At 37.8% G+C, this 121,896-nt stretch overlaps 1 protein-coding gene across 1 annotated transcript; it reads right to left on the reverse strand.

Moving 5' to 3' along the window:
* Positions 1–63,718: 63,718 nt before the first annotated feature.
* GABRG1 (gamma-aminobutyric acid type A receptor subunit gamma1) lies at positions 63,719–117,594 on the reverse strand (the record flags this gene model as incomplete). Its single annotated transcript, XM_080628684.1, has 9 exons — positions 63,719–63,997; positions 68,678–68,889; positions 72,010–72,162; positions 72,835–72,972; positions 74,262–74,344; positions 77,036–77,256; positions 92,532–92,599; positions 99,572–99,720; positions 117,503–117,594. 9 exons carry the CDS (start codon positions 117,592–117,594, stop codon positions 63,719–63,721), a joined length of 1,395 nt encoding a protein of 464 aa, XP_080484810.1.
* Between the last annotated feature and the right edge of the window lie 4,302 nt (positions 117,595–121,896).

The following is a 121,896-nucleotide window of genomic DNA, read 5'->3' on the forward strand; positions in this document are numbered from 1 at the left end:
AAAAATAAATCTAAGTTCATACTAAGCACTTAATATCTGTGGATATAACTACTGCTTTTAATTATGCTGGACTGCACAAGACAATATTTGCTTTACTTTTTGCACTTTTGCCCAAATAATTGAAATATAGGCAACTGGAGGTCAGTTCAAATGCATTATACATCCAAATAAGCAAATACGGCTGTTGCTCCTGCCTAGCAAAAGGAATCTATTTGCTCCAGAAAAGAACTCTCTGACCTTATGGATTAAAAAGAATAGAAAACAAAAAGCAACACTTCATCTCTACAACAGTACTTTGAATGATACATTCATTAATTCAATTAAAGTTCTTTAAAAATGAAGCTTATTGTTCAGTCTATCAACTAAAATGTTAGTGCTGCACAGCACTGTAAGAGCAAGGAAAGATGTGTCAGCTGCTGAGAAATAATCATTAAATGTGAGGAAGAAAATCACAACCCAACGATATTCTACAGGATACTATAAGTGTATTCAGTACCTCACTGAGTTAACTGAACAATTATTACACATAAACTAAGGAAGTAAAACGAAGGGTGGCAGCATTGTGAATAGTGGTAAGGACAGTACACAAGACAGGGCAATTATCCTATCATGATAAACAGCGGTCAATTCAATGCATTTCTTTCAGCCACAGTAAAACTACATATATGCAATATGAGATGCTAAATAAGTACTGGAAAAAATGTGCAAAACATATGCTTTATACATTTTTAAACACTTTTTGAAAAAAGAAATATATATAACTGGGATTACTCAGTAACAAGAAGGAAGTGATTTTCACTTCTCATGGCATGGTAAGACCAACACAGGCATAATGAGTAGCAGTGGGGGTTCATGCTACACAAAAACATTACTGAGAAATCACAAAGGGTGCAGAAAAGTATTCAAAGGCTACAGAAAATGCCTTCCTGTGGGAGATATAAAGAATTCAGTTGCTACACTTAATGCAAAAGAAGGATAATGACATCGGCTTCATGCTGTCCTAGAGAGAAAATTTCTGTTATTAAGCCACTTGGTGAGCTATAAGAGAAAAGAAAGGCAAAACCCAATGTCTGGAAGCTGAAACCAGACAAATCCAATATGAAAACACACACAGTTTTAATAGTGATTAATGAGTGGAAAAGCAATTATCAGAGGAAGTGATAGATTTTCTTTCCCTCTTGATTTCTTCCTATTAAGACGGCCTTCCTAGCCGTTAAACTGTAGCCAAATCAGTTAATGGGCACAGGAAAGGCATAGCTGGATATCAGCTGAGAAACTTCTTGCTGATCCTTCTAGACTTAGTCCATGAATGCATTTCAAGTATGGGAAGTCAGCAGAGCACCCTTAGAAGTCATTCACTAGTCCTTGCTTTATCAGTCTTTGCGGAAGAGTATTGGGTGGGGTGGGCATATATCCCAACAACAGACAAGGAAACTTTCTCAGTGGACTTATGGTGCTCATTTGTATTTCACATGGCAGCAAGCTATAATGCTCTTGTGCTTGACAAGCAGAAGATAAGATCCACTTTGAGAATAATGAAAGTTATTCTACTTAGGTAGGTGACCACTGCTTTACATGCAGAGGCCTCTACTTGACAATGGAGGGAGAAGCCCATTTCATACCGATCTCTAATTTACATTGCTGCAACAGAAAACAAGTCATGCCTATATGTCTTTCTTCTAGTTAGCCCGGGATGGAATGTCCTTTAGTTTGTATGAAGGTGTTTAACACATGAATTATAGAAAGTATGTATTCTTTTGAGTAATGTGCCTGTCTGACTTAACACATCTCCAGTTCTCATCCCTCAGGAAATCTAGCACACAGGCAGCAAGAGGATAATTAAGGGCAAGTTGCTTTAATTATGAATGCCTTTGCTTTCATCCATCTTAAGAGAAGTGTCTTTAATATGCTGTCAAGTGTTTATAAAAATGTGCCTCTCAATGTCAATAGTCTACAGATAATTGTTGTAAAAACCTCTAATAACATAGCTGTAGTTTCTTCATACAGACGGTAGATAATGAAGTTTTGTCTCTCTTGTTCTACATGTGGTTTATCAAATGATAATTGTAACCCATCTTGGGCTTACTTGGGATATAAAATGTTCTGGGCTTGTTTCTCAGGATAAACTTTTTTTGAGATTGAGAGATATGTGGATGGTGGTTTTGCCAACGTTTTTCTTCATATTAACTGTAACTGTAGCTGCAGCCATTTATGCCGTCAGAGCAGATTACATAAGGTTTCAAAAACACTTTGTTTACTAATCATACTACTGATTGTGCACTATAGAACTGTATGGATGGACATTTTGAAAAGCAGAAAAAAGAAACATTCATTGCAGAATTAGTGATGGAAGGCACCTGCGCTTGTTATGGACTTCATGGGTGTTAAATTATTTTTAGCAATGTACTTAACACAAAATGGTAAAAATGAAGCATTTTAACAGCTGATGCATATTATATAACTGACTTAATTGACTATGCCATTTGAAACATGAATGACATTTTAGCTGACAAAGTTCATGATAAATTCAGCTGCTGGCAATGTAATTGCCCCTAGTCATTTATTCATCTGTATGTTTCCAAGAAGCAAGATTCCTGTGGCTTTGCAGATGTGATGGTTAACTCTCTCTCTTTATTACAGGATGATGCCTATTTTTCTTTGTGTCTGTTTATTTGTTTTATTTCAGACAAAATAATTGAACTTGGTATAATAGGAAGAGTACATTCTTCCTAGAATAAGAGCTATAGTACTGGAGAGTGGAAATTAGAGTAACTACTTTTTACACATAGTTCAGTGATAACCAAGGAGTAAAAGAGCAATTTGAGTATTGTCTGCCAGACTTTCTCAAAAAAAACACATGAAATCTCTGGCATAATCAGCAAAAAATAGGTCAATCTGAATTTCAATAGATAGATTTAAATATGAATTTGCATTTTCTAATGAAAATAAAGCATAGGCTTGTAAATGCTTGTCTGCGTGGAATAGTTAGTGTAGTGATTTCTTCATACTAATTCCATGATTGGAAAACCTCACTCTGTGCTGAGGGATCCTATGCTGAGTCCCACTTTAGGTAAAGTTACTTCCTTTCTGTAAGTTTAGAGAAGCCTTGAGAGATTAACCAAACTGGGCTAAAGCTAACCTTTGTGAGCATAATCTACAAGTGGTTTTGTGCTGTAATTAAGTAGCTGCCCAGGAAGAAAGTGGTGCTATGTTTCCCTCCTTTACTGTGGATGAACTGGTCTGAGAGGACCAAATGTAAGTCATCCAGGTACCTTTGAAACTTATACTCACATTTTTAGCTTCATGGACCCACCACTTTCTTGTCATACTCATGCATAACATTCAAAGTCTTGACCTTGACTAGGGTCTAGGAAGCAGCAGTTACTAATCAATCAAAAAAAAATAAATCTTTAGATTTTAAAAATCAATCTTTAGAAATACGCTAAGATAGAAAATCAGATTTTGGAGCAGTTACTTTCTAAGAAACCTCTGTGGGTCCCTGTTTGATTTCTAGTGCTAGCTACAGTGGCAATAATCATTAAAAGACACCTAGTAGTTCATGGCATGTATTTTCAACAGTAGACAATACTGCATTTTGTGAGGCATTTTTGCTGGTCAACTAAATTTTATGTGAATTAAGACAGCAGGGATTCTGGGTTTAAATACATGTGTTTTTCTGTTCTGATACATAAGAGAATCTTCTGGGAACAAGGAAAACAAGCACCTAATAAACACTTGAGGCAGCTGGTGTTAATTTCTAGGACATCCTTAAAGTAGAAAAATAAAGTAATGTTATCCTTTTCTGGTTTTGTTTTGTGACTTTTCTTGATATTGGTACACAGCTGTACTGTTGAAGATGTGATCTTGAATGGTTTTTTTTAATTTGAACGTGTGCAGAATATTTGACAAATCCTATCAGGACATTTCAAACATTTTGTGCAACAAGTTTTGCATCTTAGCCTAGTAGATCTTATTTGAATTACTTATTTTTAACAATATTTATTAACTTTAAATTGTTCAATCAGATGAGTTAGCAAAATCAATATACTCCAGCATTTCATTTTTAACACTGTTTTAACATTGCTTTCCAGGCTAAGGAAAGTGAATGTAATTCACTTATATATATAATTTATTGTATATAAAGCTTCTGTTCTAAATACAAAATAATCTTTGAGAAAGGCAGGGATACTTTGATTTATATAGCTATATGCATACGTCACAGATTTGTTATGTGATACTGTCCTGGGTTCAGCAGCAGCAGTGGGCCTCTCTGAAAGACTGTTACAAGACATGAAGCCCACCATCATGGACTGAATGAACTCAGCAGCTTTATAGGGATTGGTCCATGCACTACGATAAGAGTGCACTGAGATGAAAGTGATGCTATACTGAAAATGTGGGATCTGAGCATGACGTGAATGGTATGGAATAAAGGGTGGATACTGTCCTGGGTTCAGCAGCAGCAGTCATTTTTTCTCCTTCTTAGTAGCTGTTGCAGCGCTGTGTTTTTGACTTTCGGCCTGGGAACAGAGCTGATAACACCGATGTTTAGACTGACCAAGGACTTTGTGAGTCTCATGCTCTGCCAGGGAGGAGGGGAAGCTGGGAGGAAGCAGGGACAGGACACCTGACCCAAACTAGCCAAAGAGGTATTCCATACCACAGCACGTCATGCCCAGGATGTAGAACTGGGAGTTCCCAGAAGGGCTGGATCACTGCAGGGTGGGGGCGAGGTACCAGTTGGTGAGCAGTTGTATTCTCTTCCTTGTTATTTCCTTTATCATTATTATTATTGGTGGTAGCAGTAGTGATTTGTGTTATACCTTAGTTATTAAACTGTTCTTATATCAACCCGTGGGAGTTGCATTCTTTTGATTCTCCTCCCTGTCCCTCCAGAAGCGGAGGGAAGAAAGGTGAGGGGGGAAGTGGACTGTGTGGTTCTGATTTACGGCCTGGGCTTAAACCACGACAGATACTTCGAAGTGTACTAACCTTATAAAAACTTTCTATGAAATCTGCAAAGGAATGAAGGAGGTGAAGGCAGATGACAATAAAAAGTGACCCATCCATAATGGTTATAATGTGACAGGTGCTTTAATTTTGTCAAACTTATAGGTCCAGTTTTGATGTTTAGAATCTTTATCAACCTGTAGATACCCCTGTTGACTTCTGAATTAGCATGTATAAGATAAAAGCAAATGTAATTCTTAAACCATTACCATAGCAACATTGCTAATGTTATGTTAGTTAAAACTGCAGCAATGTTTCTGTTTTTAAAAATACTCACTGTGCTTCCTCCTCTTTCGTAGTTCATGTAAAATGGATTACTACAGAAATATTTACTTCATGTCTGCTTCACAGTGAGAGATTGTCATCTCAAGTGATATTCAATCTCCACTGAAACAGTATAAAATCTTTGCCAACTAATGCATTATATTAAAAATTTAATATCTTAAAATAAAAAACTTAAACATTTTAGTTACAACTGATCCACAAGCAATACAGAAAATTCCAACAGCTCTTCTCATTTGGAGTGTAAAGCAATATACTTTATACCAGTTCCAGCAGCTGCTACATAAGCCTACCTTTACGTACATATGCACACTGAATTTGCTAGGCAAAGTGTTATTTGCCACGAATTCCTTCAGACCGTAATTCAGATACCTCAATATTTGCTGCCTTCACAGCAATAGGACCCACAGGACAGCATTTCTAACTACTGTTTACAGTTACTTAAAAGTAGCAAATGTTTCCCTATTTCTGTATATGCATGAGAGGTACATTTTCTCTTTATTTTAGATTATCAGAACTTTTTTGCAATTTGCCTAAATGTCTCCTACTATTGATACCTCTTTCTTTTCCTGGGAGATTATACCCTAAAATATAAATGCATACTTGCTAATCATGAAAAGAGCAAGAGATGAAAAGAATTACTTCAGGACATTGTAGAGGGAAACCAAGATTTATATGGCATTCTGAACCATCATCCTTTTAATTGTATCAACATTTTAATGGGTGAAATATAATTTACATTAGAATAATATACTAAATTGTAGTTAGGCAGCCATTTGAGAATACAAATGCACACAAAACTTACAGTGAACTAGAATCACAGGTCTTCCCAATGCTCTGATTCATAAAGTGCTTGTTTAACTTTCCTTTGTGTTTTCAGATACCAGTGGGGAAAGTAAGTTCCCATAAAGCTGCCGTGTCAGCTAGAATGATTGGCACATTATGCATTCTGCCTTTCTCCTTGCATGCAACTGTATCTGCATTCTGGCATTCTGGGCTGCAAGAGGATGGGAGACAATGAATTATTTGTAATTAGGCAAGAATTCTTAGCAAAAAAATAAAGAACCGTGAGGTTTTGGCCTTCAGCCAGATTTAAATCTTTAAACTTGTTTCTTTTTTTATTTCTTCTTTTTTTTTTTTTTTTTTTTATTTCTTTTTCTACTCTGTGCCTTTAGGAAGCAGTGAGCATTTGTTCGGGCCTTACATAAAATAAATACAAAGTACTTTCTATTCCCAAAAGTAATAAATGCCCATTCTGAACCAATTTATTACAGTCAGCCTGAAATGAATAGCTGCTTCTTACTGCCAAAAAGTCTTCACTCCTGCAATCAACTCTACATTCTCAACAGCCGATCTTTTTGCTCTGCATGCTCTCATTTGAAATGGCATTACTTCTGAATGTGTCTAAATTTTCAGAATTTGAAAAAAACCACCCAGAAGTGACTTTTTCACTCGTTGCTCACCCAGAATAATTGGGTTTCTGTGAATGCAAGGCATCAGCAAGGATGAATTGTAGCAGGGAGGGTAAAGCTCATAACAGGTAGCAACAAACTGTCTAATTGAAATTTGCAAAGTGAAGAATGAATTAGGCTCTATGTCCTGAAATGCTGTAAAGATTTCAAAGGAAAAAAATCCTCACTTTCAGCATATTATCCAGGCTGCTTATGTGACCTAGCAGGCCATCTCTGAGTCAAAGAGCATTCAGTATTCATTGACCTGCTGAAAAGAAAATTCGTCTTTTAAATTCCCAGTGACTGCATATGGAAGAGGTGAGAAAAATTATCTGGTTGCCACATGAAATGGGGGTTTTGGTTCTTCAATAATAATGAAAAGAAACCTCACCTATTCTTTTTCCAGTGATGTTCCTAAGATGATATATCACAGAAAGCAATGCTGTTTTTTTAGCCTCATAAGTTTGATTTAAATGTGCTCCTCATTAACTAATAAGCCACAAGGATTGTGTGACACTGGTTCAGTTCATAGTCCTATAATTTACCTGAAGTACTAAATTATTAATAATTGATCCTTAATTGTAATTAGGAACTTAAAAGGGCAGGTGGATTGCCATTCCTATTCTGATGACCTATTTTCTCCTTCCTTTCAGAAGTGCAAATGTCTCTGTCAGTAGGTAATGAAGCATATAGTAACTTGGCAATGTTATAGGGATACTGAGGCAATGTTCCCAGGACTTCTGTTACCACAGTATTTTTACAGTTTTCTTATCCTCCAAAAGCTTTCTTGAAACAGGATTAACATCTTTACATAGGAATGACTTTCCTCTGTCTGAATGAAAGTCTCTCTGCTTAACATGCCTTATCCCTAGGGGTAGTCAAGAGCAGACACTGAAAGAAGAATACTAGAACACAGCAACTGGGCAGTGATGTTGCCACAGAACACTTACCTAGCCTCCAACATTTTTCAGCTCAAATACTTGTTCCTCTAAAAGTAATATTCTTGTATTTAATAGCCCTTGTGGATTCCACTGATTTGCCTAGTGGTTTTTTGAACTCATGTAAGCTTTAACAATCAGAGCATCTCATGTCATGGAGCTCCATATCTCAACTATTGATCATGGACAGATGCAGTTTCTTTAGCTTCCTTTGCATAAGCCTATCAATAGTTTCATCTGTCCCCTTGCTCTTGTACTGAAGAAGCAGTAAACTGCATCTTTTCAAAGATGTTTATGTTTTTATAGATTATTACCATGTTTGTTTCACTGTGTCTTTTCTAAGCAAGGAGTCCTAATTTTCCCACCTATCCCTTGTAGAAAACTATTCCATATTCTTGGCCGTCCTTATTGCCTCCCTCTGAACTTTTTCTAGTTTTACCATAGCCTTTTTGAGAAGGGAGGAATGTGGGAGAAACAGATGTTTAGAACAATTCACATCATCCAAGATACAGGAGTACGTTGAGTATGTACAGTAGGATAAAATATTTTAATTAAAAGCCCAAGATTTCATTTCAGAGCACTAGTAACCATCTTACAGCCCAGTAGGTTTTAAATTTCCAGCTAATTTCCTTCCAGCAATGAAATCAGAATTTGGTTTGCTTATTCCAGTAGAGCACTATGACAGTCAAGTCCTCCCACATGCTTCTGGAATCATGTGTGAAGAGTATAAAGTCAATATTGTTTGGTTTCCTTAGTAATACCTCCCTGAGGTTTGGGCTACCAACTGCTCAGTCAAGAAGGAATAATTATTCCAGATGTTCACAAGTCAGTGTTATCAGTGGTGTAACTGTACTGAAACCAAATGTGACCTGATAAGATAAGCTGCATTTAAAGAAAATACTAGCTTCTCATGGGGAAAATAAAGCTTCTTCTCAGAATCTAAAGGCTTTCGGATTATTTCAGCTTTATTTAATTTTGTAAAGTGTACATGGCCCCTGATTATTAGCAGCATTTTCTGCTTAAATTAACTTGTTTTTATCACACAGTACTATCAGCTTAAAAATTCCAAATTCCAAACTGGTATGCTCCTAACAATAAATTGTGTGCTTATTTTATTTAATGCAAAAAAAAATAATGATGATAAATTATGTTTTCTGGGAGGCATTACATTTCTGCCTCAAATCTTAAGCAGCTAGAAGCTGGAACTTACACACTGACTTGCTGTCATTCCTAATGATACTCCATGTCTACAAATTATCTTCCTTGGATCAGCCAGCAGTCACACATGAGCTTAATGAGAGCTGCCAAGCTTGACAAAATGACCTTTCTTTTCTCTCCAAAATATGCTCAAAATCAAGCTGGATGGGACTGTAGCCCAAAACTGCTTCTGGTTTCAAGCGCAGAAATGGGACACAATTCTTCTAGTATTCTATTGAACTGACTGCTTTCAATTGTTTCCCATAGTGGCCGATAGTGTCCACAGACTGTTCTATTTTGATGAGGACAAGGACAGCTCCTGATGGTTTGGGATCAGGGTAGTGGTGATTTGTTTTTTAATGTAAATGCAACAAAGTTCAGAATGGCTTTCAAAATAAAATTCTGCTATTCCATATTCATTATCTGATAGTGTTTTCCAGCTCAATTTCTCCAGTTGCAATGTAAAGATAATTTCCCTTGACTGGAAGCCCTGTAACACATGAAAGGACATGTGGGTCACTGCATGTACTTGAAAATGCACTAGTGGTAGCACTGAGCAGGACAAGTGTCGACCCTTTTAGGTACTTTCATATCTTTAACAAACTCAGACTTTATGATGACTTATCCCTGTATTATACTTAGATATAATTCATTATATTTGAATATTGTTATATATAATAATGTGACACACTGAAGTAAGACATTTGAATAAAAATACCTCTTCTCTCACTGTGAATTATCATTTTAAAATACCATCATAGAGAATCATAAAGCTAAATAGTAAGTTGCTGCATAATTAATGTCTTTCATCCAAAGTTTTAAGTTATGGACAACAACAATTAAAACTCCACGGAAGAAAAGATGTTTTAAGAATAAATACTGTAATTCTGGGCAATAAGTTTCCATTAGGCTCAGTAAGTGAAAGACTTCTTTTTACCTTGCAGCTTGCTATAAGTCTTTGTTACTCAAAACCTGAGTTTCAGTTTCAGTTTTTACAGTTTCTGAAAAAGAGAAGCCACTGACCAAAAGCATTTCCATGAGAAGAACTGTTGTGGTTTTTTCGTCCAAAATATTTTTTTCCAAAAAAAGGTAATTCCATTCAAAACTTTAAGTCACAGTAGGAAAATTCTATTTTACATGACTTTTAATGTAACCTAGACCTTACAATTTTGTTAAAATCTTAGATTTTGTTAAAACTGAAAAACCTAGAAATTTAAGTTATTAGATTTTGTCTAAAAATACTCTGATTATTCATTACCCAATGTATAAATAACAGCCAAAACTCAGCTAAATTACTGTGCAATCTACCAACTTCACACAAATTAAAAATTCAGACCTCAGACTTCATTACTCAAATTTCAAAGTGAAATTGTAGCTTACAGCTCAATCAACTGGAATAATAATTTTCTTTAAACTCCATGAACAGTGGACTCAGCACACAAGCAACTCTGACATCACCACTGGGAAAAATACTCCCTTCAAAATGCCACTCTTTTTACACTCAGAAGTTTTGTTTCAGGGTAATTATGGACACCAGTATTTTAGTTTACAGCATCGTAACATTTCCATGCAGTATTACTTTCCCACATGCAAATCCCCAATCATGCCTTGTTGTTGGATTGCAAGTCCCAAAATCCCAGGTGCTTCACCAACACCCTTCCTGCCCCAGGAAGCATTGCCCAGTTTAGCATAGAGTCCCAGCACTCAATCCAGTAATAAGAATTTGAGTGAAGATCTTCATTCCAAGTTTCTTCTTGTATAGCTTTGCCCCACCAAATGTAAAACCACATCTGAGTTCTGTTTCACAACAAGTATTCACAAGAGCAGTGGATTCTTGGGATTAAGATAATCACCACTTTGTTTTATTGGTTTTGATTTGGACAGAGTTAATTTTCTTCATATTAGTTGGCATGGTGATATGTTTTGGATTTGTGATCAGAACAGTGTTGATAATGCCCTGATATTCTAGCTGTTGCTGAGCAGTGCTTGCACAACATTAAATTTTTTGTGTTTCTTATGCTGCCCCACAACATGAGCAGCCTGGAGTGCTTGCATGAGCTGTGAGGCAACACATCCAGACAGCTGACCCCAACTGACCAAAAAGATATCACATACTGTGTGGTGTGTCATGCTCAGCAATAAAATCTGGGGAGAAGACTTTCAGAGTTATGCTTCCACACACAGCTTTTGCTTTACCTGTTAAACTGTCTTTATCTCAACCCACAGGCTTTCTCACTTTTACCCTTCTCATTCTATTCTGCTTTGCACTGGATGGGGTTGTGGGGGTGAACTGCCCACTGGGGTTAACCTGCAACACCTATTGTGGAAAATTATCACCTCTTTTCCTCCAGAATATAAATGCCTCTTAACAGGCAGTTTTCCTTCTGAACTCTGTGTGGACTTGCAGTGACTTTCAAAGTCACCAGTGAAGTTCTAAATAGTATACCCAAATGAAGCACCTTTCTGGTAATCATCTCCCTATTCAGAAAGAGGTGAAGGAAAACAACTTTCATAGTATTCTCCCCCTGGGTTCCTACAGCTCTCCTTGGAGCATAAGACCCAAAGATTGTAATTGCTGTAAACTTTTGAAATTGTGGACAGGTAGATAAATGTGGCCTACCATTAAAATCACAGTTAGAGAAAAGAAATTGTTGAAGACAAAACAATTCAAGCTTTTTATGTTATCTCTACAGTCTTTAAATGACAGCAGAATACAGCATCTGCTTTTTCATAACTCTTAAAAACTGAGATATTTTTCAGATAATATGTTAAATTCAAGTTTATCTAAAATGCATCAGGGAAATAAAAGTAGAAGACAGAAAGGTACCTGGGGTAGAAGAGCAGTAAATCTACCAAATCACCCTAAAATAAAGTGAATTAATATAAAATAAGCCGTAAACTCGCCTCATTTAGTCAAGCAGAGATATGATGAGAGGGAAGGTTGGCTTGCTGAATGTTTCAGAGATCTGTATGTTGAGTATCTACAACTCATACCATCTTAACCTTTCAAATTCAGAGAAAAATGTAGAGAAATGGAATAATGAAAATTATTAGGACAAAGAAAAGGTGATAACAGTAAAATCGGTAGTGTTACTGCATTATGAAAGTATTCATTAGCACCTTTAATATCCATTAGAGATTTACTAATGCCAAAGATTACATGATAAGATTATACACCTTTTTCAAATAATTTGACAGGCAACACATTCATAAATGAACATTCAGGTGTAGCGATTTGTCCATCAAAGAGTAAAATTAAGTGATATTTCATGAATTGTGCAAAAATGTCGATGCATTATGAGAGAAAGCCTGTGAAGTGACTCTCTTAAAATGCTTTAACTGCCCTAACAGTTACTGTGCAATTTGCTGAAAGCTAAATTCACTGAGTCATCCTTCAGCTGTCTAATAGAAGAGATAATGCACTGTACTAGGGGTTAATCTGGTTAACATGCATCTTTCTGTGGCATCTTTAAGCCTTTAGAAGAAATTATAAAGGCCAAAGTTTTAAATCTTATCTAAGATTTTATTTTCCTCCAAGAAAGCAAACCAAAACAATCTTAATTGAATAAAGATTAAAATTATTAAAAGATTAAAAGGATGATGATAATTAAAATCTTAGAAACTACCTTTGCTCCATTTTTTACATTCTTTGAGAATTAGACAAAATATTCATCAGTGAATGATAAGCAAAAAAGTTCTCTGCAACAGTATGAGACACACACTTTGCCGATGAACCAAAGTTAACAAGTCCTAACAGCTCTAATAATGGCTTTGTCCTGACAAAGCTTGCCATTTAGGCTGAAAATAACCTTACTCTTCCCTTTAGAGCTGCACAGATTGTTAGAATCCTGGTAAAGTATCAATTGTTACACCTGCAAGCAGTGAAAAAGGGACAGTGGAGAAAAAGAGTAGTTTTTGCACTGTATGTTACTGAGACAAATTAGAGTTAAGGCTTGTTATTCCATGATACTAGCAAAATCAGTATTCTGCAAGCTGGCAAAGCTGAAAACCTGTTTGAAAACTATTCAATTCTAAATAAATAGTAGAAGGGATTAGGAATCTCTTCCTATGGATCAGATACAGTAAATGAGATTAAATTTGAATGAGTCAGTTCTGAGAAGATGGTAGTGCAATAGCCAAAGTTTTGATGTCTTACCACAGGTTAGTTATTATTCAAAGTTTGCTCTTTCTTTTACTACAGTGTTGGTCTTAGACATATGAATTGGTCCTCTGTTACTTAAAGTACCAGATCTCATCTGGATTTCAATTACTTTTTGAGTGAACATCTCTTTTTTTCCCTAAAATGACCTCCTTAATCCTTTAATCTATTGTAAAAACAAAAAAGATCACTGAGATAGTCAGGAAAGAGGTATAACTTTCATAAAATTATTAAAATTATTGATATCAAGGTCTTTTCAGATTTTCATGAAAAGTTTTTTATGAGATACATTATATGTTTATCTCTACATATAATAAATAAACACATAATATAATAAATGCATATAATAAATAAATGACAGAAAAAGCAGATTAGAGGCTGAAGCCTTTGAAGGAAACACAGTTTTTCTACCAGATCAAAGTAGGCTGCCCTAAAAAAGGGAGTAATCTTTGTTCTTGAAAGAAGAAAAGTCATTATGAAGTAACCTTCATTTTCCCTGGGGCCATTTCCAATTGTTGCTAACCACCAAATACTAATTTATTTGGTTTTTTTTTAAATACTGGGTAACTATACTGTTATTGGAGTGAATGTAAGTTACTCATTACTAAGGTATTATATTCTGTTATTCATAGACAATGAACAGTCCAGAGTGGCTATCCCTGCATACCACATCCTGTTGAACGAGCAAGATATTCAGCAGCCGGCGATTAATTTTCTGCTGTTGCAGTATCAGTCAGGAGCAAACGAGGTTAGTATGTCAGACAGCACACTGGAGGAAACTTCCTTATCTTCCAGTGGAGCAGTTTTGATCATTTGTTTCTAGCACTGACAACCACCTCTCAACTCCCCACATTTCCATGCACCTCCTCCAAAAAAAGTACTTTTAAGTTTACAAAGTAATTGTGGAGCCAGCATGGGATTCAGTTTTTCACATAACAATATTTAAGAAACTGTTATGCCTACTACATTTTATGCTTGAGAGATGAACGTTGTACTAAAGACTACCCACAGATTCAAAACAGACACTTTAGCATAGCTAAGTTAAGGTATCTTATGACATCGCCACCCCCACAAACAAACAACAAAACAAAACCAAAAATAAACAAATTATGGGCTTTTGCAGCATGCTGTCATGACACTAAATGGGGCTGCCATAAACTGGAAAGATGTGTTGGAAAAATGTTGTGTAAGTGCAGAAATTGCTTCTATTTTGTGAACTTGAATGTGGAAAAAAGAAAATTTGAAAGCAAAGAAATGCAGATTTGCAGTAAATCTTTTAAGATCTTTAGCTTTGGTAGCAAGGGAACACCTAGGTAAGGTCATGGGCAGAGACTGGGAAGGAAGAGAAGGAGAAATGTTCAGCAACACCCTTTAATTATTTAGTTGTCCTTTTCAAATATGTCCTTTTCAAGTTCCATGTGTGGTGAAATCACAGGACACAGCAAGCCTGTTAAGAGAGACCTGAAAGAGGTACGCAAACACAAGGAAAAGATAGCAACAGCTCCCACAAATTACATGATGCAGGAATCAGTACCATGCACCCTATGATAGTGATGCTTGTATCAGTAGAGCTGTCTGCAAAGCCATCAGACAAGGCTCCCTTCTTCTTTCCACCAAAACAGTGGAGGGTGATAGTACCATGAGAGATTTATGACATGGAAATATACCAGAAACACTTCAGTGCAAAACTATGTTTTAGCACAAGTCAGCATATAACAGCTTAGGATGTTTCAAGAATAAACTTGGTTTACATATTTTCTAAACAATGCCTTGGACTTAACAGCTGGCTATGCACAATTTCAATATCAGGAAGAGATCTCAGGCATAGTTCTACATCACCTGTGGCCACCACAGAGTAATGGGAGTAATGCATTTCCCACTGCTGGAAAAGCAGGACCATTAAACACTTTATCTTCCTTGACAGTTTTTGGCAAAGAGGAGGAATTGTAAAAGGAGGAATCTAAAGATAATGAGATACCAAGCCACATGGAAAGAATGTAAAGGTTGCTGGAAAAGATGTGAATGACTGTGAGCAGGTTAGCGTGGTAGGGCAAAGTCATGCAAAGGAGTCTTCCTGCAGCTACAGAATAGTGAAGTGGTAAAATGTTGATATGGAAGTCACCATGGGTCTAGGAAGGCTTGATATGTTAGATCAACTGTAAATCTGAAAGACTGCAACATGAGATTCCTCATTTAATTTCTCCCTGACTGAACCAAATCGTTTAAAATATTGGTCTGTGTTGATCTTCAACAGTTTTAAGTACTTGTTTAAAATTTTGCACACATGGTCTTCATTGAGTTCCAAAATATTTATGGAAGAGCAAAGTAATTTATATTACTATTAGAAAATGTCTTAAAATTAAAGTGAAATAAATGTTAATAGAACTGTAAAATAGCATGCATTCTATGCTAATTTAATTTGTCAGGAACTTAAGTAACCTAGCAATCCATCTGAGCTACCATTCTTTCCAGCATCACAGAAAGCAAAAGAACCTGGAACAGCATCTTTCTCAGAAATCTAAGAGGATCTTTTATGTTAAAACTAGATTTTTAATTAAAAATCCTTCTGTTTTTCTAGCAAGCATTTTGCTTTTCACGAGTTGAAATTTGAGAGCTCTTATAAAAGTTTTAAGTGATTCAAAGGGATACTTGAAAGGCAAAAAAGGGCAAAAAGCAATTAAAAAAAACCAAACCAACAAAACCATAAAAAACCAACAAAAAAATTCTTTTAGATACACTGCAAGGTAGTTTTATGGCATTTTGACATTTAGCTGGTAATAGAATGGAACCAAGATCAAACATCATGCTACTCTACAGCAGATAGCTTTCATGATCTCCTTGGACTTTATGTGTCACAAAAAATGTAATCCTGCTACAGTGGGAAAAAACCTCCAGCTAACAAGTGTATGTTACATGAGCTTTTCATTAATTTTTAAGAGTAATATACATTCTCATGGCAAGATATTTGGGGTCAAAAAACAAATGATGAAAGAATTCTCCAAAAAGGAGTTGTGATTCTTTAAAACAAAAATAGATGTTTGTCCTGGGTTCAGCAGTAGCAGTCATTTTTCTCCTTAGTAGCTGGTGCAGTGCTGTGTTTTTGACTTTCAGCCTGGGAACAGCGCTGATAACACCGACGTTTTTAGTTGCTGCTTAGTAATGTTTAGTCTGACCAAGGACTTTCTGGGTCTCATGCTCTGCCAGGGAGGAGTTGAAACTGGGAAGAAGCAGAAACAGGACACCTGACCCAAACTAGCCAAAGAGGTATTCCATACCACAGCACGTCATGCTCACTATATAAACTGAGGGTAGTTACTCAGAAGGGTTAGATCACTGCTCGGTCGGGCTGGGTATTGGTCGGCAGGTGTTGAGCGGTTGTATTCTCTTCCCTTATTATTTCCCTTATTAATATTATTGGTGGTAGCAGGAGTGGGTTTGTGTTATACCTTAGTTACTGGACTGTTCTTATCTCAACCCATGGGAGTTACATTCTTCCGATTCTCCTCCCCATCCCTACGGGAGCGGGGGGAGGAAGGGAGGGGAGTGAGAGAACAGCTCCGTGGTTTCTGAGTGAAAGGCTGGGCTTAAACCACGACAGTGTTCAACTTTATCAGCAAGCCATGTCACATCATAAGAACTGGGAACTGCCCAAGCACACGTTAAATGTACGGCAAGTTCAAGGGCTCAGGCAGCAGCAAAGCTCTCAGCTGATATTTCTGATTTCCCACATACGAAGTTGCTTACATACTGTGAACTCTACTGCATCAAATATATGCCAGATTGTGGCAGTCTTTCACCATATTTCTGTGCAACAGGAGTGTCTCCTTTATTGTCTAGAGCTGATTTCTTTCGCAGCTTCAGACTTTGTGTGTGTAGCCCTGGATTCTGAAGAGGGAATTACTCAAAAGATACTTAACAACTAAAATCCCTTCCACGAAGAAGAACTAACACTGATGAAATCTCACCTAACTCCAGACTCCCTGTACAGAAAGGCTTCCTCCTCCTCATGAACATTTGAGTTAATGGGAGGGACTCCACATTATCAAAAGAAGTCTTAAACTTATGCAAATAGCAACCTGTCATTTCACAGACTGTAGACTACTACTGAAATTCCCAAGGTACTATCAGAATATTTCTAAACTATGAATTAGTTAGATGGTAAACCTGTTACATCAAAAGCACGCTGCTCTGAGCCTCACTGTGGAACTTAATTTTTTCATAGGATTCAAAGAAAGAAAATTTGGTTTTTGCAGGAAAAGTCTTACTTTAAATGAGGTAATGAAGTGTGAATTATTCAAAATTACCTGGAAAAAATTCAACTGCATGTATCTGAGGGAATTACTGGCTCTTCCACACAAGTATAGGTAAAAGCAGCCTCTACTGTAGACATAAACTTCCTGTTGTCTAACTCTACTTAACCACGAATGCTAAGTTTAGTAGGTGGTCCTGGGTTCAGCAGTAGCAGTCATTTTTTCTCCTTCTTAGTAGCTGGTGCAGTGCTGTGGTTTTGACTTTTGGCCTGGGAACAGCACTGATAACACCGATGTTTTTAGTTACTGCTCAAATGTTTAGTCTGACCAAGGACTTTTTGGGTCTCATGCTCTGCCAGGGAGGAGGGGAAGCCAGAAGGAAGCAGAGACAGGACACCTGACCCAAACTAGCCAAAGAGGTATTCTATACCACAGCACATCATGCCCAGGATGTAACTGGGAGTTACCCGGAAGGGCTGGCTCACTGCTTGGTAGGGCTGCATATTGACGGGTGGCATTGTATTCTTTTCCCTTGTTATTTCCCTTATCATTATTATTATTGGTGGTAGCAGTAGTGGGTTTGTGTTATACCTTAATTACTGGGCTGTTCTTATTTCAATCCATGGGAGTTACATTCTTTTGATTCTCCTCCCCGTCCCTCCGGGAGCTGCGGGGGGGGGGGGGGGGGGGGGGCGTGGTGGTGGAGAAAGTTGGGGAGTGAGCAAGAGGGCTGCGTGGCTGACTTACAGCCTTGGCTTAAACCACGACATAGGTTTATCTCTTCCAATTTCATTCTACACACAACTAGAACAAAAAATGTAAAAGAAGCTCCAATTTATGAAAATAAAGGATAAAATCTATAATTATTAATTTACTCAGACATTTAGAATTTCAAAATTGCTCTCAGTTACTTAACAGTGTATTTTGTATAGATAAGTAGAAAAGCAGCATCATGAGAATTTTGATATTTCCTCTTTGACTAAATTTGAAGCCATTATTTATTTGTTTTCATAAATGCATTTTAATGTACATTCAGACAATATGGAGAAATGCCTCTTCACTGAAGTTAGTGGAAGTTAGTATCTATTTACCACCACCTGCAGATCTGGCCCACATTACACTGTTTTGCTGAAATGTTCTAAAAAATTAAGTGAGTCAATAAAATTTATACCCCTGTGCTTGAAACCAGGCTTTGGACAAACAGAAGAATACAATTAGTGTCCAGCCATCTGCAAATTACAGGAATACAGTTTATCCCCTGCACATCCCTCTTCTAAAATATGAAATGGAATATTTGCCACTCTGTCTCTTAAGCTTCTCCATAGCTAATATAGGACACACAAAAATTAAGTTTGCTGTAAGTCACAGAAGTAATGTACCCAGTAGGCAGTAACAGGTGCATATTATCTTAATGCTAAAACAATAAATGTAGGCTTAAAAATTATTGTCAGCTTTTCCCCCAAGACACCTCTTACTTGATTTTCTCCATTTTGAGAGGTTACAGTGGGGAAGTTTGCCCAGGCATCAATTAGCAGAAGAAAACTAGTAACAGAAAAAAAAAAAAATTGTTTCTTCTGTATTTCTAGTTCTCAAAACAAAAAGTAAAAATAAAAGCATTTGCTTCCCAACAGCTTCCTCTGCACTGTAGTTAAAACAACGAATTTAGTTGTCATTTATACTTTCAAACATAAAGACCCGTAAAAATAACCCTAACACCTTATATGAGTGTTAAACACACTGATTTTTTACTGAAGCAGTGATAAACACACCAGCAAGCTTTGTCTTTTTGTCCTGTTTAGGTGACAACAAAGAGCAGGTTCTTTGCGTCGAATGTTGAAGGGCAAGTTTCCAAGATGACAACAGAGTAGACTCACTCTTTTTGGCTTGGATAGGCTTTTGTCTTCCCCATCTTTCTTTTCTCACTGCTGTCAGTGGATCCCACAACATCTGCTGTCCGGGAAGTGCATGAACATGTCTCTAGAGGCATCCACACAGTGTTGTTCAGCTGCAAGTTCTGGACAGACGATTCATTTTGCTTAGTGTACTTCAGTAAGATACAGTTGTCGTTCAGTTGTTCACAAGTCAAAATATAAGTCTGCTCATCAAAATTGATGTCTTCCAGGGCATCATCCCTGATTTGAACTTCAGCATTGGCATGCCACACATTGTCGCTAAGTTCCACTTTCAGTGAGATGGCAGTCAAGACCTCAGCTTTCTGAAAGATCTTCAGGCACTTCATAAGCAAAACCAAATTAACTTAATAAAGTTTAAGGTCTTAATAAAGAACAGGTTGGTCTAGGTAATAATATAATAATGACCCAGGAGAAAAGCATTTACCCGTACAAGTGAAATTCAATATTCATTCTTACAACAGAGTCATGTTTCCATATAGTATCCATTCCTATACGGGCAAACAACTTCCGGATAAGTACTGGTAAAGCAGTTATATTCACCATCTCAATTAATTTCACCTAAAAGAGGTCAGAGATTGATGGTTCTCCTACTTACTGTAGCTAATACTGTGCTAGCACCTAAAAATCCAATCCACAACTGGATTTCTGTCATATCCTGCTTTGCACATACAAAACACATAAAGATCAGAAAGAGCTCTTGCAGGCTTTGCAGTTCTCAGCTTAATAATTAGTGTGTACATATACCAAGTAAACAAACAAAACAACTTCATGACCTAGTCTCGCTTCTATTATGCTAAGTCATTTTCCCCTTCTTTCTTTCATTTGCATAGCTCCGTGTAGCAGAAGTAACACAGAAAAGTAAGATTACTTTACAAAGTTACCACCTACAGCTGCAGATTTATTTTCTCTTATTCATTTTCATAATGTACTTAGCAGTTTTAAATGGACCAGAAACAGTATTTCTATTTGTCTAAGGGATATCTATTACCACTAACAGTTCCAAAAGTGAAAATATTTAACTTTTGCAATGCATTATCATAGAAAACAAATGATAGCTATCCACGGTTCACACACTGCAGGACCTTTAAGATAAGACAGCTTTGTTACGTGCATGGAGTGCAACTAGCATATCTGGAACCCAGCATGAATAGCGGCTTTCAAGTAATAAGCTGTGTTAGTATGTCCTGAATCAGTAAACAGATAATATAGAGAAAATTAAGTACAAATGGAAATACACATCTATATATAGTAGATAGGTGTTTTTACAGGTTTCCCAGTGAACAAAATAGCCTATTACTTTCTCCTTCTGGTAAGCGAGAACTGAGTTTATTGACTATATATTAGCTATAATATTAGCTAGTTTCATGAAAAATATTTTGCACTTGGATTTCCTTAGTGTATTTGTTTTGAGTTAAATGTTTTGGAATCCTTGAATCAAAAACATTATCTGTTCTCTCTCCAGTACTCAAATTTACTAAGATTTTATGTAACTATTAGATTCCACTGAACCGACTGTTTTTTTTCATACTATGAACACTAATGAAGAAACTGTAAGAACTTGTTTGAATTTGTCTGAGACTTCCTCAACATCAGAATTTTCCCATTTCCCTTGAGTTTTAGTAGCCAAAGTACACTGCTTAGAGACCTTAAACCTAGAAGCAATAACAGTTCTTCATATATACAATCATGTATGTTCATATATGTATATGTATGTGTGCACTTATGTATTTACAGATTTGCATGCTTTCCCTGATCTGGAACTCTGAGTTTTCAAAATTATTTCCTTTCTGAATGTTACCAAAGGCAGAAATAATAACAGGGAGATATCAAATGCTGTAGAATACCTCAGACCGCCAATTTTATTTATACGGTCAAAAAACTGCAAAAAAAAAAATCTTACACTGCTAGTAAAAAAAAAGAATAATAACAACAAACCAACCAAAAGTAACAAAAAAAAAAAAAAAAAGGACTTGCAAGTGGAAGCAATTCGTATTGCCCTTATGCTTATTCTTGTTTTACTAGCCTTTGACACTGCCAGGTTCTAAAAAAAACTTAAAAAACCTTTCACATAGCTTAGAAGTGACTAATATCTTTTATGATATATATCCGAAATCTTACAATTCCCGTTCTTCTCAAAGCTGTTAAACAATTTGAAAAACCTTGAAACATAATCAATACATATTTTTAAGTACATCTAGAATTCAGTTCATAATTGTTACAAACAACTTATATCAGGTAACATCCTTTAATTTCCATTGTTTCAGGAGAGCTAGCCTTTTGTTTGTCCTGCCTATCAGGATAAATTTAAAGTAGCTAAATTCCTCTTCTTTTGTCCTATCAAAATGAATTAAAAATAGTTAAATCCCAAATTATGTTGACTGTGGAATAACAACAAAAAAAACAAGTTGATAATGATGATAGTTATGATCTTATTAATAATCATAATAATGATAATCATAATAATGACCTAGTATCCACCCCATTGCAATCAGGAGCAATCTCCCTGGACAGCTTTTCTAGTAAATCAGCTTTATCAAATTCAGTGTCTACTTGAATTTCATTTGATTTGGTGACTAGATTTCAGCATTCAATCATCGTCCCTGCTTTACTGAACTTGGTGACTACCTTGGTTTCATCAGGAGTAATTCTGATGCTAGAAAGCAGGATGCAGAACACAGCAATCAAACCAAAAATGAGGATCAATCCAGCCAACAGGTCAAACAGAAAAGACAGAAGATTGTTTAGGATGCTCATGGTTACATGTGCCCTGATCAGGTAAAAGCTGAATTATGCCCTTCAGAAAGCTCTGCATACCAGTGCTGGCGTTCTGGTGACCTGTCCTTAAGCCACTGGCAGCAGCTTCTGCTGGAGTGCGTGGGAAATTCTACGTCATAATTGGTGGTGTAGGGACAGCACATAAACCTCGCACATGTTATGTGCCCTTGGGGAGTTCCCATCTCTTACATGTCATGACTTTCCAGTCTTCACATAGCCATATCATTATCAAACTAACCAAGTTATTCAGAAAATTTGAGTGCTTCCCAACAATAACCGGCGGACATACTAAATTTACCTAACCAGTAGGTCATTTCTGCATTTGGTCCTTATCCATTATATACATAATCATGGACCAGAGATCAAAGATCATAGAATCACAGGACTGCTGAGGAGGGTGGGGACCTCTGGAGATCTTCTAGTCCAACCTCTTGTGCAAGAAGGGTCACCTACAGCAGGCTACTCAAAGCCATGTCCAGTCATGCTTTGATGGATGCTTGAGTGTTTGACTGCCTTGACTTGAGAGTACAAACATGCTTCCTTCTGTTCATCTGTGTTCCAGACTGTGCTCATTGCCTCTTGTCCTTTCGCTGGATGCCACTGAGAAGAGCCTGACTCCCTTCTCTTTACACCTTTCTATGACATGTTTATATACATCGATAACATCCTTGTTGATTCTTCTCTTCTCCAGGCTAAGGAGTTCCCCATCTTTCAGCTTTTCCTCATAGGAGAAATGCTCCAGTCCCTACTGATACCAGCCATATTCCAAAGATATCATAAACCTTACAATTTCTATATCACACAAAGCCACTGAGCCAGATTAACTTGTTCGCTGGTATTTAGTGCAAACTTGAAGTACAGAAAATTCATCTTTCTTTTGAAGAAATGCCTAGGTCACTGAAACAACACTAAGTCTTACTTTTATTATATTTAGTAGTCTTCTTTTTAATACAGTCAATGGAAAACAATAGAAAAACTATGTACTCATATTGCTATTTAAATTGCAATACTGCATCGAGATTCCACATGAATATTTATGAAGCTCTTATTTGCTATTTCTTGTGAATATTTTACTAACTTATAAGTTAGCAACAAGAAAAAACATATCAGTTTTGTAGATACAACACCATGTATCTGTGGATTTGTGCTTGAAAACAGTGAATATAACTCATTAACATACCTTACACTGAGTCTACTTGCCAAGACAGCATATGTGAAAAAATGAAGTTTAAAACAGCTTTCAATCAAAGATTTGTGTTTATATGTAATCATTTTCATACTCTGAGTATGAGATGCATAGTCTTGGTTTGGGGTGTTTTGCTTGGTTTGAATTGCCAGCTGATCTTTCTGGGTATAGAAAAGGTCTCTGGAGAAACCACAGTAAATGGGGCTGGCACTGACTCAAGCACACTCAGCCCAAGGTTTATATTTAATTTGAAAAGACCTAGCTTTTTCCAAAAAACCTTGTAAGACTTTCATTTTGAGAATTTCATGGTTCATAATCCTACTCTAAAAAAATCAACTTTGGGCACTTGCCTGAGACTTTAAGAAGGCATGCCAGTTTCCCTAGAGCAAAGTAGAAAATTCAAGATGGAAGTTTTTTTGGGTTTACTAATAGAAGGAGAAAAGAGCCAGAATCAGCCTTAGAAATGTTTGTTTCTTATTGGTAGAGTTTTAACAGTTTTATAATATCCTGAGAGTCCAGAGGCCTATGAAATGTGTGTCTGCAGCAGATTTTAACTTAAAGGCCACATCTGCATATAGTAAAAAAGGCTCTGCAGTTTGATCAAGACCTTGTTGTGTCTACCCCAGCAGAAGGTAATCTCTTTTATGTACTTCTGGTTCTTGCATATACAGAAGAATCTTTCTGGGTTCACATTAAACATGCTAGGAAATAAAAAGAAACAACAGAATAAGAAACATGATACTGTCATACCTGCAAAGCCTAGTGATTTTCTTATTTTGCTGTACATACAGAGAATGAAACTTGGTCCCATAGACTTTATGAGGTCCAGGTAAGATGTTATCCAGATAATCTGCTGAAAGAAAGCAAATTCTCAGATACAGTCTTGTGCATTGAACAGCCATATCATCTACTTTGAAAGTTATCAGTATCAACCACAGTGCAAAACTCTTTCACATTCTTTTGTCTGGACCTGCAGTTCTAATTAGATCCACAAGTACAGGCTAAGACCAAAAATTGCATACTGAAATTAGATATGTAAACTAAAGGTAATCACAGTTCAAGATTTTTTTTACAGCAGTGTTAATTTCTTCAGTATATTTTATGTTCTTGGCAGTTACCCAATAAAGTCACCTTTTATAGAGAATAAATGAACCTTTAATTTTATTGGGTTTTCTTTGCTTTCTCATAAAAGTATAAAAGGATTAGCAGCTTATTTTGGTAAATGAACACCCACATGTCCCAGTTTCACAGAGCATCAATAATCAGATCTAGCCAGCACACTATAAAAATAAAAAAATGAAACAGGAGGTACATCTTTGTTAGCATTTTAGACAAGCTGAGGACTGCAGTTTGGAAGAAGAACTTGCGCTTATCATCACCTACTGCACTTTGGCTGGCATTGTGGAGTGGCTTGAAAGTGCCATCACTACATTCCTTTTGTATAAAACCACACTGAGAAATAGAGCCCAGTCCAAGACTGGAGCTATTTCATATCACCTCTAAGAATTATAATACAGCTGACAGGTCCTAAACAGCTGTTTCCCTATACAGACCACTTCTATTAAGCTACACTACTTGCTAAAGGATATATAGCCCTAAAGATCTATCTTTTCTACTATAGACATTATTTTATCCCAGAGAGAGATCTATTACTCCCTTGAATTGAACTCCCTTGTCATCCGTTCTGCCTGATATTAAGAACTACAGCTACTACTGAAGCACTTGTCAGAGCCCAGTAAAAGTATTTCTGATACTATGATAGCTTGTAAAAATCTGCAGACAAAAATCTCACTGGCATGGATGCTTGGCTAGCTGGCTTTTGAAACTCTTTGTGTGTTTAATTAATAATTACAAATTTAAGCAAAAATGTATCAAAATTTTTTGCAAGCTGAATTTTAATTATTTGTTGTTAAGTACAAAACCATTCTGTTCCACTGTAGTGCTTTGTGTCAAAGAGTATTTTTTTGATTTAATATCAGAAAGGAAAATCAGGAATAACTTTCTTCAACATGGAATATGTTTTCACTCAGCAAAAATTTTTAAAAAGTATTAAAGGGAGAAATACTAATGCATTTTCTTTGAAGTTTTGCTGGAAAACAATCTTGTCATTTTCTTCCGTGCATGACTTCTTCACATGAATAGGTACATAGACACATTTATTTAAAAAAAAAACCACATTCTCTGCCCATCTAATTTTCACAGCATTCTGGACCATACATAGCGCATAGTCTAATGAAATTCGAATACTGGATCTATCATAATGAAATTAATTATTGCGATCAGCACATGTGTTTACCTTTCCAGGGACAGCTTCTTTTTGGCAAAGCAGGTAAGCAATATTATCAAACCTTGGTTTTCCCTTCGTAATGGATAGAACAAGATAGCATGCTCTTTACCTACAGTAACACCTGTCATGGTTGTTTGTGGGGAAAATATTGATTGTTTTAGAAAGATCCACATTTCTAGAGTGGAGTAAGTGGAAATTATTAGGTAGCTGTTATAATTTATTTTTTGCTTTTTGTTTGTTTGTTTGTTTTCAAGAGAACATGTACAGCTTCAGCTTCAGAAGTGAAAAGTAATCTATTGCTCTGTGAAGATTAACTCTATCTAACATGAAGAATCTGAATGAGCCATTTTTATCTTGGGTTTCAAATTCCAATTGTAGAGGTTCATAAAGAAAAGGTCATTTTGTATTCACAGGCCTTATATCTTCCAGCAAGAGAAGAACATTCTCTGGTATTATGAAGAAAAATTTGCATTTGCTTTTATAAAGAGGTTATGCTTTATCTATGATTTCCATTTTTTCAAGACAACATCTCTTAAAGATAGCTTCTGAATTCATAATGTTCATATATATATATATATTTGTGAAGGGAGATGATAAGGATGAAAAAGTGCTTCATATTTTGTACATAATGACAATTCATGTTCTTGCTACAATAACTTGAACAATACAGTTCAGTATCTCTGCAGGTACCAAACAGCAAGAATTCAGAAGTTCTTGGCTTCTACTTATAGAAAGATAAAAGAGGTCTGATTTATTATTTGCAAGCATTCCTTCCTTTATAAGCTCTGAAGAGAGGACAATAGGAAACAATTCCTCCATTCCCTGTTTCTGTTCTGCATAAAAATGAATCTTGGTTCTGTTTCCATTTTAAAAATTACCATACTGCAAACAATTACCACACTGTTCACAAGTCAGATAGGTTTAAACACAACTGTAAATTTAATTTGATACTATAGAATATTTGATGCCCATTCCTTAGAAGTTCTTGTGTCTTTATCTCCAGCTTCAGATTTCTATTGATTTTCAACGGCCAGGATATCACTCCAGTTCTTTTCCTTACTTCATTATTTAAAAAATTTCATGTAAATAACCTGGGAGAACTGCTATTCCAGACCTCACAATAGAAAGACAATGAAAGTCTGGCTCCATTTATTGTTTCAAATACCTAAGTCTTTCAGCTGTCTTCATGTTTAATCTTTGCTTTTCCTGTTATTGTAAAGTATTATTCAAAACATCCTAAAAAATGCCAGTAATGCTTGCACATAATAAAGACAGGTCTGTTTTTACATCAGGCTGGAGATGAAGGGTAGAAAAAGTTCCACTCCTTTCAGCTTCTCAATAGTAAGAAGCATGGAAAAGCTTAGAACAACTTCTCCATACCTGCAGCTTCCCAGAAATTACTGTGATCTGCTCACTGCTGCACATTCTACTTATCTCAATGAGATGCCACCTTATTCCTGCCAAAGACCATAAAAAAGGATGTTGAAACGTCATCCCTCATAAGCTCCAGGCAATGAAACTGAAATGGAGTACGAGTTTTAGGAAAGTCACTTTTGCTGACTACTATGAGATCTATCTTCATTTAAATGACTTGTGTGCTGGAAAATTATTATTACTACACTAAATGTGTCATGTTCTTTCCACAAAACACATAATGTAGTTTAATATAATGAAATAGTTTAAATCTATCCAGTTTTATTGTCCCTGCTTGTATTACATAACTGTTGGTGAGTAATCAATAGGATATGCTCACTTAACAAAGGCAAATTATTTCACTTGAGGTTCTTCTGGCCTTATCAGGCTGAACTATAGCTCTAGACTGCTATGGGCTATATTTAAAAGTGCAATATTGAAGTCTAAAACAATAAGGACTTTTTTCTAAATTACTTTTTATCCTTAATAAAAAAAAAGAAAATGAAAATTTGTCTCAATATGTCACTTACAGTAACCTTAATGAAATGTTTAAACTCAGGAGAAGAGATCCGTTGGCTCGCGTGTGATGTGCACTGATGCCGCTTTCTCATGCATATTTAGGGAGTTCAATATTGCCTCACAGGCACTTAAAGGATCATAGATTAGACTGGTAAAATCAACTACTTTACATGTTCAGGCAACTTCAATATTGGGTGCATCCAAGCACCCAAAAGCACCTGAATCAGTATCAGTCTTCTTAAGAGCTCTAAGTACCCATACCAATCTGACTGGAATGGGGAAAAAGACAGAAAAAGGTCAAAAAAAGCACTTCTCTGAAAATTTGCATATTAAAATAATAAAAAAAACCAGATCGTTTGAAAGGAAACACATTTTCAGGCTTTGTTCTATTTACTCAACTATTTTTATCTTAAACACTCAGAAATACAATATAAAGTTTAAAAGGTGCATATTCTCATTTAATCTAAGATTGTGGTGAGCAGACAGGATTCAATTTACAAAGCAGTCCTTCTACTTGTTGCAGAAAAGACAAGCTCCACTGTACAATCTGGATTAGCCCACCATTTCAAATGCTGTCCACCACTAGAGTGCATTACAATAGCATTTCAGTTCCACTTGCACAGGATTACTCCTCACTATTTCATAGCTGTGAGACCAACTGTATTTACACTTTTTTAGTGCATTGAATGCAGATTGCCAATGACTTTTCTATCAGCCAAGTCATAATATTAACAATAAAACATGAATTTTCTAAATTATAGGGAAACCCAGGAGAACTAGCAACAAACTGCAAGAAAGCTGAAGATTATGCAGCACTACAAGTAAAAAATAAATTTATTACATAGAGGGATGTTAGACCTACGTTTTCTCTTTGAATTCATGGTATATAGAATGTCTTAATGCAAAATGAGTCAGAGTCAAATATGCTTCAGTAACCTCTCAGGACTCACATAGGTCTTGCCATGACTTCGATTATGTGGCTGCTACCAAGCTGACTTCAATCAACCTAATATTTATAAAGAAAATTTTAATTAGGCATTTCATGCCGTGGGCACCATGTAATTGGCATGAATACACCTGTGGAGCAGCTTGATTAGTCATAAATAAGCATTGCAGTAATGCTGAGGGGAACAGATGAATACTGTGTTTTACTTGTACCAAGGATGATTAGCTTGCTTGTAGGACAGTTTGTGTCATAAAGCTGTAGTCCCAACATTTTAGATAATGAGCACAGGCTAATTTAAGATCATAGAATCATAGAATCACAGAATAGTTAGGGTTGGAAAGGACCTTAAGATCATCTAGTTCCAACCCCCCTGCCATGGGCAGGGACGCCTCACACTAGATCATGTAACCCAAGGCTCTGTCCAACCTGGCCTTGAACACCACCAGGAATGGAGCATTCACAACTTCTTTGGACAATCTGTTCCAGTGCCTCAGCACCCTCACAGGAAAGAACTTCTTCCTTAGCTCTAACCTGAACTTCTCCTGTTTAAACCCATCACCCCTTGTCCTGTCACTACAGTCCCTGATGAAGAGTCCTTCTCCAACATCCTTATAGGCCCCCTTCAGATACTGGAAGGCTGCTATAAGGTCTCCACGCAACCTTTTCTTCTCCAGGCTGAACAGACCCAATTTTCTCAGCCTACCTTCGTATGGGTAGTGTTCCAGCCCCCTGATCATCCTTATGACCTTCCTTTGGACTTGCTCCAACAGCTCCATGTCCTTCTTATGCTGAGGACACCAAAAGTGCACGCAGTACTCCAAGATGACACAAGATATCCCAATTGCAATGATTCATTTGCAATTGTGCAAACAAAAGTGTATACATACAGTTGTACAGGTGTAATTGGAGTTTGATAGTCAAACTTTTTTGTAGAATAATGACAATTATACATGCATATTAGATGTGCTGCAGAGTCCAAGAAGAAGACTATTACAGTTATTTTCAAACTGATCGTATGTTTTTAATACCATCTGGCTATCTATATATAATTTTTTATAGTTACGTAATTACAGATGTGCATGTGTGTATCATGCACATATGCATTCCCGGAGTCTTAAAAACAGAGGTTAATTCCTAAGAACTTGTGAACACTGGGATATGAACTTTATATAACAAAAGCAACAGTTACAATCTTGAAACCCTCTGAATATGACACAGTCCTTTGCTCTAACAAAGCTAGAGTGGAAAATGTGGAACTCTAGATAAGAAAATGCTACAAGTTACAGATACCATGAAAATTTTAATGCAAATGGCACCTAAATAATCAACAAGATTGTACAAGATCCAATAGTAGGCAAGTTTGAGCATATCTGTCAATTATAGATGCTTTACTGTGGTTGGCTGCTAGCAAATTACCACTGACCAATAAATAAATTTTAAATCTTTGTTATAGATACAACAGAAATAAAAAGTATAAATCACGTATAACCTTTACCTTTGTCTGTGAAATCTTTTCTTCAGAACTCTCTTCTTCTGCTTTAGATGTTTTTTGTACACAGCACTGATGAAAGTAATTATTATTCTTGTTCAAGCAAAAGTGAGTTGTTCAAGGAGTGATGAGAGCATATTCTGAGCTTTTGTTAGTGGACTTTAATCCTATTTTCCTGAAGATGAAACAAGACAAAAACACCGAAGAAAGGAGAAAAGAACAGTAGAGGTAAAAAAGCACAGTATTTCCTTCTGGTGTATAGTCTTGTTAATAGCATCTCTGCTGGATAATGAGATATTGGATATTTTGGATGGTTTTTTGCCTTTCAGAGGACTTAATGAAAAGCATTATTTTCATTAATCTTTCACTGTGGACAAGATTTTCTTATTGTTTTTCTTTCTAGCTTCTGACAAAGTAGTTTCTATCATTTGCTTTTGGTGGCTTGTTAATTTTTCTAAACTTCAAATAATTATTTCTTATTTTACAGAGTTCCATGTTTCTTTTCAGTGACTTTTCAGAAAATAATGTCATGTAAAGATTATTCAAAGCAAAATGGCGATTTTAAAATTAAACTTAACAGACCTATAAACCAAAGGAATTTGCCTATTTGCAAATTTGTTTTGATCCCCAAACTCAGCCTGGTTCCAAAGTGATGTATGGTCTCTGTGGTTGTCTATTCCGTTCCTTTGCTCCTGAAGGAGCCTTCCTTTGCCATTTGCTTTCTGTTTCACCACTTCCAAAACTCTGCTTTTGCAAGTAGACTAACTTTGATATTGGGCTTTGTGCCTGAGAAAATTTTGTCAATAGATGAGAAACACCAGAAGTAGTGTGGAAAAATAGTCTAGGTCTTTTGTTCCTGAGAATATTAATTTCAGTGCTCTGCATGAGAATTTTGTAAGCACACAGGGCCTCAGACATAGCTTATTGCTACAGTCCAACCAGCAGAAGTCAAAGGTATAAACAGATAAGGAATGTTTTTTGACTAACAAAGAGAACTGAGCATTACTTTAGTATTCTCTGAGGGAAATATCAGTATTGATGAAGAATCCCAAGTAGAAAACAAAACTGGGCCATCAATTCACAACAGATCCAAGTTCACCTGGGTTCAGCTGTAACCAGCTAGTTCATTCCTGAGCTGACCTTTTATGTGATCTAGACCATTTTGCTAGCAAATGTGGACTCACAGGTGATGCAGGCTAAGAATGACTGTGTGACCCAGCCTGAACAGTCTGCCTGTGTCAGGCAGTGGCTGTATATGAACCAACATTAATTCCACAACAGGGAGGCTGCACACTGGAAGTGCAGCTCCTGGTCAGTGTTCTTCATGCACAGAATCTGAACAATATACCTTTTTTCCCATCCACTCCAATCTGCAGTACTTTCTTTAAGCAATATATCAGTGATTTCATGGACAATAGTACTCTGGAATTACATTGAAGATTAAAAACAACAGGAGAAGAACTGATTGTGTAGAAAGTAAGTTAAACTGTGTGACCTGAATTTTAAAACCTTTCCTTTTATCAGCTATAATAGCTATTTGACTTTTCCCACCGCTATCACAAATCATGAATGTGTGCTGTGTAAGAGCGCTGTGCAATGGTCATCATTATTTTAGAAAGCACATAACATTTTCTTCTTGAACATCCCTGCTGAATTCCAGCTCATGCCTGCTGCTGTCATGCTGATGAACCTGTTCTGCAGACTCATCAGGGTAACCCCTCTCTCTGTTCCAAACATTTTGCTTTTCTACACCTATTACAAGAGTTTGATAGTGCAGCTGAGCAGCTTCTTTCACCCAAAAGTCCACTGTATAAAATGCTGTAATAACATCTAAGGACATCTTTCAGTTTCACTGATCGTGCAGTAATGTGGATAAAGCTTTAAAAGCATTGTATCCAGTGGTATTTCTTGAGTGGCTTTCCTATATTACTTGCTCAGCTGCCCAGTAGCCACTGTTTATAGAACACATGTAGAGTGACAAGTACTAATCTGTGCTACTCTGTTTATCCTGATCATCTTGTTATGCATGTGAATTTCAAGCAAGATTATGCAAGAGAATAAGAGCTGATTTAATTTCACAGTGTAAATACCATAGCATAATATTTGCCATATACCAAATAGATTGTGCTGCTATTTTTTATTTATTTTGTCCAGGTATTTCTTCAGGAAGATGCTATAAAAATATTGAAAAACTTTTTTTACTATATTTCTTAATATGAAGGTGTTAAATCATGTAATTTCAACTATGATGAATTATTGGAGCTTATTACTATGTCTACCACTTGCTCTTTGCAAATGTCATAGGAAAAAAAGCTAAGGTATTGAACTTAGAAACATTTCCTGCCAAAGCATTCACCTTACTAAAAAGCAGAAGCTCTGCTCATGTTTTGACGTAAATTTAGAAGACACATTTTTATACCAATTAGTCAATAGTAAAAATTACAAATATTTTTTACAGTTTTTTTTTTTTGGCATCCCTGCTCATGGCAGGGGGGGTGAAACTAGATGATCTTAAGGTCCTTTCCAACCCTAACCATTCTATGATTCTATGGTACCTAACTGGCAAAAGAGCAATTTAGCGCCATAAGATCCCTGGGAGTACTACTTACAAATACTATTGTAATTCCTGCAGTTATCATCTTATAATCATAATTTTTTCATCATTGAAAACAAACAGTCACCCAGAAATACGCATTCAAATGGCATCTGTTCTCTTTTTTCTATCAGTTTTCTTTATCTGTGTGATGGTACATAGACACTTATAAACTAGTCTATGCGGAAGCAATTGGTCTTTGACTGATGCTCAGATGCAGCAAAGATGCTCCTGCATATTCACAGAAAAAGAGAGAATAGTTTTGCCTTCCTAAACTTTCGACAGGCAAAGGATATTCACAGCTGAGGGGAGCTAAATACAGCTCTCATCTCAGTCAGAAACACTCCTCTCAACCGCCTGACTAAGCTTCAACATAACAGTAAGTTGCAAGTAACTATATCCCAAAATAAAAGCTCAGTTATTGCACCTGCAGTTTGAAGATTTGCTTTGCAGTCCCAAGTCAGCAAAAGAGTGGGCACTGTTGGTAGCAGCAGAGAGAGATGAAAAGCAAAAGAATCAAGAACAGACAGGCCAGGTTTCAAGCCCAGTATGCTCACCTGGGTCGAGGCATTTAAAATGGGCTGAAGAGAACACTTTCATCACTGTTCTTCAGAGAACTTCCTGCACTCTTGCTCTCTTTAATCCCTAAGACTTTCACACCAGCATAAATTAAACTTCCTGAAAAATATATGTAGTTTTAGGAATTTTCAGTATCATCACTTTCTTAAGAGTGGCCAGTATTATCTGATGGCACTTTATAAACAGGTCAGAGCAACAGAACCAGAGATGAAAAAGAGAAAAGGCACCTTTCTGCTGTGCTGAAATACTGTGGCCCTCTGACATTCAGGGTTTTGAAAATATATCTGGGAACAAGATTAGTGGAGCTACACACATGCATCACCAGTCTAAGAATTGATTTTGTACTGACAGAAATTAAGTCTTGGTGATTTCAGACAGCTTCAAGATTAAGGAGATAGAATTTAAGGTCACAATTTTGGATTTCAGCACTAAATGTCTGCAAGAATCCTGCTTCAGCAATCTTAAGCCTTTACAATGTCTGTTCCCTGATCCTATTAGTCTTGCCAAGACCTGGCAAACTTGCACCAGTGAGCAAGTTCTTTTTGCCACCCTTCTAAACAGAAGAGTAAAGCTTTTTTTTTTTAAAGGAATTCTGTATTAGTCTGCCAGCCAAATAGTCATCAGAATGCAAATGGAGACAGAGACAGAAAATAAATGTGGCTGGGGAAGGAAAAGGAGATGCAAGAGGAAGAGAAGGGAAAAGAAGGAATCCATAGTACACATTCAAATCTAGTTTGTTAAGTCCAGATGAGGAAACACCTCTCTGACTTACTTTGGTCAGATTGTCTTTCAGAATGAGGTTGATGAAGGTCTACTGAAGGTGTGAGGATCACAGATGGTGAGAATAGCAGCTAGAAAGGCAAAACTTACTGTCTTCAGTTCACCCATCCCTGTAGCATCATCAAGTGAGGGTCTACAAGACGTAGAAAGCCTATTATTTTGTACCTCAGTTTGTCACTAGAGTTTAGGTACATGTATGTGTAGTTCTTGCTCATCTGATATAATCCTAAATACAGACCGCTGAATGGACAGATGTATTCTGTCTTTAAACTGTTGCTGAATATTAACTTTTGTCTATTAAGCTAAGCTGGATCTTTGTTTCCTAGGAGAACTCACCAAACTTTCACATATTTCTGAGCATCTAAGCATATTTCTGCCACTGGGTAACATGAACTGCTACCCAGCATTATGCTAGACTTCCCCATAGCTCATTCTGGAGCTTCTTAAATATCTTTCCAGACTAAACACAGGGACAAGTAAGAAAAGAGACCTGCCCATTATAAAGCCAGCTGGAAGATGGCAAGCTTCCCTAAAAAAAAGAAAAAAAAAAAAGGCAGCAGAGGAAAAAAATAGAATTTCACCTTTTACTAGATTGTTGAGATTATTGGAAATCAGAATATGGAAGTCTGGTTAGAGGTCATCTGGGCAGTATTTTTGCTTTAGATCAGTTTTATGGCTTGGAAAAAGGCATGAGCTACAAAAAAAGAGTGCTGGTTCATTTCAGACCTTTTTTTATAACTGCAGTTACAGGCGGTTTTAGGAAATAATAATTTTGCACACATGCAAAAAGCTTCCAGGCAGATTTAATCTATTTAAGCACCTCAGGAAGTAGCTTTGGGCCTTGGTTAAGTTGATTGACCACTTATCTTTCTGAAATGGTGCATTTCAGTCTTTATAGAGTAAATTCCATTCAACTCTGCTGCAGCAGCTGTGTTAAACCTCAAAGGCCTTTTCTTAGCAATGTCTCTCATCTGGAGCTCCTGTTTTAAATTGTCTAGTCTACCTACACAGTTTAGTATTCCTCCATATCATAACACTGCTTAATGTAATGCAATGTGATGCAAATGTCAGCTTGAATCATTGCTTAAAACAAATGACACTTTTTGGGGCAGCCTAGGAATTAGAAGAGGTAAATAAACACTCTGCTGTCAGCATGTCTCTGCATCAGGCTGATCAACAGTCTGGCCTTTCTGGTGTACTCTGAACAGCAGTAATTTTGCTTTCATGTTTTAATAATACTAGCAAACACTATTAAGGGGGCTAGGACTTTGAAATGGTAAATATCCAGTCTCATGAAAGGTGTTGCCCTTGGATGAAACAGGATGAGTACCATGCATCTACAGGGACAAATCAAAACAATGTGGTCTGAAAAACTATTTAGGTGATATAAATAATATTCTTCTCACCAAAGAAAAGAAAAAAAAACTTAGTTACTTGACTCTGCCACAATGTTTTGTTAGCAGTAGCTTTACTTTAACTTGCCCATTCCTAGCCTCATTCAAGCAGTTAAAATAATTTAATAGCATGAAAACCAGACATAAATTAACCAGAGGAGTGTAGCTTACTGACAGTCAGAAATTCTCTCTAAACTCTGAGGTTTACTTGCAGAATTTGTAATTCAACACCAATTTCAATCAATGGTAGTACAGAGACTCAGTGAAGATGAATATTGTGATTAACAACCACATTTTTAAACCGCAACTCTCATTCATGAAGATGAATGAGTGAATTTTAACATCCTGTGATAAGGAAGGTACAGTTTCTACAACCTGATAAGGAATGGATGGTTTCTACAAACATTCTTGTGTCAGTCCTGGAGGACTTCAATTTGGAGAGCAGTCTTCTCAGTAGGTCATGCCACATCATATTTCTCCCATGACTGTTTCATAGTACAAAATAAAATGTTTCAAAACACTTTCACAAAATTTACTTCTCATAGTATATTTCATATATAGCTAGGAATTTATGAAAGACTGCTCACTGGGACACAGGACAGAGCTGATCCCATCAGGCAAGCTGGTGGCATCTCTGAGAAAATGTATGTCTAAAAGGGCAGAAAATGCCACACTGGCAATGGAGAAAGGAACAAAAGAGTGAGAAACAGCAGTGGGAACACCAAGATTCATTTCATTTCAGAAGTGAATGAGGAGGAAGAGGTGCTCAATGGCACAGAAGATACTCCTGAAGAACTGCAGCCCTTGGAGAGCCCAAGCTGAAGCAGAGTAAAAATGTGAGGTGGAAGGAGTGGCAGAGGAGAACCACTGTTTCCAGACGGTAACCGCTCAGGGGGTGAGGAGAGTAGAGGAGTGAGGGAGTGAAGGAGTGAGGTTAGAATGAGGAGAAACAAGAAAAAAGGTGCCATTTTAATGTTTGTCTGTTTCCCCCTATCCCAATCGTTAATTAAATATTTATTTTAATTTGCAATGTATTAATTTTCCCCAGGTCTAATCTGTTTTGCCTATGGCAAGGGACCTCCTTGTCTTTAACTTGTTCCATGAGATTTCTTACCCCTTTTCTTCTTTTTTTTTCCCCACTCAACTGGCTGAGCAAAGGAGAATGAAGAAGCACCTAAGAGTTTAGCTGCTGAGCAAGGCTAACACACCACAGAAACAGCTGGGTTTTTTTTCAGAGGCACTAGAAACAGAGGGGGTCATTTTACCTGCCACCCAAGAATAACAAGATATTTCACCACAACAGAAGAAAAACATTTCAGAGGAGCTTACTAGCATTTCCACAATACAGGTATCAGAAATACCATGTCAGGAAGGCTGTTCTGAATGGTTTGGGTTGAGAAGGGACCTTAAAGCTCATCTAATCCAATACCCCAGCCATGGACAGGGACACCTTCCACTACACCAGGTTGCTGAAAGCCCCATCCCACCTGACCTTGAACACTGCCAGGGATGGGGCATCCACAACTTCTTTGGGCAACCTGTGCCAGTACCTCACCACCTTCACAATAAAGAATTTCTTCCTTATATCTAATCTAAATCTATCCCCTTTCAATTTAAAGCCATTCCCCCTTGTCGTATCCCTACATGTCCTTGTGAGAAGTCCCTCTACATCCTTCTTGTAGGCCCTATCCAGATTTCTTGGAAGGCTGCTAGAAATTCTCCCCAGAGCCTTCTCTTCTCCAGGCCAAACAAAGCCCAACTCTCTCAGCCTGTCTCCATACAAGAGGTGCTACGGCCCTCAGGTAAAGTTTCCACTGACTGGAAAATATCAATAGATCAATAACAAAAGATAGCTGCACTGCAATGGCAAGACCTGGTGCTTTCCAAAACAATCTCACAGCTTGATTCACTTGTGTAAATGTCAGCAAGCCTAAATTTCTGTTTTGTTTTGTTTCCTTGCTTCAGTCTTATAAAAACTTCAGACAGAATTATGGGAACAATCTGCTAATGTCAGATGTCTCTATAATAGGATTGCAGCAATCCTCTGAAGTTACAGTTTCCAGATTTACAGAATGTTCTTCTTTCTACCTCAGAAAGAGCAAGATTTATTCTAGCACAGCCCAAATAAAGGATAATACACATACCAAATTCCCTCCGGATGGCACTCTGGCTTAGAAATATCTTTTGCTGACCGGAGGGTAATTTAGTAAAAGTATGACTCAGCCATCCTATTTACTAAGTAGAAGCAGTCCCATGAAGCTGTAATCTGCTTTGTCTCTGGAATTAAAAAAAAATAACAAATATTGGTTAAGAAGGTTTTTCACTAGAATTTCTTAAACTGTCTTGCTAAAAAGAAACCTCAACATCTTTTGAAATTCTTTCCATTCAGGTGTGTCTTTAATGAACTTCTTTACTTTCCCAAAGGTTTAATCAATCAAATCAGAAAAAGCCCAACAACCTATAATGTGATCAGTACTCATATTAAACCACTTGGTAATATCCAGCAGGACTGTACCTAAGATTATCCAAACCCCATAGTTTCAAAGGAGGATTTTCTTAATATTTCTAATATATTTCCATATTTTCATTTGTCTGTTGATCTCATGAATTTCAGAAAAAAAAAAAATAAATCATTTAGACCCTACAAAGAGACTGCAATTCAATTTAAGTTCAAAGCAAATTCTATCAGTTCAGAAACAGTTCTCCTGAATCCATTATTTATCATCTTCCATTCAAGCCAAAGGTCTAACCCAGCTGATGCTTTCACTCAGATCCTATACGATGGATTGTGTCTTTCTGATTAGTTCTACAGATGTTCCTGCACCAGGCTTAGGCTAAACTAATGCCTAGAAGCACAGCTTCTAGGAAAATAAGAGCTGGTAATTTTGGGTGAGCTTTGATCTTCACAGAGGAACAAGGTATTTCTGCTGTTTGGAGGTGAAATGCATGTGAGAATAATTTGCCATTTTATAGTTGATTCAACTAAATCACTATCAGCTTATCTGTGCTGGAACTTCTATGACATGATCCATGATCACAGATCCCTGGGCTCTTTAAGTTTTGAAAACATTTGTGAAAATCTCTGCGAGAAGCCTACATTTCATATCACTAAAAGATGTTAATGCTACTGTTATCAGCTATCTACACAGCAGGAAGAGTTCTCAGGCTTCAATAACTTTCTACTAAGAAGAAATCTTTGACAAATCTGTGATATGTCTATTTCATATCTACGTCAGGCTTAGAAGGGATTTAAGAAGATATACACACACCGCAATGCAGGAAAAGTCATATTTCAGGGCCAAAATTCATTACTCACCTCCAGCCATCAGTTCTGCATCAAGAACAGATTATTAGCAAAGACAAATCGCTGAGAACCTTGTTGTAGAGAAAATCCTAAAAACTGAAACAACTAATGTGGAGTTCCATGTTAAAGATACATTGTATGTGGAGAGCAAGAGGTTTCTGGGCTATGAGCAGAATGATCTGATAATCTCTTCCATTGAATGAGTTTGTAGGTTACTACGAGTTATCAAAAATGTTCAGTGCATTTTAAATAACCAATTTTCCATTCTTACCATGGAGGTATTGACCACTGACTTGCAGAGTTGAAAGTAAGATACTGAAATTATGGCTCAGAACAGGAAAACTTTTCCTCAAAATGAAAAGTGGGAACTCTAGATAACCTCCAGTCAGTTGTGGTGTTGTTGAGGGTTTTTTGTTTGTTTTTTATTATTATTATTCTTTTTTATTCATTGATTGATTTATTTTCATAGCATTCATAATTAAAAATTAAAAAATGATATGTTTAATGGTTAATGGGTTCCTGACAGCTTTGACCGCTCTAGGAAACTTCCTAGAGTCAAAGTATTGTCTTTCTTCCCTGAGTTCAACAACAGGTATGGATATAGTATCCCATTCACAGTAAAACGTATTACACAGTACTTCCACTAGATGTTAAGAATAGGAAAATAAAAAAATAAAATTTAAAAATCACAACGGAAACAGCAACGATAACTGAGTCAACTCTGCTTTGCATCTGTATGTTAGTGGCTTTCACATATTTGTCATTTATATTTTACTCTACTTCTGTTTATTTAAGTAATTTTTACTTCTTGGATACGAAATTTTTTCCATTCATTATTAGTCACTCTCCTTTCTGCATGGTACTAAGCAATTACTTGATTAGTTTCAGAAGCCTCTATTTGTGTGTGATTAACTGGTGGAGAAAACTATATAGAAGCAACCTTTGCATATTGTTTCAAAAATGACCTGCTCCATTCTCATTCCTTTCTGCTATATGAATCTGCTTCCTAATCCACGCCCAGTGTCTGGACACTGTCTCCTGTATGTGTATATGCAAATCCTCTTCCTTGATGACATTTTCACTGTGCCAATGAAATACAGCTGTTCTGGAAGTAAACACTTCTAGGAGGAAGCACATGTAGATCTTAAGTTCTGAGAACAGCATCCAGTAGTGGACAGAATACCAGGAAATTAACACTGACATCAAGATAATATACACTGCTTACAGTATTTGCCAAGCAACAATAATTGAACCTTCAAATTCTTCCAGAAGTCTCTGCTTCATTTCCATTGTACTTGTTAATAAAACAACTAACCGTAGTTGATGCATCAAGTCAACTCTATGCTATACCTCTCAGTTCAAATGGTCAACACAGCATATGAGACAGGAGAAACACAGAATGTAAAATAATCTGCATAAATGGAAAAACTACAGCTTGCATTTACAAGAATGCCTGTGAGCCAAATGCCCACTGTTCACTGTTTTGAAGGTTTATTCCATTGTAGGAATGTTGCAGCATGTGCAGTTAAAAAACATTTTTGTACCATAAGCCTTAAAACTCCCTCTTTAATGTCTCCAGATGTGGGGTTTCTTCCTTTTACCCACCTCTAAGTTCTTGTAAGAGTTACATTCATATTTAAGTCTGAAAATTAAATTATAACATGAACAGGAGCTTTAAAAGCGCTGAGAGGCAATTCAGAAGGAAAGAATTGGTCCTGTTGAATATACAAGGTTAATTAAAACAATGAACTAGAGGTCTTCTCTCTACTAGACCACTGATTAAACTGATAAGAGAATATTGTGCTCATCTTCAGCATTGAAGACCTCCCAGGGAACACTAAGTGTTCCAAATACAATTCAAAGCCCAAGGAAAGATGCTTCTGAAAAAGAGCATTTTTTATGTTATCATAAAAAGGATTACATGATGGAATAGAATGTCAAGTTCCCTTCCAGAGAGAATATACTGGCTACTTACAGGTCCATTAGTTCTTTAGACGTAAACATTACAGATACACTGACTAGTACTTTAAACCACAGCATTCACAGAGAAAACAAGCAACAATGAAAATACAGTGAGAATAGCTAAACTTTTTTCTATGTTAGCAAGTAGCATCTCCATTTTCTGAGTTTTAAGTCATGAACAGACACCCTTTTGAAAGCCATGTCAGACTCGTGGTTTTTGGATTCTATATTCCTATATGAATTATATGAATTGTGCCACTTTATGATATATAGTAAGTCATACTAGATAATCTCCTGGAATCTCCTCAATAACCCTGGAGAGCAATAAAAGCAACATCTTTATGTTTTGGAAAGCAATACCTAAAATAACATAAGCTTTAAGGCAATAAGTCTCACATTAAAAAACAGTCTTCACCAGTTGTTGACCCATGATATTGCCCTATGCATTTTATCTCATAAAGCACCTTTTTTAAGCAACTTCCTTCCTTGTTAAGCTAAAGTGATTTGTCCAGCTCTCCTAGACACAGTGAGGATACTTTTAAAGCACTGCCACCATTAAAAGAAAAAAAATGTTATTTGAAAGTAAAAAATAAATAGAAGACATGGACTTTTTTTGGGAAAAAAAATTTTAAAAAAGTATCATCGTCTTACTACAAAGAAAGTTACAGATTCCATCTTACAAACGGGTCATGTAATAAGTCTTTGGAACTGAATCAGGAAGCAAAAATGCTCAATGTTCTTTTCTATACCTCAAATGTGTTTCTGCTTCAGATCAGGCCAGAACTTCATTTCCTTGAGACCCTTCACAGCTTTGAAGTAAAAGATACTGGATACAGCTTTGATTTCCAGAGTCCTGAGTTTATGGTTAGGCAGTCATCTATGCAATATAAACAAAAGAAAAAAAAATAAACAGTGAAGCCTTGTAACTTTTTAAAAGAAGTTTTTATACAGTTGATCTTCTAGTGTATTCTCTGTTTATTCAGAAAATTGGTATAAATCATAGGCTCTTAACATCAGCTTCCCCTTCGTTAATGACGGGCTGACCCCTCATATCATAGAATCATAGAATAGTTAGGGTTGGAAAGGACCTTAAGATCATCTAGTTCCAACCCCTGTGCCATGGCCAGGGACACCTCCCACTAAACCATGCCACCCAAGGCTCTAGTCCAGCTGTTGGCCTTGAGTCACTTTCTTCAGATGACCCTTCCCATGGGCCTGTGTGTGCCTTCAAATGTTGCACAGGACTGTGGAAGCAGGGAGTCCTCATGTGATTGCACGAGTGGCTACCACTTCTCTGAGCAAAGTGAAGAGCTGCTGTCTCAAGGAACACAGACCCATTGCAACAGTGCTGCAGTCTAATCAGCTTTAATGTAGAGCAACCATCCTACTCCTAGTTCTGGTGTTTACTGTGTCAGCAGTAATTTGAGGGTCTGTGAGCTGTGTAGACGTAGTAGTCCCATCTGTAACTGATCAATAAAAAGTCATATTTGACAGGGTTTTTAACTTCATGTGACACTTCTAAACAAGACATATCTATATTCAAAATAACTAAAATTCATTAACAATGAAATACTTAAGACTGGTTTTACTAGCTTTTACTAGTTTTTTTAATGAGGTAGCTCTGAAGATATTCTGACTCAGTTCTGAACAGTTCAGCTGTCAGGTTTAGTTTATATCCTTTATCCAACAATTTAAAGCAACTACTCACAGTTCCTTAAAGTATAGAAAACATCTTCCATGAGTGCCAATTTTTGGATTCTGAAGTACTCATTCTCTCCTTCTACAACCAGTTCTTACCTCATATCTCTCTTAGCACAGCTATGTTCCTCCTTGGCATAGTCCCAGAAAGCATTCTTACCCTTCTTGTAAAATTTCACGGACCTGTTAATGAAACCTTCCTGGTTAAACTGCTTTAGCTTTTTCTCAAGTCCATGCAGACAGACACAAAACTCATTTCTGCTTCTACTCTTCCTGCTGAGAAACTCATATCTGGGAAGGAGAAGGTGTAGACACCAGTCTCAACATTTTTTTGCCGTTCTTCAGGTGCTTTAAACAGAAAGAACAGGAGAATGTCTCACTCTTCCTTTCCTTCACTTCCTGTAATAAAACTGTTCACATCTCATACAGCTCTTATGCTTTCCAAGCTTTCATGATGACAACTACTACGCCAAATGTACTTCAGTGAGTAGCCTCTTGCACTGACTGCTCTGGCTGCACAGATCACAGAGAGACCAGCAACAACAACAAAATCTGGGTAAAATGTTCAGAATACAGTTTTCTGGTAACATAGGTCCCACATTAGAGATATTGCAGTATTTAAGATGATTTGGGTTTCATGCTGAATCAGGAAAAGAAAAAAGGTTGTAGACTGTAATTCTTTTTCCCATAATATTTAAGGTTGTCAAGATGCAGCTTATCTCAGACAGTTTGAATTGGCTTCAACCAGTATTTCCATGATCCTGACATTCTTAACTTTAGTCTCTGTAGGCAGATTCCCCAGCAGCTAATCATTGTGTTCTCAAACTTTCATGACTTGAAGACTAAAACATCTGGTGATGCATTGAAAGGTACAGTGTCTTCCACTGACATTTAAAGCTCCTTCAATGCTTGGATCTTTCTGCTTTCTATTGTTTCCTCTTTCTAGGAGAATGCCCCTGTAGCAGGAAACTGTGAAGAGACTATTCTTGGAAAGCTTTCTCTGGATAGCAAGGAGGAGCAAGGAGACATCCTTAGTTTCCATCTCTCACTGAAGGCATCTCCAGGTAAAATGTTGCCTTCATATGGCATTTTCCAAGGGAATAATGACTATCAGAATGCAACTTTGGTTTACTGCAAAGAAGACTAATGTTTCTCTGCTGGACTATGAATCATGGACTAGTGGTTTGTTTTCAGTCTAAATTATCAGCTAATTATTATTTCTCAGGCAAGCAATAATCTCTTTCATAATGGAAAGGCTTCAAAGGGGATATTTGCAACCAAGCACACAGAGAGCTTAGAAATACAAAGCAAAGAAAGGTTAATCTCAGCTTGGTGCAAGCTTTCTCCCTTCTCCAAGCAGCCCAGAGCCTCAAAGACTTGGAAAGGCCTTGAACTGGAGATTTTCATTTACCCCTCTGCTATAATCTGTTTAAAAAGCACAGTTGCAAACCTGAATGATTGTTACTTTAAGAGCAGCAGTCTTACAGTGAAATAGTGGCAGGCAAGATAAAACAGAAAGAGAGAGAAATAGCAGTGCTGGCAAAACTGGGGCAAAGTCATACAGAAAAACGCAACTTGCCCAGGAGAACAGTAAAATATATGATTTTGCTTTAGCTGATAACAGTGACCAGGAGATATTTTCCAGAATTAATTCCATATTGAATTTAATCTAGTACTTTTCACCAAGCAAGAATATAGACATTCATTTCTAGTTTCATTTTAAAGTACTGCAAGAACCAGCCCTGAAAAAGTGCCAGTATGGACTGTTCATAGTTGGTTGGTTTGGGGGGAAGATAGTAGCGTCCTTCCTTTCTGTGAGTCATTAGCCTCTGAGCAGAAGGCAACACTGCCTTTCTTGCAGAAGGCAGGAAACAGAAGTGATGGTGGAAAGTCTGCTTGCTGGGTTTTGGAGCTTCCTGTTTCCTGCTGCATTAAGCAGAGATGCTGGAGAGACTCATGCTGAGTAGAGCAGCTGATCACTAAGGCTATGTGTGCCATGCAGGGTATATGTGACTGCAGCACACTGCCAGGCTGAGGGAGCTGCCCAGAGTGCTGATGGTCCACCTGGGCCTGATGTCTGCAGAATTCACTGCACAACTAGCAGGGTTTTATTGGGTCCTGTCACAGTCTGCCTTGACTGTCTGATCCCACTACTGAGTCAGGATGCAACTACACCCTGCTCTGGGGAAGAAAAAGTAGTAGCATATCATAGAATCATAGAATGGTTAGGGTTGGAAAGGACCTTAAGATCATCAAGATCCAACCCCCCTGCCATGGCCAGGGACACCTCACACTAAACCATGCCACCCAAGGCTCTGTCCAACCTGGCCTTGAACACTGCCAAGGATGGAGCATTCACAGCTTCCCTGGGCAATCCATTCCAGTGCCTCACCACCCCCACAGTAAAGAACTTCCTCCTTATATCCAATCTAAACTTCCCCTGTTTAAGTTTTAACCCATTACGCCTTGTCCTATCATGCCAAGGATCACAGCACTTGGGCAAGGTAATCTCAGTGGAGCAGGGCAAATCACTTTTCATAATGCCAAGGGGTTCTCAGGAATCCACACTCATTCTTCTCAAAAATTTTCTTCTAAACTCAACCTTTTTGTCCTTCATTGTAATGCTTTGCCAAGCAAGGATCAGAGGATGCAGCTGCCTTTTTAGTCTGTTACAAAACAAGAGTTCCAGGATTTTAATCCAATATTAGTGATAGTTCATAACTTCTCGGTCCAGTCCTGCCTGTTTCTGTATCTTTGAACTTTATTTGGGTACCTGAAATGTTGAGCTGTTTATCTGCCTGGATGATAGCTCAAAATGCCATCTAAACATCACTTTACAGTTTGATAGTTTTTTTGAGTACTAGTTCAGCTGATGTAGCTGAGTTTCCCAGAGAGAGAAGTGGTGGTGGTGAGGGGCTGAGGAGACAAGAAAAAACAAAACCATGAAAATCTCTAATGAAAGTGAGAGATGAATCCCAATCACCAGAAGATAGACCTTGTTGGGATAAGGAACTCAAGGAATTGTTGACAGATGAGAAAAACATTTACAAATCCAAAATGTAAAGCATTGGAGGAAAAAAAATAAAAAAAGGTATTAAAATAATGTAAAAACATTACAAGATTTTACTAATTTTTAACTAAGGATTCGAAATGAATCAAGTGCCCCTAACGTCTAAACTAACAGGTGTCCTGTTTTAACCATATAGATTATTCTACAATACTGGCAATTTTCATTCAATTGCATCTCCTTTAAACTCATTAATTATTTCATGGCTTCTAATTGTTTAATTCCCTACCTAGCACTGAAACTTGTTTAGAAAAAGGGAACTTTTTCAGTGAACAAAGACAATCCATGCTAGTTCTACACAGCGGCATAAAATTTCATTCTCTAAACCAGGTCTGTAACAGAATAAACATGGCTCCAGTGCAGAGGGCAAATATGCATTCAACATTAGCAAAGCCATCTTAAAAATCTGTAAGAGGTTGCTAAGGATATTTCTGTTGTGTGTTCCCTCTATGACAGCTAAATCATTAAAACTTAATAAATCGTAATAATCAATATCAATAAGGAAGAAGTTCTTTACTATGAGGGTGTGGATGCACTGGAACAGGTTGCCCAAAGAAGCAGTAAATGCTCCATCCCTGGCAGTGTTCAAGGCCAGGTTGGACAAAGCCTTGGGCAACATGGTCTAGGGTGAACTGTCCCTGCCCATAGAAGGGAGTTGGAACTAGATGATCTTGAGGTCCTTTACAGCCCTAACCATTCTATGATTCTACGAACTACAGTCTCTCAGTGGAAATTATAGTGATACTTTTTATCAAATTCTGAGACTAACTGTCATCGTGCATGGAGGGAACACCAGCACAATCAATATGATTGATAAAAGTGATCCGTTTATTGTGCTCAAATAATGGGTATATATAGTGTCAAACTGCCACGTACACACAGCTTCCCGTAGTGATTGATTGGCATATCCAGCATTGGGTACATTCCAGGTGCATTTTGGTGATTTTCCCTGCTCATATACACATCCTCCTCTCAAGGCCTCTGTTCCTAGTTCACAGACAATTTTTAGCTACAAGGTAGGCCAGCTGCTCTTCTATCTCTATTGGTTAACTTCCAGGGTTTTTCCACTGCTGGCAACTGTACACAACTGGTGGTTTTTCTCACTTTCACAGAATCTCTGCTTAATTAAGCTCAGACATGGGAACATGACCTTTGCTTGCTAACCATGTCTCCACAATTCCCCCTTTTTCTTTTTGAGCAAGTTAGATGGACGCTACACTTTTCTTAAGCATTGATATCACACATCGCAGCATACAACTTGCTATTAATACAAATAAGACTACCGCACATAATATAGTTGCACCTTGCATAAGCAAATCTTTAAGCCATCCAGAAATTCCCCATCCTTAAAAGGGTTTTGTCAGCCAGTCCAAACCATCATTCCTCATTAGTCATTTGACCCCTTCTCTTAATTGTTGTATACTTTTATAGATTGACTCCGAATGATCTGACAAATTCATACAGCACATTCCTTCAGACTCTGCACAACCATGTCCTTGTGCCAACAACAAAAAATCTATTGCTGCTCTATTCTGTAAGGTGGCATGATGAATACTATCGACATCAGTTAAAAGTCCGCTTACAGCAAGTGAAGTAGCATTTGTCTGTCTTGCAAGCCAACAACCTAGTTTATTTAATGTTGCTAAAGCTTGAGCTCTAGCTACTTTAGGAGCTAAAAATGAGGCAGCTATTATTTCACCCAGGCTCCAAAAATTTACTTTGTCATCACAGCTCAAATGAAAAGCATGCTTTGACCTTCAAGAACACAATCCTCTTTTGTATATTATTATAGTGCTATTAGGGATAAACATGCCTAAGATACCTACTGTACATGGGCAATTATATGGGACTTTATATGGGATGGCACCCCCTGCCAGGCCCTATCCTGTGGCAAATAAGGCACGGACTCCGTTTCTGGCTACAAACAAAATCCCTTATTGAGTGAGCTTACAGGCTTTTATAGTATTCTGCCTAGCGGTTAGTAGTGGTTAGTTCCTTTGGTACTTTTCCATCACGAAACAATCTTATTGATCATGCACTTTCTCAGCCAGTCACATTACTGTCCACGCACTTTTGCTTGACCAATTATTTCTAAACATAGTTCTTTGCCATCACTACTCATTATATCGAAACTTTCACTTCCCCTTGACTACACATTCTTTATCATGTCTTAAGCATACAGTCCTCAGAAATTATCTTGCTGTTCTCTCTTCGGTTCCACCCGATGTTCTTTCTCCGGTTCTTCCCAACTTGTCCCTTTTACTTCTTTCAAGGTTTATGGTTGATAAGAGTCCAGATGTTCAGGCTCTCGTCCAGGTCTACTGGTGCAGCTTCTTGTGCAGCGTGTTGAAGACGGCTTTTTTTTTTTTTTTTTTTTCCTTCACTCTTTTTATTTGTTCCATTACCTGCTTTATAACACTACCATTGTATTACAATCTTTCTAGTTTTTGTCTTAGCATTTTCTAGTAGCTGCTGCAAATTTGCATGCTCTAACATCTCTTTTACAAGTAACAAATCCACACAGTACAAGGTATAGTTTCTCGTTAGTAACTGGCTAGTAAATACAGGTGGTTTTATACACAAAATCACAGCCTCTAATAATAGCTACGTTACAAGCACACATATTCAAGTTATTACTTTTCAGTTACCCCCAAGTGATGTCCTGCAATCATTTATTTTTCTCTTCCTCTATCTCATTCTGCTTGGGGTATTTACTGTCAGCTCCTATAGCTGAGGTATCAGGTTTCTCCACTTGTCTGTCCAGCTTATGGTAAGGGTTAACAAACTTTGCAGGTAGCCACCATGGATCTGTAGGTAGGAGGATACAAACATACCCCCTATCAGCTCCTCAGAAGGAGCTGGGTTAGAGTGATTCAAAGGCATTCTGATGGGAAAAGAATGTGAAGCTACAGCTGCCTGCCTGCTTAGCAGCAGCCATAAATACCTGCCAGCAACCACACTTTTGCATTAACCCTTTCTTGCCCAAAATGTTAATCTGTTACCCGTTAAAACTTTTACACAAACCCAACAACAAAAAATACACAGAACACTGTCTGCCCTCAACACACACACACACACACACACACACACGCATGGGATCCCACAAGCACACTCCATACAATTAAAATATTCAAAACACAAAGCCCAGACAATCATTACTTCCACTACACAGTCCCTCATATGGAATGTGGCGTAAGGACCCTGTGAAGATAATCAAAAATCAGCTCCAAGCAGCATCATCACAGTGTGAGGCTGCAGGCTCAACTTTAGCAGGCAGCCCCGCAGAGGCTCTGCCTCCCCACATCGCATGAGCCTTGGGCTTTTACACTGACCAAAATGCACACTCATCCCGATGCAGGTGGCCAGCCTACATTGGAAGAAGTGGTCAGCAATATCCTTAAAAAGTCTCCAAGGGCTAATAGAAACATAAATATACATGGATATATATTTCCCAACTTCTAGTACATGTGGATAACAAAGAGGCTATCAAATGAGTTGTATATGGGGTTTCAAGTCCCCAGCCTGCCACAGTACTCATATAACATGTTCAAAAGGCTATAAGGGTACTCTTTTTTTTCTTTTTTTTTTTTTTTTCTGTAGTGGCCAATTTGTCGTCAGCAGGGAGGATTCCCCCAGGGTAGGCTTTGAGGGTTGCTCTCGCTCGTTGTGGGGAACCCCCCTGTCCCTCGCCCTGTCGCACAAAGGGGAGTGTTACCAGGACTCACAACGCTCCACTTCGCGTTTTCCTGTGGCCGCCGTTGTTGCTGTTGCCGTTGCCGCGGTTTCTGGCAGTCGCGCTGCAGCTCCAGTGCTGCCCGCTCAGCCGCGCGGCCCGAGAGCTCCGGCCGCGCCTCCCGGGGCACCTTCCTCTGCAGCTCCCGTGCAAAGCTCTGCACCCGCGGCTCCTCCACTCGCAGCGCCTCCGTGTCCCGCAGCCACTCCAGCAGCTCCTCTCCTGGAGATAACTTTCTCGATAGCACCCCACGTCTCCTTCCATAATCAAAGAGGGCAGTAAGCCCTTTTCCTAGATCCCACTTCTCTAAGAAGCACTTAAATAAATCAAAGGCCGCTTGTCTTTCCATTTTTCACTACTCTCTCTTTTTTTAAGTTTTGGTACCAATGCAGCTCACCAGCAAGCAGGCCAACTCAGCGGGTGGCGGAGGCTCCCTCTTTGTCCTCCAGGCTCAGAGGCTCCTATTCTCTCTCAGGATTGACCTCTGTCTCTTCTCCGGGCTTTACCTTAGGACTACTTAGTAGTCCGATTCCTTTTTTTTTTTTTTTTTTATCATAGGCTCCTCTTCTCTCTCAGGATTGGCCTCTTTTTTCTTCTTTCACTGCCCGTTCTCTGCCCGGCATCTTCGACCAGCAAAACTGAGCATTTTTTCTTCTTTCAGCCCTCTGGATGCTGCTTCTCCGGTGCTTTCCCGCTCCGTGTGCAATTCTCCCAGCCACTACGGGTACCCGGGTTCCTCTGTTGGTCCCTGTTCGGGCGCCAATATGTCGTCGCGCACGGAGGGAACACCAGCACAATCAATATGATTGATAAAAGTGATCCGTTTATTGTGCTCAAATAATGGATATATATAGTGTCAAACTGCCACGTACACACAGCTTCCCGTAGTGATTGATTGGCATATCCAGCATTGGGTACATTCCAGGTGCATTTTGGTGATTTTCCCTGCTCATATACACATCCTCCTCTCAAGGCCTCTGTTCCTAGTTCACAGACAATTTTTAGCTACAAGGTAGGCCAGCTGCTCTTCTATCTCTATTGGTTAACTTCCAGGGTTTTTCCACTGCTGGCAACTGTACACAACTGGTGGTTTTTTTCACTTTCACAGAATCTGTGCTTAATTAAGCTCAGACATGGGAACATGACCTTTGCTTGCTAACCATGCCTCCACAACTAACGTCTAGCAAAGTGGTTCCTGTCCTCTTTCGTAAAGTAGCAACAGCATGGTACTGGATCCGTGCTAACAGAAGTATGTAAAGTTTTGCTCCTGGAGAAGAGCAAACTGAAATGCCCCAGGACACAAATGCTGCACAGTGTACAGAAAGCTGATAAATCTTAAAGGCAATCATACATTGATGAATTTATTATTCCCATTGATTGAATCACATACTAGGCAGTCCACATAGTCAAATGCTATTTATTTCTACTTATCTTCACAAGGTTTTGCAAGTTCATGATTGCTGCCTGTATCATAGAACACTCTGGCTGATAGCAAGTGTGCCATTAACGGTTGTCTGCACACTTCTGACTCTGCTGCCCAGTTATTGATCACTAATCCCTAGTAGTCTGGAGGATAAGTCAGTTTTTACATATAACTTCTCTTAATGTGTTTTTTGGAACACTGTGATCATAATGCATGCACACCCTTCTTCATTGTTGCTGCTGGGAAATTTGAATTTTGTTTGTAACAAGATTTTCCCATTAGTTGAATTATTAGATTAGGATTTTAAAGCAATATGTGTTGAAAGCAGCAACAAATCTCTAGCCTAACAAATGGCATATGGATAAAGATATGGCTTAGCGAATATATTTCAAAGTCCTTCTGCACATTGCTATAGAATTCAAAATACAGGGAATCAAACCCAGTTCTCAGCAGAGATGACTCTACTGTTAGGTCATGAATATATGTACTCAATGCAAGGGACTGCATGCATTAAGTAGCAGCTACTGATGAGAATAGTGCTGTTGTTCATTGTAGTTCATTGAGAAACTGAACAATGACGGTATGATCTCACTATGAGATTACTGTGTGCTGAGAAGGCTGCAATTCCAAAACCCATACTTCTCTGATGCAAAACATTGGTGATACTTACCACTCATGTTAGAACATAACGGTTCTTAGTCATAAAATGATGTTGGTCATACAGTTGCAACTGTAAATCAGTGTAATTCTATTGATTTCAGAAGAGCAATACTGACTTACACTGAGACTCTGGTCCTGTCAACTTTTAATAAAATTAGATCAGCAAACCTGCTACACAGACTAAACTTTGCTATTAACTTTATTTATTCTCTGACAGATATTTTTTTTTTTTTCACTTGTTGAGACCTTAGGCAGTGCTGAGCTGTGCTTGTGACAACTTAATTTACTGCAACTATGGAGGTCCTAGAGTCTTCCAATACTGCCTGTAGGACAAACTACAAATGAAACCAGTATTTAGATAGCACGCTTTGTTATCAGCAACAGACCCAAAACAAGCTACAGATAAGCAGGATAAAATTGCTTGTGTGTATTATCATTAATAAAATCAAAAAGATATCACTGTACTTAGTTTCACACCACCTTCCAAAGAGTTTTCATATTCAGAGGATACTGGCCGGGTAGCTCTGCTCCTGGTTAATTCTTAGAGTGAATCCTGATCACTAAGTTCTTCTAAGGATCTGTCTTCACTAATGACTGTTTTATTTACTTTTTAATATTTGCATCAAAAATGTTTGCATTAGTAGGGAAATTCCAGGCACACAACTATCACTATCACAACTAGTATAGTTCCCATTAAAGACATGCATACCTTTTTTCTTCTCAGATTTTAAGGTAATTTTACAAGAAAAGCAAAGCATTTTGCATTCATTAAATCAGTATTAATTTTAAAAGCTCCATGAGTAGCATTATTGACATCTCATGGATAGAAACCAAGGCACAGGGAAACTATTTGTCTCAAAACAGGAAATTTTTGAGTCATGTAGATTCAATGGTAGCATAGGAAAAGGAGAATCTTAAAAGTTCAAGTCTTAAGACATCTAACCTTTGATTCATACTCTGAGCATAGCCCTCAGCATCAGTCTTAAGCTAGGGCTTCTCATAGTGATCTCTATGGCAAATAACAGGAGCAGGGAAATAAGTTCATTATCAGTGCCCCTATTTGTTTAACCACTGCTGGTAGGAAACTTAGTAAAGTATCTGAACTTTGTCAGAAGTTATCCACATTAACATGCCACAGGCGAAATACATTCAAGAACCCAACCTGCTTTGAAGACACTGCTGCTGAGAGCTCAGTGACCTCAACAGCAGCACCATGTAAGAACATCTCAAACACAAAAAATCATTCTCAAGGATATTTTGACCTTTTCTGTCTTTTGACATCCTTAAGAGAGTGCTAGGTAAGACCTGCTGCTTATTTACCATTTCTTGTCAGATGACTTCACACCAGACAGAAGTTTCCGAGGGATTCTTCGGACAGCAGGAGGCTGATATACTGCATCATCAGACTGCTGGTGTTGTGCAAGGAGGAAAGGTCTCGTTTCTTATATCAGCATCACTTTCACAGTGATCACCTCTCACCTTCTGTAGTTCTCGTCTGTGAATGTGTGAAATAACCCAGGACTAAACAGAAAATGAGAAAATGAAGGTGCAGAAACAGGTAAAAGGTTGGGCAGTATAGTGGAAGTTTAGGAATACACAGTGGTTTTAATGCGAGGAAAAGAACCAGGTATCAGATTTGCTGAGGAAAGTTATGAGAAAATGGTAGCAAATAGCTCTAAACAAGAAGGCATCGGGAAACCTGAGCTGGTGTTTCTCACAGGACGGAACACATCAGAAAGCAGAAGAGCAGCAGCTAACCTGGCAACTAATTATGAAAATTTTCAGTTACCAATATGTACCTAACATTAGTTAGGTCTGAAAGCTGTTACCACATGACTGCTGGCCTGTGTGGAAAAACTTCAATGCTCAAGGCTTCCCTTCCTGAAAGAGACAAGAGAGCATCACAGAAGTCACCCTTACCAAGGGCAGCTCTTTTGGCAGTCTCAGGGCATGTGAACTGAGTTAATCCCTCACAAGAAGCCACAGTGCAGGACCTTAGGGTATGAAAGGGAGGGCAAAGACAGCTTTACCTAGTACTTTGGAAAGCAGCAGTTTCTTCCTTTTGACTAGGATTTTAAAAAATCCATAGGTTTCACTGGGACACTTGGAGCTCCTAATCCACATTTTAAAAGCTCTTCAATTTCTACTGCAGATATTATTAGCAAATAATATATTACTAAAAACATTTATTTATTAAGAATTTTGTTTATATAACTACTATTACAAATTAAAACCTAATATTGTATATTACTAGGATAAAGTAGTTGGGAAGTTTTACAAATTTACTGCCTTATTCTGGTTCAGTCAGCAAGGCTTGTACCTATCCCAAGTCTGAGCAGTCTCAGTTTTCTAGAAAATAATATACTTGGACCTGTCAATGAGAAATTAATTCATTTTAGCTCCTTGCAGGCATGAATTGCTGAAATTCGCCCTATTGACAGTAACTATGAAAAAAGTTTACCTTAAAAATAGAGATGACAGATTTTAATTTGGAGTCTGTACATAAAGGCTTTGTCTAATTCCCTCATTCATCAGCTACTTCAATACTGTGGAAGCTAGAGGTTTGATTTTTTTGAGCTATAAAGACATTCAAAATTTTATGATCTCAGAGGTTTGTTGTTATGAAATACCACAGTTCATTGTACCATTCGTACAACAGAGAGGACATCAACAATCTCCAAGAAAAAGATAAATAGATTCTACTATACCTTGAGTAAGCTTAATAATTTAAGTAACAGTTGGCCAGACACAATACCAGAAGTAGTTACAAGGGGAAAAAGCACATATGATGCTAAAGGGAATGTAGGCATTGCTGGGATTTTTTACTTTAATCTGAAAAGAATGTATAAGACTCTAAAGAAATCTGGCATTTTCCAGAAGTCTGAGATGCTTAAAGCATTTTTGACTCTTTTCCCAAAGTTTTTATGTTGACTTCATCCCCCTTCCATCACCTTTCCACACCCTATTCAGAATGAATTAGAAACAGCTTCTGGGTCTGACCACTTGCAAGAAGCTGAAACTTACAGATAGATCCTCCAAAGGGCTAGGCAAGGCCAGAGAACAAAACACATTTGAGGAAAATAATGAGAAGCGATTTTTTCCTGGATATTTGCTTTCAGTGTAAGTCCTGCTCCTTGCCCCATGGCACAGCTAATAGAAAGTTATAACCGTTTTTAAAATTGCAAACAAGGCAGAAATGAGGGAGCCACACATTGTGGCCATGAGGAATCCTAGAAGGGGAAGGAGATAGGGATTCGCCAAGCACCAGAAGCAGCAGCAGAAGCAGAGGCTTTTGAGAAAGAGCAGGACCGCTCCTCTTGGCAGTAACAAGCAGGACATCTTCCAGTAGGTATAAAACTGGTCTTGACCAAACGACTGATGAAGTGGAATTTTAGCTACAGACCTTTACTTCTGTGAGATGACTGATGTTTTATTTACAGTATTATTTCAGGAAGGAAAGAGAAGGAAAGAGGGGAGGAAAGGAGGGGGAAAGGCATTGGTCTTGGTCAGAGCAGTTTATGAGACTATTTTCACCAGAATTACTGTTAACATCATGGTCCTGAAGAGAAAAGAATGTATGGCATGTAGAAAATAAATAACATCAGAAAGTAAGTAGCCAGGCACTATTTATTTTTTCACAGCGTAACCAATCAACTTCACAGTAGATACAGTAAAAACAATGCATTACAACTGCTTGACAAAGTTCAGTGTTGAAACTGTCTCAGTTTAAGAGACATCAGAGCACAAACATCTAATCTGTTCATTTTGCACAGAACACATGGTATTCAATGGTGGGGTTTTAAATTTATTTTTAAGACTATGGCTTTCAGTTTTACATTTAGAAGATTACAGGCTACATCTCAGAAATATCTGTATGAACCACGCACCAGGGTGCAGGCACATTTCCATTCAACGCACAAGGACTTAGTGCAACATTTATAAGAAAATTCAATAGACATTAACATTCGTAGTATAATCATGAGCTATAAAACCTATCCTTCAAACTACTGTCAGCCTTCTCCTGGCAAGAGGTTTCCAAGATTTTATTTTTCTAGAAGTCCTTACAACCCAGCTTTCTCCTATAATCTTACATCAGAAATTCTGTTTTTAAGGCCTTGAGCAGCCAAACCCTTCTGATAATAAGGGCCACAAGCACCTCCTTTCTGAGCTTGCTAGTATTACTCCAGTCATCAGTCTCAAAAGTCTCATCAGTCCTCAAACAAAATCAGCTTTTAGCAGCTGATGTACTATTCTGCATGAGGTATACTGTTGTAAAAAAAAAAAAACACAGAACAACCATAGGGTGAAATACCTTCCTTCACTTTCATTTCTCTCCAGACCTCGAGAAAAATTAAAGCCAATAAAAACAAAACCACAAACAAAAAAAAATCCCACAGGCAAGAGAGAACAAAAGGCTACAAAAAACTCTAGCCTTGAACCATATTTGATCGTTCTGCAATATCCTGTAGCAATCTAAACTTTACATTTATTTAAAATACTGAGTGATGCCCAGTTACTTTTGGAATACTTTAAACTGAAAGCTTAAGGGATGATTTTTAGAAAAGCTTAAACATTTACAACGTGAAAAACAGGTCTTAAAAACAAGCTGAATCCATCCACTCCACAAATGCAATCACAGCAACTTCCTCAGCACTGAAGAAATTTGCTTCTACCTTTATCTGTAAATCAATTTTTCATCAAAGAAGGAATTCTGATGTTTACTTTCAGTGATATCAATGCCTACCTTCAACCAGAATATTTATGTTCTCCCTTTCTCTTCAGTAAAAAGGAGTTCAATTAAAAACCAATCTGTAAAACCCATCAAATTTTAAGCTTCTGAACCACTTCTACATTTTAACTGTGCAAATCTAAAGGGGGGGCTTTTTTTAGGACCTTTTTGGTCACATTCAGAACATAAATCTTATGGAGGAAATAAGCTTGTTAAAACAACATCAGAACTTGACGTATATGTAAAAATTTTCATAGGTTACTTTCCAGTCTACAGATGTATGTATACACATACGTCTTTGACATTGCTAATATAATTTCTGCATACTCACAAAGTCTCAGCTGTATAGGATTTAGCAAAAGCATTATCAGTTTATCATCTCTGAAGTCTTCTAGTTTAGCCATGCTCATTCATAATGTTGTCAAATATTAAAATGATTATACCAATGTTTCACTCTAACCAGCAGAGAGAATTTGTCAAAATGGAGAAGCAAATAACAATCAATTTAATACTTGCAAATGCTTTAGTTTTGGCATTGCATGCAAAAGACCATGGTATTTTAAGAGAGGCTGAAGAAGTCATGGCTTAATCACATTAAAAGCCTATGAGGATACCTTGATGTTTCTAGGTAATTGAATATAAGGGATGAGTGCATACCAAGGCTATTGGAAAAGTTCCACATAACTGAGTAGGACTGTAAATATCGGCATACTTATAATATTAGCCAAACTGAGGAGGCTTATGTAAGAAAAACTGAAATGGAAAAATAAATTTGCATCAATATAATGTATTTTAAATACAACACTTAGAAGCAACATAGAGTTACAAAACTTCTTAGTGCTCCATATTTTTTTCAGTAAGTTATTCACAAGGGCTTTAATAAATAATTTTAAAAGGAATATAATATTGTAACATTGTCCACTGGAACCAAAACACTATCAAATTAAATGCATGGTATGAATGTTCACTTAGGTAGTTAAAAATATCAGCACTTTTAAAAACAGTTTTAAAAAATAAAAATGCAGTAGAAAAGGGCATACTGAAACACTATGTGAAGGGTTAATGCTGAGATTTGCATTAAGACTGTATTTGAATAATGGAACCTCAAAGTATATACTGGGATACATAATAAATCAACAAGTGACAGATATTTCTGGAAATTTAGTTTTTAAACCAAACATTGCAATTGTTTATAAAACTTCAATGAAAGGGAATATGAATTATAGCAGTAACACTTAATTAGAAAAAGTGATTAAGAACAAGTATTAGATCTTTCAAGACAGTAATCACCATGAGATTGCCAGATTGTCATCCTTCAGTTTCATTTAAGGAAGTGTTTATATTCTATAGTAATTTAAACTGTGTATCATAACTCTTCACATTCACATATAAAGTCTAAGCATCCACAGCAGACAATAGTGGGAAATAAAAAAGGTACTGTGAAATCACACAAACCATTAAGATTTTTTTCAGTAACTAAAACTTGAACGCAGACTGTATATTTACACTGGGCCTATGAATATGCAAATGTCCACATTTACCTATCTTGGAGAATTTGAGCCATAGTGCAAGCACCTTCATTGCTCCTGCTCCTATGCCATCAGTGGGATGAGGAGCAAACATGACTTGACCTGTTTAAAATAACCATGAACTCTTTTCTGCATATTTCACAAGCCAAAAGATTCCTATTTACCATCTTCCTAAGGAGTGACTCATCCTCACTTCCCACCCACAGTGGCTGGTTTTAGTTTTTATTTTAAATATTGAATTGGCAAAATAAATATATCATCTGTGGGGCAGTACTGGTCATTGTTGTTAACAGTTCTCAACCTTTTCAAGTCTGACAAAGCAATCTTAATGTTGCTCTATAGAGCCAGTCTGCCTCCCCAGTGGGATCAACTGAAAATCACTTTTCCAGTGCTTGGCAGCAAAACATCTCCTACCTGCAATGCCTGGAGAGAGAAGCTGCAAGAGGAAACCTTTTCTTTTGAATTCAGTGAAATTCAAACCCTGATGATAAGATCACTCTGTGAAGCCAGAAACACACAAAAACATTGCTTCGAACCTGATAAATGTTTGAGTCTCAGGTAGGCATGCAGAGATATATGGAAAAGAATTACAAAAGAAAAGCCGCCTTATTGCAAGCAAACTCATGTCTCTCTTGATCCTGTCATCTAGCTGGATTCAGGCCCTGGTGTCTGTAGCAAAATTGTCCTAATTTACACACGCCATACCCCTACTCTTCGGAAAATCTCTTCTTGAATAAGAAAAGGAAATGAGGGGAAGAATGTGGTAGAACAGTTTACACGTCTTTTGTCTTATGTCCCTCATGGCTTTCCTCATATAGCTGAAGTAACATTGATCTACCATAAGCAAAACTTGCAGGCAAAGCAAGATTTGTCACTGCAAAGTGGAAAGAGATTGCCCAGGAGTTCTACAGATTTATTTTTTCCTTAAAATATCATGAAACTTTTAATTTTTTTTTATAAACAAGATATTTCTAGGGGGCAATAAGACCCACTTACAGAAGAAAGGGCTAGATCCTTCAGTCTTTTACAGTGTTAGCTGATTTCCTACATCCACAAGCTTCTGAGATTTCCTCTAAAGCCTTCATTAACACTCTGGCTTTCCCAATGAGATTTACTAGTAACTAAAATGAAAAAATTATTATTTGCTGCCTTTTCACTAGCATCATAACAGATCCAAAAGACAACACAAAGCCCACACACAACACTGAGCTCTGTGACAAGATTTAGACACTTTGTCCAGGAGTGCAATCAAAACTCTCCCCCTATACTACACAGAGAATGTCTCAGTGCCTCGTAACAGGACGGCCAACTCAATGAAACTGCTCCTGTGCAAAGATAAACATTAAGGGCACGGATGCTTTTCCATCATTCTGGAAGTCACAACACATATCCATCTTCTGAAGGGAAGCATGTACCCTATTTCAAATTACAGTCTTGCAGGCAAAAATCACCCTTCCTTTTAACTAGAAATTAGTACCAACTTCCCTGGAACACACCAGCTATACTAGATCATGCCTGTATGATCCACCTTTCACACTCCTGGGAGGAGAGAGGGACTTAATGATTGAATGCAGTCTGGGTTAGATTTTCATTCCCAAATTGTTTAGCCCTCAAGGGGACTAAGAGCAGGGTAGACACCTGGGTATGAGGTCTTTCCCAGTGTCTACTGTACTAATTAATACTAAATAATTTTAAAAAATATTGCTTCTCATAATTAGAGGAAAAATATAACCTTTTTCTGATTTAACCTGATCTTTTATCTGACATTTCACTAGAACGATCACTCAAGATAACTTTCTATTGCTCACTCAGTCTGCAATTAATGTGTAGAAAATGCACAATAACTTATATTTTTTTATAAAAAATAAAGATTTAATTATGTTGCAGGGAAATCAAGTGCATGATCACAAATATGAGTGAGAGGTCCATTAACTAAACATAAGTCAATCAGATCCATGTAACTGGAATTCTGGAATTGCTGCCCCCAGCAATCTTTCCTCCCCATCTTTCCCCTTCCTCCACATCAGTTTTCAGTGCAGATTCTCAATGGAATGAAAAATGGCCATCGTAAGAATCCATCCTTCTGCCTTCAGCTGTAAGCTCCCATCACATTTCTTGGACCAGAGCCTGGTCATAGTCTTGCACATTCAGTCAGATGATCCCACCCATCTGGTTGAATATTAACTTACAAAAGAGTAAAATAAAGATAAATCTTCAGGTTTTGATTAATCTGGTTTACAGATTAATTAACATTGCTTTACAACTGCAATTGCTGGTAAAAGTGAGGCAGAAGCAAGAGACAACTGAAAAAGGATGGACAGATCAATTCCTTTCATTGACTTAAACCACTTGGGTAGCAAGCTTCTGGCACAAACCAATGCGGAGGCCTTTTCTACAGCCTGGAGAATATTCTGCCTCTCCCTGTGAGTCATTTCCCCCCCCAGCACATTCATCAGGGCATGTGGATATTCACTAAGCAGAAGCACAGTAATTCTTTCTAATTCCTTGCCTTGTATTCTTTAGCCAAGGAACTCTACATTAGTTTCTACTTTCTGTATCTGTTACAATGACTAAAAAATACATTATTATTTCACAAACATTAAAGATCACATTCAATTCATAATTGAGAGAAACTACAATGAATTAAGAATAATTATATTGACAATCATTTAAAAAAAAAAAATGTATTTGCGTTAATTCTCAGGTATTTGGAAACAGTAAACTGAAATGATGACTGATGCATGTAAACACAGCATACCTTACTTCAGGCAGATAGATATTTAAATCCAGACTCCTCCTGTTGGTTTTCAATTGAAAGGTCAAAGGTGTTCACAAACTACAAAGCATAGTTCACATACCAATTTTAAACAAATCTTTTATTACCATAGCAAGTAAGGAACAGAAAATTATAAAAACCATATTGGAGGTGATTCTCCTTCAAAGTCTTGCACAATCCTATGTCTCTGAATGTCAGAAAACCAGATATGGTTAAAGCCTTTGAAGCACATCAACATGTGAATATAAAATACATAGTACCCAGAGCTCATGCTTTGCTTGCACTGCCACTACATAAAACAGATTCATTCAGACACAGAAGACATGCACTGAAGATCAGTGAGGTACAATCACAGACAAAACCTTGCCAAAAATAACACACTGAGCTGTACTCACTATTAAACCAGACAAGTGGTGAACACTAATACAGAAATATCAAGGAAAAGTCTCTTTTTTGAAAAATAAATTTCAGGAGATGCCTATATAGGTGCACTATAAAACAGATTCCCCAGACTTTTCCACCTCTCCACCTGTACGGCAATTTTTCATCTTATGTCCCTCTCTTTCAGTGAGAAAACTTACTGAAGAGGCTCTGGCTCACATCCTTAGTGTTCAATCATTTGAGCTACTGAGCACTCATTATTGAAATTAGTGCAAATTAAGCATGCGTTAATGGCATCAATTCAGGATAGCATCACTCTTTATGACAGTACATAAGCACAGGCTTTTCTGAATTCTGGTTCAATTACAGTACTGATTAGGAATCAGTTTAAGCATGTGCTTAATCAGTAATGGTCAGAATAATATAATTCCAAATACTGTGATCCCAGCTATCAGTAAGTGAACTTTTATCCAGGTAAGTTTGAAAAAAAGATTGCAACATATTGGTTCAAGTAATTATAGTCTGTTTCTTGCCATTTTCTTTTTTTTATCACTTGGATTTCTTCAAGTGTTCACATGCAATTAGAAAGAAAACACATAATACTAAAATAACACATTTATTACATGCCATGTTACAGTTCACTGTATTCCCATTTCTACTTGCACTCACAGTACTATGGGAAACTAAAATTATTTCATCAGAAACAAATGAAGTACACAGAAAAGTTTGTCAACAGACAGAAGCAAGTATATCCATAAGCCAAACAGCCGTAATGTTCAATAGGTTTAATACTCCATTACATTGTTTCATAGAAATGAGAGATGAAAGACTTTTTATCCATCCCTTGCCAATTCTGGATATTTTCAGTTCTCCAGTCACTGGAAGCTGATTGGCAACTGACAACCACATGAACAGAAAAAGCTAACTAGATCTGCCAGAGGAGAGCAGGCTGTAAAATTTGTATTTCCTCTTGTGAGATGCCAAGTTCTTTGAAGTTCCTTTTGTCTAAAGGTGAATTAATGAAACTCAGAAGCTCACAAAATCTGGGCCTTGTATTGTACAGTGAGTAGACTGCTTTTCAACTACACATCCAACATACTGCTGCTGAAGCTACCTGCATCTCTCCCAGAGAAATGTGTTTACTATGTTGTCAAAAAGCATCAAACTGCACTATGGAATTCAAACTGACACACTTCCTTTGTACTGAACATTTTCTGAAAATGAGACTCTAAAAAAACAATAAATTATAGTAGTTCAGTGTTGTTAATGATGCCACGCTTCTGTGCTCAAAGAGTCAGAAGTTAGTGCTCAGAAAGGTCATGCAACATACAACATCAGCAAACGTCGACATCAGGATTTCAGATTCTCAACCACTTCCATATCTCATCAGCTAAATACTGAAATAAAGTTTGCGTTAAAATGAGATCTTCTTTGACACGCTTTCTTCCAGAATCACTACACATATAGTCTTGCATTCTGTATTACTTTGGGACTGAACACTGCAGTGACATTTCATCTGAAATGTGTATCGCATATCATATCTTACAACGTTTGGTACCAACTATTATATAAATATACATTAATGTTTTCTGAGAAATTCAGAGGGAGCACAGCTAAAGGAAATATTGGGAGGGGTGGTAGTGTACTGTTTTCTATTATTAGCCATTAATCATGTCTGTATTTCCAGTACTGAACATCCTTACCTACAGCCAAATGCTAATCCCATTAATCCTCTAAAGATCTGTAAGGTCTTCTGTTCAATTCTGACTTTTATTTAATGCATATCTGAATTTTACAGTGATTTTTGCAAGCTCACTTGAGACCAGTTTATTTTTGAGAATGGAGGAAAGACAGCACTTTTCCATGATAAAGACAATGTATTTAAAAATAGAAATGAGATACTAAATGCTGTTAGCCAGCAACAGTCAACACAGAGAAGTCAGTCCAGAAAGGCTGCTACTGAAGGACTGCTACCGAAGTGAACAGAAGCTCTGACCACAGAAATGCTGGAGAACTGGTCCTAGAATTTTAGGGGGGAATAAGTCCCATCTTAGAGAAGGGTAAGCAACGCGTAAGGATTATTTAACTGCCCCCACCCCTAACAGAGTTTTTCCATTGAAACAGACAACTACCAAGGAGATAATTACACGGCAATCTATAACACAGACTCAGTAAATTCATACCGTTTGGCTTTGGCTCAGTGAGCAGCATATGCAGTAACAAGCAGAATCCACAAATTCATATTGTATGCAAAATGAAGTAGGTCACACACTACGTTCCTAGGGCTAGAGGCTTAACATAGTGGCTTTGAATACTGTTGTGTGACCACAGCAGTGATACAGGTTTTCCAAACTCTGATGATACAAATTCTACGACATGTAGAGTTATGACTTTTTCTCTGGCCCTAAGTATGAATCAGACAAAGAAGGGAATGGGGAGAATGTGAACAGCATTATGCTCAATGGCCAGAATCTCAGTCAACATCATTCTGGTTTCTATGAAATAAGCAAACAATGGCAGCTGGGTAGGAATTTTTGAAAGTTGTAGCCCTCTTGGAAAACTTTGGGGTAATCACAACAGAGAAGTAACGGCAGATGGAGCACACACATACATGTAATCTAAGATTGAAAGCCAAAAGCCTATATCAAGAGTCAGGATAAGACAAGCTCAGAATTACCTTTGGGGTTTTAGTGATATATCCATTTCTCACTGCTCTAATCTCTGTGTTCTGTATAAATATGACTGTGATTAATTATGACTTAATCACTCTTTCTAACATACTGCAGGGAACAAATGGCTAGTTGAAAAAATACAAATGTTCCATTTCAACTTTTTAAATCAAGGATTAATAAAATCATCACCTTATGGATGAAATGGATGAGAATAATTAATCCCATTTTGTTAAGGCTTTCTTTGTAAAGGTGTAAGAGATGCTACAAAATTCATCTGCGTTATCACTTAGAATGAAAATTGAAAGCTTATGTAGAACTGTCCAGTTAAGTAACATAGCCTCTTGACTCTGCATTTTGTTAGAGCTGGACAAAATATGTACATGTTCAGGCAAGTTAAATCTCAGGGATATTTATATTTTCTCTTCAAAATACCAGTATCAGTTCTTTAGTTGATCACAAGAGGGAGACCACATCACCATATGTCCTGTCATTGTTTCAAATTTTTTTAAGTATCCAAACAATGTGAGTCATTTTGACCAGCTCTAATCTCTGACTGCTCACTGAAAAGTGTTACTGACTGTTCAATTCGCAATTTTTTTCTGAGTTTGTCAAACCTCTGAAACTTATAGATAAAGATAGCCAATCCAGTAAACGAGATTGAACAATGCAAAGGCAGTTGGAAAGAATATTCGAGAATAGGAGTCAATTTTTGCAATGCGGATGTGTATTCTTCCTTCTCTCCAAGATCCCGTGCGGCAGTCTTCAAAACAGCAAAAGAAGCTAGCACAGTCTTTCCCTTCTAGGCACTCATATCCATAATCATCATCACGTTCAGGGAGATGATTAATGTTATTAATTGGAATTAGTGTTGATCCAGGTCGAACAGCAATTGCAGGTGCTTTCTTAAGAAAAACAAAAAAGAAAAATACAATTTTGCAGGTGGTTGGTTTGTTTCTTTTTTTATTTCCCCTCATTTTTAGCCTCCATAGGCATTCCATTAGCAAAGACCAATATATGCACCTTCAGTACATTATACAGAAATTCTGATATTAAGCAGTTTAGTGAGCTTTGCGAATTATGAACTGCTGTATGGCTCATGCAGGCAAATGATCATGAAATATTTTTCACCTGCCACAGTGAAAAAGAGGTTGCGCTGGGATTTGGGAATGGTGGATAATTAGTTACACAGACAGAGTTAGCTGATCCCATCTACACAACACAAACAAACATTGTGAAGTTAGCCACAGTTTGACAACTGGGTCATAAGCAAGTCTACAAGCAGGCTACAAGCATCACTACCAAAGGAATGATGATTCCCCCAACATTTGGAATCTTGAATAAGAGTGAAGGTGTTTCTGGAAGATACATTTTCACCAAAAAGAAGCTAATAATGTTAGTACAACATTACTGGCGAAGTTTAAGAAACAGAGACACACAAGACCAGGCCACACCGTAACACCCTCTAATGTTAAACCCCTAAGCGATATGCCCTGCCTTTAGAAACTAAGACACAAGAATCCTTAGGAGAACGCCATTTGAGTCACTAAGCAGATTAATTTAGATCTTAAATCTTACTTTTACTTTCCTTAAAAATAGCTCTTCTTGCAATCTGGTAAAAACTCGGTGTAATAGATGTTAAGTTTCATAAATAATTTTCATAGAAAAAATATGTGTGCCTTATGGCCTAGCACATATATTGTTTGCTATTCCCTTTCTTGCGACTTTTGTCTTTTCACCATCCTTTTACTTGCACAACCACAGTCCATCTTTTCCCTTGTTTTATTTTGTTTCCTTGCAGTTCTTCACTCTTCATGCTTGTGTTCCTGAATTTCAAAATACATTCTAGCTGTCCTTTTTGCCTTTCTAAATCTTATAGCCTTTTTAAACTAATCCATAACCCTCTTTCTTTCAACTCCCCCTACCTTTGGCATCTCTTCCAAAATCTCAGATGGAAGACAGAATTTACATCAACATTACTCTTACATTGTCTTCTCTCTTTTCTACCATCTCCATATTTTGTCATGTTAGGAATAAATGCAGCAGGAAAAGATATAGTCAGAAGAACTAGCTAGGTATTTAAGAGTAGAGAAGAATCTCTCTTAAACAATTACACATGACAGGCAGTGAAAAAATATCAAAAAATATGAAAAGCAGGAAGCCACATAATTTCAATTCTTGTTATATTTTAGAGTCCTGTTGTCACACTTCCATGGAATTACTCTGGCCAGCACACAGATCTCTACAGATTGTTACGGAGGCATTCTGTTGCTGAAGGGACATTTCTCCCTGTGTCCCAAGGGGTGACGTTTTAAAGCAGTGCAGGATGCACAGCATTTTTTAATAGCTTTGTTTAATAAGTGTCTTTACCAGAGGAAGTTTCACAGAGGCTGCTGTTTCAATACTTTTTAGACATGATGACATAGGGAGCTAATTATCGTGCTAAAGAACCTCATTATTCTTTTCATTTATGCTAAAATACCAAGAATACCAACAAACAGCATTTACATGCTTCTATCCTAATTTGAGGTATTGCTAACAGGACTTATTTTTACAAGATATGAAAAGTAAGTTCAAATTTTTTTTTAACTTACAAAATCATTATTTTGTTGAAGATATGTAGGGAAAAAGATGCTTGTAATTGGAAAGCCTACTCTGGTTTTACAATAATTTTCTGACTGTTGGTTCTGTTAAAGTAAGATTTGTAGCATGATTCATTTTTACTAATGGGGTAAAACAGGAATCCCCAACTCAAAAACACCATAAAAGGTGGAAAAATAACAGTACTGCTTTTAATTGCTCATGTCACCAGCACAGACCAAAGCTGGCTACTGCATTACAGGTTTGAAGAGGTGGCCTGAAAGAGGCAGAAGGATAGTGCCATCTTATAGGCCTAACCACTTCTAGGGAATACAAAAAATGTGCAAGAAAGGGACAACGTGAGGAGAAAGAGGAAAAAACACCAACACCTCACAAGAAAATGACCCGTACCAATTTGCAGAGACTTAAAAAAAAAAAAGCAACAAAGATGTAGATACAGCAGTGCATGCTGATTGTTCATGTACGTGCCTACTAATATTGTAGATAAAATTCCACATAGAGTGAGAAGCATTTATAATACATTCTGATTCTGATAGGACCAAACCCAAATTATTCTGCATTAACACTAACAGACATACAAAAGAAAACCATCATCTGTTGAATTATAGCATATGTGATGCATTCACTTCAAGTGAAATGATTATCAGAACAAAATCCGCAACTAATCTTCAATCTTTCCTGCCCAAACTCATTACCCTTACTAATGTGGATTTACATAAGCCAGTTCCTACTACCTTTCTTGAATTATGCCAGCACATATTTTGTAAGATAAAACTGCTGTAATCATTTGTAAAATCTCACAATTTTTTCACAAGATCATTTATTGAACCTTATTGCTATCAGATCATGGAATAATAAGCCTTTATTACATTTTGCAGTAGAAACAGACGACCAATGTAAGTCAAGTTTTCCAAGGGAAAAAACACCTGTAAATGAGAACTTTTCAGGAGGAATTAAACTATTTTAATTAAATTGGGGTTTTGAGTTACATACCCATAACTACAAGAGAAAAAGAATGAATAGAAGTCCTTGACAAAGATAAAGGGGGAAAAAAAGGGGGGGGGGGAAGGATTTGTAGTTGTACGACTTCCCATTAATTACTCAGATGGCTTCTTTAATTGTTCTAGTTAGAACAAGATATTTTACAGCTTTTTATAAAATATCACCAAAAAAACCCCCCTATTTATAAAATGAGAATCCTTGCATCTAAGTATATTAATTCCCCTGGTTTTTAGAGTAATCTCTTACCTAGTATGGTCTTATGGTGAAACATGTTTAAAGAATTCTGTGTGAAAATATAGCTGGTTTTCAACTACTTATAAAGAACAAGCATGCTTTAAGAAGACACTAAATCACAACTAAACAGTGTTTGGAATATTATATTGCTAATTTTAATCTTACTCAACAGATGTCATAATTTCTATCTCCCCATTTTCATACATTTTAAATTGTGATATGCACTGAAAATCTCAAGGCATTTGGTAGATTATTGCATAAACAGCTGATGTGTGAACAGATTCTGGAAAGTCTTGTTACTCCATTCAGTAGAGTATACTTGCAAACCACCTCAATGGCTTTTGATCTGCCAGCAGCTGATCTTTAATAGCCCCTTGGTTTGAATAAGTAGTATTTTCTCCCTTCTTTTCTCCTTGTTGTGCATGCTGAGAGCAGGCTTTTTTCAGCTTCCTGTTCCCTAAATGTTGTTGAGACCTCATTGCAACAGCAACCTAAAATTGAATTTGCTGTGCTAACACTGGAAGTTCCGCAAATTTCTGCAGTCTCCGTTATATTTTACCTCCATTGCTCAACTGTGGGTCTTGCCAAAGCCTGTGTTTTCTATGCTTTCCATTGTGCCCACATTCGCTTCTGCCACTAACAGGGAAGTTTGAGGTTTCTATTTTCCAGTTATTGTAGCTGTGCTGGATTCCCTGAGGATCACAGTGATGCTTGAACAAGGCAGCACAGGGCAGTATTAACCCTTCACCACCAGCCTTGCTGCAAAGACACAGCTGATCCACTCAGACCAGCTCACCATATCAAACACAAGGGCTCTCATTTTGCTGGTATTAAGTCATAGCAGCCCTGCAGTGCCCCCGTAAGATAGTCTCCCACAGAAGTGCTGCTCAAAATTAGTGCACCTGCGCTTTTTGACACTAGTTGCAGAAGGCATATGGGCTGCATTTGTGTATATGGGCTTCTCTAATTTAATTTTAATTTCTCTTTCATCTTACACAGCCTTCAGTCAGAAAAGACAACTGATATTATGATTCAGCTATGCTTCAGCTTCCTTTGATGAAATTATCTGGAAGGGGGCTTTATAAGATTGTCCTTCTTATTATTCTCTCCAAAAGATAACCACAATCAAGCCTCAGATATTAAGACTAGTGTTTGAATGAACAAGCTATTTAACACTTTTACCTCAATATTTTATTAAAGATTAGCTTTAAATATTTGTACTGGCTTCCAACAATAGAGTCTTTGGAAGTTCCAGTGTTCTTACGAATACTCAGAATACTGACCAGTAACAAGCATTTTTTATGTTGAAGGCTAGCAAGGTAAGAACCAGGTTACATGATGTGAATCCAAACAAATCTTCACACCTTCAGTCCATTTACATTATCCCTACTGCTACCGTCTTATCTATGATGCTGTTTTCAGAAGCACTGTGCCAGACAGAACTGTCTCCATAGGCACACACCTCATGGGAAGATTAACAGGGTCTTGGGCATGGAAGCACAGAATATTATAGCAAACCGCTCTCTAGCTTAGGCTTATGAGCAGAATGATCCAAAACCTTTGTTCATTATTAGTATGTACACAAAATAAGTACAACCTCCCAACTGTAAAAAAAAAAAAAAAAAAAAAAAGACAAGTGTTAATTATGTTTGAACATTAGCCCTTTTATTTAAGAACAGTCCCTCAAAATTAATGCTACAATAAACAGCATTATGTGATTTTTTTTCTTTCTGTTTGTTTAAACTTACTGATGGCTTAGATTTTGTCTTCTTTTCTTTTCCTTTGTCTCCTTTTCTGTTGCTGGTAAAGTAGTGCAATGTGCCATATTCCATCAAGGCAGCAAACACAAAAATGAAGCAAACTGAAACAAAAAGGTCCATTGCCGTCACATAGGAAACCTTTGGGAGTGACTTCCTTGCAATTGTACTCAGAGTTGTCATGGTCAGCACCGTTGTAATGCCTGTTTGAGAAAGAAAGAAAGGAAAAAAAAGACCAGAAAAGGGAAGTGTATAAGTGATCCAATTATGTGGTAACAAAAAACCCTCAAATTGTCTCTTAATTCATTAATACAAAAACTGAGCCACAGCAAGGGTCACTGCTGATCACAGCCAAACACAACACTATTGCAAGAAGTCATCCCTATGGATCCAGCAGCCACCATGGGATCATACAGAAGGCAGCACATTTCACTTTCAGTTTAAATCCCTCTCATTTTCCAAACACGCTCATTAAACAATGACACTGAGAAAGTTTGTGTAATTTCATAAATCTGTTAAGAATGTGCACATAAAACTAATACAATAGACAAACAGGTACAAATAAGCACACAAATTTTATCAATACAAAAAAAGTCTTTTGATTCTTGAAAGATTAAAATGTACAAAAGGACACATACAGAAAAAGAAAAAAAGGTGTATTATTTATCAATGATTTCAAACTTCCAGAAAACAAAAGGAAAAGCAGTAACACTTTCAATTGTTTGCTTCTGACATGTCACATATCAAACTAGATGACCTTCATGGCCTTTCCAGTCTCATTCTTCAAGTTACTAGGTATTTTTTCAATACTGTGTCTTAAGTAATAGAAAACATTTTCCTTGATTCACTTACATACAAGTTAATTAAAAGAACAAGCTGGCCTTAATAGAGATGTGTTCGGAATCTCAACTATACCACTCTTCTTCACTGGTTTAACATTTAGAAGGTGTTAACACTTTTTCTTACATTTGATTCTTCAGAGAGAAGAAAAGCCTTTTTCACAGTAGTCCCAAAAATTAAGATGCGACCTTTCCTTCGGAAAGCAATACTTGAACACACAAATAATTCGCTATTTACATGCACAGACTTATTGCAAAAAATGTGTTGCACCAGTCTAAGGCTGTCTGGGGTGTTTCAATCAAAGCATGGAATCGGGGTCGCTATGGACTGATCCCACAGCAGGAAAGCAGTGGTGATTTTACAATAGATTTCCCAATGAAATCATGTTCCTAAAAGGGCAAACAGATGACCACAGAGTTTTTTAAAAGTGCTTGGCTCCCACTAGATGCTTTTGAAAATCAATTAGGCATTTCTCCACATAGTTAAACATTTAAATACCTTTAACTGTCTCAAACCTTTTGCTTTGACAAACCACAAACTGCCAGGATCTTTCAACATACATGGAAGAAAAAGGCCCAAGCCTTTTCACCATACCAGACCCCAGGACAGTCTCCAGGCAAGAAGTCACACCCAGCATTCCCCTGACTGACCTCTGTTCAGAGAAGACAAAAGGACACCTGGACTTTCCCAGTCCTCTCTGCTATTCAAAAGGCATACAGAGGGCTGTCACAAGGACCTCGGCATCACAACTGCTTGCCATGACAGACCTTACTTAGTTTTGGCTTTCTTGTCTTAATTTATCATTATTTCCCATAAAATTGCTTTGTCTGGTATTCTCTTCTCCACCAGAACATCTGTGTGTGACAAAAGTCATCCTGCAATCTGTCAAACAACGGCTTCTGCATGTTCATACAATAGGAGCTCAGAGTTAACTGCAGGGAGCTGTAAATACAATATTGCAAACATTTGTAGTACATCTCAAATAGATAAAAGTTAGTACTGCTGAAGCGGGAGCATGAGAATTCTATCTTAATCATGAGATTAAAGGCAAATTCGTAAGGTTTGTGGCATTAAAAAAAACCAAACAAAACCTCTGCAAAAAGAGCAAACTGGATACAGAACTCACAGAATACCAATGCCATTTTTCCTGTTATAGCTAGTGTCTTTCCAGATGGTACACACAGTGACGTCCAATGATTAGTCAAAGAAATCTTATAATACATTGAAAAATTAAGATTTGAAACTATTTTTTGATTGTTTCAATTTATTCAGGCAAGATTTTAGGCTCTCTTCACGAAACTTTACAGTACTTTTAAATAGCATAAAGAACCAAGACTCTGGTTTTTTTTCCCTTACCTTTTCATTAGGCTACTGCACTATTTTGCTTATTTTCTTGCTTTACTTGCTTGAGTGCAAGTGGTCCAGTTTCAGTGGGAAAGACAGAGATTTAAAACCTGGACACACCCTTCTGACAGGAAACACTCTGAATAAGTGGGAATGGTGTGTTCACAAACCTATAAGCTGATGAGAAAAAGGAACACACATCTCTCACTTTCTAAGATACACGCTCAGCTCTTGATTTTTCTCCCAGAACAGGTCACACCACCATCACCAGTTTTACTAAAAGCACCTATCACTTCTAAGCTCAAAGTTGTTATTGTGCGTCCTTGCACTCCACATACCGTCCATCATTCTTTATGTGAGGAGTACGACTCTTCTTCAAGGCAGCACATGAATTCTCAAGTAAAAAGTAGGAGACTGGCACCATGTTAAACATGCCAGAAGATACTAACACAGAATTATCTCTGTAGCATAACTTGCAACACACTTCATTGCTATCTGTAGTAAAAGCAGGACAGTGATTCAAGTTTTTTTGAGTTACATGCTTAACTGCTTGAAGTGCAACTTTGGTTGCAAATTTTCTGTCCTAACCTGGGCTTAAAAGAACAACCAAATCATTTCTGTTATTAAAAAACCAACAGCAACACCACTAAAAAAAAAACCCCAACAAACAAATAAACAATCAAAAGACCCCAACCCAACTAAAAAAAAAATAAAGGAAGAAAGAAAAAAAAAAAAAGAACAAAATCTTCATGGTTATTGCCTGTGTAGCAATGACATCCTTCGTTTCATGATGCTAAGTGAAGTTTAATCATACTTGTCAGACTAAAGATTACCATATTTCAAGTCCCTAGAGATGACAAAAAGGACACAAAGGAGAGGAAAACTTATTTATGTGAACACCACCACATTCACAAGGCTTGGTTCGGAATTTCCAGATTTCCATTCTCAACACTCCCTCCTTAAGCCCTATGGTGCAACCACAGCAGGATCCTTCTACTCTTAATCCTGCAGTTCAAGAGAAAGGGTGACAAATGGTCACAATGTGAAGGGGAATAAACTGTGTTCAATTTATTCCCTGCTGTAGGTTTGTATTCCTGGGGAGTGCCAGACCCTTCAAGGTTGAAAAAATATGTTCTTACCGAGAGAAGTTCTTGCAGGAACTGCATCCTTATTGATCCAAAATGACACCCATGAAAGAACAACTGTGAGTATACAAGGAATGTACGTCTGAATAGTAAAATATCCCATACGTCTGCTGAGATCAAAGAAGATTGTCATAATAATATAATCACCTATAAATTAGAAAAGAAAAAACATGACACTGATGTCGTGGTTTAAGCTCAGTTGTAAATCACGCAGTCATTCTCTCACTCCCCCACCTTCCCTTCCCCCACTCCCAGAGGGATGAGGAGGAGAATCGAAAGAATGTAACTCCCACGAGTTGAGATAAGAACAGTTCAGCAACTAAGGTATAACACAAACCCACAACTGCTACCACCAATAGTAATAGTGATAAGGGAAATAACAAGGGAAGAGAACACAACTGCTCATCACTCACCGACCGATACCCAGCCCGACCCCGGCAGTGATCTAGCCCTTCTGGGTAACTCTCAGTTTACATCCTGGGCATGACGTGCTCTGGTATGGAATACCTCTTTGGCTAGTTTGGGTCAGGTGTCCTGTCTCTGCTTCCTCCCGGCTTCCCCTCCTCCCTGGCAGAGCATGAAACTCAGAAAGTCCTTGGTCAGACTAAATATCTGAGCAGTAATTAAAAATATCGGTGTTATCAGCGCTGTTCCCAGGCCGAAAGTCAAAAACACAGCACTGCACCAGCTACTAAGGAGAAAAAATGACCGCTACTGCTGAACGCAGGACAACTAAGAATGGTTTTCCGTTCTATCTTCATCTGTTAGTCTTGTTTTACACCCATATTACGTGAAATAACATTTAACATTTTGCCTTACCAGACAAGGTATGAGAAACTTCAGTTGTATTTCGTAACCCTACAAATGCAAACTGATACAATCTCCAGTATTTTGGATCCGCCACTTCAACAGAGGTTTTCTTCCATTTGTATTCAATTTCATTTCTGGGATATCCATCTAGGATAAAACAGAGCAAATCAAGCATTCAGCCACAGTGTATACCAACACATATTTTGTAATCTCTGGAACTGTTCATAAACTTTTTAAACTGTCTATAAACCAGGACTATACCTAAAGTGGATCAGACAGAAAGCCAATATACAGTCCACCTGATACATGTAAAATTTAACCACAAAACATCTAGCCTCAGTACTAAGCCTAACTAGAAATATATCATCAATAAAAAACTATGTAAATACAAACATTTAGTAAGTATCTACACAATATTCTAGAACTCAGACAGAAAAGCTGGCTCAGAATCATCACTATGAATTAACACACAAATGTAATATACATTTATCATTAAAAGACCACAAAGAGCCTGAGTACATATGTTTATAAAATTCCTACTGATGTTTATTCTTTGTCAATTACTCTCAGAATGGATTTTTGTGGCCTGATTCACTATCCAGTACTTCAGTTTTAAGGAAGTGCAACCTTCTCGATTTTCACATGCCTCACATGTTACCCCACATTATCTTGTAGAAAGGCAGAAATGAAATTAAGGGAGACTCGCTTGTGTTGCACAACTATTTAACCAATGGAGCTACCAAAGCTCATTTAGCCGGAAGCACTCAAGAAGAAAGTATTAAATGAACACATTAATTTAAAAAGAATCATTGAAGTTTGATTTCATTGCCTATTAGGTTTCACATTTAGGAATAAGTCATTTAGCTGTCTTCAGGTGGTTTGGGTTTCTTTTACCAGTAATAGCACAATCCCCTTATTTTTTCTTTTTTTTTATATAGTTTATATGAAAGAAATTAATCCTGAAAGTTGTGTTTCTTGCTCACATAAGTAAGTCCCACTGAAAGGAGGACTTATACTGATTAGGCATTTACAGGAAAAAGTTGAAGAAGACAGATCTTATTTTTCCTTTTAAGTATACCACATGGAACTAATTCAAAGCTGGCAAGTCTGGCAGGCATAAAAAATAAAGTTCATCCAGGGCAATAGATTTTCATTAACTGGAATGGGCACTGCATCAGACTCTTAAGCAATAAGATTATTTTTAAAGTTGCACCTAAATGAAATGCATGAAATTCAACTCATTCATTACTGCATTTAATAATGCACTAAATAATGCAATAAAACTAATGAAAAAAAATAGGTCAGTTCTTTTCTTCACTACAAGGCTTTAAAAAGTTCACCCTTGCTGCTGGAATTTAAGGCAATTTAATGTCTGAATGTAAAGGGGAAAGAAAAAACCCAACCCAAACCCAACAAAAATATATTTTACCACCTACAGCTTGAAAACTCCAGTGGACAGGAGTGTTCATCCATAGGAAAGTTATGAAGCTGAAGATAACATTCAGCATTAATTGTCAGCCTAATTAAAAAGGAAGGGGAAAAAAGAAAAAAAGAAAAAAAGATTACATTCAAGCATCCAGACACTCCAGACTAGATAGTAAAGAACATGCACAGAAATTAGTTTTGTCAATTAATGAATGTTACTCATAGCCAACTGTGTATCTGCAAAAGCATCCAGCATCACTGCCAAAGAACAAAAACTATCATGATATGCAACCTGAGGACAAGTGTTGTTTCAACTGCCATTTCAAGCCATTTCAAAAAAAGTTCAGTTGATCTGGGGGAATCCTTCAGCTGCCTACCAGAAATAGGGGATAAAATAGGGAGGGACTGAAGGCAGAGCAAGGAGGGGAAGTTTATGATAGCAAAAAAAATGAATTTTCTGAAGAATGCATTTTTCAAGTCAAACTGCATTTGGCATCATTGTATCAGGTAGATACATACACGTGAGAGGAAATTGAGGACATTCTCGGCCTTGTTCTATATTCATGGCAAAGGCAGTAGCTTGGATATGAAAGAGCAGACTTTGGTATTTCTACTCATTTAATGTCTAAGGCATCAAGTAGTTAGTTGCATTCATGCAACTAATATACGTTTTAGAACTAATTTAGGACTGTAATGGTATCAACTGAATCACTTTCTACTTTTGAAAATGCTATCACAGATTTCTGAAGAGCTTCCAAGCAACCAATGCAAAACCCAGTTCTGCTAACTTTCACTAGGAAGCTAGAGTAAGGGGCTAGACTCCAAACTGCTTCCTTTGCATTTAAAATACCTCCTGTTGGTAACACTATGAGGAAAGTCAGAATGTCTTCCAAAATCAACTTTGAAAATTAACATAATACTTACATACTTGACTGTATGCAATACTTACATACTGAACAAAAAGGGATGGGGAGAGGAAGATTCTGCCACACGGTGCCAGAAAGCTCTAGAAGTCTGTGAACAAAGTAGTTATTCTACACAAAGTGTCACTGGACCTTCCTAGAAATTTGTCTTGACCAAGAGAGAGGTTTATAAGGGGGATGTGAGGTTGGTGAACATCCCCCCATTTCTAGGTAAAAGAGTTGCATTCCTCTGAAGATGCTTTTCAAACTACAGTATGTTTTTCACTGCATTTATTGCCTTTGTTTTCCATTTTCAACCTTTGGATAGTCAAAAGCTTAAAGAAAAAGGAAACAAAACCAGACTTTTATTAAAAGCAACACGTCTAGATTTGGAATCACTGCATTGATGGATGCAACGGATAGACCATGGTACAGGGGAGCCTGTGGACCTGGAACACTGTCAGATCCTATTATTGTTCCTTCAATAACCAACATATGAACCTCTCAATGTTATTCTACCTGAAGCCAAATTCAGACCATATCCTCACCTATACAGATGTTTGCATGCTGCAGTACTGGATGAATACCTGTTCTGCTAGATTATTACTAGCTCACTGCACTTCATAACTCACACTCTAGAACATTAATTCTAACCTATTGCTCTGGGAAAGCTCACTAGGGGTCTTTGGTTTGTTTTGTTTTGTTGTTTTTTTTTTTTTTTTTTTGGGTTGCGCTTGTTTCTTTGTGTTACTTAGACCCCGTTTAAAAGAAATTGTACACGAAACTGAATGGGCAATGGAAAAGTAAAGCCCAAGTTATGTCAGCTACAAAAGGAAAAAAACACATTATCATGTTAACAGAGAGGCTCTCTAGAGATTTTTATAAACACCAGTATAATAAACTGCCTAAAAAGTGCTCTTCAGACATATCTGTATACTCTGAAATGATGCACACTAAAAAAAATTCAGTGAAGAGAATCCTTTTAAAACATTCTTATTCTTTTGACTTCTGATAGAGAAGACTTCTATAAATTGTTCATACAACACAACTAGCTTCCATATGAAAACAGCATAAATGACTGAAAAGTAATTAAAGGGTGCTACTTTTTGTTTTATATAAGCAAGCTCTCAAGAGCAGAATCAGATTTAGAGCGCCTTCTGCATGGAATGCTTCCTGATCAGCTCCTAATCTATAGCAGTATTTTTTAGGCAGACTCAAAATTGAGAGATGACCCTAAAATGCTTTCCGTAGACTACAGTCTTTCAAGAACTGTTTGAAAAGTGACACAAAACTTAATGCCAGCCCAAGATCTCCCATTTAACAGAAAAAATTATCATCAACATGTTTGCTTATGCCCAATTTAAATGAACAAATTTGTTGATTTTAATAGCTTGCAAGGGAAAACATATTAAAAAGCATATGCAGGACTGGGGCTTTTGCTTTAATCAAATGTCTTATGTGTTTTATTACCTGAAGCATTTCATATTTTGCTTACAGAATATAATTTGGTGAAAATTAGATATTGAACTATTTAGAATAGAAAGTCTGCAAAACAATTTATTGCTAGATCTGCAATACGTTAGTGACAGACCACCACAGTGCTACATGCTATGTAACATCTTTTTTTAATCTTGCCTAAATGAGATAAAAATTTGCTAACCTCTTCAATTCTCTTTACCCAATTATCTACACAATATGTTTCAATACTACAAATTTTATGTTTTTCATGATCAAATATTTTCATTTTCTCCTTTTGTAAACTCCTTGCAAATTCCTGCAGTCCATAACAAAAGAGATACCAAGGATTTGATCCATATTCATTATTTCCATATTCTTAGTCATAAGAGTTTTATTTTTTTTCTATCCAGTTAGTAAAAACCCACCTTAGAGTGTATAATACTCTTCCATCACTCCAGATTCGAAGCAAACGATTTGGAGTCGTAATCCAGTGAGCATCAGATTTCCTTGAGTTCCGGAAGAAAGTGTCTGGAATCCAAATTTTTCCAACCATATTGCTATTAAGCATAAGCACCTTCATTGAGCTGTTAAATTTTAGACGACTGTCATACCAAGTCTGGGCAAAAATTATATCTATAGTGTATTCCTAAAAAAAGAGTAAAAACCATATCTATGTATACATTTACCAAAGTCTGCAAGCCAACAATTTTTAATTAATACATAAATTCGAGGTCACTTCTTCTATTCTCTTTTGTATTACAGCAGCCCATAACCCCAAATTGAGAAATTACAGGCTGATGAAAGACACACACAGCTTTCTCTCCCTAGACGCGCACTGATTAGCTAAGGAAGAGGAGACTTGATGGGAGCCTGCTGTAACTTGGCTCCTGCACAGTGCAGCCACCTCTGGGAACCCTAGACATAAATGTAAGGGCACCCTTAATACTTCAGGGCTAGGCTGTGTTTGTTAAGACAGTGATTCTACAACTCTAAGAAGCAAACAGAATAAACTATATTTTTCCCCCAAACTGTACAACATGGAATTTAAGATCCTTAAAGAAGTTTCAGATTTTGAAAAATTCATGAATATGCAGGAAGTAAACATCACATTTTGCAGAACTATCTGTTACCATCTGCGTTATTTATCTACCTACATACACACAAAAGCATATATAATCATAATCAGGAAGTAACTTTCTAAAGTAATTACACTTTACTTATTAAAGCCTGAAGAAAGCTTTTATTTTTTTTTTTTTCATTTTCTCAGTAGACTTACGGCCAGAGAAGGCAAATAAATAAATAAATAATGGAAAGCCCATAGCCTTTTAACAAGACACTACTTGACACAGTAAAACTTGAGGGAGATAACTATTACAGATGCAACGAAATACTGTTTTTCAAACAATCCAGTTCCTGCACTCCAGACAAAGGAGCAAAGTAGCAGCCTCTTCTCTGTTGTATTTGTCACAGCTCCAGATCAGGACCCTCATCTTAAAGGCAAGTCTCTCTAGTTGATGGCAGATGTGATCTTTCCTTCATGGCTGCCCTATGAGGGCTCCAATGAGCAACTCAGCAGCTCTTCTGTGGGGAAAAAAGAGCTGGAGACCAGACTTAGTAGACAGCAGACAGCAGACTTGGTGTTGGCTGTTCACTTCTCAATTACACAAGTGGACAGAGGGAACAGAGAAGGAGACAGTGGTTCATACTCCTGCTTGAGCCAATAGGGTCACTACTAGTTTACTTAGTCAGTAAAAATGTGCAGTGCAGACAGTCAATTTTGCTTTCAAATAAAATAAAAGTGGAAGGCTTTCCTGCCTGTATTGTTCGGTTTTGTTCATTTTAATTTCACAGCAGCCAACAGTGTGAGTTACAGGCTCTTCACTTGTTTCTGCAACTGATACCACCCATCTTTCAGGAAAGTTTGTGAAATTTGGCACTCCACCCTTAAGAAGTGTGAGAGGCAGATACTCTAGGGCAATCTGAATCTCTCTCCATTCTCCCACCTCTCCAGGTGGGAGAAGAACAGGAAGAATCAAGAAAAAGATACACAAGAGGGAGGCTTGCCCTTGCTCTGCAGTGTACGGGAGATGAATTACCACCTGGACTGTGATAACTCAGTGACTCTCAAAGGTTACGAATAACTAGTGTATGAGGCAAACAAACAGTGAAGGGACAGAAGGAACAAACGGACAAATAAAAAAGGCATTTTAGAGATGGCTTCACTCTAAAACTCTGCTTATTCCTTGAGAGGCACTGTTATCAGGGGAAGATTCTGCAGGTCAAAACAAGTCCTTCATTATTTTACTTCTGTAAATGACGTTCAAGATACCTTAAAAACCGAGGGCCTATTTAACTTTAAAATTCAGTTTTCTGTGCCATTCTATAGTGGTTATAACTGGAAAGAAAACTTGCCTTGCTGTAGTGTAAATGAGGGCCCGAGGCAGTGCAACAGAGAAGTGTTTTAATGGGCTTAAATGGAACAGATTGAACAAAGATTTATGTGTTGCCTTTACAGTACAAATAGGAGGAAAAAAAAAGAAGTCAGCGAGTGAAATCAGCAGACATGACCAAATGCATGAAAAGCGCAGACTGTCTGAGTTTGAAGGTACTACTCTAGGCAACCACTTCACAGTAGCAGTACATTGTCTGAGAAGAAATTTATCAAAGTGTCGTTACAGTCAAATTCACCCAGAGCAAGAAAACTCAGGTTGCCATAGAATACCAACCACCCTAATAGATTAAGATAAAAAAGGAAGAGGAGCTCATAGATTATTTGAACACAAAGCAAAGGAATAGTCTCAGCAGACCCAGACACTTTTATTCTCTTACCTTTCAGCATTAAACATGCAAGTTTTTATCATAACATGTATTACAGGAGTTGTTTAAAGACCTTTTTTGAAAAGACCAAAAAAAAAAAAAAAAGAAACTGTGTTAAAATCCTTCAAGACACATTTATAACTGTTAAAAATAATCTAATACACAATAGTTTAACATCATAAAATTAGTAACTACCTTTTTACAAGTATCTTGCTGCATGTATAATAACAGATCCAATTGCTAGCCTCTTGTCACATACCTGCAGAGGGTGGTCCTCCATTTGAAAGCTTACACTTCAGCACCCAGCCATCTTCCTCTCCCTCAGGAATCAGCCAACCAAAGGCATGATCCTACTACTCATCTCACCTGATATATGTAAACTTGCAGTCTGGCAATGGGTGGTAGCAGCAGCTCACCCCCAACTTCAGCAGGACTCAGAGTCAGTGCTCCCTGTTTTCTCCCAAGAACACTTTATTCACTTGTAGTATCTGTCTTGGTGGACATTAGTACCTACTTCTTCAGCAGATCTATTTGTTCTAAGCCTCCCAGAGACCACTCTGACTTTGAGGGTCGATAATACATCCTGAGGCTGCATATATTCTTCACACAAAGCATTTTACGTAGGATCACATTTTCAACCCACTGTATCTATGCTATCTTCCACTCAAGTGAACTTTAGCATAATGTCCAAGCACATACATGTAGTCGTATTGTAGAAGTGCAAGGCATGTGAAAAAGGAACTCAAATGTATATTAGCCTCCTTTCTGAACACTAGTTTCCCTGCAGAAAAGGACAGGTAGCATAGTTACTTACCAGTCACCAAGCACAGACAACTAAGATGAACAGACAACTAAGAGTCTGGCAGCATGCAGCTGTGACGGTAAAGGAGTTTGAGAGCAATAACCTGAAAAGGAAACTATGCTAGAAGAATGATCAGGAAAGTTGGATTCTTTCTGAAAATCCAGTTTTGAATGGGTCTGAAATGTTCAGATTTTATGGATTCATACATTATATTCTCTTAAATTTGCATCTCCTGAAAAATATTTCACATTTCATTTTAAGAAGGGGAAATACAGATCCCTAAAATTTGTTGAAAATTAGGTTAGGAAAAAGAAAATCACTATAACTGTCTTTTTTAGGAGTACCATGTTGCCATAACTAAATGAAGAAAAGCCCTATCTTTGTTTAGATACTATATGAGCAAGCACAACAGCAGCCAATTTAGACAATATTCTTTTGTTGTAACTGATCTTTCTGAGCAATTATTTTGTTTTACTTGCTTACAAAAAAAAAAAAGTACTTATCACTACTTCTGTTAGTTTTTCATAAATCTCACCATTTAATGTCACTGCGTAACCATAAAAATTAGTTTACTCTTCTCTCTTTCAAATGAAACTGATGATAAAATAGCCATGCAGAACAAAATGGAATCAGTCTACGGCTGTGTTAGTCACAGTAACAGCAAAATGCATACTTATTTATATTTAGCCTTACAGGGTTCAATGATCATGGCACACGTTAGCTCATATTCGGCATTTGATTAGATCACTGACTCTTTTTTGCACAGCTGGCATAAAAAGCCCACCTGCCTAATTATTTACAGATAACTGCAATTCTCCTCCATCTTTTTCCCCTCTAAAAGATCATAACAAACTCCAAAGGCTGGGAACACACTGACTAATCGGAGATTACCATTAAAGAGCCAGGCAGTGAACAAACTGAGTATTGACAAGCAGGTGCACAGTCTGAGAGAAAATCATTTAATAAATAAAAGCAATTACTTCAAATAAAGTAGAAACTGCTACTGTATGGGAATAAATAGAATCCTCAATATCAGTCTCACTGTCATGCATAGTTCAATTAGACACAAAAATGGGCCAGTGGATTAGGTTTATTGGCAAGCTGTTAAAGAAAGGGAGGCAGATACCATCCTACATGATTGTTTCTCAGTGTAACCCACCTCCCACAAATTCCAACATAATATCAATAAAGATGGGAAAAATCTTAAAAAGTATAAAAAACATTTTACTTGGATATTTTGTCTAGCAGTCTCACAACTGATTTGATATTCCACAGTGAAAAGTGTGAAGAAGTCAAGCAATGCATAGCTAAATTGTTGGCTGGATTATATTAACTACAACACATTTTGTTTGAGAACAGGAAAAGAGTGGCCTAGTTTCCTGGGGCCAAACATAAAAGCAATGGGAAGTCCCAAAACCAGACTCAGAACTCAAAAACTGTGTTTGTAAACCACAGGCCTGCAATACAGTTGATTACCAGTGAATTTCAGAGAAAAAAAAAATAAAAACTTACTCCTGTCATTTTATCTTTACCCAGAACCCAGCCCAGCTTTTCTCCCAGATTCACAATTTCACCTGAAGGGCACACAGAATTTTCAAGAGTGCAACAAGCTAATTCAGAAATCTGTTTCACAGGGAACCCCTGAACTCAGAATTACCAAGTGTGATGTGATTTCATCTTATTCAGCTTCAAGATATTTTCCCCATGTTTCTTCATCCTATCCAGCTTTTCAATTCCTTAAACCGGAACTCAGTGTAATACTGCATTATTGATACTGCAGCAGTGGAAGAGGGGGCTGCAGGAAATACACTGAACAGAAGTGCACAGCACCTACTCCCAGAACCTTTTAACCTGTCAGATTGTTATAACCGTACAGGTAATCACACTGGAGGATGCTATGAGAATGTATGCACAGGGTAAGTGGAAATATAGCAAATCATATCCACAGAAGGTGAAGGAGTACAGTGAGACCTACATAGTCACAATACAGAAAAAAACCCTATCGCTTTTCACATCATAATTTTGCATCTGTGCTTATCCAGTCCTTATTTTGAACATGCAAACTGACAGATGCAAACAACAATATGAATAAAATCTTGCCATTGCAAGATTTATCTCAATACTTCATAAATTACAAACTATAATTAAAATCCTGCCAATAATGAAAAGATTAGCTAGAAAAGTAAGTAAAGCATTTTGGCGAAATCTCTGCTTTTATTTCATCAGCATAGATTTTGGGCATTTGAAATGAACATCAGGAGAGGAAGTAGATGATATATATATATAATCTATATACATTTCACAGCAAAAATTATACAAAAATTTTGGTTTGCTTTTCAACTGAAAATTAACTATTTCGGCTACTCCCACTCATAAAGAAACATTAAACTACAGAAAGAACCAGAAAACTCAGAACAAAATTAAAAAATCAGACATAAATACATACACATATATTAAAAACCCAGGAGTGAATACTGGTATGGATTAAGGGTTTGGCTTCAAGATTGTGAATAGTGATTTATCAGCTTCATTAAGTGCACTTGCTAAATTCAAGCAGCTACATCTACTTTCTTGTAACTAGAGATTCAAGCAGTCAAATCTGCTCTACAACTTCAGTGACAAAGCTGCACATTACTCAAGCATATATGGTTTTCTACAATTTCCTTTTACAAATAAGCTATCAAGTCTCAAATACAATACCTGAGCATTCAGTATGGTGCAATGTTTTTGAAGAAAGATTAACTGCACAGTTACTGTTTGGTCTCTTTATTTCCATGGTTTTCCTGCTATGCTTCCAAACCTCAATACTGATGGCAAGAAGACTTATCTGGGTTTGGTTTCTACCCTGCAACTCCTGTAAGATATATCATCCTACATGAAAAACAGCACAACTATCAGTTCAGCTTTCTGATGAGGCAGTCATACAACTCCAAATATCAGTCACCTGCTACACTGAAGATGGAAGAGCAACAACTGTTAAGAGCTTCCTAAAAGAGCTTCTATTTACTTACTGGCTTCAAGGGTGCCACCCTTTGTGGGGATAACCCTCTACACAATAGAGACACTAATATTACTCAAAAAGGTGAAATCTTATGCAGTACTTACTGCATGCCAGTGAATGACACTCCAAAACAGTCCAACAAGAAGTGGTTTAGATGCGCGTTCTCCACAGTGGTTGAAATAACCACCGAGACTGTATAAGACCTGATGAAATTTCAAATCATAAAACAACAGTATAAAAATAATGAGGCCAAGATCAACAGGCAGGGAAGTTACATTCACTTACTAGCAAAAGCACATGGCTTTTCTTAATAGCTATTTTGTCAGTGCTGTAACCCCTATTAAAAGGGAGTAAGGGCAACACTTTTCCCAGGAACAGGTCTGGTTCTTTGCTAAACAGCTTGGAGGTGCTGCTGCCAAAAGGGCATCCAGAAACCCTGATTTGTAAAGTGAACTTCCCACAGCATGCACTGTGAAGAGAAAAATCCTATTCCTGCAGTCCAGCTTTTATCAGAGAATGACATTTTGCAATGTCAGCACAGATCCTGGCACTAGCCATCATAAAGGCAAGTGAATAACAGCAGCTTTCCTCTGGAGCACAGCAGTAAAGGAGGCAATGAAAATCCGTATGCTAGAAGCCATTGGCAAGGACAGTTTCTATCACAACAAGCTGTTACAAGTTATAACAATTAAAGTACATTCCCTGCCTTTTTTCCCGAAAGCCAATTCAAATCTAGGCCAACAGAATTGTTCCTGAAGTGGAATGCAGCATCACAAATTACCATATAGACAGACATACTAGGAATTAATAACAAAGAACAGGTGCGTAATGTTCCTCAAAATAGTTATAACCTATTCGACTTAAAGAGGTACAAGACAAAGAACTAAGTGTAGCTTGTCTCAGCTGCAGATACAAGGGAGACAACCACAGTAGAAGCAGACAAAGTATTTGGATAGGATATTCAGGCATCAGAAGTAACAATAAACTGTATGACAGAGCAGCCAAGCAGCCTGCGCAGTCTGTGGGGAAAAAGCAGGAATGAAGGACTGGTGAGTTAACTTTAGAACTAGTCAATACCTTTACCTTCTTGGTGAAGTGCTATGTGGTGGTTCTATTAACATCATTCTTTGTTTAGATCATCTCAGATCACAACTGAATTGTGCAGGCACTCAACACTGCTTATGCAGGATACACATCCTCTGCAAGGAGGTTTGAATTTAACATAAAAGACAAGATTCAGAAAGACAACAGAGGCATAAGAAACATGAAACAAAGAACCCAGTCAGAATCACAGGTAGGGTTTTTAGCACAACAAAAGCTTAATTGTTTGTGACATTTTGTAACCTCCACAGAAAGAAGAAAAAAAAAGAAAAAAAAAAGTTATGAGAAACAATGAAACAGGTTTACAGGCATTTATAGAAAGTTTCTTTCAATCGTAAAAGGCAGCTTGGGAGAAAGTGGTATGAAAAGTTGAAAGAATGCAAGCAGAAACTAACGAGATCTGAGATAGGAAATGGCCTCTTGGGGCGGGGGGGGGGGGGGGTGGGGGTGGGTGGGAGTGGAATAAATGGTTGAGAATAGGCTTTGAAGTGCCTTGAAAGTGAAAGGAAACTCTTTATGTGTGAGGTCCAGTGAAAGAGGAGACTGAAGAACCACCTGAGCAAGAAATGACTCAGTTGAAACAGTGGAAGATTATCTTCGTAGGACATCACCACACAGCACAAATAGAGCAAGGCTGCAACTGGAAAAGTTACAAAAATATATTAGCATAACAATGGGAGTCTGGACAAGGGATTCCATGTGACGGATTAAAAAATAAATATAGATAAAAGCCTTCTGCGCTCAGAATTTGCAGCACTACAAGACCTGGTTCTAAGATCTATCACATCATAGAAAATTTTTAGATTTCAGGCCTCAATGCCACAGAGACTGGTGATTACCCTCAGCAACTGTGTGGAAGGGGTAAAAAGTGGGAATATCTAAAGCTATGATTTAGCCATACTGAGCTAACTAAATACCTATGAACAGATATGAGTGACACAAGGCAGTATTTCAAGTTGGACAAAAGCAGACACACAAAGGAGCAGGCAACTGGCACAGAGAGAGTGCTGAATTTGTGCATCAAAAGAAGTAGTTGAAAGCAGGAAAAAAAAGGTGACCATGGAAGATATCCTGCACAGAAGTGCCAAAGAATGAGCATTAAGAAGTACATTCATGTCAAGCACTGGGAATATGAGAAATTAAGGGACTAACTCATAGCACACTGGCAAACTGACCACAGATAAAAAGGAAGCTTTTCAGAACTGTCTTCTACTCCCAATCAGATCAACAACTCAGCACTTCTGCAATTTCTTTAACAAATTAGCCTTCTGCAAATTGACAGTACTAGCATCTAAACTTCCAGATACTTTAAAGGTAGTTTGATTACTGCTCTGGCTGTGGGTATTAAGAATCTGAGATTATATAAACTGGATTTCCACCAGTAAGCCATCCTACTCAACTGAAGTCAGAGAAGTAAATTATTATTATTAATACTGAAAGCAAGCCAACTGTGGCTTAAGTGATACAACGGAACTATACAAAACCAGTTGTGTATAAACGACAGCACAAAAAGACTACAGCCTCAGACTATAGCATTGCTAAATGGCACACAGAAAACAGGCCATATTTTACAGCAAAAAGTATAGTTTTTCTGGTGTCTTGTGTTGAACCTTTACTACTTCTCCTCACTTCCTATCTGTTAATCAGTAAAATGTAGCTGAAAATGAGACAAGTACTGTATGCTGTTTAAAGTGGGGGATAAAAGACACCTGTATTCTGGTTTGGTTTCAGAAAGCTATTGCAATATTTGTCTGCTGTACCACAGCTGCCTTTTCCCTCACCCCTCACCATTCCCTCCAAAATGATCACAGAAATTGGGAGTGACACAGGAACTCCTGTGCTGAGCCAGTATAAGCAGAATATTGCCTATACTTGGCCAATTCCTCTGAAACTAAACAGAACAAGCTTAAAGCTACCTTGCAGCAGGCAAACTAGCTGCCTGCAAGAACAAGACTAATCAATTCCAGCTTCCTCCCACCCCCCAAAAAAAAACAAGAGAGAAGATTCATGAAATCGCATTTGTAAAATATCACTCAAGTTTTTAGAGCTGGTAGAATGAGAAATACTAACAGACGTGTTTTTTGACACTTAAATATATTTCATAATAAAGAAAAAACAATGCTCAAGCCTACTGAAGAATTATTTGCTCAGCTGCTGTAAATGAACACGGTGTCCATCAATCTCAAACACTCATCTGAGTAACAGTCAATTAACTCCAATCACTTGCCGTGCTGACAGGCACTGAAATGATTGGAATCTATCTTCTCTAATCAAAATAAAAGGGTAAGTTGGGAAAAAAAAAAATTATTATTCTACCTTACTTCAAAGATGCTGCAAAATAAGAGACAAGTAATATTTAAAGACTTGTTGGTACTTCTGTCCTCATCTATGAACAGGTACTCCTGCCATTTGAAAGAACAGAATCAGTTTTCACAAAACATACACACTGGGCTCTCAGAAAACTGCAGCGCTTGCATGCTGAACCAACACAGCCTTAGGAAACCTCATAACTTCTTACATACGGGCAGAAGTGCATCCCTTATGCTCTTCCTTTCAGTCTGTCACCATAAAGCTCATAGAGACAATGGTTTTCCTCAAGACAGTCTTCTTCAAATTCCAACCACCAGGAAAAGTTTCAAATGCAGTTCATAAACCATGACAAGCCGCATCAAGCAGTGTTCACCTAGTCCTGAAATACTACTGTACACTGCACTATATTTTGATAGCACTGTGATTTATTATGTGTTTCTTGTATGGAACTATGTTCACTTTGACACACAGTTCTCTGTAGCAGACAGGCCAGGAGGGGGAGAGAGAGAGTGTTCTTATCGTTCCTGTTATACACTCCTTACTTAGGTTTTTTTCCTATTGTGTTTGTTAAATTCTTAAATCAACATGACATGGTTCACACATATAAACTGAAGTACATGCCTAGGTAACGGCAGGATCTTTGCTAATTCTGATATCTATTTCTGTCTTTTTCTAAACCTCATCCTTTATGCTAGATACTATTCATTAACAAAACATTCAAGGTAATTCAGAGTTAAAATTACATTAATTTACAGAATAATGCACACAAAGAGTGGCAGTCTTTGAGTACAGGATTTCAGGGTAGCTTCAGATAATTTACCGTTGGGACAGGATTATTTATACTCTAGTGTGCTTAATGTAAATTTCCTGGCACTGTAAAGCAAGAGTACAAAACCTTCAAACCTTCTACACAAATTCAATGACTCGTAGAATAAGTGCAGTGACATACCTGATCACAAAACATCCTGCGCAAGTACAATAACACTGAACAATGTGTATTAGGATACTGAACATATTGATACTTGAACACATAAAAAAAAAAAAACAATAAATTACAAATGTGCTGTTAGTTGCTGCAACTTGAGAATAAAATGGAATTCATAAGTCAAAGGATACTTAAAATTAACCATCAGCACATTCTACGTGAAGCCATAAATGGCACATTATCACAGAAAAATCTGCATCCTAAAAGTGCCCAGGCTGTGCAGTCTGTGTACCAAAGCAGCATATTGTGTAATCTGTAAATATCTGATTTGTTCAGTGGTTTACTCTCTTGTTAAAAATAAGAGTGCTAGGCTTCAAAGTATGGCCTTCAGCTTGCGGTCACAACAGTCTCCAATGGATAACTACCAAAAAAACATGCGACAAAAGATATATCATCTACAGAAGAGACAGAAATGTTGGAAAATAACACAGAAACTGAATTGCTGCAGTGAAATACAGAATTAGTTCCAGAACTAATCCTGGAATTTTCAGTCTGGACATTCTAAAACCAAGTTCCATTAATAAATACTAAAACTGAATAGAGAACATCATCTGCATCCACAGCAAGGGAAGAAAAGAATACATAGTCCTCAAATACACTAAAATGGCAATGATACAATAATGTTTCAAACTGTTAGATCATGACTCAGAAACACATAAAAAAAGAAAACGAATTTTGAATTTTTTTTTTCTGTAAACATACAGATTTATATAAGTATACACTTACAGATATAGGTAGAGTCATGATGTCCCTGTGTCTCTACAGAACTGATCTGATTCTTTCTAATCCTCTCCCCATTTTTGTTACTTGAGCATTGCTTCACTATTTCCTATATGAAACTTGATTGACATTAAGGACAAGGAAAGTACAAACTTTTCTGTTTGCTCTTAATTTTTGACACAATGATGCAATACTGCTTCTTACTTAAGGAATTGCTCCTGTGAATCCTCCAAAAATTTCTCTCATTTGGGGTAGCAGTCATTTATTGACATGAGTTTTGGTCAAACAGAAATTACAAGATCAAGTATTCTCTTAGTTAAAGGAAGGTGAAAACGCCTTGAAGTGTCACCATGCCTTCCCCAACCCACTGACTCATACACTTTCCTTGTTTTGTCAAACTACAAAAGCTGTGGCACTTGCATGGTTCTCCCCGGGTCCCTTGGGGCACCAGCAGCACAAACACATTTATGCACACATAGGGTTTGGGGGACGAATACAGGGCAGAGAAAACTAACGAGATTCACAGGCAACACAGATCAAAATGCATTTCTACCACGCTGACCATACATCAGACTATGCCACACAGTACCACCAAACTGACTTTTGTTTTTTCATCTTGGCCCTAGTTTGGAAGGCAAGAGAAAGGTAGTAAGAGCCTAGAACATTTACATTAAGTGCTCAGTTGAATGCCCCATCCCTGGAAGTGTTCAAGGCCAGGCTGGACGGGGCTTTGAGCAATGTGCTCTAGTGGAAGTTATCTCTGTCCATGGCAGCGGGGTTGGAACTAAATGAGTTTTGAGGTCCCTTCCAACTCAATCTATGATTCTATGAATGAGCCTCTCCATACAAGGAAGCCAAGCTCTAAATATTCATCACATGTCTACATTCTAAGAAAGCCCTAGACCACTGCAGAGCTCTTAAGGATCAAGACTTTGGCCATAAAAATGCACTTAGCTGCATTTTATGTGATTGTTGCACAATGCATAGCCCAGTTTAGCACTAAAAGACACATTCAAAAATTTTTAGACTTAATGAGTATTAGAAGCATAAATATGCTGCTGATCCAGAAACTTTCTTAAAAATGTTTACTCAGGTTGTAGGTGCCTGAAGAGATCACATACCGTAGAAAAACATCTCTTAAACATGGGGTGTCTATATTGTCTAGATTTTTGAGTAGATCTTTGTTAAATAGTGAAAGCCAAAACACAACAGCCCTCAAAAGCAAATTCTAATGAACATCATATGTACACCTAAAGCATCCCTTTCATAAAAGTGGATGTCTACCAGAAGCAAGAGGAAAACAGACTGAATTACAAAAATAAACCCATTTCCTCTTATATGCGTCCTCTGAAGCTCTCAGACAAACATACTCCCTTGATATGCTGCTTCAGCATCACTGTTCGGAAAAATTGCTTTCTACATGATGCCATATTGCATCCAAACTAAGCTGAAGGACATAATTTGCCATAGTGAATTAACGTATATGTCAAATTAGTAATCCAGTGAGGAATCACAGATATGTGTTCTCACATTAAGTGATCAAATGAAGGGCTAAAGACAGCCTTTGAAATTGAAGCAATTTAGGGATTATTGGTTAACAATCTCAAACAATATTGACTCCAGGGAAAGTGCCTTCCTAATGAAAACAAGAGAGTTTACAGGGTCAAATCTGTAATTACCTTTTTTATTTTCCTGAGAATGTTGTTTCCCAAATTAGAAACATCTTTTTAGGAAACCTTAATTAAATTATTTGCATATATATGGATTTATTTCCCACAAACAATAGAGTTTTGTAGTGATGCTCAGATGCACCTGGTTCCTGGAGTCCAAAGTAAATTGTGAAAGCAATTGCTCTTTTATGAAAGCCACAGTGTCCTCAGACTGTAATTTCAATTTCTCTGTAGTTCTCTACCCATTTTTAAAACCATAGAATAGTTTTTGAAGCTTTATGTCTTAATGACATTTACCTTACTACCCTTTGGTGGCACGCTTCTTTGCCATCCTTTTATTTTTTACAGATATTAGGGTTAGAGGGATAAACATTCAGCTGACACACATTATAACTACCAGGATCATGCTCTCTAATGAAATAATTTGCCTTTTCAATATGGTGCTATCCTTACCTTGGACTGGTTTTTATTAGTACCATGAGAGGACCACACCTAGCTCTATGACAGCTCTAGCAGATGTGTGGAGACCTCAAAATGAGTGACATGAAGTAGACCCATGGCTGATACTGCCATTACTGCAAGTGCAATGCATGATAACACTGCCTCATAGGCTCTGGGCTGAGCAAGCAGAAGATAGCTGTTGGCACAGGAGAGGCATGGTACATAGCAGTAGGGAGATTGCCAGGGGCTGCAGAGACAAGAAAATGGCATGGAAGATGGGACAAGGCTATGTTGCAAAGCCAGGCACATGTTGGTTCTTTAAAACAGAAAAACTGAAGCTGTTCCAGTTCCAGGGTACGCACTGGCCACAGGCTGAAGAACTTATATTTCTGGAAATATAAGTTACTGGAAAAGGAAGCCTCTACCATTTGCTATATCCTTCTTACAGGTAATTGTCTGTCCACACACTTTGCTCCCACAATACATTCCTTCAGGATAGGGTAGGATGGAAAGAAACAAAAGAGAAACACTGCAACAAGAAGACAGCCAAAACTGAAGACACCACTTATACCAGACATGGAAATCAAAAAGTTTCCCCCACCCCATCACTCTTCTGCACTTTCATGTATTTCTTTACATTCAGTGTGGTCTGAGACATGGACTTCCCTGACACAGCCTCAGATAATGACAACCCTAAGCTTATTAGACTTTTATGCTGGAATGGATATCCTTTGCAACAGATCTGCATCACCTACGTCTGGCACTTCTATTCAGAGCGTCTAAGTACTACTGTTTTTCCCTGCCTTGCTTTCCATCACCGAAAGCTGATATTCCCCACCAAAGCATGATGACATACATCTAAATCACAAGATCCTTAATAATCAGAATTACTGTGCTTTCACCAAATGTTCAGAAGCCCCCTGCACTGGCATACTCCAGCCGCACACTGAACAAAAGGCTTCTCTGCCGTGCAAATTCAATACTGTCAGCAATTCTGTAGGGAGGAGGAAAAGAAAAAAGTTGGGAGGGGGCTGAACTCAAACTCACCCAAGGACCACTCCCAGTGTTAGTCCTGGGCAGCAGTTCCCAGAGGAAATCATGCAACAAGGCCTTTCTAAAGCCTCCAATACTACCATTTCATACAATGCACATCGTGACAGAAAAGCTAAGTGATCTGAAAAAAAGGTCAAGACTTAACTACGTTATAACTGCTTTTACTTCAGGGTTGGTACCAAGTAGGTTTGATCTCAACATCAAGTTTCTACAAGAAACTGGATAAGACATGTTGCTTAACTTCTGGAGAAACCAGCTATGTGCACACACACCCCCCACAAAAAAGGCCCATAAGACTAGATGCTCATGGAAAAAGGAGGACAAAGGAACCAATCATAGAATCACAGAATACCAGGATGGAAGGTGACCTCAAGTATCATTTGGTCTAACCTTTCTTGGTAAAAAAAAAAGTGTTAATTTCAGATTTGTCTGTGAATTTGAAAAAGTAACAATAAATCAATGCACTGAAAACAGTTTTATTCACAAGTCTGGTTCAACTGTTATTTTTCTTAACCTTTGAAGAGTAGCTCCAGGAAATTATACTGGGCTAGAGATAAGCCAGCTATAAACAAACACACGAAAAATATTCAACACAAACTAAAATAAGGAGCTGATGAGGTCCTCTGTGTGACCTCATTTTTTAAAGTAGATATATATTTTTGAAATTACAACAATTTCAAATAAAGTCTAAACTTATTTCTGCAATAATCATAATCATATCCAACAGCATAAGAATACACAGTAAAAAATAAACTTATTTGAATAAGATTATAAGTATTTCACAGTATCACAGTATGTTAGAGATTGGAAGGGACCTCAAAAGATCATCTAGTCCAATCCCCCTGCCAGAGCAGGAACACCTAGATAAGGTCACACAGGAATGTGTCCAGGCGGGTTTTGAATGTCTCCAGAGAAGGAGACTCCACAACCTCCCTGGGCAGCCTGTTCCAGTGTTCCATCACCATAGTATTAATCCATAGCATCATTCAGGTAATATTTTCTGGCAATAATCAGAACTTACCATATTAATTGGGTCAACTGGGCCAATGCTGTTAACATAGACATCTGTTTCAATCACTGTAGTTCTCACTGAACAAGACAATAAGCAAAATAATTACATATTTCATTAACTATATACATTGTTAGAACCATTTAACTTATTAAAATAGCAACAAATCTGATACTCTTTTATGAGATTCAGAATAATTAAATCTCTGGTTTGTTCATTCTGGGAAGGATCATATATGACTTGACTCCTTATTCCATATGAATTGTTAGAATTATCAACATGAATTTTTTACTTCATAATGCAATCTCCACCAGTGCTTTTTGTACAACTAGATATAAAAGGCATAAAAGGTAAAAGAATTAAAAACCAAAAGAAAATAAACCCAAAATCTGTTTTCCAACATAAAAAATTAATCAGAAACAGAAAACATGTTTGGGAAAAATTGCTCATACAAAAACCCATAAGTTCTGGGAGCAGGTATGTTTATCAGCTGTAATGAACCAATGTGCAGTGCCTCCTGTTGATTCCTACTGAAAATACGTAACTAACTAACTAACTAAATAAATAAATAAAACCCAACAAAAACCAACACTTTTCACCACAAATTTGTTCAATTCTTGCAACTACAGTACACCTAAGGATTACTAACGTCTTTTATTCGGCTTAATACACTGCTGCAGACACTAAACTAAAGCTGTTGAAGTAAAAGTCATTTAGAAGTTAAACATTTCAAAACGTATTTTTCTTTAAAGACACTCTCACCGGGCACACAAAAATTAACTGCTTAAAAAAATATATTCTCGTACAGAATATACTTTCTTTCTTTGTGCACTTGCAGGAGGGCATAAAGTCTAAGTGACTTTCCATGAAAGTCACATCTGAAATACAGGTTGCACAGATAATTCAATTTTTTCCTCCAAACTGGTTTACAGGTGGGAAAAAGTCCAAAGTGAAGAGGTCAGGATGCATTTTAACTTCATCAATTTACCAAACATTTTCTTCTAAGTACCAGCTTGTACTGGAGAGCCAAAATGAGGACACATAAGTACGTACATCCTAGTCCCAGTGGGATTAAGACGGTTAATAACAAAGCTCTGCTGGTTTTTATTTCCTGATGTGGCATGTTAAAATGAAGCATCTCTGTCCATCTGCAGGTGGAAAAGGTGTAAGGTGCAAACAAAAAGGCACTTTGGTTTCCTAAGAAAGGGACTGTATGTCTTCAGATTTGATTTCTTTATACTGCAAACCATCAAAGATCACACAAGTGCTCTATAACAAACCGAAAACCTTAAGGGGATTTTTCAAATCTCAGAAATCTAAAAATCAGACACACAGAAAGAAACAGGGTATCATTAACAACCTCGCCAGTTAAAATGACAGGCAAGATACATTCCCTAAATATCCTAAGATTCCTTTGTCCCACCAGTCTCACTTGGGAGGAAATCCTCCCTGATTCCAAATCCAGTCACTGAGCGTGACAGCAAGACACACCGTTGAGGCTGCACAAAAGATTTTCTAGACGACCACAGAGTACAGTCACTTGGTCACCATCCTGTCCCCAGCACACTTCATAAAAAGTTTAAACAGACTCTAGAAATCGATTTATTTCCGGGAGGGGGAGGGCGGGGGGGAAAGTAAGTACTTCCTGAGTTGCAAATGTTTTCAGTATCTGCAGGGCCCATAAAGGAATGGGGGCAGCACAAGAACTCACATCCACAGACTGAAAAAAATCAGAGAAAAAATGAGTATGTAATACATGTGTGTTTATACACATATGTAAAATGTAATATAATTTACATATGCTACATCTGGCAATATCCTCTTCCTGTAATTCTGCAACCCTATTTATCTATATAACAGCAACCTGACTGCTAGAGTAGGAAACAAGGAGGTGGATCAAAGTGCATCCTGCCTCCTTGTTCAAGCAATGCTGAATCCACTATTTTTCCCCCAAATTAACAGGAAATGTTTAATTCTCTTCAGTGTTAGGACATCTTGTTTTGTTCTGAGGTTCAAGTCTTTTACTCAGGCTTTCAGCACTGCCCAGCCATGTCTCAAACCTCTTCTTCAGATGCAAGTACCTACACACAGTGATTAAGGTCACCTCTGAAACTTGCCTTCGCTGTCACCGCTTTACTGTGCAGAATCTTACCTTAGAATATGATCCACAGGGTGCTTCCCTCTCCCCCATCTTCCCCCTCAGTTTTTGTATTTCCAGTTTTACTGAAGGAGCTGATTACTCTGCAGATACAGCCTCTTACTTTCCAACAGTCTGTCATCCACCAACTTTAGTATAAAAATTAATTGCTGAAATCATTCAAAGTATCATTATTCTTGATCAAGACTTTCCTGTGAGACCCCATTATAGACAGCCCACTGATATTTACTTATTAACAACTAAATTTTTATGTCTTTCATCAAGCCAGTTTTTAATGGGGATTTGTCAATTTTATGAAATTTCAGCTTGCAGTGAGCAGCACTTGATCTGCCACAAGGGCTCTCCTGTAATGTGCCATGGAGTTCAATTTGCCTTTTCCATACTGCTCTGAGTAAGACTAGAAGAGCTATTAAGAGTCAATGAAGAGTCTGAAAATCTGCCTCAGTTGAAATTATTTTAATTGACCCAAAAGATCCAATTCAAGAAGACTGGAACAGGATGTTCTGCTACCTCAGTTCTTCTGCATGGTACAGAGCAAAGTACTGTGAATCAGAAAAAAGAATTCATTCTTCTTATGTTCTTGACCTAGAAGTGGTAAGAGTCCATGAAAACAACAAATGCTGGAGAAAAATACTTTCCTGACATCCATATAATTACTATTGCTCATTTACACTTCACAAAGAGCTAAATGAAAGACAGTTTGAGATTTTTCTACTGTGAGTGCTTCTTATTTATTTTAAAAGTTTTGTATCAACCTTGAAAATGCTATGAGTAGGAAGGTGGCTATTTAACACATCCTGAAGTGCAGAACAGCACTGTAAACTTAGAGAAGCTTCTAAGGAAGGGGAGAAAAGGCTTGCACACTTTAAATATTTACATTGAAAGACAACATGAGCTAGGCTAGATTAAAGTAAGAAGGTGAGAGGGCAGCAGATTGCACACTCAACAGAGAGAGAGAGCACCAAGGGGCAGCTGTCCCCAAGGGATAGTTCATCAGCTCATAACATAGCTAAGTACATAGGGAACCAGGTTGCTAAGCCCAGTCTAGAGAGATCTACCCACATTTTCTGATTTCCTGTTTTGACACCTTTTCTTCACTAGACTAAACTATTTGTCTTCTGGTTTAATAGGTTTGACAGGTATTGACATCATCTAACACGAGCACGTAGCTGAGGGCAGGGTTGTCCCAAGAAATACAGTAAATAAAATACTCTTAGGCCTGGAATTCAAGAGCAAGAATGAACTTCCCAACAAGCAACAAGACCTGGAAAGAAGTCTCTCTCAGCAGGCGTGTACTGCTGTCCTTCTAGTAAGGAATAATGCTGCATTACACCCAGGCTGTGGTGGGTTGACCCTGGCTGGCTGCCACATGCTGACCAAAGCTGCTCTATCATTTCCCTTCTCAGAAAGGGGGAGGGAAAATGTAACAAAAGGCTAGTGTGTCGAGATAAGGACAGGACGATCCCTCAACAATTACTGTCATGGGCAAAACGGACTTGACTTCGGAAAATTAGTTTAATTTATTGCTACAAAAATCAGAGTAGGATAATGAGAAAACAAAAAAAAATCTTAAAACACCTACCCCCACCCCTCCACATCCTCAATATTGCCAAACAGCATGTCAGCCCACCTAAATTCACTAACCAGTTCCCATACTTTACCACAATTCCTCATTTTAGAATGAAGGTCTAAGATACATCACCTTTTGTTAATTACTACTTTTCATGCTGTTTGATTTACACTAAGACTTTTGATAATTTTATCTAGGCTTATTTTTTAGATGAACATGTTTTCTATAACTCCTCATTAATTGCCTAAAGAAGCATCTCTTTTTGGTGATAAAGCAGTTATTCAGCAAATAAATGAGGCAACTATGACATTCAGAAATAACAGGCCATCAGTCTGCGACAGTTTTCTATGGAATAACACAATTTTCACAACCAGTTATCTAAGAGTATTACTTATATGGTTATCTATATTGAAAATTCATCCTCAAGTGTCTACAGCAGGATTCCAGCTCCAACTCTGAAGAATTTTTTCAAAGTGATTTTGATGAAGACAGAGCCTTATTCTCTACATTTCTTTTACCTTTTCCTTTAAAAGAAACCCATCTTTAGCAAATACTCCAACCACCACTCTTAATATTTCCATCATTTTTATGCAGTGCACACATCCAGTACCTTTAACATTCACTGCATGTGCTCTTAAACATCTTGCTCTTGTATTTCAGTTTCCTTCAAATCTTGCTAAATATTCTTAATCTCAGAAGATGTTTAAATAAGACAAAGAGAAAATGACAAAGTGTGGGTTTCTCCTATTAAATTTCAGTATTGCCTCTGATGTTTCAATTTTTATTTGGCTGTCCTTTATCATCTGCTATCATCTGTGAGACCCCACATTTCAATTTTTATTTGGCTGTCCTTTATCATCTGCTATCATCTGTGAGACCCCACTTGGAGCAGTGTGTACAGTTCTGGTGTCCTCAACACAAGGAGGACATGGAGCTGCTGAAGCAAGTCCAGAGGAGGGTCACAAGGATGATCAGCAGACTGGAGCACCTCCCATATGAAAACAGGCTAGAAAATTTGGGCTGTTCAGCCTGGAGAAGAGAAGACTGCGTGGAGACCTCATAGCAGCCTTCCAGTATCTGAAGGGGGGCTATAGCGATGCTGGGGATGGACTATTCATCAGGGACTGTAGTGACAGGACAAGGGGTAACAGGTTAAAACTTAAACAGCGGAAGTTTAGATTGGATATAAGGAAGAAATTCTTTACTGTGAGGGTGGTGAGGCACTGGAATGGGTTGCCCAAGGAAGTTGTGAATGCTCCATCCCTAGCAGTGCTCAAGGCTAGGCTGGACAGAGCCTTGGGCGACATGATTTAATGTCTGGTTTCCCTGCCCATGGCAGGGGGGTTGGAACTAGATGATCTTAAGGTCCTTTCCAACCCTAACTATTCTATGATTCTATCTCCCTCAACTAAATGAATGTTTAACAATGAAACCCCTTATCTTAATCTGAGATGCTGAAATTCTATGTCAAAATCAAGAAGAAAACGAAATTCTGCCCTGGTATGCAAACACAGAAAGTTCAGGTTCAAAAAAAAAAAAAAAAGAATTTTTGTAACTATTGTAACTGAGCTTTGTAATTCAATAGTAAAAATGTTCTTTAGAATTAGAATTCCAGTTCAATAACCTTGTTGTACAAGTACTGACATATGCCCTGAAGATGTGGAATCTAACACCAGATTTTATCCATATAATTGAAGCAGACTAAGCTGAATGAACTGAGTTTTGTTTTACATCAAGAGAGTGAAGAAGGAAAACAAAGGGAGCATTTATGTGAGAGAAACTAGAACTGTCTTCCTTCACAAACTGATATTTGGAATCCAAAATGCCATACACTAACTTACAAAAAGGTAGAGTTCTTACCCTATCAAGACTCAGTACATAATCAGAAAAGCGAAGGTAAGGATTACACCACAATTCTTCCATAACTGTCTAAATCTATTGACAGGTCAGAATAAACACTTCTTCCTCTATTTTCTCTCCATTTATGTCTTAGTTTTAGGGGCAAAGAAGAGAAACAGAATTCTCTTTTCTTTCATCCCCACCTACCAGCTAATCATTAGGAGGAATTCTAGAGGAGACAGTTTATTCCCTTATAATGCCTTTGCTGTCTGTTGCATCAAGCAGTCGGGGGGTGGGGGAAGTAATACTGTCCAGCTGTCACACATTGAGAATGTAAGGGGAAATAATCTGGAAGACCTTTCCTGTTGTCTAAATACTTGCAGCTATACAATTAAATGAATGTGAAAGCAAAAACTGCATGAGATTCACATGTGGTTTATTATGACAGCGAGAGAAAAATTGCCATTCAACATCTTCAGGGTAACAGTCAACAATAAAAGACAACTAAGAAATTCAGGGAAGAAAACAATTTGTCAGAAGCTTTCAAATGAAAATACTTAGTTTGAGATTGCATCTCTGTTCTCCTACATAAATGAAACAAGTCTAGATTGTTGTATTATCATATAAACAGCTTAAAGACTTACATAACATTCCTTTGATAGGGAATGCCAAGTATTTAACATATAATTATGTCCCACACTTCTTCCTTCACAGTTCGAGAAACAAACTCAGAAAATAAATTATTTTTCCTAGCTTGATCCAGCATGCACATGGTAGACAAGAGCTGGCAAGGTTTCATGTATTTCATGTTTTCAACACAAGATTCTTCCAAATATTTATACTTAATAATTATATGCAAATTGATGTTCTGACTATTGAAAGACAAAACCACTTTCCTGCTGGCTGCAGCCTGACATTTGGTGATGCAGTCTTCCTTTCTGTATTTCCCCAGAAAAGGTATAGTCCAAAGTTATATTTTTAGATTCTTATGAAGTTTTTCAAAATCTGAGTGAATGGAAGAACTGGGTTGAGTTAATTTTGCTCAGAACACACACTTATAATGCATTTTCTACAGCAGGAGTAAAAATATCTAGTAATAATCTTTAATAAACTCCTACAGACTCAAGACCAATTTTTTAAATAATCATGGCTGGTTTATATCTACAGTTCTTTCTGCCAGAAGATCTTAGTTAAACAAAGCAAACTATAATTGTCTTTTAATGTTTTATTATAGATTGCCTAATGTCCACAAAAAGCAATACTTTACATAAAAGAGACTGCAAATAGAACATTAAAAAAAAAAATCTGCTCTTGCCTACAACATTATTTTTACCAGTTCCAGAACACTGCATTTTATTGCTATTATATTTAGCTTGCTATATTAAGTTTTAAAAATTGTATTAAATGGATTTTTGCCATCTGTGATAAAATGCACACTATCTTGGGTTCACGTTTTCTTTTTACTGACTTATTTTATTGGCTTACCCCCAATATCTGGCCGAAGCTTATTGTCATATCCTTGAAGTAAAGAGTCCAGTATGTGAGTTACATCCCCTCCATGAATCTTTGGTGCAAGTACCCATGTTTTATTCACTGTTAGATCTTCATCATCTTCATCATCTGCTTTATCAGCTCTATAGTAAATTAATATAAAAAACAGGGTTAGGGCATAAACAAACAAAAAAAACCCCATTGTGAAACTAAATACACAAGAGGTGAAGAAGAATCTGATAAAAAATTGAACAGTATTTACAGTACTTTATAAAAATCTAAATGCATTCTGGTGACAAAAGAAAGGGGCAGGTTGTCTATTTAAAACACCAACATTTTATTTTATGGCAGTAGAGAGTGTAAGCAAATAAACATGTCAAGAGAGGCATTAACACATCAACCATGCAGAAAAAAATCAAGCCATGAGTCAAACCCATTAAAGCAGCAGTAGGCATACCCTTCCTGTCAGCCTTTTCCTGTTTTAAAACACAAAATGTAATTCACAAGCTTCTCCCTACATGTATTTCATTTTCAAATCATGGTGATAATATTTCTAAGAGATACATAATCATGGTAATAGATACATCTTGGTGCCAAGAACATTCAAAGAACTTCCCCCCTACTAGCCTCCATTCTAGCTATGATATAAAAAAAGTAAAATTTGTATAACTTACTCAACTAAATTCAAATTTTAAGAAAGCAAACAAATATAACATCCATGTGCTTTAAGCAAACATTCACAGCATGTGTCAATTAAGTATCTGCATGTACACATGGTATAGTTAAAATGCTGTTCCATTCCTTTCACAGAATCACAGAATCCCAAGGGTTGGAAGGGACCTCAAAAGATCATCTAGTCAATAGTCATTCCTTTCAGTCAATAATATTATTTGTTAGCTACCTATTTTATCAAGATCAAACAAATGTACACAGAGAACACTTACACATTTATTTACTGCCTATCTTTAGATAAGCAGCAATATACAGTTAATCATTAAGTCACTAGAAAAAAAAAAAATTGAAATACCTTGGTTGCATCTGCAGATTCACTCAGATATCACCGAAAGGTCAAAGAATGCCTGGAAGTAGTTTTCTTTCTATTTGAATCAAATGAATGTGGACTTAAGTATTCCTCCAGTGCTAAGGTTTGCAATCTGTATTACTCATCCAGTTTATTTCAGGGAAACTGCTAAGGGCTTCAAGTAAAGCAAAGTGCACTAGCCTGATAGCAACTCTTGACAGTCACAGCGTATCTTCACAAATGGACACTGGCTAGCAATTATTACAAAATGTATGCAATCCATATAAATCAGTTCCAAGGTTAGCATAACCTAACATTCCAGTAAAAGAAGGGAATTAAAATATTGTCCTTGTATCAATTTGAATTGTGCATCAAAACTAAAAATGTTACTGTTATATTGTTAGAAAGGGATTTAAGGGTTTCTAAATTACACAGACACATGCTGCCCTCAAAACTAGGGATGGAATCTTTCAGTAAATTTCCTACAGGAACAAAGATCACCAGCATGTTCGACATGGAGACAATATTACATCTCCAGGGAGAAAGTACAGAAAAAGTCAGAAAAGGACAGAGATGGAGTAGGCACACCTGGCTTTAACTGTATTCCTTTGAGGGAATGTACCAAAACAGTCTGTATTCATAAGACCTTGCATCACCTCGGATAACATTAGCAAGTCTCACTGAGAATCAAGACTACCAAGGCTGTGGAAACTGCTCAATGGTTTTGGCATGCCTGCTTAATTTGGGAAGTGCAACAGTGAGGCTGACACAGCTCAACAGGTTCCCAGTGGATGAACAAAGGCACTGCTCAGATATTGGGACTTTCATACCTAGCTTGCTGCAAACCAGTTGCAAGAGGCTGTTACAGCTAAAAGTGATATGCAATCTAAATACAAGTTACACTGACAGCTTTCCCTGTAACAGCCTGAAAAGCACTTTCATTCTTTAAAGTTGAAATTCACTGTAAAATACTTAAATCTTTACTCCACTAAAGACATTATAGAAATGTCAGATATTAAATATTTAACATTTCCCATCAGTAGGATCCCACTAAAGGTAGCACTAAAAGAAGTAGGAAGCTAAGTTTTTAAATGTACACCCTTTTTTCCTCAAAGCCACTTACTGCTATCTCTTTCATGTTTTGTTACCATGCAGCTTTATATTTTTATACATATATATTTTGTCTGCTTGCACTTTATGTCATCTAATTACTAGATAAATTATCTTACAGTTGCTAAGAGTGCAGAGGCAATTTCAGCTTTTCCCCGGGGCACCAAGATGATGTTGAGTAAAAATTTATAAGCAGCTCTCTGAGGAAAGACACACTACAAAACCGACATTTTCTTCATTTTTTTGTCCTCCATTCCACAAACAGCAGAAAGTACAGTGAAACTACCAGAGTTTTGTACAGAGCCAGGGTACCTGACTCTCAGGATCACACCGACTGTTTGCAGAGAATTTTAAGTGATGATGTCACAACTTTCTCCTGCTTCAATGTTCTTTCCACATTGCTATTAAGAACAGCACAGATTTAGCAAAAGTTAAAAGTACAAGAGGTCATGCCTTTCCCACCTAAACCCAAGAAGACTTACAACCATGATACCTCCACCTGCAGTCACTCAAAGATCTTGACTTTTTGGAGAGTTCTTAATTTTATTTATAGATTCACAGGACAACTCCAGTGGGAAGGGATCATGGGAAGTCTCTAGTCCAGCCTCCTGCGCTCAAAGGAGGGCCAGCTCTGAGGTCACAGCAGGTTGTTCAGGGCTTAACCAGGTTATGTCTTGCAGAGCTGCAAGGATGGAAATGCACAACCTCTCTGAGCAACCTGGTCTCAGGTTACAGAAAGCTATTAATAATGCAGTTCCAGGGAGAGAGTGAAAAAATCCACCCTGACATCCAACCGCTTTACCAGCCACAACTAGCTAAATCCATTTAAGGGGTACTTCTATTAAAGGCAACATTTCTTAGTGTCTGACAAGAGTCTTAAAACATCCATTTCTTATTTACACAGAACTATCTGGTTTTATCTAGAAAATACCATACATAAAAAAGTTACAACTGCTACAATAGAAACACTAGACTTTCACACCAGTTAACACTAGGTTAAGAAGAGCTTGCAGTTCACTAATCCATTAGCTAAACTAGCAAAGGAACTAATACAAATTAGAAATTAATGTAACCAAATGTGAAGGCATCAGACTATCACTGTTCTACACAGTGAAAGAAGCTATTCTTACTCTCTCTATTCCTATCTTACTGGCCATTTCAGAGATGACTGACTGTGATTAACCCATCTCACCAACAGAATACCATCTTTTTAACTCTTCTTTAAAATGTGCTCAAGATGAGCATGCATCTCTGCAGTGCTGATGGCACCCAGTTCTACACTTTTGATTTCTAAGCCATCATCACCAACACGCTGCCACAGTACTGAGCTAAGAAAGGAACGACGCTGGCTACAAAAAAGAAGTGACCATACTTTACAGAAAGTCCTCTTTATGCCCTCCAGTGAAATTGAGCACACAACACCTGCCAGCTTGAATTCTCAATCCAGATGGTTTTGGAGGAGTTGCATAAAGATCTTCCAAACGAGCACCTAGACTCACCAAGACCAGGGAAGAGACACTATGGACACATTAATTTCCTGGACTCTTAACTACTAATCTTCGTCACAGTAAATAGGTTTGAACTACTCTGTTTCAAAGGTAGAGATCCCTGCAGATTTACACTGTCAGCAAGATCAGTTGAGATGGTGCTTGCAAGATCTAATAAAGGTTTCTAGACCATGTTCTTTAAGAAACATTTTCATGCTGGAAAACAAGATGGTTCAAAACTGTTGACCTTTTATCCAAGTTTCTGTGTGCCTCACGTTGCAAAGGACAGTTTTATCTCCAGAACTTGGAACAGGGTAGAAGCAAAGGCAGATGAAAGCAAACTTCATTCCAAACCAGATAATGTTAAATTCAGGTATGTTGCTCAAATACTTAGTGACACGTTTACTTAGGCTGAGCAGCTTTCTACTTCTTTGCAGTTAAAATAAATCTACAAACCCATGAAGATTAATGACAATTAACCACTCTCACTTTAACAACAGCACTTTCCCCTCTCTCTCTCACAACCCCAGGAAGAAAGACAAACTTAATTGAAGAGGAATTCTTTTCCTTTCCATGTTTATGTAAAGGTTATATCACTATACACTGTCTCCATTTACTGTAAAATATGGGGTTTTTTTTCCCAACAATTTCACTCAGTAGGTCTTTTTCAGAATGTCTTGAGACATGATGATTTAGAACAAAAATATGACACAAACCATGAAAATATTTTTGTTCCATGGCACGATGCTATTTTACATCTATTACTGCAGTAATACTGTATAATCCTGATTTTAATGATTTTATAAACAGGAAAGAGACCTTACTTCTTAACATGCTTGTTATTGCAACACTTCAGCTATAGCCTCATAAACTCAACAGTAAACTCCATGTATATAGTTAACAGTAATTGGACAAAAAATGACCTAATTATGCTCTCTGTCCTTCAACTAATTGGAGACATTACCATGACTAATAAATCCCTGAGCACAAGTGAGTAATGGCTAAATAAGTCTTTTCCACACCATGACCATCTTCAGACTGTAATATCACAGGTCTTTGTTTAACTATGAAAAAACAATCAGATGAGCTTTAAGTTGCAATTAACATCAGTCAGGTTATGTAAGGCATTGGGGAAAAAAAAATGATACAGTGAGAGCTCCAACTGCTATTTGCACCATGCATATTGTATTACATATGTAATACACACAGAAGTACATGGCATAGCATAGGTAGGAGTATTTAAACACAGCTAATAATCAATTTAGTTGACCATTCTCAGGCTCCTATTCCCACCCAACATACCAAAGGGTACCCAGTCCTTCAAGTGGAGTTGATTTATGGGGAAACACAGACTTATGGAGAAGCAGTACAGACTGGGCACTGAACCATAGTTATCTCCAATGACACTTTATACCTGTGCACAAGCAACTCAGTCAAGCCCTCAGCGGCTGTGAGGTATAATTGACCCTGCACAGTGACCTTGTCTGTTTGGAGAACAAAGTCTTCCTTCCATACAAGGAATACTCTAATGATCATTTAAGAAATAAATAAGAAGGAAAGACAGTGCTTCAGATAATTTCTATACAGAAAGAGATGAAAGGAACACAGAATCATAGAATGGTTAGGAAAGGAAAGGACCTAAAAGATCAACTAGTTCCAACACTCCTGCCATGGGCAGGGATGTCTCACGCTAGACCGGATCGCCCAAGGCCCTGTCCAGCCTGGCCTTGAACACTGCCAGGGACGGAGCATTCACAACTTCTTTGGGCAACCCATTCCAGTGCCTCACCACCCTCACAGTAAAGAACTTCTTCCTTATATTCAACCTGAACTTCCCCTGCATTTTTCTTTTTACCTTACACAGGCAAATGAAAATAATACTTGTTGTGTTAGTTCATTTAGCTGAGCATCTTCTCCAACAGCAGCCAAAAGCAGTTTCTTTGAGAGTTCTAATGACACAAGGGTAGGCAGAGAGACACTTACCTAAATCACAAAACATGCCTTAAGACAGCTGTTATTCACTGGTTGTGCATCCCAGCATGGTGTATTTATGTTATTTGCCTAAGTGTAATATAATTTAAACTTTATTTTCCAGTACTTAAATTTCCCTCAACTTTCAGATGAAATGTTAATGTTTCCCAAATTATAAACAGGAGATCACTCTGTTAGCAACAATTCAGTTTCAGAGGTTTGTCAAAGTACTGCATTTAACCAATGCTTCCTTAGAAGTCAGTTGAGACACACAAAGCTTCCAGGGAAGGTTTCCAGCCAATCAGACATCTAACTAGCTTACTCCAGAACACCAAACATGATATGCTTTCATGTGATAAAGAAGTATATTTCATGGCCCCATCAATAAGAGTTCAGAGGTCATCTGACCTAGACACTCATGAAAAAAAGACCTTAAAGCACTGCTGAAAACCAAAACAAGGTCACTGACATCCTAACATCCATAGTCAGACCTTTTTACAGTGGCTGGTGACGATTCCAATTCAGAAGCTAAAAAAGCAAGTACTTAGGCAAGTACTTGGTCATTTGAATCACAAGGCATAAGGTGAGGCATAGACGAAAATCTGAACTCTAGAAGGATGGTAAGTTAGGCAGTGCCTGGAACAAAAGAAAATTCCTTACAGAGAGCTTCAGCATGTTAAGAATAAGTAATTACTCGTATGTCAGCAATTTAAAACATTTATATATTTCCTTAGACATTCCTGGGATAAAACAAGGGCATCAGACAGACTGTAGTATCCTTCAGAAGCTAAAAAAGGATTAAGACTTCTGCACATACTCAAATATTACTTCTTTTCAGTAGCAGCAACAGCAGCAGGACTACATTAGTCATGACTGCTAGAATAGGACAGAACTACATTTTTCGTCAAAAGATTCTCTTGAAAGCTTACTTCCATTGCTAGCTGTCAGTAGCTCTCACAATTATCTTCCAGACTTGATAGCTGACTTCATACTCATCAGTTCTATTGCATTTCTGCAGAAATGAACTCTTTTGCGTTTCATCATCAGCTTATTCACTGATACGCTTTATTCATCTCAGAAAATCATGGGAAAATAAGTGTAACTGCAAGCAAATGCAGCTACTGAAAATATGCCTACAGAAAGCATTACTTGCTCTTCTGAATCCTGTGTGATATAGTCACTCATGTTATATTCCTTCATCTTCATCCTTCCTAAACCAGTTTAGACACTGTTGACAAAAATCTTTTTTCTCTGCCCCCCCCACCCATTCCACCTCAGGTGATTTTACCAATCTATTTCCTTCTCCTTCTGCCTTGCCAGACTTTGGCATATTCTTTTGTGTGTCAAAATGTATCTCTCCCACTGAAGTATGTCTGACGTATCCCCTACATCTTTCTTCCATCATACCTACCACATACTGTTAGGCTGATTCTTCTTGATACATTTTGTCTTGTGCCCTTTGCTTTCTCTAAACTCAATATTTGTCTGGCTATTTATAATTTTCTGCCCTGTTTCCTCTTTCCCTTCTCCTTGATGAGTTTATACTGAATGGATGAACCTGGACCTTAAGTCGGCAGTAAAATTAGCAGGGAAAAGTATAGAAAAATTAGAACTTCTTATACAGAAAGAAACATTAGTTTTAGGGCAAGTTACATAAAGAAGTTCACTTAGTATTTAATAAGTAAAGCTTTGTTAAAAGAAAAAAAAAAAAACAATTATAACACTAACAGAATTAAAGCAGGTACCCCGGCTGTTCATTTGCTATAACAGTGTTGCCTGCATAGCTGAGTGTTTAGACTATCAAACTTGTGATATCTTAATACATATCACAAGCATCAGGTGTTCAAGATCTTTTGAGTCATTACCGCTTTGAAGTACATCTCTGAAAGATATGAAACATTTTCTCCCACACACAATAACTTCAGTACAATTAATTTTAGTCCCAGCAAGGCCTTCACTTAAAAACATTACCACATTTTTTATAAAATGATCTTCAACATCTCTGTGATTCTACTATAATAAAAACTAATCCAAAGAGAAACTGCTGAACAATATAACCATATATAACAATATAACCCTGAATATTTGACAGAGGCACAACCTGCAAAGAACATTTATAGAAATGTGAATTTTAAATGTTAAGAACAACAGGTATTCCAGTACAATAATTTTGTTCTGAGAGCCACACAAATTGCTTTTCTCCAAGTCGACTTTCAGATAATGCCACATACGATTTGAAAGACATTGGTCAAATTTGTTATTAATTCAAATGTTTTTTAAAGATCTCAAAAAATTATCATCTGTACTCAAAGCATCCGATATTCTTTATCCATCAATCTTCTCATACAATACAGTTAATTTTCTCTCCTTGAAAGTTCATCCAAATATTGATATGCTCTGACCACATAACTGCTGCCCCTACTCCTATCAAGTTGCAGTCCAGAAATCAATTAAAAATTTTCCTCTTCTCTCTCTACCTAAATACAGGCAATATTCTGTGACAGTTCGGAGCTGCTGGATTCTCAGACATATTCACCTTGACTAGTACAGTGATCTTATTTTGACCATCTTAGTAAAAATAGCTCTTTACCTCCATATGTGATCACAAAAATATTCTTCCAGTTTTGTAGACCTGATGGAGATAACTACCTGTTTCTGCATCCCTCTCTTTTATGCTATACAATAGAGAACAAGAACCTTGCACAAGACAGCAAATCCTACTAAAAAAAAAAAAAGGGGAAAAACAAACAAGCAAGCTGATTCCTGACGTTTTCCACAGAATCATAAAATTTAGAAGGGATCTTGTGAAGTTGACTTCTACTCACAGGAGGGTAATACAGAATTCAGACCAGGATGCTTAGAGCTTTCTCCCATCTGGTCTTTGAAAATTCCAAGGACAGGGATCCCACAGCCTCACTGGACAACTTATTCCACTGTTTAATTATCCTCACAGTGAATTTTTTTCTTTGTACCCAGTTGGAATTTCCCTTGTCGCAATTCATCACTATTATTCCTCATCCTCTTACCATGCACCACCTCAAAGAGCCGACCTCTGTCTTTTTTATTACCTCCCCATAAGTGACGGGGGCTACTGCTGGGTCCCCCAAAAAGCCATTTATTCTCCAGGCTGAACAGCCCTCTCCTCACAGGGCAAGTGCTCTAGCCTGATCAGTTTGGTAGCCCTCTGCTGAGCCGCCTCCATTTTAAACCCAAGACTGAATGCAGTACCTACATGCTGTTTCACAAGTGCTGAGCAGAGGGAGGTGATCACTTCCCTCAACCTTTTTAACATGCACCTGGTCACACAGACCAGGAGACTGCTGCTCAGGTGCCATGCTGTCTTCCAGGAACTCCAGGTCCCTTCTGGCAGAGCTGCTCCCCAGCCAGCTTGTCCCCAGCCCATGCTGCTGAGGGGGCCTTCCCACCCAGTTGCAGGACATAGCACTCATCGTTGATGAATTTTATAACATCCCTGTCAAGCCAAACCCACAGCTCCCTCAGAACAGCAACCCTGCCTGCAAATATACAAAATTGATAAAAACAATCTTTCAATATGGGGAAAAAAGTATACTGTCTTCAGGAAAAGCTACACTAATATCATTATTCCTGCTGCTCTGAGCAGTTCTTGCTCCACCGCAGACAAGTGAGGAAACAGGACACACTTTTCACTCCTCTTTCTTCACATCAATTATTCCCACATTCTGACTGCAAACTTGCAGAATGTGTGGCGTGTTATTTGTTTTGGCTTACAAGAAGTGGGGACTATATTGATCATAACACCCACATTCACAGTGTAAGTACACCTCTCCCTGTTTCCAGAAAATCATTACTACAGTATCCTAAAACACATCTTGCCTACGAAAGTACTCGAAAGTCCCTATTATCTTCAGTATGTCTTTCCTTTTTTCTAGTACAAACATTTCTAATTCTAGAAATTAGTACAGGCCCTTATGCCAACTATGTTTTAATCTTAAGAGATCAAGAGCATTTTGTCATTGTAACATTTTTAGATAAATATATCTTCCTCTACAAAATATCTTCCGAGGTAAGCCTTCTAGCTATTGCATGCAACAAAAAACAAATTTATCAGGATATTATAGTCCTTATCATAATCTGTACTGCCTTGACTGAAACGGAAGTATAAACCTTCTAAAATTCTTGGGGAGATTTATTTCAGATAGATTCTGAATAAAACCTAGAAATGTAAATTGGTAAATCTTATCTTCTCAGTTGGTAAGTTTTACTTTCTTTGTGGGTTTTGGCCAGACCAGCAATCAAGTAATTAAAATGTAAACAGCCATATTCCACTGTTCATCCAGAGCACACAGCAGGAAATGAATGAAGATTCAGAGAAGAAAATAAAAAAAAAAATAATTATAGCAATTTATACAGTCTAAGTAGATATAACTGAAAAGGGATAAATGGTATTAAATAAAGCACACAAATATCCCTAAACTCCTAAGGGAGAGCATGATGATGAAAAGGCATAACCTCTCTGGATATCTGAAACATGTGCTAGCCATCACGGTAGTATCAGATGTCGTGGGAGTTTCAGACTAGAATCATCGCACAGATACAGACACACATAAATCCATGTGCCACATGTCAGGACCCCTCTCCAGAGACTGCAGATCTCTATCTACACTTGACTGATGAAAGGTTAATTGTCATCAAGTTCAGAATGGGTTGATACATTGTTGATGGGTTAAGTGCCTTGATCCAAGAAATACTTTCCATAGTGGAACTAGACTTAAAACAAATCTAACATAAATGAATGCTGAGAACCATAACCTCAATAAAAAGCAGCTACCCTAATTAAATGCCATCCCATAGTCACTATAATATTCCTCAAATTGCAAAGCCAACTTTAAACTTTGTTAGGTTTCTACCTTAAAACGTCACCAGCATCTCAGCTCTCCTTAATAAGACATTTTTTGTTATTTATGCTGCTGCTATTTCAATATATTCATGTGAACATTTGTTCTAACCCAATTCATTGCATACTTCCTGCAAAATCTTCAGGTAAATAGTAATCTACTGCAGCCTTTCCTAAAAACAAGCTTATTTGAAATGCTTCCAGCTCCTTGTACAGAAGTAAGCACAAGGTAAAGAAATATGTATAGACAGAAGTAGCAACAAAACCAGAGACTTGCACTGAATTATGCACCATAATTGTGACATACAGGTGAATCTGGCTTAAAATCATAGGAAAAAACCATACAACTACAATAACAAGGTAATGACAAGAAGAGAAGTATCACTGTGGTCAATAGCCCAACATCCAGCTGGAGATCAGTAACAACTGGTGTCCCTCAGAGATCGGTGTTGGGACCGGTCTTGTTCAACATCTTCATCAGTGACATGGACAGTGGGATTGAGTGCGCCCTCAGCAAGTTTGCCGATGACACCAAGCTGTGTGGCTAGGTTGTACACTGGAGGGAAAGGATGCTATCCAGAAGTATCTTGACATGCTTGTGAGGTGGGCTGATGCCAACCTTATGAAGTTTAACCATGCCAAGTGCAAGGTCCTACACCTGGGTCGGAGCAATCCCAGGTACAGCTACAGGTTGGGCAAAGAAGAGATTCAGAGCAGCCCTGCGGAGAAGGACTTGGGGGTGTTGGTCGATGAGAAAATGAACATGAGCTGGCTTCAGTGTGTGCTCGCAGCCCAGAAAGCCAACCGTATCCTGGGCTGCATCAAGAGAAGTGTGACCAGCAGGTCGAAGGAGGTGATCCTGCCCCTCTGCTCTGCTCTCGTGAAACCTCCCTTGGAGTATTGTGTGCAGTTCTGGTGTTCTCAACATAAAAAGGACATGGAACTGTTGGAACAAGTCCAGAGGAGGGCCACGAGGATGATCAGGGGACTGGAGCACCTCCCGTATGGAGACAGGCTGAGAAAGTTGGGGCTGTTTAGCCTGGAGAAGAGAAGGTTACGTGGAAACCTTATAGCAGCCTTCCAGTATCTGAAGGGGGACTATAAAGATGCTGGGGAGGGACTCTTCATTAGGGACTGTAGGGATAGGAAAAGGGGTAATGGGTTAAAAGTTAAGCAGGGGAAGTTTAGATTGGATATAAGGAGGAAGTTCTTTACTGTGAGGGTGGTGAGGCACTGGAATGGGTTGCGCAAGGAAGTTGTGAATGCTCCATCCCTGGCAGCGTTCAAGGCCAGGATGGACACAGCCTTAGGTGACCATGGTTTAGTGTGGGGTGTCCCTGCCCATGGCAGGGGGGTTGGAACTAGATGATCTTTTAGGTCCTTTCCAACCCTAACCATTCTATGATTCTATGGTTCTATGAATGGGTTCTGCTGAAATTCTAGTCTAGCTGTCATTAAGCCATATGGACTAATCTAAATGTCAGTGATAATTAGCGAGTAATTGTACAAAGAGGTGAATATAGTCTGTAAGGGCTAATGTAAATACCTAAACCAAGTAATAAAGAGCTTGCTCGCTCTCTGCAAGCAAAATCTGTCTCCTCCACTGTAATTTATTATGTATTAAATATATCTTTCACAACAGGAGTATTCCACCTCTTGTCAGATGATAACTAAAATTAATGGCTGTCAAAGTTGTTCCCTGCTGGATGGAACCTCCAGGCCATCAGTTGCATGACCTTAATTGATAAGATCCACAGCTCATCTGGAGCAGGTCCCATACAGTCCAGTATGTATTCAATGGCTGTCTGATGGTGAGGTCAGGCACCTTTCTTGCCCAGGGAAAACACTTTATCTTTAAAACAACTATATCTCTTGTTCTGCCATGTAACTATGGTATTGAACAATGAAGAAAAAAGTTGTCATGACTTACAATGACAGTTAGCCACTCAAATTAATACTTAATACTATAACTTTTACCTAATGTAAATTTCATCAAGCCAAACTTTATTGTGAAAGATAAATTGGACCATAATATTAAATTAATAAGAATACTACTACTTAATCCCTCATGGTACACTGCCTTAAATAAGAAGAAAACCATATTAAATGAAAGAACTAATGATGTACTTAAGATCTCAAATCATTTAACCCAAAGGGATGGATCTCATGTTACCTTAGATATTTCTTATTTACTATGTCCATCTGTCTTCCCGAAAATAACAAAAGTAACTGCATATAAATGTAGAAACACAGAATTAGCCATTCACGTCTTACCAGAGATGAATGTAGTGACATGGAAAAGAATTTGAGGATCAAGGCAGAAAGCAAAGAGAAACTGAGGTACAGCAGAGCAGTACCAGGGCTAATCCTGGGATTATCTCAGTATTATGAAGTAGTAGTAGGGAAGTATTATGCCATATCTGCCATTAATAAGGCTAATATTTATATAATCTACCCATTTTTGAGGTCTGTTCTTCAAAGAAAAAAATTGAAAGCGCTTACAAAATCGTTAAACAAAGAATTCAGTATTTTCTGAAGAAACATAAGTAGCTTATTCAGTTTACTTTTCTAAAAGGAAAATGTAAGCTGTTGATCAAGTTGCATCTTAAACTACAATATACCAGGGAAATACTTCTAGTAAAAGTTAGCATAACTGTAGTATGAATAAATCCAATTCAATAGGAATTTCCACTTTGTGTAGAGTATCTCCAAGTGTAACACATTTGTATAAAACTTTCATTTTGGACTAGATTATTTATCCTGCAACAACTGCTAGGCATACAACTGCACTGCAGCTTCTCATTTCCAAGAGGTGAGGAGGTTTCTCTCTGAGGAAGTAATCTACAACATATTATGAAAGACTAATCTGGAAAGAGAAAGGCAGCATCAGGATGGTTTCCAACCAAACTGCTGATTTTCTGTAAGAATTTTCAGGATTCATTTGAGGTGCTCTAAGTTCATGCCAAGGCAAAACTTGGCAGAGGCATATAAGGGCAAGGAACAGTTCTGATGATAATATCTGCCCTGTTAAAGAGCAGATGGCTGCAGACCACACTCCACTCCTGAAGAGCAGTGACAGCCATGGTCTGCACCCTGAGACTGCCCTGCACAAACCAGAGATACAAAACAAGACCTGGATTTCCCCATGAAGAGATGGACATGGGATCCAGGGGCTGAACCAGCTGTAGGAGGTGGTACTGAGGAAAAAAAAAAAAAAATCAGGCTTTTTCAGCTAGCAGCAGGCAGGAGATCCACTGGTTAGAAGCCAGAGAAACCTCAGACTAGAAACACTGTACAATACTTCTATGCAGGGACTTAGAACAGCTATACTGAAGCAACAAACCTGATGCATAAGCCAGGGTAAATCTCCAATTTTGTTTATTCTGGCAACAGACTGATTATCACAACAGATCCCACTGACTTGAACATCCACCAATGAAAGCATGTTTTAGAAACTATTTCTTTCCATCTTTGTCATAACACTTCAGATTTTCCTCTTCTTTGAAGAAGCTTCTGTTCTGATCAATTCCTGATGACCTTTCTAGTCTCTCCAGTTACTTCCAATAGTTCAGTATTGTTGCATGATTTACCATTTTAAGTTTAGATAATGTAGATCAAGCTTTTACACAGGCCAGTACTGAACTCACCACACTATTTTCAGTGTTATTAAAAGACTCTGCATGTGTCAAAAAAATGCAAAATTGAGACTTCAATGTCATCTCCAGGTTAATTCAATTGCATTTGAATTTCTCCTTACAAAATATTACCATTCAGAGAAATGGTGAAGGAATAAAAGTTAGTGTTACTGTCATCAACCATCATCTGAAAGGCTCCTGTCAGTGTGCTGACATTTATACTGTCATTTATAATTACCACTTTCTCTCTACTGCTTTTTACCAAATAAGTTATGATATTGTTATTTTACCAAAGTACACGCTCAATTGAGTATGTGGTGCAAGAAAGGGCTATAGAGATAACTAAAGTTCTAGTACCCTTCTTTTATAAATGGTCCTGCTAAAATGTCTCCTTGCCCATCTTGGGAGATGCTCACCTTTGATCTTCTGCAAGTTCAACATTCGTGGCTTTTTTAGTGTGTATATATATGTATATATATGACAGTACAAACCAAGGCAGCTCACCTTCAAAATGTGTATATGCCACGTTCATTTAAGTAGTCCTACCTACTGGCCATAGAATCTAGGTGTTGTATTTTAACCAAATTATCACAATTCCTCTACAGCTTTGAAGAAAAAGCATAGATCCCCCAATCGCCTGGTAACTTACACTGTGGCCAGACTTACGTATCCAGAAAAAAGTTGACCGAAGTCAACAAGTGCTCACCTGTAACCTTTCTATCCAGCTCAGAAAGGCTTGAATTGGTAGCAAGCACCCTTGATACCTTTTATTAAATATCAGGCATATTTAACAAGCATAAAGTTTAAAGTAGTTGAAAACGCAATTCAATTTGCTGTAAGAGCCCTTTTTCTAATGGACTGCCACGGCTTGAAGGTTTCCTTTGAATCCATTGTAAGAAAGTTATGTGCAAAGAATATAAGTATTTCTCAATATTTATGTCTCATTAAACTTTACAGTAACAAAATAAAATATTAATAAACTTTAAAAAAATAAACTGTATTTTAAAACACTGGCAGTGCTAAATTACAAGTTATTCACTATCACATCATTAATAAAGCATGTAAGAGTGAGGACAATAATGAATAAACATCACAGATGTTCAAACGAAACAGTAAATCACTATTATCAAGCACAAAGAAACCCATGCTATTATGACAGGCTTAACTCTCATCCAGGAATTCACATGAGAATAAAACGTAGGCCTAACTATTCTATGATATTATGTAAGTATTTACCTAAGAGATACTTTGACACGCAAAAGAAAATATTGGCATTTGCACCTGCTGACAGTTACATTGCAATGGATCATTTATAACTGCTTTTTAGAACATCAGGTTACAAAACTAAAAGGAAGATATGTCCAAAAATTAAGTTAAGCTTACAATGTACTACTAGGGATGCTGACCAGCACATACCACTTAAAGCAGTATAAACTAGAATAAATGTTATAGTTACACTGCATAGTTAGAATTAAGGAAATAAAATTAATTATATTGTCAGCTCTTATGCTCTCCCTATGAATTATCTGTTTACTGGAGTTAAACAAGAATAATGGCTTTGCTGAACATTTAGGACTGAAGTGACTGCTCGCTAACTACTCTTTTCCTGCACATACCTTGTAGAAAGGCTCACAGTCCAGTTTCTGCTACAGAGGTGATGTCAACTATGGACAAAAAAAAACCCAGTCCTTCAACATGCTGTCCCACAAAGTGACATCAAGTGCACTGGATATTCTGGTCTGTGGTGCATGTGAACAACTGGGGAAGACAACTGGTTTATGGGACAGAGTTCAACTGCAGTGAATGCCTCTGGTGAAGTTCAGTCTAATGTCACACTACAGTTTTGGGGGCAGTACGTTAAAAGGATAAACTCTTGGTTGGACTCAACTTTCAAGGTGCTTGCTGAGGCTTTAGCTCCATGTGTTAAGTAACTTTACTCACACTCTACACAAGGTACTTTGTGTATAAACGCATACTAGCAATTTGCAACCTTTTAAAAGTACGTGTTGAAAAGGTGGGTTGGCTCCTGCAAGATGTTTTCAGAGAAAAAACAAAAACAAAACCACAGAATTGGTCTATTCTTGAGAAAAGCATTACTTCTGTGTTTTAGTTTGAACATCAAGGAAAACCTTGGCCTGAAACTACAGAAAAGCACTGAAAAGGCAGAAAAATTGCATTTCCATCCTACTTTGTGGCCAGCTGCTAAAGGGCGCTAAGAGCTTTTGAGCTCTCTGAACACCCCTGAGTTGTAATGCGCTACATACCAGAGAATCAGCATCTGAAAAACATCATGGTCACTTAAAAAGAAAAAAATAGCAAAAGATAAAAACCTCTCAACCACCATTTTCCAATGTAGCCTCTGAACGAAAGGCAAGCCTGAAAATACTTGATTCAGATATACAAATGTTTATACCAAAGATTCCATTTTATCTGAGCTGTTCTGGAATACACAATAAAATAATGCAAGTAAGTCGCCTCTTTTTCTTACTGAAGACTTCTTATCAACTTATTTATGAATGCTACTGTTAATGAGATGCATACATAATAACCTACACCCAGTCCTGTAATCACAACCACACTTCAACAAACAAACAGAAATTACTTTATTTTTCCCCAGCTAGTCCTCCTCCTTTGTAACTAAGCCTTTGGACTGACAAATTAGCATTCATATTCTTTTTTCTCAAACCACTTGATAATTTCTTTCATACCTGAGGTACAATATGTTCATTAAGAAGCATTCTGAAGATGCACAGCTGCACTGGTATCATTTGCATCAATGCTTTTGAAAAATATTTCCATAACATACCAAGGTTTTAAAAGACAGAGAGATTAATAAAAGTACAATCAGTGGTGTTCCTGACTAGGTTAACACAGCAGCCTTCTGAAGATGAGTGATGAGCTGAGATCAACACATACACACAGACTGATAAATCATCATTCAACATGGGGAAGGGGTCTAGAGTACGATGGACTTAAAAAAATGTTATAATGCATTTTATGGGTTTGGTTTTGTTTGAGTTTGTTGGGGTTTTTTTGCCAGCCTTTTTACTACATATTTGCATACCCTCTTAGAATGATAATTTAGTCTATCATTAAAAAGAAAGACACACTGAGCAACAGTCAAATGCTCTTTCAGTGCTGCTTTGTGATTTTTATGAGAGTATAACCTGTGGAATGACTCACATTAGCTCTGAATTATTAATGGAGTTGAATGATCGGATTGCTCTTCGTTATTATGAGTACTAATCACACATTTACACAGCGGTACCAAACTGCTGTTTCTTCAGAGTCCCCGGATCAATTTTACAACTCTCCCTTAAAATGCCCGTTTCCAACTTCTGGGACTTGAGCAGCTGCCCCGCACCGTCTCCCTCCCGAGGCTGCGGAGGCTCAAGGCGGTGCCGTGCAGCACGCCCCGCTGCACAGTCAGTAACTAACGGCACCGGGAGCACTGTTCCCCCTACCCACCAGAACCGGCCCTTGGGCCAGGCCCTGCTGAGAAACCAGCAGCACCTCAGCCGCTCCCCAGCTAAGCTCCAGCCTTCCCCTCCCTGCGCCAAGCGAAGCCCGGGCTCACCAACTCGCACAGCGAACAAGTGGGATGCGGCTGAAGTTTTACTTTGCCGGTGCCAGCTTCCCCCGCGGCCGCCCGCAGGAGCCGCCGTCGGAGCACAGGCACCCTGTTGGGCTTTTTTTGAAGTTTGGCTGCCGCGTAGCACGTCCTCGTCCCCTTCTCCTTCCCCCAGCCGGGGCGCGATGTCAAGTAGCGGAGACCCGGCGGGAGCGTGCTGGCGGTGCCGGTGCGGCGGCTCCCGCTGTACTCACCTGCTCCCCAGCCGCACGGTCAACAGCAGCAGCAGCAGCCGGGCCCCGCGGCGGCGGCTCCAGCGGGGAGCGGGACCACCCCATGCATCCATGAGCGGGAAGGCGCTCTCCCGTCCCCGAGTTTTCTCCGGAGAGGCTGGGGAATAGCAACCCTGCCAATCCCACCGTTCTCCCCCCCCACCAGCACACGGCAGGCAGAGGGAGGGGAGGGGAAGGGGGAAATTGAATAAAAAAATCAAGCACCCAAACAGGTAGGAAGCCACTCTACAAGGAGGAAGCAACTCGCCCAATAGGCTCATCAGGTTGCTCCATAAATTATCCTAAAAATTGCTGGGCGAATCAATCCCTAGCAGAGGTGGAGCCTCCTTTACTGGAAGGGAAACATGCTTGGGAGAAAGGGCGCATTGATTTGCTATTTTCTCCAAAGAGGGAGATAAATCTCATCTATATACAAAAATATAAATAAAATGTTAAATATGTATTTACATATATATGTGTTTGAATCCTTGTATTTTTAAAGCTACTGAGAGGGTGGCTCGCAGTCTGAGAAGCAGCCCCTCGACCCTGCCAAACGGAGATCCGCAGGCGGGAGAAGCCTCGCAGGTTGTGCGCGGGCATCCGCGGGGACAGCGCGGCCCCGCGTCCGGCACGACTGCGATTCGGAGGGGGGTGGCACCAGCCGCGGGAAAGGGGGCACCCTCCGGCCCCTCGTCTGTCCCCAGGAGAAGGGGCCCACCCCTCCAGCCGCGGTCCAAAGCTACGCTGGAAGCAGACGGCATGTTCGATGCGCAAGTGCAACCGCGGGACTGCCGCGCACCCTAGAATCGAAAGTCGCGCAAGCCCGAAGGCTGCATGTTGCTCTGCGCGGCCGCGGAGCGCCCCCGGGGGGGAGGGGGAAGAAAGCGGTCGGTGCATGGTACTGCGCTATGAAGTGAAATGCGCCGGGGCTTGCTACAACGTGCAAATCGATTTTTTTCTTGTTTTCCCCTCCCTCCCCTCCCCCTTTTTTTTTTTCCTCTTCCCTTCTCATCTCCCTCTTTGCTGTTCCTTTTTCCTGACTCTTTAAAGAATCCGAGGGCGGAAAACAGCCAAAAAAACACAACACCCTAAACCTTACACCAAAAGCAAACCCAAGGCATGAAAAGCATCCTCGGTGGCGGAGAGACGCAGAGGTTTTACGCTTGCAGCCCTTTCCTGCGGCGGTGGGGATCGGCAGTAATGTCCCGGCGGGACTAGCTCCTAAATAGAGCCTATGTCCTCGCACGGCTTCAGGGTTGGATGGCCCCTGGATCTCCCCCCAGCCCAGTTTCCCGGCCCCGGAAATGTCCCGCCTGCAGCTCTCGATTGGGGAATTCCCAGTGTGACCTGTGCTGTGTGATTCTCAGCATAGGGAGCAAAACGTTTTATAGTCATCCTACTCATCGTCATTCTCTGAGTCAAGATGTATGTGCACAGAAATGTAAATAATTCCCCATTCAGCGGTTATTCCGACAAAAGGCAGTGTTTTGGTTTAGGTTCTCCTGCTTTACATATCTTCATCTGGTTATTTTATATATACTGCTTATAGCTGCTTTAATGGTTAAAGGAACTCACCACGCTTCAGAGAGCTGCAGTGCATTAAGTGAAAATTCAACGACTTGAAAATTAATAGCCAGTCCTGGGGGTACTGGCAGAAGGTAAAGGCACGTATTAGTTAGTGTATGACCTGAGGTATCTTTATTGGTGGATTAACACTGCAGGCAGCATCCTATCATGATGGCAAAGACATGAGCTCAGAGGAGACAATATGCATTTATTACAGAGTAAGTGCAGAAGCAGCTCCCCTACTGCAGCTGGTGGCCCTGGCTCCAAGGAATATGACTGCTGTCCACCTCAGCAAGAAAGCAAGCACAGCCTGTTCCCAAGTCCCTTCCTCTCCAGAAGTCCTTTTGCCCTGAAAATAGCCACAATCCTTAGGTTTATTACGAATTGAACTGTCAAATTGACCGCATTTTGCAAAATGTGTAATGAACACTTCATATGCCTTTGCATTCTGATGTTTATGGAGCCATTAAAACTCTTTAATAGTCTATAAAATTTCATCCTGTCACTAAAATAAATTAAGCAATTAATATGAATACTGAGAAAGTTTGATGCAAGAAGTTTAAGGGTACTTACAGGATTACAAGACATCTTTATTCTACGTGAGCAGCTTGGAGCATTGATTTATAAACATTTAATTTCACCCCTGTGTAGGTCCAGCAGCTAGCTAGCACTGAAAGAAGGTGGAAGATTACAGCTAAAATAACAGGTAACATGAATACTGGGAAAATACATTTTTTCATTTGATTTTTCTGGGTTTGGAATGCTAAGGAACATTAAAGTGCCATTAAAAATAATTTAAAATAAAATTTGTACCTATGAGATTTCTCAAATGACACAAGATTATATCAGGACAAGCTGGTTTCAGATAGTCCTGAATCTGAATTTTCCTTTTACTTTAATGTAAACAATAGAATTCTACCCCTTACAAAACTAGAGAACAATTTTTTCCATTAGTAAGTAAAATAGTTAGGGAAACTTGGGTGCTAAAGTACTGAGAAGCAAACAGGATAGCTTGCTATCCTGTAAAAATAGTAAAACTTCTTCAACTATCAGAAGAAAACTTGGAGGACAAGAAATCATCTCAAATTGTCTGTATTTCAAAGGAACAAAAGAAGCAATACAGGAAAACTGCAAAATGGAAAAGGAGACATTGAAGAAAAACAGAGAAAAATATCTAAATGAGTACCAAAAGGAGGAGATGCTGATCCAGGTGCCAGTAAGTTACCAAGGCCTCCTGATACTCATCAGCCACTTGGTACTGACACAGGTGACCTAACAACAATATTTAAATTATCAGTTAAAATCATCGTCTTCTGCTGAGACTAGGAGGGGTGTCTTTAAAAAAAAAAAAAAAAAAAAAAAAAAAAAAAAAACAAAGCACAGAGGTGAAGAAAGGGGTCAACAGTGGCATTTCAGGCCTGCTAGACATCACCTCAGAAAGAGCAAATTAAACAATGTTAATGTGCAAGCAAAGCTGTAGGATTTAAACTGCTGTTTTTATTAAAGGGGCCCAAACCAGAATGGCACCTGCAGAGAAAACCACTGCCTCTAACTTCTTCAGTCATGTTTAATGAGTCTGTGAATAGAAGAATAGTGCTACATAATTCACTGTCTTTCAAACCCTTTTTAAGCCTATCAGTTATTTGTTAAAGGAGCTGCATAGTTAGGGAGTGAGTCGGACAGTAATGCCGTATTTCAGAAACTGCTTGAGACTGCTCTCAGAGTGGTTAACTTTCCATATTAAAAAGATGAATTGTGAGTTCTTGCACATCTGCTCTTGAGATTATTGTATTTAATCAATTCCTTACTAACGTAATGGTTTTAAAGACAAGAAATAGAAAACTTTATGGATTAAGGTTTCAGTTTGGTTAAGTCTATAGAAAAAATAGAGAATACTGATTAAGTCATCATGGTAGAGAAAATTATAGGATGTGAAGTGGTGGTATGTTGGCAAACATAAAAAGAAAAATTATTCAAGGGCTGAATTTGGTAAGGCTTTTAAGCACCTAAATATAAAAATCGTATCTCAACTCTCAGCTCTGCTGCTAACTAATAGTAGAAGATCCAGAAAAGGCATTTATATTTAAGTGTAACATTTCTCCAGGTCTCTAAAGCAGCACCCATACGAACACCCAGAAGAGCACTAGTTTGAGCAGCTCAACACCTAAATTCTGCCCAAGCTCATCTGAAACTTTTCTCTACCCTCCAGCTTTGAGGAATGCAAAATAGCAGGATAATCAAATGCAATGTAAAAGTCCTCTAAAACACAGTCAGGGTAGACTGCCTCTTTCCTAACTTCTTAGAAGTGTAAGAATTTATTTGGATTCTATACAAATACACTTAACCCCCAGGCACTGTAAGAGGAGTGAAGGCACTTAGCACAAGTTTCTGATTTCCAGTCTGGGAGCCACCTGTTCAACTTCAAGGTATCTACAATCTGTAATGTATCCAAAATGACATGAGAAAGAATTTTAATGCTTAAAGCTAAAATAAAATTATGTAGAATATAATAAAATAAAATAGAATAGCTGAAATAGTCCAAATAGAAGGAGGAGGGAAAAACAAACAAAAAATGAAACTAGCTAATAACCACTGTATTTTTCACCTGGGAGACTTCACACCTAGTATTGAAAAGCATTTTAATCCTTCGAAACTTAATTGTTCAAGACCACAGAGGAACCTAAGAACTGTCATATGTAACTTTCCATAGCTGACATCATGCATCTGCTGTATTTCTCTTGGGCATAACTACTTTCCTTACAGGAACATGGGAAATTTGATGGTAGCTTTGTGTGCCTGCACACCACTTT

Source organism: Psittacula echo (assembly GCF_963264785.1).
Source record: "Psittacula echo genome assembly, chromosome: 1".
Taxonomy (NCBI): domain Eukaryota; kingdom Metazoa; phylum Chordata; class Aves; order Psittaciformes; family Psittacidae; genus Psittacula; species Psittacula echo.